The sequence below is a fragment of the Rhyacophila brunnea genome, unplaced genomic scaffold (genome assembly GCF_057557595.1).
Source record: "Rhyacophila brunnea isolate RB1 unplaced genomic scaffold, BYU_Rbru_1.0 scaffold_4, whole genome shotgun sequence".
Classification (NCBI taxonomy): domain Eukaryota; kingdom Metazoa; phylum Arthropoda; class Insecta; order Trichoptera; family Rhyacophilidae; genus Rhyacophila; species Rhyacophila brunnea.
Genome location: NW_028233068.1, coordinates 7,269,228 through 7,413,406, shown reverse-complemented (window position 1 = coordinate 7,413,406; position 144,179 = coordinate 7,269,228). Strand labels below are relative to the sequence as shown.

The following is a 144,179-nucleotide window of genomic DNA, read 5'->3' as shown; positions in this document are numbered from 1 at the left end:
CAGATGCTCCCATCCCATAGCACATTTTAAGTTAAAAACGAATAGTATCAGTTAGTAAAATCTGTGAAAAAGTACCAAAACCAAACTAATATCATGTCATGCGTATCATGTCACTCCACCAACCGTACGCGTAATAGAACGTTTTTTATGTATTATGAAAATTTTCACATATTTTTATTTTAGTGGTTTGGAAGAGACCTACAAATGACAGGTGGTTCTAGCATGCGAGCTCATGTGAGGTGATGTTAATGTGTTTCTAGCATAAATCACATTTTTGTCAAAATGGAAATAGGAGTAATTCTTGTAAGTGTCCGAAATTGTTTATAATCATTATTAAGTTAAGTATCTACTATACATTGTGTTTTATTTTAATTATTAAAACTAATTATTTATATTTTATTCGATCACTTTATTATTGTTTTTGCAGACATTTGAGCATTGTTATGTACATATAAAACTTTAAATGTTGATCGCCATTTTCGTTCTTACGTGCCGAGCTTAAGGTTATGATACCATTTTTTTTTACTAGGAACTGTTCTAAGCCATTCATCCAACACATTAATTTATCATTGAATCAGCTCGCACACACATCAAAAAAACAATATGCATGCTTGCCAACCTAAGATTGAACCCGGAAATATTTCATTACAATTTATTTTCTATTATTAATCGCCTAATTAAGGTGTTAATGTTATACGTATTACGTTTTAAAATAGTTTCTTGAATGGTCAAGCTACTATAATTTCATTTCAAAACTATTATTAGTTTAGACATACATAAATACAACCACAGGTTTAATTATTACCCCCTGGACAAAATCATCCCTGAATTTAACCTCACGTCAATGATACCAATAACCCCCGGGCATTCTTAAATTATTCATTTGGTAATAATATCAGCGCACGAAATGGAAAATTTTACGAACCGGAGCGCTGAACAATTTTCCGAAAATATTAACAAAGTTATTTAATTTTACATATATTTTATAAAAAAATAAGTTTGTTAGATTTATTGTTATTTATGACATATCTAGCACACATGATCATGGTCAAATTACTTTTTCCACGAGATGGAGCGATAATTTTGGAGACTACATGAACCGGAATGGCGCTACGGTCTATTTCGAGCCCTGAATAATATATATATTTTTAAGTATTTATTTTGTACGGGATTGATGTCCGAGGGGTTAATTTTCGGGGTGTTTATGTCTAGAATGGAATTGTCCTAAAACAACAAATACAAACTTAAAACGGTAGTCTTACAAATTGGGCGTGTGATACTTAATTTACTAAAAAATAACCATTAGCTTGATAGAATATCTTTTACGAATAAATTGACTTACAATTATTATAATATTTTGTTAGTTAAGTACCTATTTATTTTCAGTTCGCGTTCAATTTGCGTAAAGTTTATACTTTTTATTAAAGATTTTTATAATTTCGAGTTTGAATTAATTAATTTCATTAATAATAACAGCTGTTGCTAAAGATTTGTAATTCTATCTAATTATTCGAGCATGAACTAGCTTCGCGTTTATTTTGTTGATATTTTTCTGCAAGTGCAAAACGTGTTGGGTCTTTTTATTATTTAGATTGCCGCGTCTTGGCCTGTGCCATTTTTGTGGTCTCCTCGGCCTGTGACTGTGCTTGACTGGCCTAAAATGGTGCAATTGCTGACGATGGTGATGGAGCGGTTTTATATGCTGCTGTTTATGATGGAAGACGTTCACGGCGTCTATGTGTATCACGTCGCTCTGTTTTACTTGATGCGGGATATGGTTGCCAGGGTTTATAGAATGCAACTTGTGACCTAGTTTAGTTGCAGTTCTATAAATGTTGAAATTACTCTGAGGCCGTCGCTTTTTATGCTTTTTTTCTCTGTTCTGTGTAATAAACTGATTGAAGTTTTCAACGTAGTAATTTCCAGCATCGTCGCCTTGTTCGTCATTTTCATCTGTCTCGTAATTATTATTGGCATTCTCAAAATATTCTTCATTAATACTTGGCGAATACGCGTTGTAATATTGTGATCCAGCCGCATTTCCATCTCGATGTTTTGTCAATTTATTAAAATAATCTGAATACGCCTTACGACTATCTATATAATCAGAACTATCACTCGTCGGATAAGTTTGAAAATACTTAGTTTGTCCTTCCGGTGTGTTGTCAATTTCATAATCACTTTCAACATAGTCACCATCCTGATTATAATCCGACGCGTATCGAACGTTATTTTTTAAATAATTTAAACCGTATTTATTTCTTTTATTATAATTATTTCGATTGCTATAATAATTAAGATTGTCACTGGCTGTTATATAATCATCATTTCCAATATAACTAGACGCGTATTGATTATGCGTGTGTGGTCCGTAATTGTTATAATTACTATCAAAAGGCTTGTTAATTTTATAGGCATTGTATTTGTGTTTAAATCGATTTCGATTAATATTGCCGCCATTATGTGGATATCCGTAATCTGACGTATCATAATATTCGCTTCCCGAATCGTTTTCGTCAGGATATTCATCATTATCATCATATTCATCAGAATATTCAGAATTCATCGCAATATCTTCATCATTATTGAAATGAGACATATCATATTCTCTGAATGGTCTTTCAATTTGGTAACCAGAACTTCCTCTCCCATAAAGAATATCGTGTGGATTTTTAATAAATTTAAAACCATTCCGAGGTCTTTTCACTAGTAACTGTTTAAATCTTCCAGGATTTGGATGATAGATTTTACTTTTAATTCCATTCAAAACTCGATAAAGATTCGGTTTTCTACGCATTTTATAGCGTGTCAGTGATTCAAAATGTGGATTTTCACTTGAATTATAATGAGCAAGACTTTCATTAAATCCTGTTGAATTTGAAATATTAAATTTCAATTCGTCGTCAGTTGAGAAAAAATCTCCATCAAAATCATTATTTGTATCGTTATTTTCCGTATCGTCATAATAATAATATTCAGAATTAGAATCATTATTTGAACTAATTGATTTCAAATGATCATTTGGATATTCAAAATCCTTCGACGTTAAAAATATGTTTGAATCTAAAAAAGAATTTGTACTATTCGCAGATAGGTTTACTTTAGGAGAAATGTTATCATTATTAAACATGTTTTCTGGACTTTTTCGTTTTAGACGTATTGAAGAGACGGTTGAGTGAGTTGTTTGAAAATTTCCTTTATCGAATATTTGTCTTTTAACAATACCGTGATTGGAAAATTTTTGATTATTAGAAATATTATTTATTAATACGTCCTTTTCACTGGAAGCAACTGTAGTATTATTTAATCTAGTAATTATTTTAGTAGAGTTCAAAATATCTGTTATAACCGACGAATTATTCAGACGATTATTACTGTCTAAACTACGTGGTAAAATATTACGAGCTTGAGTGTACTTTGGTTTATGTCGCGGCTGATGCCATTTGAGATTATCAAAAATGAACGCAGCCTCACTTTCAATACTTACTTCGTCGTTTCCGGTTCCAAACGATGAATAAGAAGTTGGCGCTGAATGTAATATTTTTGCTTCAACATTTGACCCATCATGAGAAGATTGACTGGCCACTTTGTAGTAGTTACTTGAAGCCTGTGGAGTTTTCGTTGGGTAAACAGGTCTTGCTGCACTGTATTGCACTGGACCCCTTGTATCAGCAACGTCTTGCACATTTTCTGTTATTGGCGTATGATCCTTTATTTGTACAGGCTCTGCTTCAGCATCATCAAATGTGTAGCTGTATATCTCTTTGTGTACGTCTGTAGAATACGGTGATACATAGTCATATTTTTTAACGTATGCTCCTTCCGGTGGATCTAAAGAAGACGCTTTTATATTAATGTTCAAATTTCTTAAATCGTCTCCGATCACTTTGTGATTTGAATAATGTTTCAATAATTCGTTTAGCCCGCGCAATTGATCATCTGGATCTTTCCCCAAAAGCGCTGTTAGAGACTCGACATCTTCACCACTCTTGTATCCGCTGAGTTGACTAAACTGTTGTGCTTGAGCATTCGATAAACTAGCACTTGTAAGGGCGCTGATGTCTTCGGTTTTATAAAAAGGACCCGGTGCATAATCCTGAGCTAGAATACTGCTGACTGTGCTGGGATTCAAGAATGGGTTTTGAGGACCAAATCCATAATGATTACCACCACCTTCATGAGTGGCTGATGGTGTGAAATAATTTGGACTCAATACATACGGTACACTTCTACTTGAATGGTGTCTTCCAATTTGATGTCCACGTAAAGTGGTCCTTGCCGTAGCTGAGTCTATGTTTTTTATATGGCCTCTATTGTTTCTGGTGGGTCTAGAATTATTTTTCCACCATGAATTATTGACTGGTGCGAAATCGTTCGTTTCTTTGTTGCCGACTTCTCTTTTTCTTCCATCGTTTAATTTTTCTTTTTCTTTACGGGAATCGCGAGTGGCATTCGTTACTTCCTTAGCATGCTTCTTTTCTGTTTCTTTTTGGTAATTTTCTTGTTGATCTTTGTAGGCTTTGATGTAGCTGTCCATAGTTTCTCCCCCATGTTTTTGAAATCTCTGCATTTGCGCCCTCTGCATTCTGTCTTTTTCGGAATTGAACCTTTTCTGTTGGTCGTTCATGTAGATTTTTACCCTTTGTCTGGAACCCCCTTGGGTATTTCCCCCAAGAGGGTTTCCATATGAATCGACTTTTTGTTCATTACTTCTCTCGTGAACTGGTCTTAAACCGACTGCATTTGTAAATGATGAAATGTAGAATATACTGAATATCAGAAGGCATATGCGAAATGGTACACTGTGGAACATGTTTTCAGAAGAGTGTTTTCAGTACCGGAAGAAATCTGTAAAAAAGAAAAAAAACACGATTAAATAACTCACAAAGTATAACATGTTATTATGAATTTTCTACAATTTTATCAAAAATCCATGTTTCGATGATTATAAAATATGAACAATCTTTGTAATATTTTTACCAAACCTAACTAGAGCTTGTGGACTTTTATCAATTCTAAAGATTCGAGAATTCTTGAATTAACGATGTTTTGATTATCGAGAATTCCAGTGACGTCCCGTGGGAGTAGGCAGATTGAGCGTCGCTTAGAGGTGGCAGTTACTCGAAGGGCGGTAAATCGAGGAGAATTATTTGGTATATATAAAAATAGCTACCTAAACTTAGTAATACTAAAAATATATTTCCATTAAAAAAATCAGCATACTGGTTGGAAACAAAATGTATTAATTTACATAAAAGGTTTAACAGGACTGTAATTTTTTGTTGGGTTCGCGATGTCTAGTTTACGTCCGTTGCCCTTCGACGTCATTGGTGACCAGAAATGACACGTGCACGGATGATAAAATAATGGGTCAGCATTTTTTCTAGGGACGTCACCGGAGAATTCAAACTGGTTTCTTGAGAAATTTTTATTTAAGGGAATACGCTAAGATTTTTTTGAGGAGGATAACATCTAATCATAATTTTTATTTTAGATTAGACAGACATCTAGGTACCTACATAAACCTCGAATCCGATATATGCCGTCGTAGGGTACATGCCTCACGTTAATTAACACCCAGTCTGGCGTCAAACCACATCTATGAGTATATACATCCGAAGACTACAGCAAAACCTAACACCTCAAATTATAATAACTAACAAGTAAACTTGGGTAATCGATCCGCATTTTATCCAACTAGGTAGTCAGCTAGTGCATACTCGGTTGTCTAATATTATTTTCTATCATTTAACCAGCTGCATATAAATGGCTTAGCGTCCATACTTCTATACCATAGAAAAGAATTGAGAGAACATAACAACGTACCATACGCAGTCTCAGACCTTGGTTAAGATCTCGATTGCTAAGGAGGCGTCTCATTTATGAGAAGACAAAAATACAGCATTCCCCAACTTGTCATTCAAGGAAAGATCAATGGGAAGCGTAGCAGAGGACAGCGCCGCATTTTGTGGCTTAAGAACCTCCGTGATTGGTACGAGTGCAGCTGCACTGAACTGTTCCGGGTAGTAGACGACAAAGATAAGATCGCCATGATGGTGGCCGACCTCCGCTAGGGAATGGCACAATAAGAAGATATACATGGCGGGTGGAGATGAGGTAACTCAATTAATAGCCCCCATTTGCATAACTATTACAGAGAAAGGTAGATATCTTTGAGATTTTTTCTTATGACTGAGAATAGTCGCGTACACGAGGGGAGTGGGGTTCTGGTCCCGACCATCCCAGAAATGGAAAAAATACAAATTATTTATGTAAATGGCATATTAGTTGTTCTTCTTCGTCAGGACTAGGGATCCCGAGCTATTTTCGATACCTATGAATCCCGGGATTGATAAACATAATCCCGGGATTTCGGGATTGATTTTTTTATCAATTTTTATGGAAAATAAAATAGAAGCGAGAATATAACAGAAAAAATACTTTTAAAAATACTTTAGAAATAAACTGAGTTTGAATGAAGTTTGATTTATACCCATGTGTAGGTTGCCGATTCATTTTATTTTTTCACGTAAATTATTAAAAATGGAAAGATTGGAAAAAACGATGCTTCGCACTTTTAACAAAGTAATTCCACCATGATATCATACGTTTTACGGCAGTTTCATATTTGGCTGACTAATTAGATTTATGAAGCGGAAATGCCATATGTACGCCATGATTATTTGCTTTAATATTTTAAATCTCGCTAATCCATTCATTAAGTCTTTACTATCAGAAACAGCAATCTCCTATTAAATTCACATTATTATTTAAATTACAATATTATTTACTCCGTTAAACTTGTGTATTTCCAAGATTGAACGTATACAATATTAACAATAAATGTCTTACATAGTATAAATTATACTAGATTTATTTTTGACCGATTTTATCAATGTTATTTGTAAATATAAAAAAAATTATATTAACAATGGAACAAATGCCAATCCCGGGACCAGTCCCGGGATCCCGGGATTGTCAAATTCTAATCCCGAAATCCCGGGATCAGAATTATGGCTCGGGATTGGATTCCCTAGTCAGGACTTCATGGCTGAAGATCGTGAACTGGATGATTTGACTGTCAAACAGTCTTATCGACGAGTTGGCCTCACTCCTCTAGTCATTCTACGACATAAAAGGCACAATTCGAATAGGTTGAGCAAGTGTTTAACATTCATTTATACTAAAAATGAAAATTTGTCAATACAATCATATAAACAAGTGGATACCCATATAATCTTTTTAGGGTCGAACGTGGAGATGTGCATAAAGCTATAAAACATATTGATACCGTCTAAACCATGGCATCCTCAGAGGATCCAAGGCCATGAGGCCTGAATCATCATTGGGCTGATTCATGCAAACATGAACAGATCGACTGCGAAGCAAATTTCTAGCCCGTAAGCAAATAGTAATTATTAATGTCATTTTTTAATATTATTACCTATATTAGCATTCATCCAATTTTGACCAATAGGTATTAAATTCGTACACTTACCTACATAAATATTGAAAGCAAAGTTCCCAGCCATACAATGTACCTAGCACCTAGAATATCTGATTTGAGATTACCTACTTTAAAAAAATATGTATTTGTACCTAGTTCAAATAATTCAAAATATGTACCTACCTAGCAAAGAAATACAGCCTTTTCAAAGCAGGTACCTAAAAAAGGTCTAGCTGACTATTTCTGTAGTGAGCGAAATTCTCAGAAATAAGCCAGGTACATAATATGCAGAGTGTTTTTGTCATTTTTCAGAGATAGAATTGTGAATTGTTTGTTGGGTATTATTACTACCTACTCTGCCCTACCAGCCCCTAATAGGGTCATTCGGGTTTTGGTCTCTGCAGACGTCGGCTGTGGCGCCGCGCTCCCGGCGTCACTGCCATTTTAAATTTAATTATTTTTTTTTAAATATTTTTTGTTAAATATTTTGTACGCTGTACTTTATTGTATTTATATTCCGAACAATAAACGCCTTGTTTTCGCCTGTACTTCCGCGTTGTCAATCAACACAAACATGTCCCCGAAAGAAGCAGACGATACCACCGTGACTTGACATGACATTACATCATCAGGGGGGTCCAGTCCAGCGCAAATACACCCCCCCCCCTTTCGGAGGTGACAATATATATTTGAAAAAAAAGCTCTAGGTAGATTATAATAATATGTAATAATTAATAATATTAATGATACCATGAGAATGGTTGTATAACACCGACAAGTAGTCATTTTCTACTTTTATCGTTCTATAGTGTCAACTTTCACACATATCTCATTATTATTTATTTATTGATGGCCCGCTTAAAACATTAAACTACTGAAGTGCTTTGAAATGAGTCTGCAGAAATGTATGTATCAAGAAGTCACACTTGACCAACACAAAGAAGAGAAAAACCACCACGGCCTAACTAGGTATAATAGATGGAACGCTTTCAAAATATCAATAATATTGTCGTTCGTATTTCTATCACTGACTAGCACTAGACCAGTGGTAGCGAACCTATGGCACGCGTGCTACCAGTTTATAATTGCATAGGTCGGTTCTTAGGCTTTATGCGTGATATATTATAATACTAGCTGAGCCAGCTGGCTCTCGCCAGTCTGTATCGGTAGGTCTTGCAGACAGCTTTTCGTCATAATGACTTGGTGTTGGATTTTAATATAATTGTAAAGTATGTATAGACGGCGCCATATTTTTCCCTTCGGGATGGATTTTAATTCACGTCAGACAGTTTGACATTTCGCTGATTTGTCAGTTTTACGATTTGCATGTCGTCACTGCCAATACAAATTTGGAGTCATATGTGTAGTCTATTCTGGAGTTTGGCCTTTACACTATCGTCTGACACAATTTCAGGCTGCTAGGCTTAGCAGAACAGCTGGCAATCGCTGATTGCTACCACTGTCATTTTAATTTTAATACAATATAATATGTGTAGGTATGTGCATTTAGATATGATAAATAATTATGCATCTCAATCATGATTATCATAAATAGCGATCCAATATAACGTAAATATTAATCTCTTTCGGGTCCCATTTACATAATAGAAAAAGGTTAGCAGCATAAAAATAAATTTAAACATTATTTTGTTTCATTGTCCATAAAAAATTGATTGATTGATGACGATAATGACGATTAGGTATATAAAATCATAAATTAAAAAAATATAGCAGTTTATATGACCAAGAAGAGTAGAATTAGGTTGGGATAACCTTCATCCAGCAGTGGATTAATCTTGGTTGATGATGATAATGACGATATTGTGAATGGGTAAATATAATATCAGCAATTTAGATAAATATAGCAATTCATATGACCGACAGAAATTCAAACAACTTAGAGAGCCCTTCATCCACCGGTGGATTGATTCATGTAATATCACCTAAATCACATAAATACAGCAAATGACAGAAAGGAGTAGAATCAGGCATGGGAGGCCTTATCCAGCAGTAGACGGGTTCAGGTCAATGATGATAAGGACGATAGAAATAGGTATTATAGTAGTAGAATCAGTTTGCGGTACCCTTCATCCAGCAGTGGATTGATCCTGGTTGATGATGATGACAATATGAATATGTAGATAAATGTAATATCACCGATTTTGATAAATACAGAAATTCATATCACAGAAAGGAGTAGAATCAGGATAGGGAGGTCTTTATTAAACAGTGGATTGGTTCAGGTCGATAATGATGATGATGACGATATTAATATGTAGATAAATATAATAGCACCGATTTTGATAAATACAGAAATTCATATGACAGAAAGGAGTAGAATCAGGCTAGGGGGGTCTTTATTAAGCAGTGGATTGGTTCAGGTCGATGATGATGATGATGACGATATGAATATGTAGATAAATATAATATCACCGATTTTGATGAATACAGCAATTCATATGACGAAAGGAGTAGATTCAGGTTAGGGAGGACTTTATTAAGCAGTGGATTGATCCTGGTTGATGATGATGATGATGACGATATGAATAAGTAGATAAATATAATATCATAGATTTTGATAAATACAGCAATTCATATGACAGAAAGGAGTAGAACCGGACTAGGAAGGCCATTATCCAGTAGTGGATTGGTTCAAGTCGATGATGATGACGATATGAATATGTAGATAAATATAATATCATCGATTTTGATAAATACAGCAATTCATATGACAGAAAAGAGTAGAACCGGGCTAGGGAGGCCATTATCCAACAGTGGATTGGTTCAGGTCGATGATGATGATGATGATGACGATATGAATAAGTAGATAAATATAATATCATCGATTTTGATAAATACAGCAATTCATATGACAGAAAGGAGTAGAATTAGGCTAGGGAGGTCTTTATTAAGCAGTGGATTTATCCTGGTTGATGATGATGACGACGATATGAATATGTAGATAAATATAATATCACCGATTTTGATAAATACAGCAATTCATATGACAGAAAGGAGTAGAACCGGGCTAGGGAGGCCATTATCCAGCAGTGGATTGGTTCAGGTCGATGATGATAAGAATTATAGAAATAGGTATAATATCAAAAATTCGTTAAACCGATAGTAGTAGAATCAGGTTACGGAACCCTTCATCCAGTAGTGGATTGATCCTGGTTGATGATGATGATGATTATGATGACGATACGAATATGTAGATAAATAACATTAGAAATTCAATACTGTCAAGAATACAGTCAACGTAGAGAGGTCTTTATCCAGCAGTGGATTTATTGAGGCTCGTGATAATAATGGCATTATATATAAATAGGTAGATCATAATATAATATCACTGATTTTGATAAATATAACAATTCATGTGTAAGTAAGGAGTAGAATAAGGCTGAGGAGGCCTTCATCCAGCATTGGATAGGTCAAGATTGATAAAAATAGGTAGATATTATACAATATCATATTTTGATAACTATAACAATTCGTATTAATTTCTTTCATTGTTTGCAATGGCAACTTTGTTAGTTTAATATGATTATATTGTGATCTATGGAAATTATTAGCCTAGGTAATTATTCAATAAAAAAAAGTGAGCGTGAACAGCCACAAGGAAGTATTTTAAAAAATGAAATTTGGAATATCACGTTATCTATGAAATGGCGGACAGTGGCGGACGCACCTGTCAGAATATTATTTACGTAGTAAATTGTACCAAGATTATGGTTTTTTCACCGGAAAAAAGTGCGCCAATCTCTAAATTACGATATTTGAATAAAAATAATCGATTCCGTTCGTCAATAAAGGATTAGAAGGTCTTAAACGACGAAGACGTCATTCTGCTGTGCGTTAAAAGAAATATGGCGAATTGTATACGGTATATGAGAAAATATCAGATATAAACGTCAGGTACATGTAAAATCATGGAAAATTTCTGAAATGTGTTCAATTCAAAGAGTAGATAATTCGGTAGCGCACATATCGAAGTGAATGTAAAAATAACAATAAAATGTCGCTTAAATGAGCAGGTGGTGCGTTTTCCAAAATCTCTTAGGATATTAATATATAGGAGATTATCGCACTAATCTCATCCATCAGGCGGCGGGGAATGCTGCGCCGCATACCTCTGATTTTGATCTATTTACAATGCTCGAGACCACAGCGAGAGAGTTCCTCGTCTGATCGGAGCAATTATCGTGTCGATTTGTGCGTAAAGAAGCAACCGAATTAAGACAGTAACAAATGATTGTATTAACTATATTACATCTACAAAAATGGCTGCGCCAAATAAGAAACAACTTGGATGGAGCTAGTAGTAGTAATTATGGCAGACAGTTTCAAAATTGGTGGACCGAAATTGTATGGCGTAATCGAAAAAGAATTCCCGTGTAAAACTGCTCGGCACTTCACACAGTCGAAAAATAATATTTATGATTTTTTGGCACGCTTACGCAAAAAGGTTCGCGAACCCTGTACTAGACTATGCTTAAGAAAACTCTTATAATATATGTGTAACTACATACTATAATACATATTTTTGCATTGACGTAGATGACGTAATTAATTACCTACCTACGACTGACTTTCATGTTTATCCCAAATACCGCACTTACCCAGGTACAGGGCCCGGCGTGTCGGGTTGACCAGATAAGTGAGATAAACACACATCATAAATTAGATTTAATAGTAAAAAAAGTCACCTGCGGCGCTATTACACTTCATGACCATGAACATTTTAAATTATATAATTGTGCAATATATTTTCTCATTATTATGTGTCGATACTCGACGGCTCCATTATTAAAGTAGATGTATTGAAAATCGCCAATAATTCACTGTATAAGTACCCTTAATTTGAACTAAAAAACAATTTGAAAAACGTTAATGTAGTGTTTCACTCTGCCTTTAATCTAAGCGGTAGGTAGGGGGCCCGCCAAATATCCTAGCCTGAGGGCCCGTTTCAGGATGTGGGGGCCATGGTGTAGGTACACCGAGTGCAATAGACAAACGACCGATAAACGAGAAATTAGGCTGTGTTGTGTTGAGTAGGTTTGTGTATAAGTTAAATGCATAATACTTTTTTTGTCCATTTTCAATTAATATTTTGGAACCTCAATATTAAAAAACCAAAAATCTACGATAAACATTCGGCGAAAAGCACGACTACACCCACTACAGTCGGTGGTGGTGTAAATCAAAAGAACAGTTTTTTTCAGTGGAATTCGGCATAAATACTGTAGCTCTCTAGACCAGTGTTTCTCAAACTTTCGACATCTGTATACCCCTTCTATAATATTCATAACACTGATTACCCCTCGTCAAAAGAAATGCATATGAGTACTTTAATAACAATCAAAATATATTTATACTTTCCTTCTGTAGTACATAAACAAAATAATAATAAACAAAAAATAAAATTCATTCATAATAAAATATACTTAAATAAAAGTTATATTATAAAAAATAACATTCATTATAATCAATGAGAAGGATGAAATTGTTATGTTGTGTTGAAATGACAGATCATCGTAATTTGGTTCCTTGGTTATTAATTTTAATCTGAGATGCGGTTCCACGCCCAAAAGGCTGTTCCTTTGTTTTGACTTAATGTCTAAAAATGCTGAAAAAACAACAACACATAAATATGAAGTTGTAAAAGGCAAGATGTATTTCAGGAGTTTTTTTGTTAAAACTGGATACATAATATGTTGCATTTGCAGCCTGAATGATGTTAAAGTACACTCCTTATATTTATTTTGCAAGAATTCGTCTGAAGATAATTCCAACAAATGCTCTTCTTCCGCATGCGATAAACCTTTTAGCATGGGGCTAGGACAATTTGGCACCGCAAACTGGCCTCCGGCGATTGGCCTCCGGTAATTGGCCGCTGGTACAATCGAACGCCGGCCCAATCGGACGCCGACACAATTCGACGCCGACCCAATTGGCCGCCGGGAGGATTAGATTGAGAATTATTATGCCTTACGATGTTTATTAAAATAAAGAAAGTTTTTAGTCGTTAGGTAGGCATAATTAAATATATTTTACAAATCAATCAATATTTGAGTGATTTTATATTGAATTTACATCAATTATTTGATTCTATATATTATAAAAATTGGGTAGGTAGGTACCTGTCAGGTAAGTACCTAAGTAGTTTATCAATTAAACTACTGAAACATTTATACTTAGCAGATAACTTACTTAATATTTTGTTTGTAATTTCATACTATCTTAAAATACGCATTTATGCATAATAATATACATGTTTAAGCTTTATTATAATATTAAGTCGATAAAACGCTGAAATATAATGCTATTTTAATTCTAACATCTAACATTATTTTTAATATTTGTTGTAAATATAAATAAGTACCTACCCATGTATACACAATAAATTAATTGATTATGCACATCTTTAAGTTTTAACGAGGGAAGAATTATTTTCTTTTAATAAACATCATAAGGCATAATAATTATTCTCAATCCATATTTAAAATGTGTCAAGCGCAAAATGTATAAGGTACAACTACTGAGAAGATAGAAGCATATTAAACTGACTTACTTATTTACTCCAACAAATCGTAACGTACGTCTATTCCTTTGCGCATTTAATTCAACTGTGCGGCGTCCAATCCTCCCGAAGGCCAATTGGGTCGGCGTCGAATTGGGTCGGCGTCCAATTGGGCCGGCGTCCGATTGTACCGGCGGCCAATTACTGGAGGCCAATCGCCGGAGGCCAGTTCGCGGTGCCAAATCATCCCATTCCCTCTAGCATGGATATTGTATTAATGCATGGTGCACCAGGCGCAACCATAGCCCAGTGCAGCGCGTACCCCCCCCCCAAATCTTCCCGTACCCCAGGGGGTACGCGTACCACACTTTGGGAAACATTGCTATAGATCAAGCGGGTAGCACAGCCGATATTATTTGAGTAATGTTTTAGAATACTAGGTGAACATGTCCAGCATGGTCGCTGTTAGTCACTTTCAATCCACCAGTCGCTGATGACACGCTCAATGGTCACCACCACTATGCCTCCAATTTAATAAAAACTAGGAGAAACTGTACAAATATATCGCCGTGTATTGTGAAAATATGTAAAAATAATTATATGAAGAAGAAAAAGAGCCTATGGGACTAATTTACATTCCCCCCAATATTAAATCCTGGGTGCGCGACTGAGTAGAACCATTGTATCTAAGGTACGGTTTTATGGCGCTGCAGGGCTAGAAATGGACCAGAACGCACCGGAGCGCCGTTCCGGTTCATAAAATCGCACCGTCTCGTGAAAATATTAATTTGACCATCTTAACTAGATATGCCATACAATAAAAAATTTAACACACTTATTTTTATAAAATACAAATACAATTAGACAACTATGTTAATGTTTTCGTAAAATTATCGTGCGCTCCGGTTCGTAAAATATTCCATTTCAAGCGCTGTGGCGCTGTATGCAGTTGTCAAGACAATAACAGAGGTTGGGGCCGTAAAAGTCTACTTAAAAGTGCGGGGGGAAACGTAGTTCCGTAGTTTGCCACTAACATGTCCGTAGCCATGATATGGTGGTGAGGTTATCACAGTACATATTAATAAATATAAATGTAAAATCCATCGCCATGAACCAAAGTTCTGAAGCAGGGTAGTTTATGGCATGTCCGCCATTAAATCCAACTAAAAAAAAAACCGCGTCCACTGTTCCAAAGATTGAAAGCACGTTACATTAACGTGACAAACTAAAATGCATATTGTTATTAACTATTAAAAATAACATATTCTTTAACACGTGTTTCCTGTATTTTTCCACACTCGAAATATTTATCCTGTTATACCACACCCAGCCGGGTAAGCCAGTCCCCATTAATTTTTTGTTCCCTGGGCCACAGTTATAAACACCTGGCCTGCAGGTATAACTAAGGGTGTTTACCTACGTGTTATTGCAAACTGTCGCATCCATAAGTGGTGGGATCGTCTGTGTCCATTTGTACTTTACGCGCTTTCTTGTCGTAGATATGTCGCATCGGAACCTTGGAACCATACATAAAGAACTAAGGTTGTTGTATTGAGATGAGGTGCTAATAATTCTACGGACGTCAAAGAAGCGGACAATATTATCAACGTTTCTTCTAGAAGAATAATACAAGTGAACAGTGACGTCCCGTGGGGGTAGGCAAATTGAGCGTCGCTTGGGGGCGGCAGTTACCCGAAGGGCGGCAAATCGAGGAGAATCATTAGGTATACTTAAACAGAAATATCTTTCCATTAAAAATATCTGCTCACTGGTTGGAACCAAAATGTATTTACTACTATAAAAGGTTTAACAGGACTGTATTTTTTTGTCGAGTTCACGATGTCTAGTTTACTTCCATTGTCTTTTGTGATCAGCAATGACATGTGGAGGTTTGCGAATTACAATTATTAGGTACATACTTAATTTAAAATTTATCAAAATATTTTTAAGTCACTCGCAAGTTTTGGATGTTGTCAGGTGTATTTTTAAATATGTCTGAAACCGTGGACTCGCAATATTGCCTATTGAAGCAGAGATTGCATTTAAATTAGATTAAGTGGTAGGTAAATATCTCTTTTCGTAATGTATCCATATAACACATTTATTAGATATTGGTGTCATGAAAGGATGATAAAAAATATGGTATAAAAAAAATGGGGCGACATTTTGGCGCTGCCTAGGGGCGGCATTTTGTCTTGGGACGTCACTGCAAGTGAAAGACTGTCTCTCTTAAATATGTCTTCCGAGAGCTCTGCAGTTATTATTCACATAGCCATGGATTGAATGGCCTCGTTGTTAGTTCAAACATCAAGAGTCAACGCCTAAGAATAAGGTCACCAAGACAATGGTTCAACCAATCGAAAGACGCTACGGACAGTGACGTCTCAAGGTAGAGTACCACATTCATACAGAATGACAATTCCGCCCCCCAACTTCCAATTACAAAAAAATGCTAGCCATCCTATCTATATTCCTATCTATCAGTGGTGAAGGGTCATGTGGTCAAGGGTCAAAACTATGTCAGTCATATTTATTTGTTTTTATTGAGCCAAGACTCCAATTTACAGGTGGTGTTAGTTAGTTTTTATATATTACAGATAGTTGGGTAACATTTTTTTAGATAAGATAGACGAATATTTTTTGACTATTTTCTATTATGGCTTGGTTTCGCAGGGATTTTGTTGGATTTTAAAAACGGATCGTCGGACGAAATGTCGGATCTTAACAGCCTACCTCCACCCTTCGCCACTGCTATATAATTATATATATAGATATGATTCATTTCGTTGAAATGATTATATGCCATATTATTTTATTATTCTGTCATTTAGTTAGCTAAAAAATATGCCGTCATTATTGATTTATTTCTAAAGACCGTATGCAGGGAACTCAGAAATAATGGGAACTAAAATGCCTAACGGGTAATGAGTAGCAGGTAACCGATCTCGAGTAAGGAAGAACCGGGATAAACTTAAACACGTCGTGTCAATAATACGTTATACGTCGAATACTGACAAATGCTCTCGGTTTATGTATTAACGCTCATTTAATATTGGTATATTACACACACTATTGCACGTGCATAATGCATGTTTCATTTTCGTAGGTCACTCACACATTCAAAACCCTGCATCAAAATGTAGCGTATTGAATATAGCCTATCGGAATTAAATTTTTTTTTTCTATTCTGTGACCGTTTGCGTTATCTAAGAATATCTTGAAAAGATGAATTTATTAATCGAAAAAATATTTATGATATAATTCCTGTACTTAGATAATATTAGGAAATACATTCAATTTATATTACATATTATTATAACTGAATTTATTGTATTAAGCCTTTATATTATTATACTTATTTCAATAGTTTAATAATGAATTAATAAAAATCGGTTCGACTTTCAAATAACAAAAAGAAATCACGTTTCCGGTCCAAGATCTTCTGACGAGAGCCGCAGGCATGCATTCTCAATAAATGCTTTCTTTGCGATGCAAAAAATGATTGTTGTTAACAAGCTGCATGGAATTATTATAAAGAGTCACCTCTGTATGACGTCCAATAATAAAATTGGAGTCAGTAGGATAACTGATTATGGAAGACACGTCTTTCATTGTCATTCGTTTCACGGACTTGTCTATTGTAAGAGAAATGAGTTATCGACTAATCTTTCATTAACAATATAAGTGGTACGGATCTCTCTAATACAAAGAGGTTGAAGTGTTTTTTCTTCTTCATAAAAGGTATTTAATAATAATACAGAAATAATCATTTAATAGCTCTCGTGAACATGATTTCAGCGCTATGATAATTTGATACGCGAATTTTATCTCGTTTTTTTATTATTCTATAGAAGTGGTTTTGATTAAATTGTTAAAACTCTAATATATCAATATGTAAGTCACATCTAGTGTGTAGGTGGGCTGGTCAGTGGCCATGCTCTGCTTAGGGACGGTCAGAAAACACAAAAATAATGGAAAGTATGTCGCCTTCTTTTGGTGCTGAAACAACGTTTAAATCTCAAGTAGTGTGGTTAAATATAGGATAAACTTAAACACGTGTTATTAAAACATTTTTATTATGTCGTATTCTTATTTGTCCGGTGGTTGTTTATCCGGTACAAATCTTGCAATCGATTTTTAACTAACTTCTCGAATAGCTAGACATTTGAAACTTTTAGAATATATCAGAACACGATGCCAATGCATTTTTTTAATACTTTTAGCCATCTTTAAGAAGACTTGAATTCATTTTCAGTTAATTCTGTTTTGTATGAAAAGTTATTTCGACACCATTATTGATTACTAGAGGGGTCTGGGGTCCTAGCAACTAAATTATTAATATATACGTGCGTTACTATGGAAATCAATATTAATGTCAAAATGACATTTCAGTAATATTTCTATCAAGAACTAATTTTTTTGATCGTTTAAGCTAGTCAAGTCAAGTTTATATGATTCACAGAAAATTTAAAAACGTTTTATATAAAAAGTTATTTTTTATATAAAACGTTAGTTTTATATAAAATATTTATCATGAAAACTATTGTATTTTAAGTATAAATATATTTTTCTTAAATAAATATGAAAACTAAGGCAAACCATGAAAAACTGTAGGTATACCAAATGAAACAAATCTGCCTGCAGGTCATAATCAAGTTTTTACAATTATTATTAATATTATCTTGTCTCCACTCGTATTTCGCGGAAGAACTACGCAAAATAGTGATGTAGACAATTATCTCGCGACCATGATAGTGAAAGTGGTCAGACTGCATCAGTTTACCTACTCGCTCCTAAATTCAGACGTATTAAATGAGATAAAGTGTCACAGTTGTAAGGAAATTGTCATGGACGTATATAATAAATTCATTCAAGTACAAGTACAAATCATATGTAGGGAAATACAGAAGTGGATTTAATCAGTTAATTAAAGGTTCTACTCTCAGCACCGATTTGAACCTTTTGTAGTACTTATATATAATTTTACATTTTTTCAAATAATTAAGACTAAAATTCGATTGAGCTTTTTGCAAAGTTCCGATTGAAAAACAACATTATTTTGAATTCACTGACAAATAGACAAAACAACTGAAGCATGAAAAATAATTAGAACGTTTTTCAATTTTCTGTTGAACTATATAAACTTGACTTGACTAGCGTAAACGATCAAAAAAATTTGTACTTGACATGTCATATTGATTTCCATAGTAACGCACGTATATATTAATAATTTATTTGCTAGGACCCCAGACCCCCTAGCAATCAATAATGGTGTCGAAATAACTTTTCATACAAAACAGAATTAACTGAAAATGAATTCAATTCTACTTAAAGATGACTAAAAGTATTAAAAAAATGCATTGGCATCGTGTTCTGATATATTCTAAAAGTTTCAAATGTCTAGCTAGTCGGGAAGTTAGTTAAAAATTGATTGCAAGATTTGTACCGGACAAACAACCACCGGACAAATAAGAACACGAGCTAAGAAAAACGTTGTAAAAAATAGGGAGGTTTTAGAAAACATTGGACGACTTCATTAACAATTATTAATTAACTGTGGAAATAAAACTTTTAGATCCGCACGACATTTTCCTTGTTCGTGATAAAAAAAAATGATAGGATTATAATACCTATATAAACTTTATAGGGCGACTTTAAAAGTAACCTTCTTCTATTTTATTTAAGATATTTTAATGAATATTATTATAGATAATGATATTAACGAAAATTTACTTTAGAATATTTAGTTTTCCACTTATTTTTCTTTTCTTTTGACCATGTCCGATCCTTATAAGATCATATGGGCCTCCACAGAGTGGAGTTTTGTAATAACAGATTTATTGTTTTTACGAGGAATGGATGTTAGCCACTTGCTCAACCTGTTAGGTCCATTGAAAACCAATGTGTGTATTTGCCAGGCATAGGATTCGAACCTGGGACATACGGCATTATAGGCCGACGCTGAAGTCGCTCGGCCCTCGTCGCCGATTTTCCATTTATTGTGAGATAAATAAACCTACCTGAATAAAATGAACAAATGACACAACATAATTGCATTTTATAATTATCAATATTGATTTCCCTTGCAGGAATACGCCAGAATCGACTTTAGGTGATCTTATAACTGAGAGTTATCTTGAAATTTATGGAAATCTTCTCTTCTTGGTGGTTTCCTCATGACTGAGGATCAAATAATCACCTTGAAATTCCGTCATTTTCTGAGTGACCAAGATTTTCCCGTGTCCGGAAATTAGTACGTATGCTATTCGCCGTATCACACTTTACCGTGAAATGTTGTATCGGTAATATATGGTAGTATGTTAAAGACCGTCCAACCTCTTTGGGTCGTATCGTATAGTAAAATATAATTCATGTCTAAATAAAAGACAGTTCTTGTCGGTTTCCAGGAAGCCAGCGGCAAACAAATTTTGAAAATAGCCGATATACTGGATTATTTGTTAGGTTAGGTTAAGTTAGGTTAGGTTTTCATTCTTGAATTCATGAATTTTGCCAAAATCGAGTATGAAAATTGAATTAATATTCATATTGAATCTAATAAAATTGGAGGCCTTATACTAAACGATCATCTCTTTCCGATATAAATCTCACGGCGAACTGTAATACAGTGAAATGTTTTTACATGTAACCAGATTTTCCACCCCCCAGGGTCTTCTGCTTCTCTTAGGGCAGCGTGAAGGCTGTCCCCAGTATGGTCATTCACTCGGTCGCTTCAGCGCGGGCACTTCCTCTGTTTTGCGCGCACTTTCTCTGGAGCCTACCTAAAACTAATAGTCTCTCCAGGTTATCCAGTTCGCATCCGAATTGTTTACCAAAAATAACCTCAGCGATCCGAGTGATGCGGGGACTTTTATAGGGTGGTCCAAGTTTTTATTTCGAATCAGGGCTCGAAATGGACTGGAGCGCCGTTCCGGTTCGTGAAATCTGTAAAATAATCACTCCGTCTCGTGGAAAAAATAATTTGGCCGTGTGAGCTAGATAGGTCATATAACAAAAAATCTAACAAACTTATTTTTATAAAATACACATAAAATTTGATAACTATTTTTACAGAAAGTTATCGAGCGCTCTGGTTCGTAAATTTTTCCATTTCGAGCGCTGTTTCGAATATGTATTCGCCATTCATTGAGTGTCCAAACTTATGTCTCGATTGTTAAAGAGATGTTCCATTTTTTTAAAAAGTGCTTCTTGTCATCTCAATTATGATCTTGTGTAATCGAAAATGCAGTTTCTTCTTCTACACGAATTTATTCGCTGTGTGCGTGAAATGAGGAAATATATCTCACGAGGAAATAAAGTTACATCAATGATAATTTACCTACCTATACATAGTCATATATAGTTAGGGAAAATGTGGGCCTATGTTAGGGCCTACCAGCTAGTGGAAAAATACGAAACTTGCAATTTGATTCAATGTATTGATAAATTGCCACAAATTAATTTTTCCAATGTGATAAACCGCCAGTGCGTTTTAAAAATATTAGTTTAATAGGTATAATTATAGTTTTTGTTACTTTGATACAGATTGTAAAAATTCGAGTATTATAAACATTTTAGTTTTTTTTGATAAAGGAACGCATCAACTGTTTCATTGAAAACCTTAACTACTTGATGCCTAAATACATATACATTTTATGTTATAATATGCCGCGATGTTCGACGGGTATTTTTGAGAAAATCACTCTTAAGTTGTGTTTATATTGAGATGCACGTAGCTTACTATCACGTGACGTCACGAAAAAGTGCGTAATGTCGTTTTTATTGGTGTTTACTAATGACTGATGCTCCCATCCCGTAGCACATTTTTGTCAGTTAGCAAAATCTGCCGAAAACACCAAAACAACAATGAGGCCGCCTCACGTGTACCGCACTACATTGACACCTGCATGACTCAATGAACGTATTTTATCATTTTCTACATGCCTACATATTTTTAAATAATGTCAAAATCGCATGTTTTTTGTTTTTAGTGGTTGGCACTATGTATTTTCTATAAGAATGTTGTCTATTATCTATGGTCTACAAGTTGGGTTCTGTTTAAAATATTATTGAATTTACAGAGACTCGTTACTAGTCTATTCCATCATTGAATTTACAAAGATCGTATTCGTTCAAAATATTCTACAAAATGACGAAACCATAGACTAAATTTGTTGCCGTGACAGCGTGACAGTACGCGACATGCATCTCAATATAATCACAACTTTACAGTCATGGTTTGAGTATAATGCGTGAACATACCGTCACCCTTTTTATATACCAATGCCTATTTACCGTGTCCTATATGCCAAAGTTCCTTGTATGTATGTATTATTTTATCTTGTCAACGATATTATAATACATGTGTCTACTTATATGAGGTAATAAGTCAGTTTGTTTGAAAGCATTGTTTTGACGCGGAAATATAGTTCGTTATAATTAGGAAAAAAGAGATTTATTATGGCATGGAATACTGTTTCGTAATATCTGACCCCAACATCTGAAAAGTGTTGGAGCCACCACTGTTATAGTATAGCATATAGTATTATTGAATATTAGTTGAAAAAAAAAACATGTCACGAATTTAACTTAATGCGGGGTTTGAACCCACGACCTATGGATCAACCCACAGCACGATGAGCACTGGATCGACCATAATATGCATGAATATTCATTTCATTTGACCGCTATATAGGTATAGACTATATGCATGTAGGTAGTTAGATTGTTTTAAAAAAATATAACTGTTAGTTAAGTTTTTTGTTTGTAATTATTAACAACCATGTCCTTGCTTTTTCGTACAAGGTGGTTGTTAGTAATTTTGAACAATCACAAAAACCCAGGCTTTGAAAAAATCACATAAATATATTGTGTCCTCACCAGGAATCGAACGCAGAGCTCTCGGATGGAAGGCTAGCGCCCTACGCACTACGCCACGAGTTCCACCTTATTAGTGAAGTTAAACATTTAACACATAAGTAAGTATTGAATTGAATAAACATAATAATTATCATAGTGTACCTAACAAGTGATGATATATTTTGAGCTTAATAAGCCCTACCTTAAGTATTTATTAAACAAATTCATCCTAATTGCACGTCACGCAAGTGAGATATACCGATATCGAAAACCATTAAATCGGACACAGCTACTACCCTCCAAAGTTGCATTACCAATGGTAGGATAATTCTGTACTTTGGAAGGAGAACAAATGATCCTTTTAATGTTTGAGATACTTGTCACTAGAGAGACTCAATAGCGAAGAGTGGAGATAGGCTGTTGAGATCCGCCATAAATAGTGCACATTAAACTTTGTTAGTCATACGTATTTGTTTTTATTGAACTAAGACTACAATTTACAGATGGTGTTGGTTAGTTTTAAAAAATCAATTAAACCCTGCTTAAGAATACATATTACACATATTGTTGGTTCATTTTTTTTAAATTCATTAATGCCTCCCTAAATCAAACTATAATAGTTAAAAATATTATTCTATCTATAAAATATACAAAATTATGTATGATTTTATGGCATAATTTTAGATAGACAAATATTTTTTGACTGTTATCTATTATGATCCAAGCCATCGCAGGGTTTAATTGAATTTAAAACTAACCAATACTATCTGTAAATTATAGTCTTATTTAAATTAAAGCAAATACGTCTTTTAGTTTAGTTTAAACTTAAAGTTTAGTGTGCACTATTTATGACGGATCTTAACAGCCTGAACCCCCTCCCCCCTCGCCACAGAAAGAAACAAATCTGACAAATCAAACAAATGAATCAATGAGATGAACACTGGTTATAATGGCAGATGTATTATTTTTAGCATGCAATAATCAAAAAAAAAATACGTAGACATATAAAGATTCATTATTCGGCTATATGTAGCCACACGGAGGTTTATACCAGTGCTCCGCAACCAGTGTGCCGCGAGACGATATTAGGTGTGCCGCGGAGCATTGGTTCCAAAAAAAACACAAATAATTTTGTATATTGTACAATACTTGTATATTGTACAATGCCAAAATTCTATAGAAGCGCTTATGCTATTTCCTGGATTTTTGTTAATAAAAAATATCCTCGTATTTCTGACAAGGCTACTAAACTAAGGCTAAAAACTTTTACGTTCATTGAAACAAGCTCAGACATATTAATTAGTTATTTTATTGATAATACAATACATGGGAATATGTGCATTTGGTTCTTCGTCGTGTGTTATGTATATTTTTTTTAAATTATTTATCAAATAAGTATGTAATATAATTTTGGTGCATGTCCCCCACAAGGGGGCTTAAGCTCAGGGGGGCGGTGTGGCAGGTTAAGCAGATAATAAATTGAGATAAACACAAATTACAAATTTACTCTAATATAAAAAAATCGCCTGCGGTGCTGATTTACTTCGATGGCATTTATATTTTAACACATACGACTTTGGAACGCAATGTATTATTATTTTGTCAATACTCGACAAATAATTATTGTTAACCCGACAACTAGCCATAATTCAAGCAGATGTATTAATAAATACAAAAAATCGCTAAACATAGAATCAATACGATTAATTTTACCTCAAACACAATTTGAAAAACGTTATTTTAAAGTATCACACTGTATTTAACCTCAGCGATAGGTAGGGGGAGGGCGCCAAAGATTCTGGGCTGGGTCCATGTTTTGGGGTATAAATTGTTTTACGTGTGGTGTGCCGCGGAATTATGGGAAAACCTTTAGTGTGCCGTGGGTGAGAAAAGCTTGCGGAGCACTGGTCTATACAATACTAATATAGAAAAAGAAGGTATTAAGCATTGTATTTCGAACGTTATGTTATGACAAAATATTAATGATATAGTATTATTTACACAAACCAACACTATATTTAGATATTTATGATACTTAAAATTAACTTAAAACTATAAATTTTTCTTACAGGTAAAATGCCGGAAGACCTGACAAGTCGAAGTCATTATACTTACCTAATTAGGAAAAAAAGACATCAACGTGATGGTACCACAGAAACCCGACGATTTTTATCATGTCATAAAAAATCTTTAGAAAATAGGAAAGAGTCTTCGAAATTTATACTGAACGAGGTGACAAACATAACTAGTTTTTACTGCTAACACGTGATCCTAACTTCTCATAGACCGATGGTTTTTAAAATATTTTAGTATTTTTAAATTTTCGTATAATATAAACATTTTTCACGGCGTCCTAAATAGTGTTTCCGGAAAAAATATAACACGTGTTTTCAGTAGGCATATTATAAGTTGTTTTCTCTAGCGAAGTTTTTTTTTTTTAATTTTCCGAGTAACCAATTTAAATATTTCCCTTATTTATCGCGTGCGAGAGCTTTTTGAAGTTACACTTCTTTTGGCGCGTTTGGGAAAACAGATCAGAGTGTATTTTTGGCGTGTGACGAGGTTGCGCGCGCCGATTTAACACATAATTTATTATTATGATTATATTCATTTCGGTCTTAAGGGTGTGTATATTTATTTTTCATTTTAAAGATTGTGTATCAAGATTTGAGGCTATATTTATGTAAGTATTATTTATGAGTATAATTATATATCAATAAATAAATAAATTTTGTGAATGTAAATAATTTGGTAAATAATTCAAAAAATATATTAAATTTTTTTTTTAATCCATAATGGGCACTTCTGTTTCGATTATAACCGCTGTATGGCAAAGATGAGTTTTGGTCCAATACAATAATTAAATTACAATTATCATGTGCTATATGAGACACAGATGAATCGCGTACGTTGTCATCAACCTAATCCACTGTAATATTAATATACTTAGGTAACGGATTATTTTGTTTTGTTACGCCAAAGAAATATTACTTCTAACGCGCGTACATAAAGTACACATACCGTTTTTTTTTCTTCTATTCATCATTATTCACCATTCATTCTATTCGTCATTTTCTAATCATCTTAACAAACTACTAACTTATGTGTAATATTTTTTTTTTCATTTTTTTTTTCGAAATAAAAACATTAGAAACCTAAGATAAATTCTCGATAGTTAAATTAACGTTTGAATTAAATTCATTGTCATGTTATCGGTGTCATTACTAAACGGCATCCGGGCTAAAAATAAAAATAAATCCTTCACATGACATGCCTATCCCCACGGAATGTCACTGGTCGTACAAATTAAATTGTTGCCAGTATCAATTTAATTCTAATACGACAGTATGTATACATGCAGTGTCCACGGGTAAATGACAGGTATGATAGTCCAATAAGTGTGCCACAGTACAAAAAACTCGACAATTTTCCTTTTAATATAATTTATAATACCAACGTGTCACTCGAGTGAAGATGCGCATTGGAGAGATGACCAGACAAGTTTTATTTATATCACTTTCTAGTAAAGTTGATACACGAGGTACACTTTAATGGCTTGCATTTTGTTTGACTGTGTCTGAATCTATTAGCACCAGAGCTGTCAGCTATACCCAATCCACTTATATTTTTAATGATGTTCGATATAATAATTATAAACGATGTACATCATAGTATCTAGTTGTTATATAACGATTATGAAATCATGCCACTTCGAAATAACGACGTTTCTCATCAGTAGGTAGGTAGGTATTAAAAATTAAAAACTAGTAAGATGGATTTGCGATAGGTTGATTTATAATCAAAATATTTATAATAATTATTCCTTGACTGGGTAACATTAATGAAGTTTTGTTAACGTTAATATTTAATTCTATAATGGAATATCTCACTATACATAATTCTGAAAACATTCAATCGCACCCTGTGCATTACAATTAAGTATGGCAGTCGTAGCATAGTGGTAATGCACAGGGCGCGATACCCAAGAGACGCAGGTTCTATTATTGCCGGGTGACTTACTTTTTTTGAAAAAGATTTTTCTATTGGCTATATTTTCTCATGAGTGTTTTCAGAATTATGTATGATCAATAATTAGAATGGTACATTCTTAAATCATGTGAATTATTCGTTGAATAAAAGAAATAGTTAATATATTACTATATTTAGGCCGGATATATATTATTGTAATGGTTTTGAAACGACGTTATATTTCTTAATTCTATTTTAATTCAGTCATTTGCGTTGACAGCTATTTCAGGCGATAAACCAATTTTCGCAAGTTATAGCCCGAATCAGTTGTGACTGAATGACTCAATTAAAGTATAATTAACAAATTAATTTGTAAATTGTATGTATTACATTTCGCCGCATCACAGTTCACCATGAGCTGTCGTACAGGAAAGAGATGGCCGTATAGCATTGCGATAAAAATTATGTATTGTTCATGGAGTATTGCAGACCCATTCCATTATTAATAGATTCAATAAGAAGATTAATGTGATATTTATTGTTATAATTCTGTCATTATTATAGACATTTGCGATACGATTTAATACGTAAGAGAACTTACTTGTTACCTAATTTTGAATCATTATTTTTTTTATAAATATATACGAAACGATTGTATTTCTAATTTACGTACCTATAATAATGACAGCTTGTGTTTTATTACCTTTTTGGTATTGCATTTAACTCTTATTGCTCAATTAAGAATTCATTTGACGGAGATTCAATTAACTTATTAACATGGGCCCCTTGATGGCCGCGCGGCTTAAGCGTCGGCCTATAACCTCGTGGGTCCCAGGTTCGAATCCTGGGTTTGGCAAGTACACGGCAGATTGTTTTTCAATTTGTGTATGAGTAGTATGGACCTAATAGGTTGAGCAAGTGGCTAACATCCATTTCTCGTAAAACAAGAATATCTTAATACAAACATCCACTATGTGGAGTCCCATACAATCCTTTTAGGATTGGACATAATAACTATATTAAATTTTTCGTTTTATATCTACTTATCTCAGATGATCAAATAGAATAACAGTCTCTAAACTTGTGGCATGCAAATATAGTCAGCACCGCAAGAGAAAAATGGAGAATACGACATGTCATAAATATTTATAACGTATATATTAGAAAAATGCGTTGAACCGTACTCGAACCCACAACTATCCTAATTCGCGGTGTATACCTTCATGGATAATGTACATGCTTAGTAGCTAGTAAGTACTTATGTGTTTCATTCCCAGTCGATCGAAGATGTTTTATATGATTATTTTATACGAATATTATAATATGTTTGTGAAGGTAGTTTAAGTAAAATATGTTCAATACGTATAATTGTATTAATCTTCTGTAATAAAATAAAAAATATATTTTTAAATTAAATTAATTAACGTATTTCAGATTCAATCTTGAAACTTTCGTATGAAAGTAAAGAGCTGCCACCAATATAATAATGGCGAATTAAAACAAAGGTGACAATGAGGTGGTATTGTCACTAAAATTCATGTTATTAAAATGTTTTACCTTGTGGGAAAAGCTTCTCATCACAACAAAGAAAATGTGTATTGTTATAATTAAAATAATACACATAATATAATTACGCATCACTTAGTCCGATATTACAGGTTGATTAGTTTGTTCTAGAAGTAAAACGGTTTATCAGTTATTGTATGTGAAAAAAATACGTTGCTTTATAACGAACAATCTAAATGAATAAATTGTAGTGTGATGATACTGATGATGTATGACTTAATTAGGTAGAGTTGTTACATTTACAGATCATCATTGAGCAATTAATACTTATTATCGTGTCCGGAAACTTCTACGTATGCAGTTCGCCGTATCACACTTCACCGTGATATGTTGTATCGGAAATATATGGCCGTATATTACAGACCGTCCAACCCTCTTTGGGTCGTATAATATTGCCATAAAATTCATGTTTAAATCATACAATATTCTTGTTGGTTTACACAGCCAGCAGCAAACAAATTTTGAAAATAGCTGATATACTGGATTATTTGTTAGGTTAGGTTTTCATTCTTGAATTCATGAATTTTGCCAAAATCAGCTATGAAAATTGAATTAATGTTCATATTGAATCTAATAAAATTGGTGACCGTATAGTATACGGTCATCTCTTTCCGATAGAAAGCTCACGGCGAACTGGGCCACGGTGAAATGTTTTACGTACAATTTACATGTAACCACTTATTATAGCAGAGTTTTCCAAATTAATTTTGCGAGAGTTACTGGTTTTTGTAAGATATAATTTTGATAAAGGGATCGAAGAAGACTAGTTAACCAAAATTAATCACGTTTTTTTTTTAATTATGGTAGATGTTGCAGCCCTAATTATGAATTATTTATTAAAACGAACAATTACAGTCATGTTAATTTAAATTATTATGTGGAAGGTAACGTGGCGTGAATCAGAAATGACTAGGGATTGCAATACCGGTATTCCAGTATTTATCAATACCGAAATACCGGTTTTAAAAATCCAAAATACCAACATTTTCGATACCTATTAAGAAAACATACTCGTTTACGTTTTTGACGATGAATTTAATGTTATTTCTTAATTAGTTTATACTGTATTTCCTATTCAATTGAGTGTATAAGTTATGTGCTGATAAAATGCAAAATATTGACTGAATCCAACATGGCTGAAATAACAATAAAACACAATTCATTAAATATGCCCATTTATAATATTGTCTCGATAAATTAACCTACTGATATTATTTCGAAATAAAAAAACATCCGTGACAAATGTTCAAATATTCTATAATAACATTATTGATGATTGTAGAAGTTTTGAATTTAAGAAGCTTTTCCTGCAGCCACGCTTATTTACATTTAATGGACTAGCTTTTTTTGAGGGCTTTAGTTGAAATTATCAATATATTCAAATTATTTGTAAAAATCACAAATTCTACAATATTGTGATTAATACATATTTTTAAATGTCACCATAATAAAAGTAGATAGGTAGGTTTTTTCTATAAAATAATGTTATAAAGAGATTGTTATAGCTATATTTACTGATAAGTAGGTACTTATGATTTAACTCACTCGCTGCTGACTAGATAATGATTTTTTAATTACCACCTTTAAAATGCACGTTAATTACATCGATCGGCCGCCTGGTCATTACGCGCCAGGTACGTCTTCAGCGTCCAAAGTATTAACGAATACTGGTATTCCATAAGAAATACCGAAAAACCGGTAGTGATATTTTCATTCGGTATTGCAATCCCTAGAAATGACCAATTGGACATTTTTTTTGAATATCTTTAGATTGCTTGAATTGTGGTGGCAGTTGGCATATTTTCCGGATTATAGAGATCGATTAACAAACACTTAATATTTATTCTAAGTTATTCACAAAAATAAATTAAGTCTGCTTATCACCCTAAGGGGTTGAAAGTGAAAAATTTAACTGGACATGGTAGATTCGCTGTCAAGCTCTATGAGCTTGTATTTGTCACATGATCAACATTTTCATGTGTCTGAGAACTACAGGATGCAAACCACATCCTCTGGGAATGTCCGGAAATGTGAACGGAAAGAGAAAAGATGCTCAAGTCGGACAACCAGTTATTGAGCCCATCGGACCGTCGAAATTGGTCGCCAATGCAGCGTCTTACTGCGGACGAGAAGATCTCTTCATAGGTCTAGTTTATTTAATGATATGAATTAACTAATTAATTAGTTAGAGTCATGCGTTTGTTGTTAGTTCACCGTGCTCCTCTTTCCAAATGATACTTTCTGTTACAAAGAGTCACAGCAAAATCAGTAAAAGTACACTTGAGTGTGTGATGACCTTAGTCATGGTTATCAGCTCTTGAGACATTCGCAATCGTAAAAAACTGCGGATGCTTCACACCAAACGTATGAAATGGTGCGGTGCGGGCTGGTTTGGAAGGATCTATGTTTGTGTTGAAATACTCACACAATTAAATGAAGTATGTTTAACATTCTAAGGAATACATGTAAATGTTTTAAATGCCAGAGATTGAAGACTTGCGGACGATTTCATAATTCAATTTAATTTGTAGCAAAAATTAGCCTTATCTTTATGCTCAGCCATAAAACAGATTTTTTTCTTCGTTTTAAATACAACGACAAACCATGAGACCCAATCACAGATTTAGTAGTATAGTATAACTAGTGTAACGATCACAAAACACATCGGTGAGAAAATCGCAAGCCCTCCGATAGAAAGCTGATGATTATCATCACTATTTAAAATTTACATGGACAAAAATGTATATACCTACATACAGACATCTTCCGAGAATCGTTATCAAATATTGGAAATCAAGAGGTTGCATTGTTTCATTACTTATAATAATAAAATTATCAAACTTTGAATTGGGTTAACTATTTTTCTTCCACTGTGACTTACAAAGCTAGAACTACGAATGATATTCATTTTGAACCCATGTATCTTCTGGTTTTTGTCCCAATATTTATGTAGTATGTCCAAGAACTTGTTTTTATTTAAATTTTATACTCATCTAGATGCAAAAGGCGATATAATGCAATGTATAAGACATTCTCGACTTTGTAATAAACATTTATTCAATATTTTGTAAGATTATTCTTGCCAGATGTTTCGTTGAGAAGATACAAAAATTGAAACATATATAATTTTATTTCTCAATTAGTTGTATGTCATACAAATAAAAACCCTAATCTGTATTAAGAAATTGTAATAAACAAACCTGTTAATAATTTTGTAATAGTTTCACCCAGTGGCGGCTCTACGACTTTTTAGGTGGTGTGGTGTGTTTTATTTATTTATTTAGAAAAGAGTATTATGGCATTACAGCGATTGGCCAATGTGCCATAATACGTAATAAATACAAATTATAAAAATGACTTAATTACAAATAACAACCAATACAATAAGAAAGTATGTGCTTATGTAGATATTAAAGTAAAATGATAGATACAATTATTATAAATTTAACCTATTTAACACGTCCACAAACATGATATAGTTAATAAAAAATAAATCAATCTTTATGGTGCTATCAAATAAGTTATTCGCACGATACACAGCATAATGAAACATCACATCCGTTCTGCGACGAGGTATCATGAAGACCGTAGTGTTACGAGTGATATTGGTGGGAACATGTAAATTAATATTTGCCAGTATATACGGATTATAAATTAACCCACGAAGAAGTCAAAAGAAATGTTTTAAAAAAGCAATCACTCTTCGGGTGGACAAGGATTGCATTGTTAGCAAAGCCAGAAGAAAACTAGTTGGAAAATTCATTTTATTATCATTATCATATGTCCCGTAAAAGTTAAGTAGAGAAATCTAAGAAATTTATTGTGGACTCATTGACTTCAAAATATACCTTATTACTTTATTATAGTATACATTATGTACCAAGCTACTTATGTCACAGTATACGTTTACTAACGCAGATATATTCAAATCCTTCGAAGAACAAAATTTTGTCACACGGCGACGATATGGGACAGAATGATCCAGATCAGCGTGAAATATACGTTTACTAGTTTTCTTAATATAATATACACAGATGTCACCGTTCAATTTCACGTATTTAATATAATAATTATTTTATTACCGCCATCATTATGTCATTATATAATTTATAACAATTGCTTTATTTTATAATAATAATAAAAATCTAAATGAAAAATCGTGAATAAATTAAATCGTTAATTTAATATTGTAATGAAGTGGGTATATTATTTTCAATAATAAAAATATCAGACTTATATTTTTGACAGTATATAAATGTGGGAATGGTCCCTAAGAACCCTTAAGGTAGAGCCGACCCTGGTTACACCTACATAATATCATTGGTAATAATATAAATAGCAGGAAAATTCAATATAAAGATCAAAACAAAACATAAATACCTATTTGTTATTTTTTATTATTTTTAATACTGAGTGTACAGAAGATTTAAAAATATAATACTTCGAACAAATATTAAGTTATTATATTGTAAATTAATATTACATCTAAATTTAATATTTTAAATAGATGTATGAAACCGGTACCTACTTTCATTTTTTATATTTGAATTATGTTTTTTTAATAAAATGTAATTAAAATTTTGTAACATAAGACTGTTATAATATCGTAATAGATAATAATATGTGCCTGAATCTTTTGGTTATGAGTGCTGGTTATCAACTGTACTTGCAAACCTATTATATTTTATTAATTTAATCGTAAATGAGAATTTTACATCGAAATAAGTACGGAAAATTGTAGAAAGTCCGATGAGATCAGTTGATAATTCGTATGTTTTATATGCAAAATAGCATTACGAATTATATACGATTGTATCTATAATTAATATTAACAACATTACATTAATATCTGCCATATAGTTACTGTAATTACGTAACTTTTAAGTAAACATTATATTATGTTAATATCACGTTAAATAATTTATATTAATAACGTAAAATGAATTTATTATGGAGATTTAAAAATAAAAAAAGTATCTACTTGACTCTCTACTACAATAATAACATTAATGAGTTTTGTGTTGTAATACTAATTTTCTAGTAACTAATTTAAATACGTATCTCTCAAAATATCTGAAGATAATTAACATATCAGTATTGTAATTAAAGCTATCCTTATTCTGCTATTAATTTTGATCCTAATATTAAACAAAAAATATGATTAAAAAAAACATCGAAGATGTTCCAGATTGATAAAATAAAAACAAATAATATGTTAATATTACCTTTACTTCTGTCCTTGGTTTTCTCGTATAATACTTATAATATTAAGTCACATCAAATATTAAAATGAGTTTGCAAAATTAAAAGATAATAAAAGCCGCCAAATATACTTTCACAATATATTATTACCAAAGATGATTTTTATAACATCCAATCACTTTCGATTTTATTTATAACATGAAGAGCAATTAATTGCGTTTAGTTTTTTATTATTATTAAATAGATCTCCAATAAGATAAAGACGGGTTTGTTAATATATAGTATATTTATTTTAATATTAAAACTCCATGGTAAAATTTAAAGATATTGATACTTTTACTTGACAATGTTTATGATTTTAGTATTCATTGCATAAATTTTACTAAAAATTTCAAAAATGGAACATTTTTATCGAAACTTTAACTTTATTCAATATTTAAAAAATAAACACATTTATTTTTGTTCTTAATTCAAATTACGTCAAGATTATTAACTGGACTATTAATTTATTCCTTCGACTTGAAGAAGTTAATTAGTTTAAAGTTTTAACAAGTATGTAGTAGTCGGCGTGTTGTCTAATTTTATTCGTTTAATTATGTTAACTTTATTATGTTATATGTGCTCATAGAGCGAGCACTGTTGGTCGTATGGTGTATAAGAAAAGACTATTTCACTTTCGTTCGGTATGTTTGGTTATATTGACCGCAGTGGAAGAGTAAAATCCGGTTTTTGGCTGAACGCAGAAACCGCGATTTAACGGTGAAAGAATTACGTTAAGTATAGAGGTAAAATAAAAGAATACGTCAAAAAAGTAAGACAGTAGATTTAAAAAAAAATAAAGATATACCTACATAACATTTAATTAACTTTTATACTGCACTCATAACCAAGTCGTTAACAAGTAGTGTATGCAAAAATGTATACTTTTTATAATAGTTTTAAAACAAAATTCTTATTTTAATTCTACAATGATTGAACCCATCTTCAGAATAATACTGACATTAGTTAGTTTAGAAGAGATATTTTATCGACGTTTTGAACATGTCGTGTTCATAGACCGAAAGTTGTCAGAATAAATAACTGAGTTATTGTAGAATTTATAACAAAAATCTTTGTTTAAAACGATTATTATATAAATCATTTCTTTTATTTAACGAATAATTCCCAAGATTTTGAGAACGTAACATTCCATTTATATTGAACATACATTACTTGAAAACACCTCAGATATCATTAGAAAAAATCATATTTAAAAAAAAATATAACTATAGTATAACTACCGGTATCGCGCCAGTTATGCATTAACCAATTATGCTACGAGCTTCCTATCTAATTACGACAATTTAAACTAGTAGGTCATACATGAAATGACAGTTGGCGCGATTCCAGTAATTATACGGGTTCAAATCCCTTCGAATTTTTTTTTTATAATAATAATATTTTTTTTTCAAATATATTTTTTTCTAGTGGTTAAGTATATATCTGAGGTGTTGTCAAGTTATGTTTGTTCATTATTATATACATCAATTAATAAATAAATTAGGTACAAGTCGGTTATGGGGAAGCCAGGCGGGAACCGCGTTAATTGTCATAGCCGATTTTGGCAAAATCCATGAATTCAAGAATGAAAACCTAACCTAACCTAACATAAACTAACCCAACCTAACGAATAATCAACTCTATCGGCTATTTTCAAAATGTGTTTGCCGCTAGCTTCCCCATAACCGACTTGTACTATAAATTATAAGCACAGTTGATTTTTTTTTCAAAGTGACACAGGCGTAGGCTAAGTGCCATATCCGCAAGTTTATCAATCATACGGTATAACGAATTGCGTTCGGCAGAATACAGTAGTGTATTATTACTTGCTACCGCCAAGGTCCGTGGTTCAAGTCCAAGGCGAACCAAAAAATCGAAATTATCGGAAGGAAATAATAACCGATGCGATTTTCGAAAGTGAAAAAGACGAAAGTCGACAGGAGGAAGTGTGATATATTTTGTTAAGCACGCTAATGAGAATTTGAGATCGTTATTTTCTCGAGATTTGATCATAAAGTAACATATTTGTGTGGACGGATTATTTTTTAATGATTTTTATGGCTGTCATTTTATGACATGCCATATTTGTTTTTGGGCGACCAGAATGAATAATAAAATTTATAGTTAATATTAAGTTAAGTACAGTTACAGTTATAATATGTAATTAACTATTTATTTTATTCAACAAATAATTCACAAGATTCAAAAAGATTTTTTCTATTTGTTATAATATATTTTCTCAGAAGTGTTTTTCAAAATAATGTATGTTCAATAATTAGAATGGTACATTCTTAAATCTTGTGAATTATTCGTTGAATAAAAGAACAGGTCAATTATTAAAAATTATTAACAAGTTCAAGTAAGTTTCTTCTTTTATTTTCTTTCGACCATGTCCGATCCTAATAAGATCATATGGGCCTCCACAGAGTAGAGGTTTGTATTAACAGATTTTGTTTTTTACGAGGAATGGATGTCAACCACTTGCTCAACATATTAGGTCCGTACCCTGACACCCACAAATTAAAAAACAATATGTGTACTTGCCAGACCCAGGATTCGAACCTGGGACCCACGGCGTTATAGTCCAACGCTTAAGCCGCGCGGCCACCGTGGGCGTGTTGATTTAATAAACAAAAATCGATTGCCAAAGTAGCTTGATTTAGAAGAGCGCTGATGAGTAGGTATTAAAAGGCCAATAGTTAAAATTTGTCGCAATTAGTGTGTCGCGTCGTAGCATAGAGGATAATGTGCGGACGGGGGTGCAAACCCAAGAGATGCTGGTTCGATTCCAGCCGGGTGGCTTACTTTTTTCAAAAAGATTTTTTCTATTGGTTATAATATATTTTCTCAGAAGTGTTTTTCGAAATTATGTATGTTCTATAATATGTAAGTTTAATTTTCACCCATCTCATTAGATTTTAAAATGTTACCAAGCTGATACACGAGAAGAGGGGGGATTCGGGTCCGGAACCCCTCCCCAAGAATGTAAAAAAAAATGCGTGAATGGTAATTATCTTCTTCTTTGTCAGGACCACATGCTTAAGTATCATATTGTCCTGGATGATTTGCCTGTCGAACAGCTTTTTCAAAGGGTTAGTTCATTTCCTTTCGGCATTCTACGACACGCAAGATCTGTTTCAGTGGTAGATCTATGGCACTCATGAATTGATACAACCATGTATAAAATAAAAGATAAAATAGAGCGAACGACACAAACAGACACTAACAATTCTAATAAGTATGACTGCAGGTCGGGTGTTTATCACTAAGCTCAAAATGCAGATTGTCTGGGTATGGAGAATGTATCCGGAAAATAACGGGGTCTAAAGTTAAAGCGACGAGAAGTTATAAGTAGTAGGTGGAGAAAATGTGGAAGTCAGTGGAGCTTGCTTGATTTTGTTAACTTCACCCCCTCTCGCCGTTTAAAAAAAAAGTCAATATTAAATTACTATGGATATATTTTTTTTAAATTAACCCCCCCCCCTCGTACAATTCTACTGTGTTGAGCAAATGGAAATGAAATTAAGAAATTATTTGAACTCCGCATGAACAATGAAGCCCGTGTAGCCCTTCACTTGATCGCTTCCATATTATTCCACACGTAAACTATAATCTACAGATAACATTTTTTACTTACACAGAGCCTATCTTAGTGTCCTTTATTATGAAATAAATCATGATTTCTTTCTCCAAGACATGTTTGTGAGGATTGTTGGTCAGTTATTCACAACAATTTTTGGGCACATACCCCCGTGGTAAAGCAGCAAATTCAATTTACATTAATACAATTTTACTCATAGTCTGTTTCTAGTTTTCATCAAGCGAAACAGGTACCTACTTATATTGGTATAATAACTTGTAAATATTAATATCAAATTTCTAATCAACGCAAAAAACACTGACAGTGACACCAAAAATATTGTCGCTGACTTAAAAATAATAGAAGCGCTTTTTACCAATCACAAAATACCTACTGCGGTTTCTATGAATGCTTACTTTATATTTAAAATCGTTATTAGTATTATAATATGACATTGGATTTTATTTTTGTTTTTAATGTTTGAATTTCAGTTGTATTTTATCAATTTTATTTAATCGTGTAAAATAGCTGTAAAACAATTAGAATTCTTAAAGCGTTCTTCTTTTTAAATACCTATATACCCAAGTCATTATCAGCTTTAGTCAATCGACAACTAAATTAAGGTCTCTACGTGCTTTCCCTCGTTTCGGCCATAAATTGATCATTTTTTTTTATTTTATCCGCGCAAAAATCTCAGAAAGTGGCAGTCAAGGCGATGAGCGTGCAATATTTTCACACCCCCAGCGAAATATCTCCATGTCAGAATCGTCACAATAGTTTGTGGTTGTGTTTAGTCGTCGTAATGGACATATTACGTCTGCCTTTTATTAATTGATTTTTGATGTGATTTGTTATGCCCAACATGCTCCTTTCTATATATAAATAATTATATGGGTACGTAAAAAGTGATTTGAAGTTGTATTAGCAGGTACTGTTTGTTAGCATTCCACAGTCATTATACCAATCAATACCAAAATGCCAGCGAATCGCTCAGGGTGCCAATGTAGAATGATTCCAATATAAAATTAATGAACCCTAACATAATAATATGCAAAGTGTTTAACCAATATATGCTACCAACGCCATGTATACATGGACTCTTAAGGTAAAAGACATAAAAAAAATACGAGTAGTTCAACGTGACATGGATATGTTCATGTTGGCCATAACGTGTAAAGATCATAAAAGAAACCAATGGATAAAGAAGCAGACAAAAGGATGCGATGTGGCATATGTCGCTAAGCAGATGAAGTAGAAATGTGCTGGACTCATCGCTCGGTGAGTGGACAACCACTGGACAAATGCAGTACCTAAAGAGCATTCAACGCCCACAGATACCTCCTAAAAGCTGCTAGATAGACGAGCTCATAAAGTTCGGTGGATGTACGTGGCTGCAAAGAACTAGGGACCGAAATGAGTGGATAGAGCTATAGAGGTGATAGAAAGAAACCAATGGATAAGGAAGCTGAGAAGAGGATGCTATTAGATAGAGATGGCAATGGGCTAGACATGTTGCACAAATGCCGAAATACAGTGGTACCCAAGGGGTATTAACACCCATAGTCCTGAAACTCGCTGCTGCTTGCGGAGGCCTTCATCTAGCAGTGGATCGGCCCCGGCTGCTGATGATAATATTTTAAATAATAAAAAAAATCTATATATAATAATATATTATTGCGATTTTAATTTTCCAGGATTAGCACTGTTTATGAGAATACGTCCACGAAAAGCCGTGAAAGTAATATTTAATTATGATTAATTTATTTGCAGACTTACTAAAATGATCAGATATATTATGGGTATCTACCTAACGACAATAAATTATTTACAGAGAAGATTTTTTATCATTTTGAGGTGCGTGGTAATAATTATTTATTTGTGACTTGCTTTTGTTAATAACAACATTTTATTTACTCGCTAAAAAAGTGAAACCATAATTTTGACGTAGATACCTACATCATGTGATTATTATTCAGGGATTTTTAATTCAGGGCAATAAGAAAATATAAATCAATTTAATAATTATTATATATTTTGAATTAGCTAGGTAGTGTGTGATACCAAGAATAATATGTGGTATTGCTGAGTTCGCAAGAGCTTCTCAAACTTTTTAGTTTTGCTATTTTTTTTCTTTGTCACAATTATTGTCAACAGAGACATTCAACAACTAAGAAATTATAAATTTGGAGGCGAGTACTTAAAATATTATAGTTAAATATCAAAGGAATCTTATAAGTGCGCACTTCGTGTTAAGAATTTTATTTTGAAGGCAGTTCGATTTTCGAATCAAAGGTCGTATTGGTAGTAAGTTCATTATTTTCTTCTTAGTTTCTATTGGGAGTCCCGAATACAAAATGGTGGCTTGCATTCTAGTTTAAAGTGTCATTTCCCTCCATTTTCGTAAGTGAAAACACTCTGTCACTTTGCTTCGTTGTATGGATTTTCGTCTGGATCTAGGACTTGGAGGTGGACAAATAACACACCGGAATTGTGGTGGAAACGGCAAGGTATATTTACGTTAATATATTATAAATGGTTACATTTTTATAGAAATTCTTTTCAATTTAATTTTGACGGATAGCGAGGTTAACACTGCTTACTGCGTTGCTGTCAAAAATGCTTCTCCCGCTAAAACAAACGGTCGCTTACGAGCCGTACAAATGCGGCGTTGCCATTCGTATTTTTTTAACGGCATTCAGACAATGTTGCCGCTCAGATATTTAACATTAATTATTTATTTTCGCAATCAACCCTTACTATTTGTTGATTTGATATCGATTTGGGCCTCTCCAGATTCACAGAGACATCCCCAAATGGGGGCCATTTGGGAAGGTAACAGTAGGTATATTGTTTTGTATACATAACATACACACGCATTTTTCGTTTTTTATGTGACTATTCATTTAAATAAAATTGGCCTTTGCATAGTTTTTGGCTGCATATATAAAATTGACTAAATTTGTCAACAAACCTATGAATTTTGTTTGACAAATTTAGTCATCCAGCGGTATCCAAGAGGTACAAAAAATCCGCAAGGTAGACTTAGAGGCCGCTGGATGGATGAAATGATAAAGTTCTGCGGAAGTATATGGCAACGCAATACACAGAACCAAGAGACGTGGAATCAGCTTGGAGAGGCCTTCATCCAGCAGTGGATAGATTCAGGCTGATGATGATGATGATATAAAATTGATGAGGAAGCATCTTTCTACAGGTACCTACCTATCTATAGCTAAATTATTCAAATGTCTGCTTTGTTACGGTATTATAGGAGATGCATCAAATGACAAATTTAAGTTGAATTTAATTATATAGGTATGTACCTACTAGACGTGGGGAAATGCGGCTCCCCATCTCCCTGACTTCCATATCTCTTGATAAAAATATAAGTGTTTTCTTTCCCCATTATACTTGTATTTTCGCGAGTTTTCCTTTTTAAATGTGACTATGGTATGGCTCTTTATATATATGAAAATCCAGAATGTGGCTCTCATTGACCTCATGTATGCCCATCTCTGGTATGTATACTATCCAATCCAATTTAAGTATTCAATAGTTATTATGGCAATATGAATATTTGCACATTGAATCATGTACGTAATTAACTAATTGGGTGATTTGAGTTACCCCATCTCCAACCGTCGTGTATGATATGTAGCCGCAATGTGTGAACAGCCGCCGACTATGACGCTATAAACATGTCTGAATGAAAAGATTTTAGTGCCACACTTTCTTTTCCTGAAACGAAGCTTTACGAGAGGAATGGGACAACTGTGGGCCAGGAAAATTGGGCGCCGCATTGTTGAATGAAATAAATAGACGTTCGTTACAACTATAGGTATACAGAAAGTAGACGAGAAATTTTAATCGGTTTCTATCTACTACCTAGTAATTTTAATTGATGTTGCTCAAGGGGGGACATGCTCGTCGAAGGTCAAAATTGAGTTTTTATTGTATTTTCAAACCATGATCCTGGACACTCCTTAAACGTTGTAGATAATATATTTATATAATTTTAAAGCCTTATTATCCTTTATAGTTATTTTAAACATTTGATGACTGCGTAAAGTATTTTTGTTACATAAAATAGTATTCTTTCAAACCTCTCGCTCTAATGTTTTAGAATATAGTCATATTTCGGTACATAAATGTGCAGTGGTGTTAAGATTTTTTACGTTTATTAATTTTTAAACGCATTTATGAAACTATTAATATAATTTATTACGAGATAATTGTTGTAAAATATTCACGATAAAAAATTATATTGATAATCTCTGTGATCCCAAATTTGACAAGAATTAGGCATTTTATTATTCAAAAAATCGGCAAGATTAACACATTTGAAGATAATTCTAAAGATACTTATTATAAGCTATGTTTGTGACCATTCAAGTGTGATAAACATCTTATGAATAATGATTGCTTTATAATAATTATTGACCTAAGAATAAGGTAGTGTTTTTTTGAAATACGCCATTTCTTTTGTCATTCCCTAGTGGTTAAGCTACAACATATGGCCGTAGCCATAAATTGACAAACTATAATTAAAGTAGGGAGTAAAATTATGTTAACGCGCGTGTTTGAACATGTATCTAACCGATTTTTTTTTATTTTTTTTTAAACGGTACATGTTCAAACACGCGCGTCAATATCATTTTACTCCCTACTTCAATTATAGTTTGTCAATTTATGGCTACGGCCGTATGTTGTAGCTTAACCACTGGGGAATGACAAAAGAAATGGCGTATTTCAAAAAAACACTACCTTATTCTTAGGTCAATAATTATTATAAAGCAATCATTATTCATAAGATGTTTATCACACTTGAATGGGCAAAAACATAGCTTATAATAAGTCTCTTTATAATCATCTTCAAATGTGTTAATCTTGCCGATTTTTTGAATAATAAAATGCCTAATTCTTGTCAAATTTGGGATCACAGAGATTATCAATATAATTTTTTATCGTGAATATTTTACAACAATTATCTCGTAATAAATTATACTAATGGTTTCATAAATGCGTTTAAAAATTAATAAACGTAAAAAATCTTCACACCACTGCACAGTTATGTACCGAAATATGACTATATTCTAAAACATTAGAGCGAGAGGTTTAAAAGAATACTATTTTATGTAACAAAAATACTTTATGCAGTCATCAAATGTTTAAAATAACTATAAAGGATAATAAGGCTTCAAAATTATATAAATAGATTATCTACAACGTTTAAGGAGTGTCCAGGATCATGGTTTGAAAATACAATAAAAACTCAATTTTGACCTACGACGAGCACGTGGGCCGTTAACATAATGTTTTTTTTTTATTGCGGATTTTGAATTGCGGCTTTACATACAAATAAAATAACTCTCTTCTCTTTGGAACTTAAACATATTATGCACTATAAACATAAATACAAATACAAAACAAAAATAGGTAGTTACCTATAATAATTCACGAACGTTTATTGATTTTGAATTTCATCCGATTGCGTGGCGCTCAGTTGTCCCGGTGCCGAATTGTCCTAGACCCTTTACGGGACTGATGTAACAACCGTCCACCTTGGTGATTAAAGAAAGAATTTAAAAAATAAAAAGATATTCTTGACTTTTGCTCTACCGTCATTTATTTTTTCTAGAAAGCTTCTTCAAATGAAACTGTAATTTCGAAGTCACTATATAGTCAATCTCCTATGACCTATACTACTGTAACGCCACGCCGCCACTGAACCAGACTTTCAGTTTCGAAAGGATCACTAACGAATTGACCCGAGAAGATTACCTATTGACGTAGAGCTAGTCACGCTTATGAAAATATGGGTAGGCACAGAGATCGATGTCATCTCAGCGGTTCCATGTCCATGACAAAACAGAACAGTGATAAAACAGAACAGCCAGGGGAAAAATAAAACATTCATTTTTGTGGAATCTATTTATTAATTAAATACTTATAAAACTTAAGTTTATAAACGAAACACAATATTTAATATTTTACAATTTTTCATTTTTAAGTGAAATCTTCAACTGTTGAGTAGGTATAATATATACATGCTGGGTGCTTTATCAATTAATATTCCGTCTCCATAAATTACATCTTTGTTTAATTCTGAGAGTAGATCACCGTTCCCAATTGCCAATATTCTTTCTGGCTCATCAGCTCCCGTCTCATGCAAAATTTTATATACTCAAAAATTCATTATTTTCAAAATAACGGTTTTAGAAAAAACGTATATACCTATAGGTACCTAATAAAGAGTTGACGATTTTATTTAAAAATTGAAAATTTTAAAAATATTTATAAGTATTTATATATCCAAGTATTTCGTTAATAAACTAAATTTTATAAGTATTTAATTAATAAATAGATTCCACAAAAATGAAGGTTTTATTTCCCCCTGGCTGTTTTGTTTTGTCACTGTTCTGTTTTATCATGTTCTGTTTTGTCACCGTTCTGTTTTGCCATGTTCTGTTTTGTCATGTTCTGTTTTGTCATGTTCTGTTTTGTCACGTTCTGTTCTGTCCGGTTACCCATCCCAACTGCCCCCCGAAAGCTGAAAGATTTATTCCAATAATACTGCGACATCCACAATTGAGGCCCGGGACAGTGGTTATTAATAAAATTTATAATAAATATTATATTTAAGCGAAATTAGTTATTATTGAACTCTTCTGTATAAAAATTTAATAATGTTATGATAGGCGACTTCCGATTGGAAACTTCGTTTCGCAGAATCGGAAATGTGTGATTTGCTGATGGATGTGGGGAATGGGGAGGGTCTGTTTTGTATTTGGAAATGACTCACATGTTGCTTAACTACTAAAAGATTCTCATAAATCGTCTAACTTCGGTTTGCGGTCTAACAGAGCAATTTCTTATTCTTATAATTAAGTGGCTCTGCTATGCAATTATAATACTAAAATTATCTGTAGGTTCTACACCAGGACAAAATAAAATCTGGTAACATAATCGGAATACATAGGTCAAAGACATTAATGGAAATTCGCAATAATCACATTTTTAGTGTAATGTACACCGAGTTAATTTTTAACTACATTCAATTACTTACATTTTTTTATAGATATATTCAGAGCGTTGGAGCAGACGCGATAGTACTATATTATGTATACAAATGTTAAAAAAATAAAAAAGAAGTAGTTTTAAAATAATCGTCATTTTCATTATTAATTCTATTGAACTAAATTCCGCCAGCAATAGTCTCTCAATATTTGTCTCTTCTGTAAAAAAGTGAGGTTATTTATCACTCGGCAGCGTTGCCATATTTCAAATAATTCCAGTGTTGCAATGTGTCAAAATATACTATTTTCATTGGAGTTTAGGACGAAAATTTAATAATAAAAAAAACATCCGTAGCAGTGGAGCACTACAAATTTTCGGTGCTCCGGGTAAAATCTCATTGTTCCAGTGTTCCGTCCTCCTGCTCCGAGCTCCGCTCTAACGCTCTGTATATATTGCAATATTTATGTTGACATAATTGCGGACCCTCGTGACAAATCTGTTAATACGAAAGAATTATATTTTTAATAAACAGACCCAAATGTCTCGTTTGCTGTCAATTTCTTTTTTATGATTATCTATTACTTCGTATTGTAAGATTATTATCGTTTCATTGTTAAATAATAGCTCTCAAGTTTTCTCCATTTTTCTCAGTCCATGGTCGTTTCTGCGGTTGTTTGGATGTAATACTCACACATCAATTAATATTATGACGCGACTATTAATTTTTTCAATACTTCTATTTGCTGAGGGGTTGAAAAATTAGCGTTTTTCTTATCAGACTTAGCATTTTTAATATACGTATTAGCTTGAAAAACATGCACCTGATATTATGGCGTAAAATCTAGCAATTTTCTACATCGAAAACAGCTTAAAAGTTCTCACAAAAAAGCTATAATTTTACAGCAATTCGCGTATTTTATTTTAACAATAAACAAATGTAGCATGATTTTTATTACCAAATTTCATACCTGATTATATTATTTTAGTTAAGTATTTATTACTTGCGAAACAATTAAGTGTCCTTTATTTTGTTCTGGCAAAACAATGTTCATAATTATGATTTATTTGTGCTACTTTCTAGACTTCATTATATGAAAATCTAGTATTTTTTTCCAACTAGCATACATCTTTTTACCCTATCTGGCATATTTGTGACAATGAAAGTTGGCAACACTAATTCATTGCGTGTGAAACGGGGGTTATAAAACTTGCTCACTACTAAGTACCTACTATGTAATATTACCGCGCACCATACATAATTCTCTACAGATCACTCAATCATCAAATTATCAAGTGAATAATAAAAAGTTTAAAATTTCCCGCGCAGAAATATCTTATTCCATGTAGCAAATAAAAAATAGACGGTACATTGTGTGTATTATATATATTAATAATAATACTATGAACGGTTAGGTTAGGTACTAAATTATGTTCCAATTAGTAACTTTACGTTCCCAGAATGTATTGTTTTTCGGTTACGAATTGTATACTTCCCTCCAACAAGCAGTCAGAAGTTTTGTGTATTCGCCATGACGTGATCTGAATTATAATATTATGCTGAATCCAGAAATCTTCTTCGTTATGCCGCCAGCCTCTTATTTACGCTGGTTTGTCATTGGAACATAATATTATTACAGTATAATTTTTATTTAAAACTAAGCAGTGATGTTAAAAAGGTTTGTGTTGTATGGATTAGTATGGTAGAATGATTCATTTAAGTCAGCTACCGAGCAGTTATACTATACAACTTCATTAATTTATTGGATAATAAAATAACATAGCATAACATTTAATAATATAATAGGCACTTCACTGTGATTGTTTTGATAATAATATATGCTATTCAGTATAAAAATAACCAACCAACCAACCAACGTAATATATTATTAAAATTGTTGATATCTACATATTATTCTGTTGGGATTTAAAGGTAAATATCTTTAGTAAGACCTAAATGATAAAATAGACCAACCCAGACAAGACGAATACTTAGGCCTTCACCCGAAGAGGGGTTCTTACTAACCAAACAAACTAATTACATACCATTGTTCAATTTATAAACATTATCTAATAGTATCATATACTGGCCCACGGTGGCCGCGCGGCATAAGCGTTGGACTATAAAGCCGTAGGTCCCAGGTTCGAATCCTGGGTCTGGCAAGTACACATATTGTTTTTCAATTTGTGTGTGTCAGGGTATGGACCTAATAGGTTGAGCAAGTGGCTGGCATCCATTTCTCGTAAAAAACAAAATCTGTCAATACAAACCTCCACTTTGTGGAGGCCCATATGATCCTATCAGGATCGGACATGGTCGGAATTATATACAAAAATAAAAAATCTTTATATATATATGTATTATACAAAAATATAAAAAAATTAATAATTAATATTAAATAAATTAGAAAATAAGTGGATAATACAACCATAGATATATATATACATAATAGATATATTCATAGGTTATATATATATATATTCATTAGAAATAGTCATTTAACTGTCATTTACTTTTGTTTGTAAGAAATAAAAAGGCTTTTTATTTTATTATTTATTTATATCTTTGGTATATAATATGCAGCGGTGTTGCTATCTCATTGTAAGAGTATGAAAAGCATTGGGGCCAAATTGCATGGGAGCAGTGACGTCCCGCGTGGCAGGCAGATTGAGCGTCGCTTGGGGCGGCAGTTACTCGAAGGGCGGCAAATGAGGAGAATCATTTGGTATATGAGTGGTTCACAAGCATTGTGAACCAAGTCCATTCTGGTTATTTTTGAGTAAGCTAGGTTCAAACATAATAGTAACGGCTGAGTTCATTCAAAAACTGCGAGCACGTGTTGCTGAAATTTATTGTTTGTGTGTTAAATATAAAGTTATTGGTAATTATTTTTAGTTATTTTAGTAGAACATAATATGGTTAAATATGTTGTGTTTAAATTAGCCGTACCCAGAAACAACATGATGGTATAACGTTTCATAGTTAAGTTAATTATAATAAAATCGAGGTTCTACTGTGCGTTATTCGCAAGAAACACGGCTTCATTTTGTCAAAAAATAAGCGCTCTCTATATATAATGACTCTGAGGTGTGTACCTATATATTATAATATAAAATAGCGACAAACGGAGGGCAATAGTGACATTTGTTCAGAATATTGCATGACTTTAGTAGGTTAAAAGCAAAAGGGCTTATCACCAGGGCTCGAAATGGACCGAAGCGCACCGTAGCGCTGTTCTGGTTCATAAAATTCCCAAAACTATGAGCCAAATAAGCCATATAACAAAAATCTAACACACTTATTTTTATAAAATACATATAAAATTAAATAACTATGATTACATTTTCGTAAAATTATCAAGCCCACCGGTTCGTAAAATTTTCCTTTTCGAGCACTGCTTATCACTCTTTTTAAATGGTCAAAGTAGACCAAAAATATCATTATTATTTTTAATTTAGATGTAGTCAAAGTAGCTCAGTACACAATGTGTACACACAGATAGATAAAAGATAATTAATATATCCCTAAAATCCCACCAAAATTGTGTCATTATTTTTGTGCTCAATGTGTAAGTGATGGAGACAACCTTTTTGCTTTTAACCTACTCATTTTTGCACAGATATCTAGCTACGCCAACAGTGACGTCCCTAGATAAAATGCCGCCTCTAGGCAGCACCAAAAAGCCGCCTCATTTTTTATACAATATTTTTATCATCCTTTCATGAGCCCAATATCTAAGAAATGTGTTGTATGGATACATTACTGGCAAAATATCAGAATAATTATTCGAAAATCTGCACGTGTCATTTCTGATCACCAAGGACGTTGAAGGGCAACGGAAGTAAACCAGATATCGCGAACCCGATAAAACCAGTGATTTGATTTTTTTAATGGAAAGATATTTTCGTTATTATTAAGTTTGGGTAGCTACTTCTATATATTCCAAATGATTCTCCTCGATTTGCCGCCCTTCGAGTAACTGCCGCCCCCAAGCGACGCTCAATCTGCCTACCCCCGCGGGACGTCACTGTACGCCAATATGAGTATGTCAATATTCCATTACCTACTATGGTAAACATCATTACTATTGATTTTGTATGTTTAATAAAGTGTTGTGAAAGTAGACATTTGAATGCATTCTTCGTCGAACAATGGATTAAAAATTACCCTCGACGATGATGAATAATATAATATGTAAAATGCATTTCAGATGGTTTTGCCAGTCAATGCTTACTAATTTCTTTTTAAACATCGACCTTTAATACCCACCTACTTCCTATATCATTTGTTTGATTAGATTTTATTAGAATCTACTTTCTTATTATTATTATATGATCATTCCTTTTTATTGAGCTCAACCTTGGATTGTTCTTAAATTCATATGTATTTGGATCCACTAGATTAGTCTAAACATAACTAAAAAATCCATCGATGTAGATCGAATCATTCAACAGTGGAATCACTGTAGAATGATTCTAGAATGCCTTCATACTGTGGCTGTATTGAATAATAATTGTTACTGGTGATCTTGTCTTTGAAAATAAAACGTTTGCAATTTTTGGACAATATTTTTTATAATGTGAATTCGTTAAAAGACCTTATTATTATGTCATGTTATTTATTAAAATTTAGTTAATTAAGTTTAATTCATTGAAAATATTTATGACTAATTCATACTTTATTTTTTATTATATTAACAGTTTTTATAAAAAATAAAAACATGAACAACTTGAAATCCTTTGTATTTATATTTTTACCTATAATAATATTACCCAAATCAAATATGTAGTGATGCCATAATACAGCGGGTGATAATATAATATACATATCTAATAGTATTATCATCAACCTGAATTAATCCACTGCTGGATGAAGGCGTTTTCACGCTGATTGCATTCTTGTTGGTCCAATGAATTGCTACGTTTACCACAATATTATTATACGTGCCGACAGTAATACTGCTTGTACACGTGCATGGATTTAATTGCCGCAATAGTGTTTATTTTAAACTATCGCGATAATAACTGTTTACACGTAAAAGTGCTGACTGTCTCGCCAATCTCATTCTTCAAGAGTAAGCGAGACGCGATGTTGTTATTTTATAGTACTATTTGACAGGTAGTGAAAATCGGTTAACCTCAAAATGAGTCTCTGCGTTTCATACATGCAATAATTTGCATGTTAATACATATTTACACGTGCATTTTCTTGTTATGGCCACGATAATACGTACTGTGAGCAGTAAATCCATGCACGTGTAAAAGGGGTATAATGTTCCAATTAAATATCTGATAGTAGGTACTAATTAACGCTGTTATTATCATTATTTATATAAATATAAACTATATTATTGAAGATCATATTTACTTGCATACCTATTTTCTTCTGTCTTTCCCGTGTATTCCAGTGGGTTTTATTGCATATTTTTTAAGTGTTTTATTATTAGACATGAATTTGACCTCAATACTAATAAGGCCATCGGTTTGCAATACAATAACTCACAATAAAATGTGATATGGCCAATTACTTACGTACAATCAGCGCTCGAAATGGACTATTTTACGAACAGGAGCGTTCAATAAAGTTACGAAAATATTACTATGGTTATCTAATTGATGTGTATTTATTTATGATTTTATAAAAATAAGTGTTAGATTTTTACATTACATGGGAAATCTAGCTGAGACGGTAAATTAACCCGTAGCTTACGGGCCGCACAAAATTGTGTTTTTGCCAATTACTTTTCAAATGCAAATTAACACGTTAATTACAAAATTAATTGAAAGGGCCCGTAAGCATTGTGTTAATATATCCACGAGACGGAGCGATAATTTTAGGGATTTTACGAACCGGAACGGCGCTCCGGTGCGCTCCGGTCCATTTCGAGCCCTGCGTACAATTATTTTCCGGACACGGCTTTGAGGCTTCATTTTGAATCGTCTAACAACCAATCAATTGCATCATCTACGTCAAAGAAAGTCATCCGTTTACTTAACGGCCTACATGCCCAACGTAGGTCAAAATGGAGATTTTATGGTATTTTCAAAGCATTAGCCTGAACATTCCTTAAAAGTTGTAGATAGGTAATCTATTTATATAATTTTAAAGCCTTATTATTCTTTATATTTATAAACATAAACATTTATGATGACTATTAAAATGTATCGAACCGGAAAAAAAATATTTTTTTCGGTTAGGTACATGTTCAAACACGCGCGTTAACATGATCTCACTCCCTACTTCAATTATCGTTTGTCAACTTATGGCTACGGCCGTATGTTGTAGCCTAACCACTAGGAAATGCCAATAGAAAAGGCGTATTTCAAAAAAATACTACCTTATTCTTAGGTCAGAAATGTCATTATTATAAAACAATCATTATTCGTAGAATGTTTATCACATTTTAATGGTCAACGACATAGCTTATAATCAGTATCTTTAGAATTATCTTCAAATGTGTTAATCGTGCCCATTTTTTGAATAATAAAATGCCTAATTCTTGTCAAATTTGGGATCACAGAGATTATAAAATATATTTTTTATCGTAAATATTTCACTATATAATTTTAACATTAATTTTACAAATGGTTTTATAAATTCGTTTAAAAATTAATAAATCTTAACACCACTGCACACGTATGTACTGAAATATGACTATATTCTAAAACATTAGATCGAGAGTTTAAAAGAATACTATTTTATGTAATAAAAATACTTTATGCAGTCATCAAATGTTTAAAATAACTATATAATGCTTTGAAAATACCATGAAATACTCCATTTTGACCTTCGTTGGGCATGTGGACCCTAAATATTATTTAATCTAAGCCCTTAATGTTTAAAATAAACGAACGATGGAAAGAAAACATCAAGAGATATTTTTACATTGACTTATAGACAAAAACTACCAACAGCTAATGCACATATTATGAGATATTGTTACTTAAAATGTAAGATACTGTAAAATCACAGACAATAATCATTTAATGACGATGTTGAAGAAAGTTGAAGTTTCCTGCGTCGAGTTTCGAAGATGATTTTCGACAACCACCGGCGAAATTTTGCCTCAAGCTTTGGCGTTAAAATGGAAAGCTGTAAGAGATGCCTCAAAAATTACTTCGAGAGAATTTCGTTTCACATGTAGATCAAGTGAAATCAAAAGGATTTGTTCAGTGTTTAACGCGATATTGATACACATATCGTCAGTATGTACATTTTGCGTTCCCATCGTATCTATACCGTCAAAACACCGACAGTTTTTATGTCATTTTGTGATTGCTAATTAACAAAATTTGAGACTTACAACATTAGTTACTACTTACTTTTTTTGTGATTTTACCGAGGCTTTGACTCGCTGTCATATCGCCTCTTATATTCTAGAAGGGGATCCGTCGATCAGGTCCTCACTCCTATTCTTTTAAATAACTTTACAATTTTGCCTAGCTCTTCCGTCTTACCCACCGCCAGGACACCCTTCAATTCGTCGATATTCTCATAGATATCCGCAATTCGCAGCTGTACTCTGTGAAGTTCAAATTCGGGCACTGTAGTGCTATATGTACAATGTCCTCTAAAACATGACATTCATCGCAGAGCTGCGATTTGCTTCTTCCCATGAGGACATCAAATCTTTTGCCCATTGTGTGCCCTGTTCTTAGCCTCAGTATTAACTTAAGCTCATTCCTCGTCAAAGAAGACTCTACAAACCAGGGCACCTCTCGTGGTGATGGTAGAATAGACTCACTCCATTTCCCCTTTTCTAATGATACCCTATGGTGAAAATCTATCCACATACTTTAGCCCATTTTCTTTATAGCCTCATTCCAGTCCAGGTTTTCTGGTATCCACTGATATGGTACCCCTGAATGGCCAGCTTCATTTGCCAGATCATCTGCCCTTTCATTGCCCTAAATGCCCATGTGCGATGGGATCCATTGAAGGCATAGATCTCCTCCTCTATTTTTCTTGTCGTCGATCAGTTACTACTTACTTACTTCATACTATCACGTACGCCTATGTATCGGGTCATAGGGCAAGCGCAAGGTTACTCCACTTTCCTTGATACATCGCCACGTCTCGTGCCTTACGTCGTTTGAGATCTGAATTCAGTGTTTATCAAAGTTACAACATTCTACTACCGACAGCTTTAACTATATCAGAGATAAATTGTAAAATCCATAAAAAAAAATTGAAAAATGATTGAATTTCTGAAAACGCAAGTTTTCCACAGTTTTTTTTAATTGTTAGTTTATTTTTAATTATTTTTTTTTTTAACTTTTCTAGATTAACTGAAGACGATACAACGCCGCATTTGTGATTAAAAAACCTTCGTGAATAGTATAAGAAGTAATAGACACTGACTTATATATTATTTCTGACAAAAAGTACATTTTAACAATATGGTAATAACTCTTTTTACGTAATTTTGATTTACTGTATTTGCCCCTCGCTTACAGAATTAATATCATTAAATTATTATTATAAATATATGTTTTTAAATTTACTTCATATCAGTAATCCGTAACTTTTAGTAGATTTTATCACTGAATTATTTCCATGTGTTGATAAACACATACTTGGGTACCATATTATTTTAAAAATTATATTATTAAATATGTTATTAATCTGAATAATAGATATCGACTCAGATTGGTATGTAAATATATCAATAATAGCATTAAGACATATCTATTAAAAATATGACATGATAAAATCAAATAATAGTAAAATAAAAGATCTTATCATGTCTTTATTTATTTCGTAGCCTTTTGAAATTATAAAGATCTGTCTTCTATTTTGATTAGTAGATTAATTAAAGACTAATTATAATCATTCCCAATGGTGACATAATGTACTTATTATATTTGTTAAAGTTTCTTATCTGAATGATATTATAATATTGCGTATAATAAACTTGAACAAAGTGATTACCTAACAATTAGGTACTATAGATTAGCGGTCCCCAACCGGTGGTCCGTGAGAGAATGTTGGTGGTCCGCAGAGTAATTTGAATATATTTGCAATTTTCGTATTTATTAAAAAGTTTCAATATTTATATTTTTTTTTTGCAATTTTAGTCTTACTACGTCGTCAGTCCATTTTCAATCCAAAACTTTTGATTCCATTTACAACTACGAGTACATATTTGCGTGAAAAGACATTCTCATCAGTTACGGCAATTAAAACCAAGGACCGCAGTCGGCTTGAAATACAAACGGCTCTCCGTGTTGCTGTTACGTCATTGGAACCAATAATCCAACAGCTTGTTTCAAACAAGCAGCAACAAAGGTGTCACACTGATTATCTTTCTGTTATCTGTAATGAATCTTGTATGCATCTCTATGTCGACGTAGAATTCATATTAATTTAATAATTGTATTGATTCTTTTTTAATAAAATAAAATTTTAAATGTTTATTTTTGCATTTTTCGTAATGAATATCTGTGTTAATAAGTTTATTTATTATAATTATTTTATCATTATATTGACATATCGAATTTTTAACATGTGTGGAAAAATACGTGGTAGGTAGTGATTCAGTATCGGTTTAAGTTCATTTCTCTTCAAATTAGACTCTACAAAGCAGGGAACTAAACGTGGAGATGGTAGAATTGACTTACTCCATTTCCCCTATTCTAGAGATGACCTGTGTGGTGGAAATGTATCCACATGCTTTGCAATTATTTACTTATCTACTCAATATGCAATTTGCTTGAAAGGTTTTTTATGATTATCTAAAAATGGTGGAATATATTATATAATAACCTCAAAAAATGTGTCAAATGTGTACAGTAAAAACGAAACAATGATGCAGTTCGTCGATTGTATATGTATACACGTACAAATACGCGGTCTTCGGCTGCCTGGCATTTATCACGGCTCCCCATACGCACGCACACTATCGACCGACCGCATTATTGTTTCGTTTTTACTGTAATAAGCAGTATAACAAGTAGTAGAGCCGAGCGTGTTAATGAGAATGCTGCGCCTACCAGAGACAACTAGCGGAAAATATAAAGCTTGTAATTTGAGATAAATTATTAATATTTTACATTTAAATGCGTTATACTCAAACAAAAGCCTTAAATGGAGATGGGCTGGACACATATCTCGAAGAAGAGACAATCGTTGGACAAATCTAGTCATCCAGTAGTATCCAAGAAGTACAAAACGTCCGCAAGGTAGACCTAGATGCCGCTGGATCGATGAAATAATGATAAAGTTCTGCGGAAGTACGTACGAAATTATAATTTAGAAAACACTTTATAATAAGTAAATTCTTTGAAGGATCCCATTTTATTATTATCTACATATAATATTATAGTTATGTTTATCATTAAAGTGAGTCTATTTGCTCTTGCATTTACCTACTAAAAATGTTTTTGAATAATGCATAGTTTTAATGCACCTATTTACATATTTTAAAAAAAATCGAATTAGAAATAGAATTTTCTAAAATAATTAAATATGCCATCATCATCAGGGGCGCGACAACCCGATGTGGGTCCTGGCCTCCTCCAACAGCTCCCTTCACCTGTCCCTATCCAGTGTGGCCGCTTTCCAATTTGGTACACCCAGAATACGACAGTCACTGGCAGCTCCATCCAACCAGCGAATCTTTGGCCTCCCTCTTCTTCTACGTCCTATTGGATTGCTGGACATCACTCTCTTTGCCGGTTCATTGTCATTCATACGGTGCACATGACCTAGCCATCGCAGTCTCCCAATCTTAATTGATTGAACTGCGCGGCAATCTTCGTACAGCCCGTAGAGCTCAGCATTATATCTTCTCCTCCAATTGGTGCCATCCCTGATCGGTCCATATATACGGCGGAGAATTTTTATTTCAAAGATGTTCAGGGCTCGTTCATTTTCCAGAGTTAATGTCCAGGTTACCGATGCGTAGGTGAGCACTGGCTTTACTAAATATGTACCTACTTATAATTTTTTATTTAAGTATAAAAATAGTACCCACCTGTCCCCTTCCGTTATCTACATTGCAATTGGATATAGGTAGCTAATTTACTGTTAGAGATTAATTTTTACAATGATAACAAGCTTTGCAATAAGCCCGATCCTCTTTTTGCACGTGGGATACGTTCCAAAGACTACCATGCAAAACAAAACCGCGTAAAAAAGGATAAGGTGTCCATACAAAAATGGTAGATAGGTTCCATTACTAAAAAAAGAATTTATTTCTTCTTCTTCTTCTTTGCCCATATCCGCCCCTTAACTGGAGCATATGGACACCACGCGGCGCCTCCAAGAATCCCTGTCGCTCGCCAGTCTTCTTGCTTCGTTTCAGGTCAAACCAGCATCCCGTAGCTCCGCCGTATACACTCTGTAGATTGTATTTAGCGGCCTTCCAGGACGCCGGAATCCGGTCGGCTTGAAGAACAGGCAAGCCAGGTTCAAGTTCTCTTCTGGCATCCGCAGCACGTGGCCGAGCCAGGTCCAACGTCGCCTCTTCACTTTCAGCGTGATTAGAGGCTGCTTGGTGCGTTCTCTTATCTCCTCGTTGCTCCTAAAGTCATACCACCGCACACCCAGTATTCGTCGCAAACATCTGTTTTCGAAGCTCAGTATACGGTTGCTCTGAGCCTTCGTAAGGTGCCATGATTCGCTACCGTAGCTACCGCTATCGCTAAAGCAGCACCGTCAGAATGCAAGCGTCGAATAGGCGGCATAGGAATTTATTTATTATTTACAAATAAAGATATGTAAATATAAAAATACATAGTGTTTTCGATTTAAATTAAATTTAGCATAGACAAATATATTCATTCAGTGTCGCCACTTGACAATAAACGTGCCCGTTTACTGCTGTTTTTCGCTGGCGAAAAATCACTCTCATCGCTGAAAATATTTAATGACGCTGACGCCAAAGCACACGGCGTGTTTCTCGTATCGAACCCGATATGACTGACTAGTGGCACTATGTATGTATGTATGACTGGGCAGCATCTGGTGACAACATATGTATGCACCAGTGGCGTGCGGTCCATTGCAACGCAATTTTTCTATAAATATGTACATGCATACGTATTTTTATTCATTTTAGTTTTTTTAAACCGTGTTATTTCGAAACGGTGCAAAAAAAAGCCGTGCAAAAAGAGCATCGGGTGTACTTGAATATTTTTTAGTTTTGTTGATTTTATCTATGTATAAGGTCAAATTAATTTAATGTTATCGTCGTCAATTTAGGGCGAATTCGTTGAGATGCGCCAATGCAGTGGCGGAACTACAAGGTGCAAGAGGGCCCATTTTTAAATGCAAATAGGTAGTTACATATTATTATTCACAATAATTGTTATGTTTACAAACAAATGAAGTAAGCTCTAGGTACCTTAACCTATCACCTGTTTCACAGCTTATTGTGTTATGATATGCCATATTAAAGGTGACTCAAATGCATTAAATGTAGATGTAGGTATCTTTTTGGACCATTAAATGTCTTAAATTGGCATCATTCGAGAATTTATGAAAGGCAAATAAATAATACGAAAAAGGGTACAAATGAACATAATTATAAATACCCGAGATTAAGTGTTTTGGTATACATATACGAATTTTCGTGTTATACACATCGCACCCCCAGTAAAATACTGTCGTAAGTCTGAAATGGGCGTTTTCGAGTTATGGATGTGGTTGGATTCGTATTTTTTTTTGCTATTTTAATAAAATACTATCGTATCTCAAACTCAAATAGTTTCGGAGAGAAAGCACTTAATACAGTACATTACTTTCCGAAAACTGTTGAATAGATAATAAAATAGTGTTGTAACTAAGTTACGACAGTATTTTACAAGAAGCTTTCTAAAAAACCAAAACAATACTTTTCAAAAAAATACTGTTGTAACTCTGTTACTACAGAAAAATCTTGAGATACAGCGTAATTTTCTCACTAATTGCATGGATATTATTGTTCCAAAGTATTCAAACAAAAAAAACTGGAAGCAGCAGAGGCAACAATTTTTGTTATCAACAATTAAATGGAAGTAAAATACAAGAAGTATGCAAAAAATACTTTATCAACACATTTGGGGTGAGTGAAAGGCACTGCTCCACTGCATGGAAAACAAGAGATCTTCTTTCCGGAACGCCAATTCCAGAACAAAGAGATCACAAAAATCACAAAAAAATTAGTGATGTTTAAAAAAATTATATAAGAGCTCACATTAAGTCTTTCCCAGTGATCGAGTAACATTATTTGCGTGCACAGACGTCCAAATTGTATTTATATGGTAAATTAACAATTGCTGAAATGTATCGGTTATACAAAAAACAACAAGCTGACAGCAATATGCCATTTGGAAAAGAACACTATTATACGCATCTATATTTAATGACGAATTTAATATTGGCTTCTTTAAGCCTAAAAAAAGATTTGTGCGTTGAATGCGACCTATACAATAATTCTTCACCACCAGATGAAAAAAAACAACTTCAAGAAAAATATGAGACACATCAACCTGGAAAAAAGAGGCAAGGGATGAAAAGATCAAAGACGTAGCAGAGTCCCGAACTAATGGCCAAAATAGCGTCATTAATGTAGCTGTATATAATTTGCAGGCTGTTTTACCGCTTCCTTGCGGAAATGTGTCAACTTTCTATTATAAACGAAAGTTTGGCAATGTACAATCGTACAGTCTATAATATCACTGAAAATATTGCAAACTGATACATGTGGGACGAGAGTCAAGCTGCATGAGGATCCAATAAAATTGGTAGCTGTGTACTCGATTACAATGCATGTAAAAATATCACCACAATGAGCATTTTATTTTTTACAGTGACAATTGTGCCGGGCAGAATAAAAATAAATACATTGCTGCAATGTATTTATATGCCACCGGGAATTCACAAAAAAATACAACGATCTCTCATAAGTTTTTGGTCACCGGGCATCAGTGGCGGCTCTAGCATATTTTAGTAAGTGGGGTCAGATGGGGTGAAATATATAATACTTATAGGCCACGGATTCCAATTTCGCACGAACCACAAGGAAAACAAAACAGTCTTTTTAAGGATACACTTGCAGTCGACCACGTTTTTTTAGTAAATCAGTCCGATTTAAATATTTTTTTTTTTGGTTTTACTAGTTCATACACAATAACTAAATCACTAGGTTGGTGAGGTCCTAATCGTTTCATTTCTAGTTTATCTTCAAATGTCAATGTACTGAACTTATATTTCAATAAATAATCCACCTCATTCATCATAGTACCTACTTAATATTATTTATCAAAATTATTTTACTAACGTGACTATCTACAAATAGTACTTCATAATACATATAGAGAGTGTATACCTATTAACAAATATAATTTAAAACTTATTTTAATAGATGAATGACCGTTGATCACTATTCACTGACGTCTGACTGGCAAACTAAAACAACTTGTGACAGGATATGCCCGACCAACAAGATAATATAATAATAATATGTACGTCAACTTTTACCTAGGTACTAACATTTATGCAGGGGTGGGTATAATGAATCGCATCCCCGGACCACCACCAATAGATGTAAAGCTAAACGTGTATATGACGTGCTTAATGTTCTACACAGTTAAAGCGATAGAGAATTTTGAGAATCATAACTGACAATCGCATATAGCGTCTCATAATTGCTTTGCTAGCATAAATATTTGCTTTGATTTGAACGGGTACGTCTCAGAAGGTCCCGGCCACAGGGAACTCGGTTCTCAGAAGTCACAATCCGACATTATCATTGTACGTATAACTGCTATGTAGGTAGACTGAAGCATTAACAGGGTTGCGCTAAGAAACAAGAATCAAGGATGGGTAAACGGTACAAATAAAATTCATAATTAATTAATACTTAACAAAGTCAATGTATTGTGGCAGGCATGTGTAACATGAATATTTAATTGAATATTAATTAAAGAATGATGGGGGGGACTGTCCCCTTGGTCTCTTAAGGTAGAGCCGCCCCTGCCGGGCATAAACAAAATGAAGGCGATATCGTCCATTCTACAATTGAGCAGCAGAAAACCAGGGCTCTAAAAAGTGGACCAATATTTGTGCCCAGCCAAATGATTACCATTGTACAAACAAGTAAGAAAACAGGACAACCATACATAGTTAAACCCATGACGACAAATAATTTTCTCAACATGAAAAAACTAGCAGATGAAATCGGTAAAAATTACAACACGGATGAAAATGGAGAAAAAGTTTTGTGGCAGAAGATTAAAGTTATAAAAGTAGACAGAGACTATCCATACATTATTTTTTTTAAAACCAGTTATCATGAAGAATGTAGGAAATTGAATGTTCGACAACAGCAAATAGGCAAACCGTTACCAATGGATGGTCTCAATATATCCAAAGCATATCAAGAGTGGCCAAAAATAACGACAATTAAAAAGAAGGATTTGCTTTCCTCTGCACCGCTAAACATCGTGAATTTTATTATGATTTTTTGCTTCTCTTCCAAGTGATGTTTAAAAATTAAAAATCGTATATAAAAAATTTATTTTCCCATTAAATTAAATATTTAAGTATTTTTTTGTTGTTTTGAACTAATAATTGTATTTTTCTTTTTTTTTCAATAAATCTTTAAAGATTGTACCATAACTTAATATTTTGAAAACCTTCCTTTACAGTGCCCAACAAATTAGTTGAAATTATTAGAGTGATGGTAGGGAAATTTACATAGAAAGTATTGAGTTGATTCAAATTTTACCATGAAATTGTCAAATATCCTAATAAAATACAGTCGTAACTCAGAAATATTCAAATATCTCCGTTTGTATATGTTTTAGAGAAAAATGATGAATACAGTTGAAAATAGATCATGTTTTTCCATAAAAATGAGTAATAATTTTTACATTCAGACTTTTCCTGTATTTACAAAGAATATTTGAAACTTCAAATGGCTCTCCTGCAAAATGCCAATTTTTGACTTACTACAGTATTTTACTGGGGGTGCGACATGTTTTTAAAAATAATTATAAAATACCTTAAAACTTTGAATAAATCGAAAATCCTTTTCTTTACATTAGAGAAAATTTAATAAATTATTTTTAATAATAAACCAGACCACAAAACAGTAGTATGTAATAATAAGATTGGATTCGGTGATGTTTCGTGGGGGTAGGCAGGTCATGCGTTCCATAGGGGCGGCACATTATAAAGTTGTGGCGAATGAAGGAACGAATACAAATATTGTAACTTTTAAGAACAGTGGCGATTCTCCATCAATCAGAAGATGTGGTCGCTTCATTAGAAAGTATCGACATTTTTATTTAAAAAATAATCGAAGCATAAAAATCCTGACAGCATAATAGCGCCTGCACACGTGGATGGATTTATTTACTTGCAACAATTAGTGTGTTTTTTAAACTATTGCGATAATAACTGTTTACACGTAAAAGTGCTGACTGTCTCGTCAATCACATTCTTCAAGAGTAAGCGAGACCCGATGTTGTCATTTTATAGTACCATTTGACAAGTCATGAAAATCGGTTAACCTCAAAATGAGTCTGCGTAGTGTAGTTAATTTTTTTACCGGTAGGTTTGCCACTATTGTTCTACTGCGCAGGCGCAGATATCGAACAAATCCCAGCTGTCGCGTGAAAATTCAGAAGCTTCCGAACTTTTTTGATTATTGCATGCAATCTTGCAACTTGCATGACAATACATGTTTACACGTGCATTTTCTTGTTATGGCCGCGATAATACGTTCTGTCAGCAGTAAATCCATGCAAGTATAAACGGGCTATAACTATTATAATAAATATGGTAATAGAGGTTAATCGCACAGAATTTTTTTTACAAGGTTGCCTCCAAACCTGTCAGCACCACAGACCATCACGTAGATATCTAAAACTACCACTGTTTAAGAGTATGAATGTTATATATAATTTTCAGTGGATGATGTCTATGTAAATTTAAAAAAAATGATATATTAGACGATTTAAAGTGGCCGAAAAAGAATATTAATAATTACAAGATAAAAAGAACTTTTTATATACAACGTTTTTAAATTTTCTGTTGAATCATATAAACTTGACTTGCTAGCTTAAACGATCAAAAAAGTTGTACTTGATAGAAATAATACTGCAAAGTCATATTGATTTACATAGTAAGGCACGTATATATTAATAATTTAGTTGCTAGGACCCCAGACCCCCTAGCAACCAATAATAGTGGATTGGATTACGGATTTCTTCCGAAATAACTTTTCATACAAAACAGAATTAACTGAAAATGAATTCAATTCTACTTAAAGACGGCTAAAAGTCTTTAAAAAATGCATTGGCATCGTGTTCTGATATATTCTAAAAGTTTAAATCATCAAGTTAAAAATTGCAAGATTTGTACCGGGCAAACAACCACCGGACAAATAAGAGTACGACCTAATAAAAACGTTGTAATAAAATAGGTAAGTATATACTTGGTAGGTACCTTACGAATTATTAGACGATTTTAAACTAAAATAAATGGGGACGGTATTCTAAGTCTGTTTAAGGGCGATACTTTGTCCAGGGACGTCACTGGTGGGATCCTTAAATAAGGGCGACTACTGTTTGCTTTCGTGGGAAACAATCACAGGAAGTCTATTACTAATATTGTTTGCTATTTTTATTCTAACCTAAGTTGCTCTTGCCCTCTCAAAAAGGCCTTGATATGGCACTGATAATAGAGAATAGAATCCTAATTCCCTAATTGATACCAGGCACCTATTGCTCGCACCGATAACTTATTCAATTTCCTATGATAGTCACAATTTGCATGACCATTCCAATTTGGCTATTTCTGACTACTTAATTTTCATTTGTCGCTCTTGGTTATGTAGATATCAGCTATGGTGACCATTGTTTCTACGAATATATTATATACTAGGTACTTATATTATATTATATTTTAAATCATATCTTATCCTAAGAAAATCATAATATGGACATACATAGATTGGCGGTTTGTATTAAGGGCGGACGTGCTCAGCGTGGGTCAAAATGGAGCTTTTTTCTATTTTCAAAGCATGATCCTGGACATATCTTAAACGTTGTAGATAATATATTTATATAATTTTGAAGCCTTTTTATCCTCTATATTTATTTTAAACATTTGATGACTGCATAAAGTATTTTTATTACATAAAATAGTATTCTTTTAAACCTCTAGCTCTAATGTTTTAGAATATAGTCATATTTCAGTACATAAATGCGCAGTGGTGTTAAGATTTTTTACATTTATTAATTTTTAAACGCATTTATAAAACCATCAGCATAATTTATATCGACATTATTATAGTTCATTAGGCTTCAAAATTATATAAATAGATTATCTACAACGTTTAAGGTATGTCCAGGATCATGCTTTGAAAATAGAACAAAAGCTCCATTTTGACCTACGCTGAGCATGTCTTCCCTTAACAGGTTTTGTTTTACGAGAAATGAATGTTAGCCACTTGCTCAACTATACTCTGAACGGTTACATGTAAATTGTACGTATTGCACTGGCATCTTATCTAATTGCGTAATTAAATAGTTAGTTAAATTGGTTATTATAGTAACTCAATTTAGAAAGTGCTTCGAAGAGCCATTTGTTAAAAAAATGTCGCAATGAGATAAGATGCCTATAGCATTGTGGTCGATGTGCGTGGGCGCGAATCCTGCTGGGTGTCCTATTTTTTTTTCAAAAAAGATTGTTTCTCTTGGTTATATATTTTCTCAGAAGTGCTTTCAAAATTATGTATAGTAGTCAATTTAAGTTATGTTATGAATGTTTGAGAGCATCTTTTGTCGATTTGGACGACAGATAAAAATATAAAAGATAAGAATATTATGTATTTTTTTTAATAAATAGGTACCGACTTATGTACACGTTATTATCGTTCTATTTTTATCGTTTATTTTTCTACCGATGTATTAGTACTTATCTTGTTTATTAATATATTACATATCACTAACTTTTGGTCATATTACATTATGTAAGGTCAAATTGATCTAAGTTGTTGATGCGAATTTAGATTTAGTATATTGGAGTTCACCATGCTGTGCGAAGCGATTGTATTTTTGGTCTGTTTTCTTGTGACCTATTTCTATGTGTTTTTCACATGGAACAACAAATTTTGGAAGGACAGGGGTGTGCCTTTCGATAAGCCCCAGTTTTTCTTCGGCAATTTTAAAAATGTAATGCTCGGCAGGCAACATTTCGGGATGATGTATGTGGATCTGTACAGGTGAGTGTGGTTTCGTGAAGCCCTTTATTTTGATTGTGATTCTTTTCTTATAATAAATTAGGGGCAATGCCCCCCTCTCCCGCTAAAACTCGCCGCTCTTGCGACGAAAAATACTGTCAACCAAGAACTCCTTGTCTAAGTATTTAAACTGTGAACTAACCATCCCATTCAGTGCAGCAACTAACACGCGACTTTTTTTTACTATTAGGGCACATTTGTGGTGTCTGTTTATCTCACTTAACTGGTCGAACCCCCACGCCAGGCCTTCTCTAAGCCCAGGCCCCCAGGCTAGAGCCCTGTCAGCCCCCCTCTTGTGGGGGCCATATGCCAGTGTCATAGAGGTAGTATTAAACGAGTGGTTAACGTTTACCTTGACTACTGTCGAGCAAGAACTTCTTATCCACGTATTAAAACTGTGATCTAACAATCCCATCCAGTGCAGCTACTCCCACTTCCGTTTTCAAATGAGGAACGCCCTCAAATTTGTTATTTCAATTTACGCTCCTGTGGCGTACGGATCTGTCAATTTACGTATTTTGAAGCTTTTTATAATAAATATATGTCCAAAACGATCAGGAGTGATGTTAAAATTATTATTAGTACATTTTTGGCTAATTGCAAAGAAGAAAAGGAGTATAATCTATAATGAGTGCAGATACATTGTTTAAATACGCTTCGCACATCGCTATAAGTCTTCTACATGCGATTACAGCGAGTAGCGACTTCCGGTAATCGCCCATTTCTTGTTATTTGATAATACATTAGTATACGTATTGAAGCCAGTGAAGTCAGATGGGGATAAGATAGGCAGGCCATGCGTTAAATAGGGGTGGTGAATGAAGGAACGAATACAAATATTGCAACTTTTGAGAGCAATGGAAGTTTTCCACTAAGCAGACGATGATCGCTTTATTATAAAGTAGAGTATAATATGCTTCATAACTTTGCACTCCGACGCTAGGATGAAAATGATATAATGTGATTCTATAAATATTAATTGTTTTACATATTTTATCTATGAATTTATTTATTATTAGATATTTAATTCAATTGAATATCATTTGATCTAATTTTATGCGAGGTAATCAGACAAAGAGGCGTATATCAGTGTAGTAAAAAGTGCAGAAAAAGTGCAATGTTATAATATTGAGAATTAAAATATTGCGTTACAAATTAATATGAATTGACATTAACTGACTTTTCATTCGCCTAGCCTCTTTGGCCCCGAAATGTTTGCTAAAGAAAAAATGGCCCACGTAATAAAAGAAGTTGGACAGCGCTGGTCTAGACTCTAGCCTGATATCACAGTGATAGTATATATCGCAGTGGTGAAGAACACCTATTGGACGAAGGTAAACGATGAATAAACAAATTTTCCACATATGCACATTCTCATTGAGATTGATGACAAATTCATTTGAGCAAACTCTCGATGGTCAACTTTTTGTACAGAAATATCTGTTTTTTCCGCTGTGAGGCTTTGTTTTTAGTTTTAGTTTTAGTTTTTAATCAAGATTTTTCAATAATATTTCCCTACATTCAATTTATAATTATTGCAAATGTGTGATAGATAATAAGCAAATGAAAATGTGGCAAAAAGAACCTCTGGGATGAGTGGAACCAATATTTTATATTATACAAACTCTCAATTAATGAGGAATTGCACTGTAGGTATTTATCTTTTTGCATGCAAAAATGGCACTTGAATATGATTACGTCAAACTGGATCCAGCGATTTTTAAAGGAATTACAGTGACTCTAATGATTTTGCGATAGTGACTATGAATAATTACAAGATAAAAAGAACTTTTTATATACTTACAACGTTTTTAAATTTTCTGTTGAATCAAATAAACTTGACTTGACTATCTTAAACGATCAAAAAAAAATTCTACTTGACATGACATATTGATTTCCATAGTAACGCACTTATATATTAATAATTCAGTTGCTAGCAACCAATAATGGTGTCGAAATAACTTTTCATACAAAACAGAATTAACCGAAAATGAATTCAATTCTACTTAAAGATGGCTAAAAGTATTAAAAAATGTATTGGTATCGTGTTCTGATATATTCTAAAAGTTTCAAATGTCTAGCTAGTCGGGAAGTTAGTTAAAAATCGACTGCAAGATTTGTACCGGACAAATAAGAATACGAGCTAAGAAAAACGTTGTAAAATCTAATTGATTTAATTAGTGACCCTGATTTGAAACAAAAATACAAAGATCAGCCATTGAATGATTTCTGGGCGAGTTTGTCAGAAGGGTACCCCAATTTTTCAAAACAAACTATTATTGTTTTACTTCCATTTTTTACAACTTAAAGTCATTAAGTTATTTATATATTCATAGAATTTTTATGTTTATATTATAATATTATAGTTTTATATTCAAAAATAAATACTAAATAAATAATGCGTTTTAATATATATTTTTTTTAATTTTTATTTAATAGGAATTACCCAACCTTGAAAAAATGTTTTGCGAAGTGTTCCATTGCAGAAAAAGTTTGGGAAACCCTGCCTTAGACTATTGCGCCGTGTTGTTATTTAAATTCATAATCATATCGATATAAATTTCCACTTAGGTATTCTGACCATGAATTTTGATCATAATTATCTTTTTTAATGTTTTGGGCAGTAAATTGAATTGCCTTCAGACTTAGATTAGAAATGTTTTTTATCTTTTCTGTCGCGAGGTTTTTTACTATTTTTAAGAGGACAATAAGAATCTTCCTTTCAGAATCAAATGCAGGGATCTTTTCTCGTGTCAATATATTGCCTCATTTTTTTATTACTTTCCTACAAAAATAGTAGGTACCTACCTTCTTCTTCTTCTTCTTTTATGGCGCTACAGCTCAAGTCGAGCCCTGGCCTCCTCCACCGCCGTCCTCCAGCCGGAACGGTCCTCCGCACGTCTTTTCCAGTTCATGATTTTTAGCAGCTGGTTGGCATCTTTTGTAATGTTGTCACCCCATCGTGTGCGTGGCTTTCCCACTGGCCTTTTCCCCCCTGGGTTGTCTTCGAGGATCTTCTTCGGTATCAGTGACTCAGGCATGCGCTGGACATGGCCTGCCTAGTTTAGCCTCTGGAGTTTTATGAAGGTGGAGAGTTTTGAATCTTGGTATAAGCGGTATAGTTCCGTGTTGTACCTAATTTTCCACTCCCCACCATCATTCATGGGTCGGTATATCCGCCTCAGGATCTTTCTCTCAAATCTTTATCTCAAAGGTTTCTCTCAGACATGAGTTTTGCATCTAAAAATAAGACTGTCTGAATATTACGTTTAACATGCAATTATATAATGAATTGATAATACATTTATGTTTAACAATCTCTCGGAATTAAATTATTTTTTATTGGTCGTCAAGGTAAACGTTAACCACTCGTTTAACTTCTTCTATGCCACTGGCAGTAAGTAGCTACATTTCATGAACCACGAGAGTTCTAAGGTCTCACATACCTTGCGTATTTATAGGAAACAACATTTTTTTTATGATTTTCACCCTAATGATGAAATGAATATTATTATTCGACTTTTCAGGAAATACAAGGACAGTCCGTTCGTTGGCTATTTCAAAATGAATACTCCAGTACTTCTGATAAGGGATCCTGATATCATCAAAGACGTTCTCGTCAATAATTTTGCCAGCTTCGCAGATAATGATTTCCTGGTAGGTATTTATATACACAAGGGTATATTTATATTTAGGTGCTTACATTGTTATTATATTATTCGCGTTCATGTCTTTGGCATATTCTGCTAACGTGTCCACTTGGTCCACCAGGTGAACAATCACGAAAAATCGTAAATAGCAGTAGCACTATAAATAACAAAACGTCAAAACAGGTCACGATGATTGTGTCAATGTTTTCTATGACTATCGATTCAACTACGCTGAAATGTTTTTGAAATCGTCATTAAATATTGTAATACAAAACATTCCTATTAATCCCTATATATATAGTCTGAACTCTGAACCAGTGGTTTTCAAATATTTTCATTTCACGTTGCCCTTATATCTGTCATCTAAAGATATTATATTCACGGCATCCTAAAATATACAAATAGTACTGCTGGGAGAGCCAATAGTTTGGCACAGTAGTATTTCAAATTAAGACTATATACGTTTACTTCATGTGAATTTCTGTATAATCTTGTATTTTTTTTAAATTGCTATGCTGGGATAGATGGTTTCTAAAAACATTTTTTATATTTTGAGGTAAAACAATTTCATTTGGCGTCACAAATTGGTAAAACAATGGTATCTATTATTGTGACTGCATCAATACTTATCATTAAAATTTTATGAAATTATTAATTTTTTCAAACATCCTGTGGCGCCCTGCGTGTTGTTCATAGCACACATTTTGAATACCATCGGTCCAAACTACATTACTTGGTGGTTATTGTGATATTATTACAGTATATTCTGTTGATAGGTTAATCCAATAGCAGACCCGATCTGGGCGACTAACCCGTTTGGCCGCAGCGGAGCAGCGTGGAAGGACGCTCGGGCGAGATGGATCGCCGGCATCACACCTGTCAAAATAAAATTAACTTACACCAATATGGAGAAGCGTTGCAATATGATGGTCGAACATGTCAAGGAGTGTAATGCCAATGATCCCAAATATACATTTGAAGGAAGAGATGTAAGAACAAAAATATTTTAGTTTGTACTAGTTTGTTTATTCCAGTTGGGACTATGTTGGAGATAAGCAATAAAAATAAAAATAAAATAAAAACTCGTTTTGAAGAGCACCTCCGGTCTTTTAGGAATGGTAAAACAGATTCTCAGTTTGCTAAACATTTGATATCAAACTCGCATAGCATCAGTAACAATGAAACGCCACAATGTTTGCATATATGTAATAAAGGTCTAAAATTAAATTTACTTGAACAGTTGGAAATTAATCGCGAATTATCCAAAAGTAATCACATAATTAATGAAAATTTGGTAATGTATTCGTCGCCACTATTAAATATAATCTAAACACACGATTAAGACAATTATACTAATAATATTTTAATTGATTAATAATGTCAATAAATAACCATCGAACACTGTAATTTTGATAAATTTTGAAAATTTCGATATCCATTTTAAAAAACCCACTTAGGGTTTTCAAAGTATTAATAATATTACAATTAATAATAATGTAAAAATTCATAATATTGCTGGAACGAATAAGAAAATGTATTCTGTCTCTATCTATACACGTATAGTATTTAAGCAAAGGCAAACGGCCTATCTGAATAGTCTTGATAATGGTGTTACAACCGAAATAGCTATCGACAAACCTTTTTAAAAAAACCTGTAGAATTTAATATTAATTATATTTTCATTTCTTGTAAAATGGAATTCTACCAAGTAAATTCTAACTCAATTAATAAATAAAAATAATGTCCAAATGCAGAGATGTCACCTTCAAGTTATTCTAACTAAGGTGATTTTTTATAAACACGTTGCTCACTGTCATAAAGTCATCAATTTGAGCGGTGCAGCATAAGTCTACTTAAGTATGACTATGCATTTGACCACTAGAGTTGGGTTTCGGGAATTCTCGAGAAATTTTCGAGATTTTCCATCCCGAATATCGAGAATGGAAATTTTTAACATTACGGGAAATCCCGGATCTCGAGAATCTTTTCTCGGGATTCGGGATTTCTTTATTATCAAATATTATTTGAAAAAACGATTTTCTATATGAAAAAAGTGGACAAAAAACACAAAACGTCCAAAGACTGATCGGGGCATTCAACACAATTAAGCCAACGTCGAATCAAAATGAGCGCAATTTTTCCAACACCAGGGAATTTTGTGTGTCAAAAGCATACGCGATTGACAGTCTGTGTTTTTTGAAATCCTATTCAATAAGTAATGTTTTTAATTATTTTTGTTTTCCTACTTCTATATTGTTTATCTTCTTACATGAATAAAAAAAAACACATTTTTTTGGAATGTGTCTGTTTTTATACTGATTTTAGGATTTTTACAGGTTTTTTTTTTAATTTCCCGATATCTCGAGAATTCCCGAGAATTCTTTTCTGGAAATCCCGAATCTCGAGAATTCAAAATGTCACCATTTCGGGAAATCCCGAATCTCGAGATTGAGATTTTCTCGGGAAATACCCAACTCTACCTATCACTGATGTATGAAAATGTAACAATTTATGTATTTTCATTTACAATATTATTTATTAATTTATTATATTTTTATCAATGAATACCCCAAGATTAGAATTAATAGGTATTGTTATCAAAATTCAGTTTTACTATTATTCCTAAAAATAATATAGATATTTTTATGTATTTCTTATCCATTCAACAATTCATGGCCCTCAATTACTTATTGCATGAATTAAAAAAAATCACTATTCCTTCACAGATGTCATCGAAACTTTTTATGGACTTGGTTGTGACAGGAGTATTTGGATTGGAACTAAATTCTTTCAAACTGAAAGAAAATCCATTCAAAACTATCATTGACAAACTTTTTAAATCCACATTCATTGATGGCTTCCTCACAAGTTCTTTCATCATCATGCCGTGGCTGGGAAAACTTTTCAACTTGAGGTAAATGGGTTTTTTTCATAATATTATTATTGTCCTATGACATATTCTTTTAGAATATTATAATACAATTTGAAAACCTCAGAAACATACCCATTATTGATTATATAACACATAGGCCAGGATCACCTAGATACCTATTACATGGCACCCACATCCTGAAGCGGGCCCCCAGTCTAGGATCTTTCCCCTACTTATTGCTAGTATTAAAGATAGTGTAACGGTTTACAGTAGCATTATCCAAATTATGTGTTTTTATATAATTATAATTATGTATTTTTAATGATTTTTCAGTATTTTTAATAAATCCACTTGAAGATGTCAAGTATCCATACACAATCAAAAATTGCATTGCAAAACCACGTGTTTTAAAATGTTAAAACATCTAAAGTGAAATAACACCGCAGGCAACTTTTTTACTATTAGAGCAAATTTGTGAAGTATATTTATCTCACTTATCTAGTCGATCCGCCACGCCAGGCCCCCAGGATAGAGCCCTGTCAGCCCCCCCCCCCCCTTGTGGGGGCCATGACCTACTTAGTCTTATATTAATAGGAAATATTGAAAAATATTTAAGCAATGCCACATGTCGTAGGTCAAGGTTCGAATACTGGGTCTGGCAAGTACACAATATATTGTTTTTCAATTTGTATATAACTCAGAGTATAGACCTAATAGGTTGAGCAAGTGGCTGACATCCATTTCTCGTAAAAACAAAATCTGCTAATACAAACCTTCACTTTGAAGAGGCCCAAATGCCCCTATTAGTATCAAACATGGTCGAAAAAAAAATGAATGGACACGAATTTGAGAAACATGGCCACCGTTTTGTTGGGAGGATGAGTTTCAGATGGCTCCCCTTCCTAAACATTAACCATGGTATGGTATGATATTGATATGATGTAGGTATGCCAAGTTTGGTCTCTACTCAAAAAGTGTAGTGTTTCTCTAAAAAATGTTACTTGCACCGTTAATTTTATAACTCTTATAGCCCAAGAAGAAAATTGTAATAATATGTAACTTGTTTTCTCTTTTGTAAATTGCATTTTGTTTTGATACCATATCTTATGAGATTTTCATACATTTCATTCACTCTAGATGTTGTATCTACTTAGCCATCAGGACCATGCATTTATTACTAATGAAGATTTTATTTCTTAGATTTGTCAGCAAAGAAAATGAAAAAAGTCTTCTTAAAATTGCAAATGATCTGGTATCCTTGAGGAATGATCCACAAATGCTGAAAAACGAAGCGTACCAATCCATGATGAAGAATAATTACCATGAATCAGACGACGGTGAGATTTACTCCTTTTTAAATAACTTTATATGAGATATATACAGTAAACTCCGTTCATGAACCTAGTTTTTAAAAAAAAATCGCTCGCTTTCGTAAATATGAACCTTGCTTTAAAAAATTCGATCAAACATTAAAATGCCATGTTTAAACGTGTTAAAATAACTGTCTGCTTTAGAAATGTATAGTATTATAGTATTTTAAAAAGAAAAAACGATACAAGTCGGTTATGGGGAAGCCAGCGGCAAACACATTTTGAAAATAGTCGATATACTGGATTATTTGTTAGGTTGGGTTAGTTTAGGTTTTCATTCTTGAATTCATGAATTTTGCCCAAAATCGGTTATGACATCCTGCCTGGCTTCCTCATAACCGACTTGTATCGAAAAAACCATAGTTTGGATTATCCGTGTTTTTCGTTTATACATGCCGCCTCTCCACATCATTAGCCTGAATAATAGGGAGTCTACTGAACATGTCTATTAATAAATTTCTAATATTAAAGTCAAGGTTTAATAAACAAGAAATGGTATAATTTTCAGCTGCATCGCTGATAAAATTAGCTGGCTGGGTTTTTGGATACCTGCTTGATGGAACAGAGACATCTAGTGGACTTCTTGCATTTACACTTTATGAGGTATGTACCTATTTAAATAATAATTAGTATAAAAAATGCTGTACCCATTAACTATTATCATATTTTATCGAATATAAAAAATAAGTAAATTCTACTTTATCCTATCATGGTTAAGTTTGTCAAAACATGCAATGAAGGTGATTCAAATGAATCTATTGTTTGGGGCTAAACAGATGTTTCTTGTTGTTGTTTAAATTGTTATATTTTCAAACTAAAACTAGCATAAGTGTACTATTACATATAGCTGATATACCATCATAAATTGTCAGGTGTTCGAATTTAGAACAAAGCTCATTACAGTATAAAATGACAATATGTCAAATGCTAACATGTGGCGCTCTCACTCAGCGGACAACTTATACTGGTGGATCTATACCTACCAAACTATTTTAATACTGCCAGTGTACTACATAGCATTCATAGTACTCGTATTTAAATTATATTGAACTTATAGTTGGGCATGAATCCAAAGATCCAAGATCGGCTGTTGGAAGAATTGAATAAAGCAGCCGCCGCCGAGGGTGGAAGAATTTCCTTTGAAGAACTTCACAAACTACCCTATTTGGATAAAATCATATCAGGTGAATTACATGTAATTACTAATGTACTGATTAGTTTGTTAAATTAGTTAAAGTAACTATTAATGTACTAATTATAGAAAAGGAGACATGCGAAACCAGTAGGCACAAAATACCTAAAAATTAACTATTCTAGACCAGGGATTCACAAACTTTTTTGTCAAAGGGATAATTTTGAAATCAAAAATATTTGGCAGTTCGCTCTGTCCTTTCTTTTGTAAATATTGTCTGTTTTTAAAAAACATATAAGGCAAAAAAATAAAAATAAATTTTTATTGTGTAAACATATATTTTTAACTAAATATACATTATTATTACTCTTATCAATATACTGAAAAATAATATTTTAATTTTTTCACCATGTGATTTATGCAATTGTTTGTTTGAAACTAAATCTTGCTCCGCAATCTAGGCTCAAATTTTGTGGTTTGAATACGCAAAACATATGCAATATGGTTGTCTGTTAATAATGTTGATCTTAAGTTTGATTTATTATTGCTCATTGTGGAAAATGTTTTTTCACAAATATAAGTAGATACTTCCAAATAAAAAAGCCATTTGATTAGCATTCATTCTTGCCAGAGTATAATTCATTTAATTTTAAATGTAATTTTTAATATTCGATATGAAGAATAAAAAATAATATAGATTTAATATAAGATTTATGTTATGATATCGAGGGACGCATCAAAAAGTCACGCGATACATAATTGGCCCGCGGGACACACTTTGTGAACCGCTGTTCTAGAGTGTCACTGAAATAAAAATGCTTAAGAATAGAGTAAAGCATATTGAATATCTATTAATATTTTTTCTATAGAAACATTAAGGATGTACCCGCCGGGAGTGTCTTCAAGCCGCCTCTGTACTCAAAAACCGAACATGACTTCGCTTCCCTTTGACATTCCTGTCGGAACACCCATCACAATTTCCGTCTACGGTCTCCACATGGATCCCGCCTACTTTCCCAATCCGGAAGTGTTTGATCCCGAACGATTCACAGAAGAGGCCAAGAACAGCAGACACAAGTTTGTGTATCTGCCATTCGGAGAAGGCCCCCGACTTTGCTTGGGTCAGTATTTTTACATTACTTTCATCCTATATATTATAGTATAATATACTACAAACATAGATACCTACTTTACATGATTTTTATAACAAATAGTACCTGTTGAATATAATATGAATTTAATGAATTGAATATAAATTAAATATGTTATTAAATATACTCTTTTCAGTCCCTAATTCTTCGAAGCCACGTATTTCTACCAAACTTTATGTATTCGTCTATTCAGCGGGATTTAGGGTGGTCTTATGGTCATTTAATGCTCCTTGGATACCACTGTATGACGGCATTTGTCTAGTGGTTGTCCACTCGCTGAGCGACATGTCCAAAACTGCCAAAATATAACATAGATCATTATGAACAAAACTCTTTTTATTCGGCGCTCTTGTTGAAATTACAATATGTACCTATTTCTCCACCGTTGATCCTTTTTAATAAATCACCTGTTTCATTTAAACGCGCTATCTCCAAAATTTTGTATAAATGAATATATAGGTATACTTATATATTTTTTTTTAAATGTTAATTATTCATTATTCTTCCTCATTTTTCTCATGTAATTTCTTTATATTTATGTTATTCTTACTCTCTTATCTTGTTAGGCTTAACAATATTATAATTTATACATGGAAACTTTGCTGGTTGCAATAACTTTTCATTATTATAATATTTTAAACTTTTGTAATCAATAATATATAACTGTTTGTTTCCTTAATAAATAAAATAAAAAACAACAATATTAAGGGGGAGGGGAGGCTTCAATTTATGGAATAATCATTGTAAACTGTTTGTTGTCTTGATTTTTAAAATATGTAGTATCACTTCCTTCCATTTCGGTAAGAGAATTTCTCAACTGTCACTTTGTGTTTTGTTTTCTTTTTTTATCGTCTGTATTTGGGATGAAGGTGGATAATTGAGGCACCGGAATTGTGATGGAAGCGGCGAGTTTATTTACGTTTATTATACTATATGGTTACATTTTTAATAAATTAATTCTACGGAGGGCGAAATGTACGCGTTCGCGATTTTGCTGCTTGTCGCGATCTGCGCGCCATCTTGTGATTTTTTCCAACGAAACCGTCGTCGAAAAGAAAGCGACGTTGCAAATCTCCAATGGTTAACAAAATTTACGGCATTGCCGGCTGGGCTCTTTTATTATTATTTATTTTCGTAATCAGCGCTTTATTATTTGTTGGCTTTGATACCGATTCGGGCGTCTCCAGATACACAAAGACATCCCCAAATGGGGACCATATGGGGGTGTCACAGTAGGTACACACCACAGAACAGATAATAAATAGAATACCGATAGGCAATATTCAATACGCCGCATGGTGAAGCAAGCTTTTGAATGTGTGAGTGTTCTACGAAAACTGAAGCACGCATTATGCACGTGCAATGGTGTTTGTAATACACAAATACTAAATGAGCGTAAATGCATAAATCGAGAGCAGTTTTTAGTATTCGATGTAAAACGTATTCTTAACACGTGTGTAAGTTTAACCCGGATTCTTCCTTACTCGAGTCGGTTACCTGCTATCGCCTTACCCATTGTGTATTTCAGTTCCCATTATTTCTGAGTTCCCTGGTACACACCCTAGTAGGTGTTTATTGGATTCACCAAACTTTAACACTACTTATGTAACTATCTATCAATCTGTATTTTTGTTTGGTTAGTCATTGAATTTATTAGGTTTGCAGATATTTATAAAGACCGACAGATATTAATAACTTATTTTTTTTGTCAGGTTACAAGTTTGCACTGACCCAGACGAAAATAGCCATTGCCACGTTGATAAGGCATTTCGAAGTGCGCGTATCATCCAAGACCCGACCCCGTCCGCTAGAAATCGACCCGAATGTTTTTATCTTCAGACCAATCGGAGGCCTTTGGTTGAGTTTCCACGATCGAATGAAGAAGTGATATCTATAAATAAAATTTTTACAAAAATTTGAAAACTTTTCATTCTATACCTTACACATTTTATACAAAACTTTAGTATTCTTAATCAAACCTCAATAAATATGACACATACTAGTGGATAAGATTTGATTGCAAATTTAATAATCATTAATAAAATTATAATGTAAATATTGCTACAAAAAATGTGAATCAATATTTTTTATATTTGTGCATATTTAAATTGGGCACAGCGACATCTATGTAACTTTAATGGAATCTATTGATTATTTCAACCATAATATTTCAACTGAATAAATATTATGCACAATGTATGGTAGAACAGTATTTTACTGAAAGAATTTTGTAAAACTGCAAAATTATTTACATTAAATAAAAAATATTTTTCTTTGTACTGTTTTAAGATCAATTATTATTCTTCTTCTTTCATCCTTTGAGTGACCAAGACCTTCCACCCCTCTCGATCCACTACTTCTCGCAAGGTAGAGTGAATGCTGTCCCCAGTCATCTCCTTCACTTGGTCGCTCCAGCGCGCCGACACTCTTCCTCTGCTCGTCTTCCCTGGAGGCTACCCAAAACCAGGTTATCTGGTCCGCGCCGAACAATATTTCTAAAAACTGCAGAATGCATCTCCATGATTGTAGCCTCTGAATGATTGACTGTTTCATCCTGTGTTCTGTCCAAGAAATACAAAGCATTCAATGCCAACACCACATTTTAAAGAAATGTATATTATCAATAAATTGCCTCAAATCACAAACTTCATATTTTTCTACTAGGTAGGTGTTTTAGGTAGGTGGAGCATTCATCTTAAAAAAATGTCCTACTGTAATAATTGAAAATATTTATATGTAAACTTACTGTTTTGCCAGACCTGGGACTCGAACTCGGGACCCACAACATTATAGGCCGACTCGTTACCGGCCGGACATTGTGGTCGTTCAATGTGTATTTGTACCCAGAGTATGAACCTAATAGGTTGAATAAGTGGGTGACATCCATTTATCCTAAAAGTTAAAATCTGTTATTACAACCTCCAGTGACGTCCCTAGACAAAATGCCGCCCCTAGACAGCGCCAAAATGCCGCCACATATTTTTATACAATATTTTTATCATCTTTTCATGACTCCAATTTCTAAGAAATGTGTTGTATGAATACATTACTAACAAAATGTATACCACTAAATGCCATCCCTGCTTCAATAGACAATTATACAGAAATTGGTAATTATGTTACTAGTAATGTTGTTAGTAATTAATTGCTACTTGTCAAGCTTGTTACGACAGTGCGGCGTCCAATTGTCCGGAGGCCAGTCGTCCCATTCCCCCAAAATCCATCAGTGCCTGCGCAATTTTCTTAGTGGCTCTATAATGTACCTAATTATTGTTTTCTTTTTTGTTTTCATCGAACTGAGAATACAATTTGTTGATGGTGGTGGTTAGTTTTTTAAATTTAATTAAGCCCTCCCTAAACCAAACCATACTAGTTTAGGTATGCTATGGGCAATCTGACAAAAATAGTGCACACTTTGTCATTTGTACTTATATGTTTTCATTTTTTCATTGGTTTTCGTTGAATTAACAATACATTATTACAGATGTTGATGGTTGGTTTTTTTTAAATACATTAAGCCCTGCCAAACCAAACCATTACCCGTAAAAAATATTCTTATATCTATAAAATATCTAAAATTATTTATGGTTTATTGGCATAATTTTAGATATTTTATAAATAAACTTTTTTTAACTATTGCGTACTATGGCTTGGATTAGGCAGCGTTTAATTGAATTTAAAAACAAATAAACTGTCGCTAATTTTCTACAAACACGTATCTCAAAAAACACAACTTTTCAGGAGAGGCAAATAACAACTTTGTTCTCTCAGTTTTAAATTTAGAAATAGATTTTCTTCTATGAAATATCCATTTAGTATAGTTAGTTACATATTTTCATGAAAAAAAATGTTATGTTTCTTCAATTTATCGCACTATACTTTCGACCGATCAGTCATATTGTCGAAGATACGAGAATGCGTTGCAACTTTATTGTGAATATTACTGCAGTAATCACGTATCTTTACTTACGAGAAAGAGCTTCAGTATAATCATCTGTTGGAGTTCAGTATTCTGTATACTTACAAACACGTAACTCAAGATACGAATTTATAATATTTATAAAAGTCTTTTATTGTGATACGAGTTGTATGTAATTGCTTAAATCTATTATGTTATAAAGTATGTTATGAGATACGTGTTAGTGGAATATGTGCGTATTCAAATTCTGAATTCATTACATCAAACAACTCAAAACTGACAAAAATTGAGATACGTGTTTGTAGAAAATTAACGACGAAACACTATCTACACATTGTATTCTTAGTTCAATGAAAACAAATACGTTCGACTGACAAAATTTCGTATGCACTATTTATGTTGAATGTTAACAGCCTACCTCTACCCCTCGCTACTGGTCCCACAGTTGGAATACTACCGAGTTATGTATTTACATAAGTACCTGGTAAATTGAAGTTAATTTATAAAAAAAATATGGATTAACAACATGTAAGTACTAATTTAATACCTAGTACCTAGACATAGATAGGTTGAGTTGAGATTAATGTGTTCAAATTTTGACAAGTCAGAGATTATATTAAACTGAAAATAATTAACAATTACCTTTTTTATACAGGATATTATATTTTAAGAGTAAATATGTATGTAGTTAGGACAAATACAAGATTATTTATTTTTTATATAACATAAGGAATTAAATTGTCTATTGATTGTCATTGATTATGTTCTCACATGTACCCATCATGTAGGTATGCCCATCCAGTGGTGCACCCAGGATTTAATATTGGGGGGGGGGGGCCCAAGGAGGAGAATGTAAATTAGTCAAATAGGCTCTTTTTCTTCTTCACAGCCTAATTTCTCGTTTATCGGTCTTTTGTCTATTGCACTCGGTGTACCTACACCATGGTCCCCACATCCTGAAACGGGCCCTCAGGCTAGGATATTTGGCGGCCCCCCTACCTACCGCTAAGATTAAAGGTAGTGTGAAACTCTACATTAAAGGTTTTTCAAATTGTGTTTTAGTTCAAATTAAGGGCACTTATGCAGTGAATTATTGGCGATTTTCAATACATCCACTTTAATAATGGAGCTGTCGAGTATCGACACATAATAATCAAAAAATATATTGCACAATTATATAAGTAATTGAAAATGTTCATGACTTTTTTCACTATTAAAGCTAATTTATGATGTGTGTTTATCTCACTTATCTGGTCAACCCGACACGCCGGGCCCCCCACAGCCCGGTCCCCCAGGCTAGAGCCCTGTCAGCCCTCCCCAGCCATGACCTACACCACTCCGGAATTCGGGTGGACACCGAGAATTTTTTGACAGTTCCATTAGGGATTGGGTTTCTAAAACAACCTGACATTAGTGTTTCGAAATTTTTGTGTTAGAAATTAAAATCTAAGAGATTTTTCTAAAAAGGGTGCTGGAGAATTATTACAAATCATTTTTTTGCCGTGTTTTTATTTGTCTAAGCCCAAATGTATAGTTTATTGGCTTTCAATTTCAATGTTTAAAATCATTCCGATAATTTTCATTTTTGGGGGGTGCCAGGATTTAATAATAATTTAATACATAATTTACAATCATTGCTTTATTTATTTGTATAATAATAATATTTCTATAAAATTGTGATGGGTTTAGATGGATAAAATAAATTAAATAGTTTATTTAATCATAATTTTAAGTAGGTAGGTATAATTATATAATGTATTATTATGGTCCCTACGAACCCTTAAGGTAGAACCACCCCTGGATATAACTAAGGGCAAAGGTTATAATCTATTTGGATGTACTGGAAAATGAAAGAAGAATCTACATTATAACAATCGAAAGAGAGCGAAATACTTATTTGTTTGATGCCTCATTGACTTTTAACCTGTAAGTCAAAGGACGCTATTGAGAAAGCAAAGTCGTTATATCGTAATCATCTTTTAATATCCATTTTGTCCTGCATTCATTTTGAGATAATATGGCACGTGCCGGGAATTATCATAACGAGTAGAATCACGCGTGTATGATCAGATTATTTGACAGTTATCAAGAAATTATACATAATGAGTACAGACTGGCCGAGCTGGGCAAACTATATAGATTCTTTTTTTCAACGCAGAACTAAATTAATGTTATTTTTTAGTTTATTCCAAAGTTATATTACATTCGTTTTATGAGTGGAGGTTGTATTAACAGATTTACTAGAAATGGGGTGTTAGCCACGTATTCAACCTATTAGGTTCATACTCTAGATTCAAACACACATTGAAAAACAACATGATAATTTTTTCGCCAGACTCCGGACCTGCAACATTACAGGCTGACACGTTTCCTGCCCGGCCATTGTGGGTACTTAGTTTATAAATTAAGTACAGTATGCGCTCGGTAATCCGGCGTCACCAATCCGGCATGTCCAATAGTCCGGCATTTTTTAATTCAGTTCTCCTGCTCTACAATCCGGCAGATTTCACATTAAACTGCTAGATTATAGAGCGGAGGGCCGTTCGCTCGGCAGTTCGGTACCCGACCTTAACAGATAAACAGGTGTTTGTTTGTTTCTCTCGTGCGTGAAAGCGTCAATATTGATTAAGTAAGCAATGTTACCAATTTTTTGTGTATGCTTACATAAACTAATAAAGATTTTTAGTGTGCAAATCTGTGATAGAATTATTTCCTATAGAAATCCAATAATCCCGAATTTCCGACAATCCGGCATAGGTGAAAAAATATGGGTGCCGGATTACCGAGCACCTATTGTATTTGAAATAGTTTTGTTTTTTAAATCCCCGTTGAAATTTTATACAATATATCCTCCGCTATCAACAAGGTATGAACCGTCAAATGGAATGTTTCTTAACGGCAGCCGCACTAACTAGATAGAAAGCTTCCATTTTTGAATTTTGGTGGGAGTTGGCTGAGATATTCGTATATGATTAAAAGATGTATCACTATCCACGCGTCATTTTGACAATGAAAACTAATGCAAGACAAAAGTAGGTATAATATATAAACATTTCTTTCACAGATGTCATGCAATGTGCTCATGAACATGGTTGTGACGGGGGTGTTTGGTTTAGAATTAGATTCCTTCAAACAACCGGATAACCCATTCAGAAGAGTGATTGACACCGTCTTCTCTTCGACAATCATGGATAGTTTTCTTACAACGTCCTTTCTTATCATGCCATGGTTGGTTAAGCTGACCAGTGGGTCTATTCTATACTTATCGAACACTAAATTGATAAATAGTATCAAACTTAGGGTAGGTTTGTATCAAAATATTAGCACTTATTGTAACAATTACACGAAGCTGGTTTTTATTGTTGCAATAAGTGCGATATTTTAACAGCACCTATCTTGCTGCTGTTAAAATATCGCACTTATTGCAACAATAAAAACCAGCTTCGTGTAATTGTTACAATAAGTGCTAATATTTTGATACAAACCTACCCTAAGTTTGATAATATTTATCACTTTAGCGGTCGATAAGCATAGAATAGACCCACAGCTCGAGGTAAGTAAACAAGAATTGTAATAATAAGTTAAAATGTTATTATTGTCACATCTCACATTATGTGGGAGCCCATATTAGACTATACAGAGTGAAAACGGTGGAAAAATATAGTATTAAAGGTACCTATTTGAATATTCGAAAAGAATTCAGGTCACTACACAATTCTCACTGATCAATACCATATTAATGTTTTAAAATTTTAATACCTAGTCATTTTTAAAGGCAAATGTTGTGTTCATAACACATAACACAATCGGTTAAAACTGGGAAAATAATCTATGAAAATTTCATTTATTCAGCATTATTTAATAATGCTGAATAAAAATAAATTTATACTACGTGCAGGACGTACTGACAATACGTGCTATAATGCAAGAAAAATAATGCATTTTGTAAATGCGTATTATCATGCAAGTTGCAAGATTGCATGTATGGATCAAAAAAGTTCAGAAGCTTCTAAATTTTCACGCAATAGTTAAAATTTGCATGACGTATATACGCCCGACAAGAAGATCTAGGCGATAACCCGAAGTCGCTGTAGTCGAAGTGCGATTAACTAAATAGGAGGGGCTTGTTAGTAGACAGTTTTAACACGTGGACAACTCGTTGATAACCGGAAATCATTGCAGTGGAAATGCGGTTAGAAGTAGGAGGGGCTTATTAGTTCACAATTTTAACACGTTGACAAAAAGATCTTGTTCGACAGTAATGGCGAACTTTCCGGAAAAAATACGAACTACACTGCGTAGCGGATTTTGATATTTACTAATTTTCACAACCTATCAAATAGCACCTTACAATGACAACAACACATATAGATTACAGTTGAAGAATGAGATTGGTGTGATAGTCAGCACTAAAAACAATTATTATCGCGATAGTTCAATTTATACACTATTGGTTCCAGTAAATCCATGCACGTGTACAGGCGTTATTATTGTCAAAATACATTTTATGCCGACTGCTTTTTTTTATAGATTTTAAAAAATAATAATTCAATGCTCTTCACTTATCATCATGACTATTCTGTTGGACTGAACTGTTAATATGTAAAATAACAAAATCCAATATGCTTCCAGCAAAAGCTTGGAGAATCAACTCTATAAGATATCAAATGACCTGATAGCCTTAAAGGATGATCCTCAAATGAAGGAAAATACAGCCTACCAAAGCATGATGAAGAACTATCAAGAATCTGATTGTGAGAATTTTTATTTTAAAATAGTTTTTTGTCGAAATAAAGACACACTCTGAGGTGGCGTGCGGCAGCAGCGAAGGGTGGTAGGCTGTTAAGATCTGCCATAAATAGTGCACATTAAAATTTGTTAATCATACGTATATGTTTTTATTGAACTAAGACTATAATTTACAGATGGTGTTGGTTAGTTTTTAGAAATCAATTAAAGCCTGCCCAAACCAAACCATAATAGTTTTGGTATTTTTTTGCGTGACAAAATTGCACACACTTTTTCATTCATACTTATTTGTTTTCGTGGATTAGGAATACATTATGCCTAAACCAAATTATAATAGATAAAAATATTATTCTATCTATAAAATATCCAAAGTTATGAATGATTTAATTGCATAATTTTTAATATTTCATAGAGAGAGGAGTATTTTTTGACTATATCTATTATGGCTTGGTTTTCGCAGGGTTTAATTGAATTTTAAAAACTAACAAACACCATCTGTAAACTGTAGTCTCATTTCAATAAAAACAAATACGTATGATCTACAAAGTTTAATGTGCACTATTTATGGCGGATCTTAACAACATGCCCTCCACCCTTCGCCACCGGTGAGGTTTGCTTGAACGATCCACTGCAGAACTTTGTGGACTGTTATTATATAAAATACATAATATTATTGCAAACAAGTTATCGAATATTTTGGGAATCGCACCCGACCGCACGCCACTGGGTCTCCACTTACATATATTTTTAATGAAACATGCTTAAAAACGTACAATATGTAAACAAAAAGGATGCTCAAAATTTCGAAAAACACATTTTAATACTTTCTGACATAGCAAACGCCTCATTTGATCTAGGGCTCGAAATGGACTGGAGCGCACCGGAGCGCCGTTCCGGTTCGTGGAATCTGTAAAGTTATCGCTCCGTCTCGTGGTTAAAATATTTTGACCGTCTGAGCTAGATATGCCATATAACAAAAAATCTACCACATTTATGTTTATAAAATACCCATAAAAATTGATAACCATGTTAATAGCAGAAAATTTTCGAGCCTTCCGGTTCGTAAAATTTTCCATTTCGAGCGCTGATTTGATCATAGAAAACTGCCACAGCTTCATGATACATATTCTCCGCAGAGTGGAACTTATCTCAATAGACTTTGTTATGAGGAATGGTTGTTACTTGTTACCCATTCATCCAACTCCTTTGTGTTGTTCTGAACCAAACCAACAATGAATGTCAGATGTGGGATTCAAATCAGCAACCCTCAGCTTTAGAATTGGATGCTCTACAACGACTCCACTGCGGATGATAGTATGTATGTAACTAAAATAATACGTTTTTTTTTAGCAAACGCCATGATCAAATTTGCCGGGTGGACTTTGCATATCTAGTGGACGCTACAGAAACATCCAGTGGACTCGTTTCATTTGCACTATATGAGGTATATTATAATATTAAGATATTTATTTATTTCTAATGTACTTAACAGAAAAATCGTTGAACACAAAAATGAAATAGATGTAAGTATGATGTTTCCTATGAAGTATGAGGTCTATCAGTGCCATAGACGTATTAATTCTAAATAGTTATTTAACAATATTTATGATGAATATTTTAATGGAATAAATACAAGTATCACAAAAAGCGCAGATGAAACCCCGATTTTATGTTTCAAAAACCAACAATAATAGCAGAAAAATTGATGTTATTTAAATATAAAACTCTTTCAGAATTAGCGCATCTATTCTATACACAATTACGCTATCGAGGGTAGTTTATCATATTTATGTATGGAGGTATTATAATTATTACAATAGGTTAGCAGTCAAAACTGTCCCTCTAAAAGTTAACACAGCCAAGAGAGGTGCTGTTAAAACATAGCACTCTTTGACAGTTCACAAATTGTAACAATTAACCGCCTCAATACATAAATATGATAAACTATCCTCGATAGCGTGTATATAGAATAGATGCACTTAAATTGATTTGAAGGTTTCGTTTTGTACGTCATCAACATGTAAAACATCTGCGATCCTAACTATTGCATATTAATTGAGACATGTGATATTTTCAAGCTAAAATTGTTAAGACTCGACTAAGCTTACTATTGACGGTGTTATAAATATTGAAATTTTAGTTGGGCATGAATCCAAAGATTTAAGATCAACTCTTGGAAGAGCTAAATAAGGCTGCCGCAGCTGATAACGGGAGAATTTCCTTTGAAGAGCTTCATAAACTCACGTATTTGGATAAAGTTGTGTCAGGTACAAGTCATTTATAAGTTTATGTGTACCACCGGGCTGCACATTTATAATATGTGGTTCGGCCGATTATGATCCCAATCCCATCCTTAAACCTGCCTAAATATATCATACCTACCATCCTTATTTATTATTGCCATCCAGTCACTTAACAATCACGGGTCATCAGTAGACCGTGATTTGATAAGTCAGTTATTCGTAGACCACGACCGGATCAACTTGACACAGGGTGACCGTCGTCCAATCGAACTAATCTGATCTATTTCTAATTCTGAACACCTGGCAAGCCGTGATACCGGCTCTTTTGATTCATTAACCTCCTTCATCAAAAGTGTACCATCAAGTGCCGCGCAACGGGTAACCCAATAAACAGTACCGCACGAGTGCTAGTGTAACCAGACCACGGAGCCCACCTGAACAACACCACGGTTAGTGCCTGGATCAACTCTCATTTAAACCCCCCCAGATCCGTAGTCTACAAGCATCCCAAAATTACAGTCCACTGCGAAAAGTGCAACCAATATGTATACATTGAGGTAATATTTATTACTATGGACTAGATGTAAAATGAAGCCAAAATTTTAGTCTGTCCTAAAGTTTAGCTGGCTCGCACATCTAAACTCATCTCGTCCGCAACATGTTGAATACGTCGATGTGATTTTGTTAGTATTCACAAAACACAAGTAACTAAATGTACTGTCGCATTGTACGAAGGTCAATTTCCAAACTGCATTAATTTGTATAACATGTTATTATGATTTGAGTTGCCTAGAGTCATAACTCACATTTTTCAATTTTCTCATTTTTTAGTTATTCTAAATAGGTACATCGATCTAAAAAAAAAAATAGTTGGATATCAAAAATCAGTTTTAATTGTCTAAAAACTATTTCCAAAAATCACTCTTGGGTAATGTTTATTCTGGCCCTAAGGTCTTTCTAATCAACCAGGAATCTGTATTTTTTCTCACACTTTCATGGCGAATTTTAAGGGGGACAGGCACGCCAGCAGAGAGCCTAGCGGAAAACTTTGAAGCTTGCAATTTGAGATTTTTTTTCGATAATTTACAATTTCAACTGCATTAATTAATAAATATGTATCTGAAAACATTAAAAAGATTTTTTTTTTAAATTTAAAGATAAACCTACAATTGTAAAAAATGTAATAAAATTTGAATTCGTTGCAGTGTCACATCTTATTATCACATTATATTTTATGGTCATATTTATTTATAAAATTTAGTTCATTACGTTTTCAATTTTTCGTCGTTTAGATTTTTGACTAATTCATTGTTTTAATATTTTTTATATTTATTTAAAAAAACATCGATTTTTATAAAAATATAAATGTGTATAACATTTTTAATAATTTTTGTGAAAAAATAAAATGAATCGGCAACCTACACATGGGTATAAATCAAACTTCATTCAAACTCAGTTTATTTCTAATGTAGTTATTTTTTATTAAAATTATTTTTTCTGTCGCTTTTATTTTATTTTCTATAAAAAATGATAAAAAAAATCAATCCCGAAATCCCGGGATTCATAGGTATCGAAAATAGCTCGGGATCCCGGGATTGGAATCCCTAATCCAAACTATGTTCCGCGGAACACTGGTGTTCCAATGAACGTGAAGTAGTAAGTGTTCCGCGAAAATCTGGAATGGTTTTATATGCTGCAATGGCTGCAACAAATTCAATTATGTTTGACTTCATATTGACATGTGGGTGAGAGAGAAGGACTATCACCCCAGACGGATGAAAGAGATGGCGTATATTGTTTTTACCCTACAGCCGTTCAGATGAAAGGAGTTTTATCCTTAGACTATAGATACATCTAGACGCCACCCGTTGCATTGCTAAATGAAGCCGTGTGCCTTGCGTTTGGTTTGTGAGCGAGCGAACGCATTCGTCTGCAAATGTTCGAGACCATAGACCATTTCGCTAGTGCTCACCCAAAGTGCTCGCACTAGACGCTCAGAATTAAAATATAATTTTCTATTTTTTTTACGTTATATAGTATTTTTAAGCGGTCAAAATGCAACCATTAGATAAAGATATCCATAATTTAAGTTATTTTAAAGAAACACTAGGTCACTGATATTAAAATATATAATAAAATACAAATAAATTATCACGAACATGATCAACTTACTTATGAAACGTAATACCATCTTCTTGCTTATCAGTACGGCTACCACATTTTAAGACAACACACAGAACCATCTTTTCTACTTAATTAACCAAAAATATTTACCACTGACTTTATGTTTAACTCAAAAAATATCAATTTTAGCAACACAAGCTCGCAAGTAATCGTCGCTATGTGAAGCGTTTCGCCCTGTTTTGATGGCGATACTTTTGGAAACTGGCTTGTAGCTAGTAGACCTTTTATCTTACTCTAGCGCGTGTCGCAGAGATTGTAAGGGTGCCGAATACTTTCTCACTCGCACTCATGCATCGTTTTTGTTCAGGCCTTGGTTTTATCATATATCCTGCAAGTAGCTACAAGAGCCACTAACGGTCATTGTATTTTGCGTAACTTGTGACAAAAAAATCTATAATTTAAAAAAAATGTTATGGATGAAGCCGTAAAAGTGATATACTGTATAAAATCTCGACCTCTTCAATCCAGGTTATTTAAAATTTCATTTGATGAAATAGGTAGTGAACATAACTCACTTATTACATACTGAAGTGAAATGGCTATCCATATAAAAACACTAGTCTTTACAAAGTTCATACGTTAAAAATTAGACATAATAAAACATAATAAACTAATTCGATAAAGAACTATTTTTAATTTCAGGTTATAAGTTTGCTTTGACCCAGGCGAAAATTGCCGTAGCTACGGTGATAAGAAACTTTGAAGTACGCGTGTCACCTAAGACCAAATCCCGCCCTCTAGATATTGATCCGAGTATGTGTCTATATAGGCCTATTGGAGGTCTATGGTTGAGTTTCCATGAACGAGCAAAGAATTGATTAAGGACAATAAAGATGTGAGCAATACCTAAATATTAAATGTATTTTTATTCCATACACATTTCCACTCAATGAATTAAATAATAATTCATACATTATCTGCAGTCAGGTTTATACAACCATGCTACTCAAAACCCAGCAGTTTTTTAGGTATGGTAATGTATCAGGAGTAGGGAATCCAATCCCGAGCCAAAATTCTGATCCCGGGATTTCGGGATTACAATTTGACAATCCCGGGATCCCGGGACTGGTCCCGGGATTGGCATTTTTTCCATTGTTAATATAAAAATTTTATATTTACAAATATCATTGATAAAATCGATCAAAAATAAATCTAGTATAATTAAGTTATACAATTTAAGACATTTATTGTTAATATTGTATACGTTCAATCTTGGAAATACACAAGTTTAACGGAGTAAATAATATTGTAATTTAAATAATAATGTGAATTTAATAGGAGATTGCTGTTTCTGATAGTAAAGACTTAATGAATGGATTAGCGAGATTTAAAATATTAAAGCAAATAATCATGGCGTATTTATGGCTTTTCCGCTTCATAAATCTAATTAGTCAGACAAATATGAAACTGCCGTAAAACGTATGATATACTTTATTAAAAGTGCAAAGTATTATTTTTTCCAATCTTTTCATTTTTAATAATTCACGTGAAAAAATAAAAGGAATCGGCAACCTACACATGGGTATAAATCAAACTTCATTCAAACTCAGTTTATTTATAATGTAGTTATTTTTTATTACAAGTATTTTTTCTGTTATATTTTCGCTTTTATTTTATTTTCCATAAAAATTGATTAAAAAAATCAATCCCGAAATCCCGGGATTATGTTTATCAATCCCGGGATTCATAGGTATCGAAAATAGCTCGGGATCCCGGGATCCCGGGATTCGGGATCCCGGGATTGGAATCCCTAATCAGGAGCCATAAAAAGAAGACTACATATTATTATGAAACTAAGAAATCGATGGCCTACAATTTTTACAATTTGTGCAGGAAGCTAAAAAAAGTAAACTGACCGTATCTGACTGTTAATAGCACACACGTCATGTTGTAACTACATACTAGCATACCAATAACCCGTAATGTAAAAAGTGGAAAGCAAAGCACATAACGCTTAATATAATGATAACAATAAATAAAATGTGATATATATATAAAGTGTGATATATATATAAAATGGTACCCAACTCGAGCAATTAAGCAACTACGTCTATCTCGGACAGCAGGTGTCCATAGACGGAAGCATGCACGATGAAATTGCTCGAAGAACAAAGCTGGGATGGAGTGCTTTCGGACGTCTGAATAGTATCTTCAAGAGTGACCTACCATTGTGTCTTAAGCGTAGGGTGTTCGACCAATGTGTGCTACCCGTGCTCACGTATGGCTGCGAGACGTGGACTCTCAACACGAGAGATGTCCAAACGCTAAGAGTCGCACAGCGAGGCATGGAGAGGTGTATTTTGGGCATCACGCGAAAGGACCGTAAGAGAAACGAATGGGTTAGGAAGCAGACAGGAGTACGCGATGTAATAGACGTTGCCAAACAGCTGAAATGGAGATGGGCGGGGCACATTGCTCGCCGAAAGGACGGCCGCTGGACAAACGCCGTCATCCAGTGGTACCCAAGGGGCACGAAACGGCCACAGGGTTGCCCTAAAAGCCGCTGGATTGACGAACTGGTAAAGTTCAGCGGAAATACGTGGCAGCGAACGACACAGGACCGAGAGAGTTGGAAGAAGCTTGGGGAGGCCTTCATCCAGCAGTGGATTGACCCCGGCTGATGATGATGATATATATAAACATCCAAATTTGTTATATTACTTACTGTTTTACCTTTTAAATAATTCTAAAGTGATATTTTGAAGCTGAATTCAATACACATCGTGCAACACCCTTGACAGCTAAGAGGCAAGATACGGGCTATTACAGGTTTATTTCTGCAATATTCAGATACGGGAAATTACTAAAACGGCTGCATCATTTTTGTTTAAATAACTACAGATACGGGAATTTTGCAGTCGATGGGCAGTATTTTTGTTGGTTTTAGTAAGTCAAAAAGTCATTTTCGTCATATAGGTCAGATACGGGGTATTAACATTAGACCATCGAAATCCTCTTATGACACCGTAAATTCTTTAAAAGCATTTAAGTAACTTTTCTTTTCCTGTATATATTTTAGGACATTCCATGGGATTTGGGTAGCATCCTGTGATCCACAGCCACAACAATATGTGGGCCAAATTGAAAGAGTTTGCTCATAAAACTACCATGACCAATAAAGAGCTTTGTGTTCACTTCACATTGAAGTATTGTATGTAAATTTAATATAAATTGAAAAAATTAGGGATTACAGATTAAAAAATGCAAAAAACGTAACTGCTGTTTTTATAATATGTGACACATCATTTATTGCAATAATTCATAAATTTAGTTGCTTAAAATATCACTCCGTATGTTCAGGCTTGACTTCAGGCTCTGAAAAACAAAAATTAATAATGTAATTTACAAGGTAAATCTAAACAAACAGTTTTACTGATTACGCCATTTGATAAGAAGCTACTAATTACATTACAATAAATTAAAATAAAACTTAGTTTAATAATAATCAGTGGGTCTATTCTATACGCAAGGCGGCTATCGACGGCTTAAGTGATAAATATTATCACTTTATCATATTTATGTATTGAGATGGTTAATTTGTTACAATAAGTTAACTGTCAAAACTGTCTCTCACTCTAAAAGTTAACACAGCCAAGAGAGAGGGGGGACGGTTAACTTATTATAACAATTAACCACTTAAATACATAAATATGATAAACTACCGTCGATAGCCACCTTGTCGTCGCTATAGGATTGGTTTCCCGAATATCCGTTTTTGTCGAAATCGACCTTTTAATGCAGAATGTTTTTTTGTATCTAATTGGACTAGAACCATGCCTTTCTTTAAATTACTTTGTAATGGTAATGAATACATCATTCATATGCTGTAAAAATAACAATTTAAATATCTCCATGTATTTAAATATAGGATTATGAAATTTGTTTTTCGTCTCCTGAACATTTGGTCTATTCGGGAAACCAATCCTACTGCGACGTTGTGTATAGAATAGACCCACAGGACTTGTTTCGTCTACTTCAAAGGGGCATTTTCAACTGGTGGACTGTATATTTAGAACACTTGTGAATCGTTAAGATTTAGTAAACATTTTATTGTATGATTTTAGCGTGTTAGAAGTTATAAACAATATATTGTGCAAAATCCCAGAACAATAGAAAATGTACATATTTTTTGTCAGATGCTGGCTATACATGTGACGTAAACGTCAACATGTCAACTTTGCAGGAAACAAAAAACCACTTGTAAAGCTAATAAATACTTGATAAAAGTCAATAATATATTGTATTGTAAAGCAATTCTCATATAAAATATTATGGTAATTACCATGACATAGTGACACATTCTTTTTATATAAAAAAAAACACAGTGCATTATCTTATATTATTTTAATCCAAAGAAATTCCATATTTCCTTGTTTATTTTCATTTCTCATAACGTTTGTATGGTATACTGCCTATAAAAATAAGTACCACAATGTTTCAATTATAAAAACGTTTACTTACAAAATAATAAACATACTTACCACATTACATACCTATTAGAAAAAATTAACCCAATGTGCTTTACCAATTGAGTCACATACGTCCTACCTAATTATGACGAAATACACACAAATATCGTCATACAAATGGAGCCCTTCCCTGATTACATTAATATTGACTATAGGCTTTTGTGATTTGAATTAAGGTATCAGTAATAGGTAGGTACTTTCATTCCTAGCCGACACCAAGATCTCTCCAAATTTTAGTCTTAACGTACTTGCACTTGCTAATAATTCAAAAATAGTAAACTACAATATTATATTATTTATGCTGACTACCAAATCAACCAGGCTAAAACTGTTCTAGAAATACCGTAAAGTGTTTTAATACTACTACCATTTCATAAAGTGGTTACTTCCCACTTTGCCGTATCCTATCAATTCTACTTAACTTGTTATGTTAAACTAAGTTACTGATAACTGAAGTGATCTGTCAAAATATATCAAAGGTGACAGTACTTAGTCCAGTGTTGCTATTATACAATAATATTTACCAATTTATGCAGTCACCACTGGCCGTGGCAATATAATAATATATTGTTGCCATGACCACTGCCTGTAGTGTTAACTGGGACTTTCAAAAGATAGCTATTTCTTGATCAACTTCCGCTACTGTGAAAATAATTGATAATTAATACAACTTAATTTCCAAAATAACAAGAGTCTTAGGACCCTATGCACAGTAGGTACATACTAATATAAAATAGTGGGCTTATGCATTATGTATATTGTGGAATAATAATAAGGCATAAGCTTCACTTAAGTATGACTATATATAGAGCCCTAAGCCTGTGGTACTTATTAGAACTTTACTAATCCTGCATAATATGTTTATATATATTTTTCAATAAACCAATTGTTAATTTATTAAGGGGGATCCTATATGCCAACAGAGAACCTAGCGGAAAAATACTAAGCTTGCAATTTGAGAATGCTTTTTGATAATTTACAATTTCAACTGTATTAATTAATAAATATGAATCTGAAAACATTAAAGGGTTATTAAGATAAAAAAAATGAAACCCTTTACGGACGGTGACTACATCAAAGAGTGTCTAATTGCCGCTGTTGAAGAAATCTGTCCAGAAAAAGTGATTCTTTTTACTCAAATTAGTCTCCCACGTAAAACAATATTTTGAATAAGTTCTTTCTTTTATTTTGTTATATGCTTGGCCCACCTAATCTCAGTTATGTTTTTTTGGCCCACCAAACGATTTGGGTTGGGCACCCCTGCATTAAATGCTATATTTACTTGAATTCTGTGTACGATATGCTTGATATTTTTGACAGATGCGACATGTGTTTCTCAGTATACTCTTGTATTAATTAAGTTAATTTAAAGAAAGATATCTGCATCTAGCCCATAGACATCTATTGAACACATAAGAATATATTATCAGCAATATAACATAATATGATATAATTTATTTTAATAGACAAATCTTTAAGCGGTAGATAAAACAAGGTTTCATTCACATGCTAAATTCACATTGATCGGTCACAGATAACAGAGTCCTGCATTATAAAGACGATGTATACCCACACTATGGTTACACAAATATGGTTAAAAAAAACATATGGGTACATACCAAGTACAGTCAAGTCTACTGTGTTCTCTGAGACACCAGTAACGTTGTCAACCGTCACTCTACACTTGTATTGTCCTGCATCGCTCGGGGAAACATTCTTAATATGCAGATAATGGGACTCCATATTTTTCACCTCCAATTGCAGACCATCTGGGAATGCCTTATCGGCCTTGTAATGCGAGCTTGTCACATCCACATCTGTCAGTCCATGAACCCTTTGGAAAACAATAATTAAAGACAGTTTAGCGGGTTTAGCCAATCGATTGACGCCAATTGCTTTTGTGTGAGTGATAATGTTGTAGTATGAGGCATCTATTTTCAAAAACCGATAAGCACTTAAGGCTTCAAAGTTGGTTTCCTTCATTTTAACTTTTTTAATATTTTCTTGATGCTGTTAGTACTTTTCTATTGTAGTATATTCATTAAATGTTAAATTCAGCTCCGATTATTAATAAAATAGCAGAGTTGGTTATATTCATCAGCTACCATTTTTTATATATTTTGACCAACTTTAAAAATGGTTTTTAATAAATTTTATTCAAGTTAAATAATTTCTAATCGCAAAATCTCAATAGGTACTTATTTGAAGTCCTAAATGTGCTTGACAGTTTTTTGAGATTATTTCAAAATGGCGGAATACGAAGATAACCGACTTTGAAACTAATAACCTCAAGTCACATTATGATCAAAATCTAATAAAAAAAACATAGGTACAAATGGGGTTACTGCCAAAAGTTGGTATGTCTCAAAATCATGTTACGGAGTAATTGCAATTTGAAAGTTTGACATGCCGTATAAAATCAGGCATAATGCTAATTTATTTGTGCTTTATGTACATGTTCTGTATATCGGATGACTTGAATTTTTTTCTAGCATACATATTTATATAATATATAGAGTGAATAGACACATAATCCGTTGTTAACTCTAAATACCTAGATTATCGACTTACCAACTTTTGGCGGCAATATTATGTGGAATTTTATGTTGACGTGGAACGAAACAATATTTCAAAATTATTAGTGTTTTAGAAAATAAAGACAAATAACATTAAATTACTGAAAAACTTTGAATGAAATAATAATTGAATTTTGAAACCAAAGTGAAATCAGGGCTCGAAATGGACCGGAGCGCACTGGAGCTCCGTTTCTGTTTGTGAAATCTGTTTCGTGGAAAAAATAAATTAACCCTAATAATTAAAATTAATATAAGGCCCATAATATAATAGAAAATCTAACACACTTATTTTTATGAAATACACATAATATATCTATAATAATAATAACAATAAATATCTTCAGAAAACTGTCGAGCGCTCCGGTTCGTAAACTGTTCCATTTCGAGGACTGAGTGAAATAAAAAATATGGTTTACCAAGTAACCTGGATCAATGCATTGGGGACAGTGTCATAAAAATTGCAGTATATCAACACACCACTATTCCTGTAGACTGATATTTTGTCCGGTGAAACAGTCACCACCGGCCCAGCTGAAAGAATTTAACTTGGGTTAGTTCATTCTTTGTCCAACATTTCGAACAAATCTAGTTTATTACATAATTCGACTTATCGAAGATAATAGTTTTTTTGGCTCCAGACATTTCCTGATAAAACAATTAATAGATAGGAAGATGTCGAATTATTAAGCAAATTAACCTATTAATTACGAGGGTGGGTCAATAATTCCTTAGAAAAAAGCATTAAAACAGTTTTTATTTTTGTATTTTTTTTTTATTTCTCAACATAATCTCCTTGGAGCTCAATACACTTGGTTAGACGTTTCTCAATTTTTTTTAAACCGTCAGAAAAATAAGTTTTCGGAAGGTCCTCAAAATAAGCATTTGTCCGATCGATGACTTCTTCATTTGAAAAAAAACGTTGTCCACTTAGCCATTTTTTTAAGTTTGGGAAAAGGAAAAAGTCACTGGGGGCTAAATCTGGCGAATACGGTGGGTGGTCGACCAATTCGAACTTCAATTCTTCAATTTTAGCCATTGATCGTAAACATGTGTGAACACGGGCATTGTCCTGATGAAAGAGGATTTTTTTCCTGTTTAAATGAGGCCGTTTTTCTTCAATTTTGTTTTTTAGCTGGTCCAATAAAGATGCATAATAATCCCCTGTTATTGTTTTTCCTTTTTCCAAATAGTCAACGAAAATAATTCCACGTGCATCCCAAAATACAGTAGCCATAACCTTACCAGCTGATTTTACGGTTTTCGCCTTCTTTGGACATGGTTTGCCTTCGCAATCCACTGCTTTGACTGTTCTTTCGTCTCGGGAGTATAGTGGTGTATCCATGTTTCATCTACAGTCACAAAGCGACGAAAAAATTCATCCGGATTGCGTTGCATGAGCGACAACAGGGCTTTAGAGGCCACCAGCCTATTGCGTTTATTGTCGACTGTGAGCAAACGCGGCACCCATCTTGCAGAAATATTTTTCATGTCCAATTTGTCATGTAAAATAGAAATGACGCTACCTTTTGAGATCCCTGTAACCTCAATTATCTCACTCAACTTTAATCTTCGGTCACTTAACACCATATCGTGGATTTTATTGATCATTTCTGGTGTAGTCACCTCTACAGGACGTCCTGAGCGTGGTTCATCCTTTGTTGATGTGCGACCACGTTTAAATTCATTTAACCAGTTATAAATAGTTGCAAGTGAAGGAGCAGATATGCCGTGAACTAAATCCAACTCATTTTTTATTTCCTTTGCTGTTAACCCTTTTATATTAAAATGTTTAATAACAGCTCTAAACTCAATTTTCTCCATTTTCCATTTTTCCATTTTCCACAAGCAAATTTTTTTTTTAAATGTACGAGAAACACACAACAACCCGACCAATCTGATTGAAACTTCGCAGCATACTGAATCGGTAGTGCCGCTGCATGAAAACAAACCGCTTACAGTACTAGTCGCGCCACCTGTCGGCTTTTCTAAGGACTTATTGACCCACCCTCGTACTTAGGTCTATTGTACTAATTCAGTGTATTTTTATTTTCAAAAACTCTTTCTTTAAGCACTAAGGACCATGGTTGCTATATCAGTCCCGTGCAGCATCGCTTCGGGACAAGGAAGTGTGGCACTAAAATCTTTTCATTCTGACACGTTTATAGCATCACGGAAAGTGGCCGTGCACAAACCGCGGCTGCATATACATGGCGGGTGGAGATGGGGAAACTCAAATCATTGTACTAATTCAGTAGGTATATTAAGGGGTTTTTTTAAAGAAAAAAGGTCCCAGAACTCACTTCTCGTGAAGTTTTTTACTAAAGAAAATTATAGTCAAATATCATTTAAATGAAATTTCAAGCAGCTTTTCCTATGCTACGAAGTGCATAAAAAATTAAACATTAGTTTATTTTACATGGTTTATTTTAGACATGAGCGCCAATTTTGAATACATCCACATTTCATCCGGTTCATAACGATATTATATTTTATCATTTTGATGAATTATATGAATATGAATTGTAATTATCTAAGCGCGAACATTGTTTCGTCTAATTGCTTTTGAAACATTAAAAATACCGTGAAAAGGGGTGCCGGAATGCCGTTCCACTGCGTTACATGACAAAAAAAGCCCTGGGTATATTAGATATTTTAAATAAATTATGAAATGTGATTTTTGAGTCCTTTGCCCTTTTTACGTATGTAGTATAATATTGTATATATGTAGATTTTTTTTCTGAGGGCTCCAATTGGCGTTGCGAGTAGTTCTTTGACTATTTAAAACCATGCCCTAGATCCCCTTGAACCCCCAAGAAACATTAAGATTATAAATGTTGAAATATCAATGTCTACTATAGTCGTTCCCAATCTGAATTAGGATGTACATGCTATCTCACTTTTGCAGTGCCCAATAGAATGTATGTTAGAATAATATTTCAATATGATATTGTAACATATTAGGAGGTGGCATTTTAATTTAAATGATTTATATTTTTGAATTATAGTATTCTTGAGCTGTGTTCTGATAATGACATCAGTTAAGAAAAAAACAAGTTATTAAAGGTTCTTTTAAACGATCAGTTTTCCTATCCAATCAGTCTCCATTTCCGTCTAGCTGTCCGTGTTGACGTGTACCAACCGGAGACAAGACAGGATGAATTTTCTATCAGTTATCGTATCCGTTTTTAGAGTTGCCAGTTAAATTGACGTGTAAATTAGTATGTTGCCATAATTTTAATACTACTTTTCTAATTTGGATTGATATATTATAATTTCTTTAAATATAGGTACTGCATTACACTAACCAATATGCTTAGAAAGTTATTATGAAAATAATATTCATTTTAAGTGGATAAAAAATACGTAAATATACACCGCCGATTTCGAACTGACCTGGCAACTGAAACCTCGACTGAACAGACAACGTATCGTCTAAATACACCGCCGTTTCAAAAGTGAACGGATCAAAACGGAAACCTTGACTGAATGACAACAAAACTGACGTTTAAAAGGACCTTAAACGACAGTGTCGTGAATTCATAGTTAAGCCTTGTCATGATTGACAGATTTATGAATCTTATATGCATCAAAGATATAATGATGCACACGTCAAAAGACAGAGACAGCATGTCTGATTTAGCTGTCTGACTTCTTACAGCGGATATACCTAATATAATGGCATAGATTTATACTTACTACTTTTGACATCTTGAGATGTTGTCTCAGCTAATTCATCTCCGTTAATAGTAACAACTGTACTCAGTAACACAACAACGAGGGAAACTATAACGAGTCGTATTAAAGCCATTGTTAAATTAGCAAATGCACTGATAAACTGATGAGTTTCCCCTGTAGTCTGAATACATATACCCAAATTTACGGTAAAGTTATCAAAAAATGGTAAATATAATATTGTTATTACACCAAATTTAAGATATTCATTACCATATTGATAAGGAGACTATTATTAGACTCTCAGACTTAAACAAGGTTTTCAAAGAAGTTATATAATGATTATTATTCCAAATAACATCATAAACAATAATGCAATATTGATAATATAATATTATCTTACCTCATAATATGTTGACTTAAGAGGGAGTTTGACTTATGATATTTTTTTTTGCTGTAGAAATACACAGGTATTTTTATTAACTCAATTGAATATTCCATAATAACCGTTATTCAATGATTTACCACATAGGATAGACTAAGGCATAAAGCCCACCAAGACGGACAAGCGGGCGCAGTCGGCGTAAGAAGCGTATATTCATAACCATAATCACACGCCTCTTGCCGCGCATTACCCTTCACCTATGTAATAAGGGGCCCAAGAAGCACAAAATAATTATTATTACAGCGCCTCTCATAAAAAAGCAATAAAAATATTATATTATTTCTCGGGGCTTGTAATTAAATATCGGACACGCAATCTAAACAAAGCGTACACTGTTCTTAATAATGGCTTCTCGTCCGTCTTATCGACGACGCTTCGAGCAGCGTGATTTTGCTTGCTGTGTTCAATGAATGGACTCCGTTGTATTTTCGTTAAATCGTATCGCTGAGAAGCGAAAAACGGTGACTCATGCGGCAGGCGGGGCACAAGGCATCGTCAAATCCAGTGTGCGCTGGCGTATTTGATTACGTTGTATTTTGGATGATTTACGCGCCACTTGTAGAAATTTTGCGCGAGCGCCGCACTCGCTGCGTCAATGGGCTTTATGCCTAATAGTTAGATTTAATTTTGTGTACATAGTTTTTGACATTATATAAGGCAATCAGAGCCGTTTATTTGAAATATTGGTGGTTAACACATTGCTATGGAACGGTTTGCGGCCAATAAGGTTAGGGTACAGATAAGTTAGGGTAAAATTAAATGCGGTCTCTGTACAATTATTAAGCGTAGGGGTGTCTCCATGGCTCCCACATCCTGACGCGAGCCCCCAGACTAGGATCATTGGCGGACCCTCTACCTATCATTAAGGTTAAAGGCAATGTGACGCTCTATAGTAGCGTTTTCAAAATGTTGTTCGAGGTAAAATTATGGGTATTCAGTGTATTTTAGCGATGTTTTGTGTTTATGAATGCCTACACCCACTTGAATAATTAAGGAGTTAACAAGAATAGACACAATAATCAAAAATTGCAGTTACATTTAAATTGTACAAAAAACATTTCACTGTGGCACAGTTCGCCGTGAGCTTTCTTATCGGAAAGAGATGACCGTATACCATACGGTCTCCAATTTTATTAGATTTAATATGAACATTAATTCAATTTTCATAGCTGATGTTGGCAAAATTCATGAATTCAAGGATGAAAACCTAACCTTACCTAAGAAATAATCCAGTATATCGGCTATTTTCAAATTTTTTTTGCTGCTGGCTTCCTGTAAAGTGTAAACTGACAAGAACCGTGTTTTATTTAGACATAAATTTTATGTCAGTACTATACCCCCCAAAGAGGTTGGACCACCACTACTCTCGAAATAAAATGCGCAGGTGACTATTTTTACTATTAGTGTAAATTTGTGATGTGTTTTTGTTTATCTCACTTATCTGGTCGACCCATTATGCCGGGCTCCCCGATCCCGAGCCCCCAGGCTAGAACCCTGTCAGCCCCCCTTGTGGGGGTCATGGGTGTCTCTATCAGAGTAGCAAACAAAATTCAAAACCTCCTCGCTATTTATATACGACATTTGAAATTGTTTTCGTTTTACAACATTATCAACTATAATGTTTACTAAATAAATGGATCGTGTGAAATTAAACGAAATATTGTAAATTATTAATGATGAATTAATAATTACTTACCGCAAAGATGTTACAAATTAGCCGTAGATTTAAGCATAGGTTATTTAGGCTATACTTATATGAAGGATGGATACTCAACCTTTCAAGAAGCTCCTTTTCAATGGACCGGAAGGAAAAGGTAGGTCTGGATACCTAAACTGAATAGAGAAGCGAACAGCGAAGGAAAAAGGAGATATCTCTCCTGGAAGCGGCGAAGTCTCACATTGAATCGTAGTGTGGCTGATAAAGATAGAATTTTGTTCCAGACATTGAGTACATTAGTTGGAAGATTTCCATATTCTCAGAAGCAGTAAATATAAAACGTTTTGTGTAAACAAAGCATAATAAAAAAAATGGTTTTTATCAATTTAGTTTAGATTAAATATACCAATTAAATTTTGACATTTGAGAGAAAAACCTTGACATTCTGCATTTAATCAGCTGTCTATAATACAAAATGTAATGTAGTGGATATTATTTTAAATTATGAAATAATATTATTGTAAAAAGTATACAAAACTATTTTAAAATAAAACACATTTTTTGAAATGGTTTACAATAATTTTAAGTAGGTATAAAAATACATTAGTTGTAAATTATTTTAGCCATATTTACAAATAATACAAATTGTGATAATAAACTAAGTTGATTGACAGGTGTCAATAATGAGACATGTAGAGATCAGACGGTCTCAGATCGAAGTCCTGGATTTCGTCTATTTTTTGATCATTTATTTTACAGGGGTAGTCAACCTGATCCCTACCGCCTACGAGTGGGCGCTCCAGATTTCATGGTGGGTGGTAGGCGTTTTAAAAACATTTTTATTATGTTTTAATAAAATTCCCCGTGACAATTTAAATACCCAAAACAGCTCGCGCATGTCCCCATGCTTTATAAATTTTATAAAGTAAAGTTACTTCCCTACTTTATAAATCACCATTACTGTGGAACCGGTGGGCGGTTAGATAATTTTACTACTAATAGAGATACAAAAGGGGGCGGTAGATATAAAAAAGTTGAGTACCCCTGATTTATTATGTTATTTCTCTACGGTATTAAATTTTTTGATGAAGCCACGAGGTTATAGATTTCTTAAATATGTCATATCTATCATTTTGTTGATTGCAAGGCGTGCTGAAAAAGAAACATATACCATCAAGCATTTATTGCAAAGTTTTAGTTTTCAGAATAAAATATATTATTTCCTACTTATATCAAATTTAGAAAAATCAGAATGTCTACTTAAAGCACATCCAAAGCCGGGTATTCATTAGCAAGTCGGAACTGTAACCGTTCCAGATACTGTATCCAACTCTAAATGTTGACCTGACGTCAATGATCTGCATGTAACTGATGGCGAGCCACCGTATCCGCAGTGTTCGTTAGCTGAAACTAGTTACTGTATCTACAACGGTTACAGTTACGGCTCGCTAATGAGTAGCCAGCTCAACACGCCAATCCAGTCGACTGTAGGATGAATTTTAGTCGATTGCACTATAAGCCCATAGGAATTGAGTTGTGAAAATGTAACAAGGGTATATGTGATTTCAATAAATTTTTGACGGAGAAGCATTAACCATTCCTATTTTTAATTCCTTAACCAACTTATATGACAGTTATTTTGAAATTAGCCATTACAAAGCCTGAGTGACCTTGCCGTATCACATAAGTCGCATCGCATCACTCACGACCTTCTATTGGAGTGAGAGAAAAACATGTAAATCCGTATGCTTTAAAATGAGGCGAAGTTTAATCTCACAGCCGCAGGAAATTTGAGTACATTATGGTCATCGTAAAAGACAATTATTTATTTTGTGTTGTTTATTTTTTAATGGTTAATTATCTTCAGCCAAATATATTGTGTATAAAACAATAAATCGCACCATCGCAACTAAACTGCCACAATCCAAAAAAACGTCAAACAGAGAAAATCAGCTTTGAAATTTTTACCTTTCGCAATTTTGTACTGTGTTTTTGAAATATGTTTAGATATTGAATGAAGTTTTAACTTGAATTTGATGACTTAGAGATATGAAATTTTCGGTACATATACTATGAACGATAGACAATGAAACGTAGTAATTAACTCAAAACACGTAAATTTAGACTTGTGGCGGTTTAGTTGCGAGGGTGCGTAATATGCAGTATAATTAAAAAAAAAAATATTTACCATAGATATACCATCATAAATCGTCAGTTGTTCGAATTTAGAACTAAACTCATCTCAGCATAAAAAGTATGAAATGATAATATGTCACATATTAGAATGTGGCGCCCTCACTCAGCGGACAACTTATACTAGTGGATATATACATATTATGCTTTTTTGAAGTTATACTTCTTTTGGGGCGTTTGGTAGAGAGTGAAATTGAGAGCTGCGCACGCACACCTTTACGAAAGTACGCGACAGTATGAAGTTACCTGTGAATCAGTCAGCTGTATACAAACGCAAGTTTGATAGTAGAATTGTTCCGTACGAATTTATTATTGTTGGCCATTTGCAATCCCTTACGTAAACAAACAATTAAATGTCAGAGTGACAGTTGTTACTTTAAAAATAAAAACAATGAGAAATAATTATATAATTTAGTAGTATAAGTTAAAGTGTACAGAAATAAACCAACGGCACTCCAATAAGCGGCCCTTTTTCTTGAGTGTCTAATTTAACAAGATAATAATTAAGAGCTAGTCGAAGAATCTAGGTTATCACAAGTTTTGTTTTTGTTTTGTTACGCCAAAGAAGTATAACTTCCAACGCGCGTATATAAGTACACACACTGATTTTTTTCTATCCTATTTTCTATTTAATTAAATGGGGACTAACCCATTTAATCACTAAGGTATAGCCACCTCTGCATACACAATACAATTTAATACATATTATTCTTATGGTTGTTTCATAGTATACCTGATACTTTGAGTACTTTTGAGGACATGTCTCCTGAACCAGCGCTGTTGTACGCTTCACACGAATAGTTACCATCATCGTTAAATGACAGTTCCGGAATTTCGTAACACGCCGAAGTGGCACCTTCAATTAATATTCCTTTTCGATACCAATGATACCTGTAGGATCAACAAACATTAAAGAGACAATTTAATTGGTGATAATTAACCATCAACCCATGACTTGATGTCACTAGTTACTGTTACTCGTATCCGAAAATTTTTATGTATGCAGTTTGCCGTAACACAGTTCTATTATTTGATTAATTATTTTTGATTAAATTTTGGACTGGTTTCGTCCTCCTCAAAGGGACATTCTTCTTCGATTAAATTAAATAAGTTACCCACCCACTTTTGTTTCCTGTTCCACTTGTGTTTCGAGCTATACTTTTTTTTTACTACAGCTACCGCCGAAAACCCATACGGATAAGTTTTTTAATTTCTCTACTCTTTTTAATAATAATGAACAACTCTTTCTCTTCAGACTCGTTAAATGAGTCACTTATTCGCCAAACCCGCTCAAATAAATCACGAAATTTTTTGTGAATTTTTGTGAACACGAAAAATTTGTGCATTTATGATGATGTTGATGCTGGTAGTGGTAATGTTTCTATAACGATTTAAATCACATTTGACATTTGAAAAATGATCCAACACCCATTCTGGTATGTCCAATTTTCTTTGAGCCTTCTACTGCCCGCCTAAAAGCCTCCAGCGCCCACTTCTTCTTCTTTGATGGCGCTTCAGCTCAAGTCGAGCCCTTGCCTCCTCCACCGCCGTCCTCCAGCCGGAACAGTCCTCCGCACGTCTTTTCCAGTTCATGATTTTTAGCAGCTGATTGGCATCTTTTGTAATGTTGTCACCCCATCCTGTGCGTGGCTTTCCCACTGGCCTTTTCCCCCCTGGATTTCCTTCGAGGATCTTCTTCGGTATCCGTGACTCAGGCATGCGCTGGACATGGCCTGCCCAGTTCAGCCTCTGGAGTTTTATGATGGTGGAGAGTTTTGAATCTTGGTATAAGCAGTATAGTTCCGTGTTGTACCTAATTCTCCATTCTCCTGGGTTTCCTTCGAGGATCTTCTTCGGTATCCGTGACTTATTATTTTGTCGCTTTTATGATTTTGTTTGATAAATGCCTATTTTAAGATTATTATTTAGCTAATAATGTCCCTTTGAGGAGGACGAAACCGGTCCAAAATTTAGTTAAAAAAGCGGAATAAGTACTATAAAATTGTGTTTTTTTTAAACAAATAATTAATCAAATAATACAATGCAGTTCCACCATGAATTGACAGTTAACACTATAAAAGAAAGTAACGCAGTTCATCGTGAAATGTTCCATCGGAAATAGATGACTGTATAAAATATTGAAATCAATTCCTTACCTAAATAAACTACTTAAAAATACGTACAAAAAGGATATAAACCACCGGAATACAAGCGAAAGACAGAAAAATAGGTAGGTAAGTAAATTAGAAAGGCAATCATAATATTGTATAACTTTTTTATTTGTATATTATTGTATAATTTATCGGCAGTGATAAAAAAAAATATTTTTCAGCCGCCATTTCTTGGTATCTCATGGGCTTCAAAAAGTAAAAATGTTAAATTTAACTTCGAATTAGTATTCAACACCGTAAAATACATGTCTAAACTGAAAATCAATCACATCAGATGACAATAATTATTATACAAAGTTGAAATTTTGGGTCGCCGTATTGATATTTTATGGGTTTCAAATTGCAAAACGTCAAGATCAATTTATATTAGTTTATAGCGCTATACAATACATTTCATTCATTCAATCAGACGGTAAGATAGGATAATAATTATGCAAATCCATCATGCTTTAAAAAATAAATTTTTGTTGTAAGTGTTGCAATGACTAAAAAATCAAAATATAAAATAGTAAATTTCAGTAATTTTTTTCTACACTTACTTTTTATTTGGAGGGCGTCCTCTTTCTATAGCAAGACAAAACATGTAAAAACTTTCACCTCGCATTGCCATCGGAGTAATAAACATCAGATTGGCTGGTCCGGGTTTGTCTTCAAAAAAATCGATAATCATGTTCAGTCACAACGTAGTATATCAATGGTCACAACACAACTAAGGGTTTTTGGTTTTGTTATTATGTAAAATTATCAAGGATATATCTCAAAGAAATTAATTAAACTGAAAGAAAGGGTATATACATTTATATATACATATATATATTTTTTAACTCTACAACAAGCCATGAGGCCTAATACTTTTATACATGCATGGATTTACTGCTGACAGTACATGTAAACAAGTATTATCGTGCAAGCTACAAGATTGTGTGCACGGATCAAAAAAGTTCAGAAGCTTCTGAATTTTCACACGATAATTGGACTGTCCGATATTTGCGCCTGCACAGTAGAATGATAGTGGCGAACCTACTAAAAAAAAATATACTGCACATCCACCGATTTTCACGACTTGTCAAATAGCACCATACATTGCCAACATCGCTTACCTTTGAAGAATGAGATTGGCAAGACAGTCAGCACTTTTATGTGTAAACAGTTATTATCGCGCGATAGTTTAAAATACACACTATTGGTGCAACTAAATCCATGCATGTGTACAGGCGCTATTATGACAGCACTGTAGTTAGTAATAGAAGTGAAACAATTACAAACACCCAGACAAACCACATAAATATATTCTGACCACACCGGGAATCGAACCCAGTGTCCCCAGAGTCCCCGGATGAGAGGCCAGACATTACATACTGAACTACGAGGACCACCAATGGCATGGAGGTCAAGCAATTAATTGTTCATCAAGTTGAAGGTATGGTACTTTTGAATGCGTTAACTACATGAACTAATCCTTAATTCTGTCCAATTATTATTACACGATTTCATAATATGTTTAATGAGAAGGAAAGCAGCATGAGTTAATAAATTATATATAGCAAAAAACGATAAATTACCAATTGGGTCATATTATTTTATTGTAAAATGGAGGTTATATTAACATTTTTTACGAGGAATGGCGGTTGTTAATCAACTATTGGGTCTTTGCATTGGGTCAAACACATTGAAAAAAACAACACGCATTTTTGGTGTCCAACTGCCGCTTCATAGACGGCCGCTCTACCAACTTCACTACCATCAGCACCACCATGATAAAATATATACTATATGTATTGTTGTGGGTCCCAGGTTCGAATCCTTTCAATTTGTGTTTGAATCAGGGTATTGACCTAATAGGTTGAGCAAGTAGCTGACATTCATTTTTCATAAAAAAAACCAAATATGTTAATACAAACCTCCACTCTGTGGAGGCCCATATGATCTTATTAGGATCGGACATGGTCGGAAAAAAATATGTATTGTGGTAAATTAAGCCAATATAAAAGTCAATTGCAAACTCCAATAGAAAGGTCTACCAAATATATTTTACTATACAGTGTTAACATTAAACTATGTAATGCGTGTATTGAAAAGATAATAATTTGACAAAATTGCAATGCGTAATTAAATTACTATTACCACCAATATTTTATGAAACAATATATAAATTTATTCATTTTAGACAACGTTTAAATTTTATATGATTTATGTCAGGCTTAATCACATAATAAGAAAATATTTGGCATCATAATGACGTAAATATCTTTCCTGTAAAGTTGGGTGATTTTTCAGGATCTGAATGATACATATTAAGAAACTTTTGGCACTACAGGGTATTCAGCTGTGTTCACAGGGAACTCAGAAATAATAGGAACTAAAATACCTAACGGGTAAGGAGTTGCTGGTAACCGATCTCGAGTAAGGGAGAATCCGGGATAAACTTAAAAACGTGTCAAGAATGTGTCATACGTCAAATACTGACAACTGCTCTCGGTTTATGCATTGACGCTCATTTAATATTGGTGTATTATACAAATTATTGCACGTGCATAATGCGTGTTTCATTTTCGTAGGACACTCACACATTCAAAACACTGCATCAAAATGTAGCGTATTGAATATGGCCTATCGGAATTCTATGTATTATCTGTTCTGTGTGTGTTCACTTTAATATTGAAATATTCTATAGAAGGATAATATTATGTCCCGTATATTATGTCCCGTATATTATGTCCCGTATATTATGTCAATGCTATGGCTGGGGTGTAAAGCCACATAAGTCAAAAAATGATTCTGATACTGATTCTATAAGTCAAAGCGATTCTGCACACTTGTGTATAAACACATAAGTCAAATGCTGTTAGTATGGCGTTATAATACAAATAAACAAAACCACATAAGTTATTTCCCTCTGAAAAGCGGGGTGTAAAAACACATAAGTCTGACTTATGTGATTATGCACAAAATTTAAAATTTTAATTGGCAACAACGGATGACTTATGGTGTTAGTCGCCGTTAGACAGTTCATTTAGTTGAGTGTAGTATTGATGTTCTGAACTCATAAAAGGCGTGTAAACTATTTAAATTAATTAATACGTTTTACTTAAATACAAAATAATGTCAGAGAGATCAAAAAAAAAAAACTTGCATTATCATTATCCAATAAAACATCATTGATAAAGTTGTAAGGTAAGTTTACCACACTTTCGTAACTTTATGTTATTTTTTCATAAACATAATTTTATTGGGAGTGTGCTTTTAATTTCACACAATTACAATTTGAATTTAAGTTTCATTAGTTAACGTTAACAACATATTAATGTGATTGTGAAATTTCAGCACAACCAAAAACGTTGCCATTTGACTCCGCGTATGAGTTTTTGGATCAAGATCGACCTTTTATCTCTAGTGATACTAACCATATCAATAACTGCAGAAATGATATTAATCCGGATACATCGAGCCAGAATCTTCAATGTTTGGGTTCAACACATGAACTTAATTATTTGTATGCCCAAAATGAAAGTACAATACAAGGCTCTAGCTCTGATGACTCTGTCATTGACCCGTCATATATTCCTCCATGCCATATTATAACTGACAATATAGCACCAGGTTCGGAACATAACGAAATTGAAGTAATAGTTTCACAAAAGTCTCCGCAATCATCAAAAAAAGACACAAGAAGTATACGTGAAGAAAAAAAACGCAAAAGGAACAGTGGCCAAGAGTACCATTCATAGGCTGGGAAGTTAATTAGAAAACGTATTCTACTCCTTTTATCTAAACGCAGAATGTTGTGCCAAGATCGAATCATAGAAAGTCATCGCATCAAGCTTTTTGAAGAATATTTGAATCTTACACAGCATGACAAAAGGAGTGCTTACATATCGTCATTAATTTTCATTCAAAATATGGCCATTCACCGACCTAGATTTCAAGATTCCAGTAAGGAAAAATTTAGGTTAAAATCAAATAATTATTCTTTGGATATTGAAGGTAGTAAAATTAAAGTATGCAAGGGTTGTTTTCCAAAAACGTTTGGTGAAACAGACAATTTTGTTAATCTTGTCGCCACAAAAAAATAAGCAACTGAAGGTGGCACACAAACCACTGACAATCTAGGTCAGCATATCCTTTCAAATAAATGGAGCGATGAAAATTTGATGAAAGTTTCTGAACACATAAATAAATTTCCATCTTATGAAAGCCACTATACTCTTGCCATCACATTTAACCATAAAAAAATGTTCGATATGTACAAAGCGGAAACTGAGAATTAGGTATCTATTCTCTACAGGGAGGAATTTCACAGACTTCGGAAGTTGATTCGAACCATGATTGAAAAAAGAAAAAGAAAATTATTAGTCAAATTAACCACCCGTACGATTGGTTTCAGCTAGTCAGATTGTGCGGAAATAGATTTGAAGTCGTTGAAATGATACAATCTGAATTTCTAGAATTTTCCAGTTTGTTGAAAGGCCCACTTGTGCTGAGAAAGAAAGACGAATCTGGCAACCCATTTAAGTGGCACGATGCTCGTTGGCTGAGATACCTATATAAAAAAATCGGAATTGTTTATTTCAAACCAAGCCTATAGGAAGAAGAATCTTTCAAAACACTGTGTTTAAGACGGCGAGGTGTTCCAGAAAGGATGGAAACAACTGATCTAACTTTCCCTCAGATAACCAACGCTCCTTTACCTATAAGCCAAGAGAAAAAGAATGCCCTTATATCTCTATTTCCGCTAATTCCAACTATATCTCATGACTTTTATCACCAACTGCCCTCCAGGAACATACCTGATATTTATCCAGATTTAGTGGAAACATGAAAACTATAAGAAATATTAATTAAATTTAATTTTCAATGATGTATGTATTTTTTGGTGTTTCATTTGTATCTTGGTGGATTTTTGAAGTAAAATTTTGTTTTTATGTGTCCTGGTTCTTTTTTCTCTCTCATTCTTTATAATAGATAGGTTCCTCTTTGTAATAATTAATTATATTCAATAAATCCGGTATTCCTTGATAAAAATCAAATGTTTTCATTATTAATAATGATTTTTTTTAATGTTTTAATAATTGGCCATAATCACATAAGTCAGCCAAACAAGAAAAAAACTCATGTGTATATACACATAAGTCAGCTATTTACTTTATTTTAAATATTTCATACTGTCTAATGAATTCATTACATATAAAATAACTATAAACTGAAAAAAAATAATTGAATAGCAAAGCTTTCTTGAAAAAAAAAAAAAGGTATTCACAAAAAACCTGAAAAATGTTGTTTTTTGACTTATGTAGTTTTACAGCCCTGCCACAGGTAGTGCCACATGTAGTTTTACACCCCTGACACTATCCATTATGGATAGTGCATATAAATAGTTTCATTCAATATTTTTTGGTGTCAGATATTTCAAAATGGCTCTCCTAAAAAGTAGTACCTATATTTCATATTAGCCCCCTTTTCTTACAGACGAATTTTATTAATGAAATGGTAAACGCTAATGAAGTAGTAAACTCACAATTTACTGGAAATTGTATATGTTCACTCGGTAGTCCCCAACCGTAAGAGCTGAATCCTCTGCAGCTGTAGAATCCGAATTCATCGTAGGCCGGGTCATCCGAAGAAAGAGAAAGACTGAACGGGTCTCCTGGTCGATACACATTCGCTGTAAGTAATTTACAAGTTTCTATTTTAATTAAAATCTATAATACATAATTATGTAGTCATATATCATGGTTTAACTGGTTAAATATTTTAATATTCGTTTCCGATTTTGGTCCGCTTCAAAGGGACATTTTCCCCTTTGAGGCGGACAAAACTGGTCCAAATATAAATAATAAAAGTGGAATAAGCATTATAGAAATTTGTATTTCGTTTTATTACATTAAATTAAAAATACAATGCATTTCCACCATGAGTTGACAGTTAACACAATAAAAGAAAAATTTTGTTATATCGATTAAATAAGTAAATACATAATATTATATTGATAGTACAAATATATGGAAAGGTTACATGTAAGTTGTACGTAGGCAGTTCACCGTGGGACACTTATTCGAGTGCCGCAGTACGTGAAACATGAGTTCGTATAACATTTTATCAAATAACGAGTTCTTCATTGAACATTTCACCGTGGAATACATTTGTACGTATCTTACAAAATGCGGCGATAGTTTGCAAATAGTACTGTTCCAATTAGATTAACCTAATTTAACCTAACCTAGTACCGACATCTCATAAAATTCAACACATGTTGTAGCATACGTACAAATGTATTCCACGGTGAAATGTTCAACGAAGAACTCGTCATTTGATTAAATGTTACACGAACTCATGTTTCACGTACTGCGGCACACGAATAAGTGTCCTGCGGTGAACTGTTTACGTACAAATTTCTGGATACGATATGGAAATATGTACATTTAGTTCTTCCTCGTATGATATGTATATTGATTTATTTATCTTTTGGTGTATATTTTTTTTACTGTGGATTCCTGGGAATACTATAAGTCATCAAGCGATTGATGTCGTAGTTTTCCACTAAATGTGATGTGTTTCGAAGATGCTTGACAGTGTTAAAAGACTGGTCCGTCGCAGGTATTGGGGTTTTAATAAATCTGACGATATCAAGATTATCAAATGTATTATAGTGACGTAGCCAGATATCATCCTCGCAGCCAATAATCTTTCTCAAGAACGAAAGGAACAAATTGATCAGTTATTACTTACATTTGTCGCCTCCGATAAGATTTTCACTATCACAGTCGCCAGTTTCTGCAAAGACATGCCAGTTTTTAGACCACCTTACTCCGGTGATGTAGTTTGGATTTCCCGACACAATGTTGCAATGTAGGGTAACATTTTTGTTTTCACCTTTATCCCATGCTTCTTGTGGGTCTATTGTTATTTCAACCTGAGATTCGGCTGGAACAAACCATCCACACAATATGTAAGATATGGTTTATCAACATTCAAAGATTGGTGATAAAATAAATTTAAGGAAACACTATATTCTAATGGATTCAAGCTCTGTACTATTCCATTTAAGTCGTTTTTTGCGACCCGGGTTTCGCCTTTCGACATCTTCAGGCGTCGTGGACACTCACCAAAGGTATACACACACTGACAACGAACACTCTTAATTCTACCTTATATAGTAAATTAATACAATAAAGTAGGTAAAAACTCCATTACCTACCTATCTAGTCAGAGGTCACAAAAAATACAATAAACAAATTATGAATAGTTGAAGTGTCAGTAAAAAACCTAATTAGTAAAAACCCTATCTTATTAATAACAATACACTCACAGCATATTATTATAATAAATCGTCAAAAACCTAATAATAGATCATTATTCTTTATAAACAATAAAAATACTACACTCAAGAGGTATAAATCGTCAATTCTAAGAAAAATAATTAATGGAGTTAACTAATGAGATATTAGTCTTTAATAATACTCTTACATGGTGCCTACTTTTGAAACACTATATACATTACATTATATTAGTCTTGATTTATCTGTTTATCTGTCTGTATTTAACGCATGAGAGAAAACTTATGTAAATGTGTAGGAAAGAGGGAGACAGGGAGAAGACGTATTAAAAGAGGTAAGTTGAGAGAAATCATACACGTAAATGCAAATTCTAAATTTAAAAAATAAACTTATATGCAAATAAAAGAATTGTTCATTTGAACCATTTAAATGCTTGGAGGAATTAGCATGGCGGTACCTTATAAACATATCTTTTTGTTTGAAATATATTAAATGTACGTATGGCCGAACAGCTTAAGCGTCGGCCTATAACGTCGTGGGTCCCAAGTTCGAATTCTGGGTCTGACAAATACACATATTGTTTTTCAGAGTCAAAGTCAGAGTATGGACTTAATAGGTTGAGCAAGTGGCTAACATCCAATTCTCGTAAAAACAAAATTCTGTTAATACAAACCTCTACTCTGTGGAGGCCCATATGATCCTGTTAGGATCGGACATGGTCAGAAGAATATCATAAAGTCTTGTATTTCGGTTAAGTATTTCACCATGATTCTAAAAGATGGCAATATGTGTATTTTGTGTGATTTGTGATAATATATCGAATATATGGAAATTATTAAATGGCATTAATTTAACAGATTGACAAAAAACTATAAAAAAAGTATGATGTCAGATAGTAATCCTAATACTGCGAAACTGCAGAACCCCCAAGCAAATTGAGAAAAATGGAATATTATAATATACATAAATTTATGTATATAATATGAAAATATCATTATTATTTAAGCGTGAATTAAGCTCGCCCGGACACTGATATATCCAATAATTTTCATACACCGCGGTACTGCAGTACCGTTTTCAAACGAATATGCTCGAATTGGTGCAGGAGAGGTGCGAGGAGTGAGGTACGCAGCTGGGAGCTTGATAAGTACTGCAGACCCGACAGTGTATCGCCGTTTCTGCGTTCGTATGTGAGCAAGCGCGCGACAGCGGAGGAAAGAAATATAGCTTTAATGATATATTAACATTGTTAAAATTTATTTCTGCAAGCAATTTATGCAAAGTTCTTTATTTTAATTACTTATTAATATAATTAGTAATTTATATTTAATTTTGATGTTAATAGTAAAATATAATCCACATAAACTTTTATTTTATTTTTAATCAACCGCAGCACCCCCAGATATCTTATCCGCGAGCCGCCACTGGTTATAACCGACTTTTCATTGATTTCCAGACTCAAGAATTAAAAAAAGCACTTTCGCCCTGAGATTCCAGCCAAGTTTTCTTTGATCTCATGCAGGTGAATATATACTGTTATTGACAATCTCCAAGAGGCACTAAACACCTATAGTTACAGGATTAATGAAATGATTTAGTTTTTTGAAAATATGTGGCAGCAAAAACTTTAGACCAAGAGAAATGGAAGAGGTCGGGAGTCGCCTTTATCCATCAGTGGACCGACCTCAGGTATAATGATACTGAATATTAATTATATTGTAATTATATCACATAATCTGCATTGCATACTTAGCACATTTATTGAAATATCCTCAGACGTATAATTTCCATTTTTGTTTTCAATTCGACAGTTGAATTTTCCAGCGTCATGTTTCTTCAGCTGTTTTATAAGGAGTGTATAGTTTCCGGTGTTCCCCTTGTTGTACTGATATTTTTTTGAGTCCGGAATGAAGGTGGTTCCATTATGCATCCTACAAATACAGTAACATAAAAATTAAATAATGAATAATTCACAAGATTTAAGAATATAACATTCTTTTATTGAACATACATAATTATTTGAAAACAAACAACCACTAAAAGGGTAATGTGAAAACTGCTCCTAACTATTTTTTTTATTACATGTAACTTGTACTCATTTATTCCTAAGCATTATTGTTTGGGAGTAAAGGTAATACCTAGATATGTAGATTTAAGGGACGCCCTATGAACTGTAATAAAAAAAATTGTATTCGGACGACTCACCATTTTATCGTGTCATATGCGTACATCGAATCTCTAAACTTGCAAGTCAAAATTACTTGGGTGGATTCCTTTGCTGTTACTTGCAAGGGGTATACGGTAACATCTGTTGAATCTGTAATCAAATATTAATACAATACAATAATATGTAATGATCTACCGATCTATATAGTAAGAACATCAGTTCTCAGGGCAGCTGTTTTATAAGGAGTTTGTACGTTTGGCTTTCTGTGGTAAATCAAATTTAAAATTTAAAAACAATCCTGATTTACCAAAGAAAACCAACCTTACAAATAACTGCCCTGAGAATTAATGTTTTTAGACTTTTCAACATGTTCACGCCATACACTGAAATTGTCGAGTTATCATTTATATGTATGTAATGTCATTGTTTGCGCTAATTCCCACATTCAAACTCCCATTCCTACATTCACGTGTTACAATAATACACTTACGCAAGAGACATCGTCAAATTAAGTGGGACATTTGCTTTCAGTGAGTGTCAACCAGAAGTAAATGCAAGGTACATCTCTACGATCGATGCGATATTATCTACAGAATGATTCGAAATCAGCGAGTGTTTGGCCTGCAGTCAACAGGTTACAGTGAAGTCGTGTTAATCCCTGTACTCCCTCATTCCCGTCAACCAACCTAAACTGCCATACAGTCCACTTATATTTACAACCAGTTATTATTTAAGTGTTTTTACTTGTTGCTGGGGTCCAGCGTAAGCGTAACCTAAGTCAAATTAATAAAACAATTAGATTAATATTACCTACCTAATGATTGGACGAAAGAAACGACGACAGCCAGTATCGCCACAATTGATATAGTCCGCATGGAAAACATTATCTGAAAACTTTAAAGTACCTATTAAAAATTAATTACCATGTTCGCTCTTAACCCGTTGATTTAAAAGGTAAAAAAATGAACCGACCACCAGGTTTTAGTAAATTTGACATTTTAATTTATAACTCTTTTTTATGTATCTGGGTATATCTGTAGGGCTTTACGAAATATCAAAATAGAAAAATATTTTTTAACAAGAACAAGTCCAGTCAAATTGACAACGATTCTCCATAATTACTAGGTTAACAGCAGCGTCAAATTGGCGCAGATTGTTTCCAATAGATTAAGCAGAGCAAATGGTTATATTAACATACTTTTTTGACGAGGAATTGCTGTTGAATCATTGGGATCTTACACTGAATAACATTTCTTTGTCAATGGCGTGATGGAATCCGTGACCCACAGTTTCACAAATTGCCACTATACCAACCAGGCCACCACAGATACATATTAACTATTAAGCAGGTTGTAATTTTAAAATAATCTTGAATAGAATTTTGTCTGCTTTAACATATTGGGAGCATTACAAATTATGAATCTGATAGTCTCGTACGATCACTTCAAAACTTTTATGGATGAAGACATCATATTAAATGGAAAGCACTTTGTGACACACGGTAGCTAATTAACGCTATCACCGTAGAAGCAAATATGGCAGTAAATTTACAACTAATTTAAATTATTGAAGTTCCCTCGAGTACCTTCAACTAAAACATGGTCAAATATTATATAAACAATGTATAAACAACCTAATTGACGAATATGTCACAAAAAATAACCATCAAAGAATTATATAATGTATATATAACTAAGAAGAGTTCACGATTAATTTTTTCACACTGCAGTTGAGATAATATTTCTATTCATAATAATATACATCCAATCGTTAGTTATTTAACTGATAAATTTATTCCAGCAAGGCTTTGGTTGCTTTGCTTCTGTTAAACAAATTGCTCGACTTTCAATAGGACAACACAACTCTTAATCAACAAGTTTGACTTACATATTCGAAAGAGAACTCTGCTAAAATGTGGGATTAAAATAAAGCAGTCTTAGCAATTCTCGGTCATAGTGATAACATAATTATTCCAATGAGTGGGTCAGGAACAAAGATTCAAAACAATGCTATCAATGTATACCAGCGTTCCTCAACTTTTACAAACCTTATATTAGTAAACATGCGTAATTTTAAAAACACCTCAGATATATAATATATACCTACTAGAAAAAATCTTTAAAAAATATATACGATGGTGTTACATATCCACTAGATTTGCAGCAATTTTACCAATTAACACAATCACTGCTGAAGTTTTAATTACCATATTTAAATAACACGTTAATTATATTGAATGGCCAACTGCTCCAAACCGCGCTAGTTATCACTAACTGAGTTAGCACGGGCGTTCTATCCAATTATGACAAAATTAACTAGCACCTAGCGTTTACATCTTGAAGGCTTTTGAGTTTTTTAAATCAAGGATTACCTCAATTTTATTATAACCTAGGTATATATATATATATATAAATCAGCACTGCTAATTCTTAACAGGGCACATTTTCGTTATTTTTATTGGTTCAAATTAACTAATTAATAATAAGTATTTTTCCTATTGTATTTAGATATAGATTGATCGATTAAAATATGTTTAGCTTCAATTTGAGAATAAATTTCTCTGCCTCTCCCCCTTGACTAACCTAAACAAAAAAAAATATTCAAAGCATTATTTGAAGAAATAAATAACTCAAGGAAAGCTATGATAACCTCAAGGTCATTAAAACAAATTAAAATAACAAAAACACTACATTATCTATAAAAACATAGCTGTATATAAACGTCGTCACGTAGATAGAGTTATTCAATTATAGATTAAGACTCACTGATGATGGATTGAGGATTTTAGATCCACATCCCAATTTCTTCAATCATGAGATGCGTGTATAAAAATTCATGTCAAAATAATTTTTAATAAAACAGTTGGATACAAAAAATGACGTGTGCACGTGCTACGCAAACTATGGCTCTTCAAGTGTTGGACAAATGTTTTTTTTCTAATTTTCATACATACAAGTATGTACAATATGTTTTGATCTCCAAATAATTACTTTTATTTATTATTTAGAACATTTCCGATCCTAATAAGATCATATTATGGAAGCAGTGAAAACAAAAAAATCAAAGTAGAGTAGGTACATTTTGAAAGATGATAATTTTTGGATGGAAAAAATGGTACTCCATTTAGGAGCGATTATAGTAATTTACCATCAGCTACTTTGTTCCACAACAGTCGCGAGTGGAGAACTACAAGGTTCTAAGTGTTTGTCATTAGAGAAACAAAAGTAACAATGAGGCAGCTTAGAATACTACTTCTTTGTTGGGTTTGTTTTTTCAAGGAGGAACACTTAGAACCTTGTAGTATTAGGGTCACGCAGTGTTGCCATCTTTTCAAAGTGGAATTAAAGTATACAGCCTCCAAAATTATAGTATTTGGGGAAAAAATATAGTACGTTGTCATCTGTTGAAAATGTATAGGTTTTTTGTTTCTCAGAAAAAAAATAACAGAGAATTTGAGAAACTCCGAGACCGCTTTTTATTTAGGTACCTCTTCCAACCAAAAATGCTTACCGAAGAAGACATTTCATTTTTCGAGCAATTTTTTTTCCAAGCTCAAATCTTAAATTGCGAAATTATAGTACTTTGCAACAATTTATTTAACGGATATATCGAAATTTTAGTACTTTTTACATATTTTTTCCGATACTCAAAATTATAGTATTTTGGGCCTACTGTAACTGTTTTATATCGTACATAGTACGCGGACCAAAATTATAGCACAAATACTATAATTATAGTACGGTTGGTAACACTGTTCCACAAGCTCATTTATTGTTTTCTTATTTAACCTTGACAATGATACCCACCCCACGTATTTATTATGTTTCATTAATATTTTTCATAACGTGAATGCCTTAAACTTTTAATTTGTAATATTACCTCATGGAAATAGATAAAATTATAATATTAAAGCCTCCCCCAAACCAAAGCGAATATTCGCGGCGAATATTCGCAGCGAATTATTCGCCAATCAAGCTCGTATTGGCTTACGGGACAGAGCACGCTTGCGCGACCGCCTTGCGTCTTGAGTGCGAATTTGCAGCGAATATTCGCTGCGATTTTCGGGAACTCTGTCGACAGCGAATTTATTCGCGGCGGACAATTTCGCCAAGGGAATTAGTAAAATCAAAATGGCGAAGACATTGAGCAGCTGATCGAGTTGGTCCGGAAATATCCAATCCTTTATAATTTCTCTGACAGTGACTACAAAACATGAGAAAGAAAGATAAGATATGGGATGAAATTGGCAGGGAAATTGTTGAAAATGGTATGAAGGTCGTCATAATAATATCTTTTATCTTTGTCTAACCAAAGTATGTAAAGTTTTTTGACAGGATGAATACGCTATTATAAATAAATAACTTTAATCTAAGGTCCCGATATTTAAAAAATACATATTATTAATTTGCGTCATGCACAGCCTTTAATAACAGAAACTTTATAACTTTGATTGTTAGGGCACTGACAGTTCTAACTTATTGCGATCGTTTGACGTTTTGGTTTCGACTTTCGAGCAGTCATATCAATAATGTTATAATTAGGTATCATTCATAGATAAGATACGTATCATTTACAATACCTACTTCAATCATATTCGGTATCGGTCACGTAAATACCCATTTTATATTCGTTGATAATATTTTTTTAGGTTAGATAGGTAGTCTAAGATTATTTTTTTGCATCTAACATTATGCAGCATAGCATTTCTATTGTAGCTAAAGATATAATATACATATAGGTAGATAAGTAGGTACTCCATGTCGTCATTGTGGTATTTTGTAAGGTTTTAGACCAAAAACCTTACATACTACTTACTATCGGGTTATTTACAGTAGGACATAGGTACCTAGGTTGTTTGTTTTTTGATCTCAAGAGACCTCAATCACAAAAACGATATTATGTACCTATATACCTACTAGGTATATATTTCCTTCATTATGTATAGGTATATTGAGCTAATAAACTGGTTTTGCCCAGTGCCGACCGCGAACCAAGATAATATCTACATGTTCCATGTACCTACCTAACATAACCAATGTTTTCTGTTTCACATTAATTTGTATACCTACCTACAAACATTTTAAACTTAATTGAGATGTTCTTAAACTTCTGTTCATGTAATATTATGTAGGTAGGTATATCTTGGTCTGCATTAGGCAATAAGATTAATAATTTTATGTGCATGTAAATATAAAGGTCAGGTACCTCCTCTAAGTACATAATATTATATTATCATCATGGATACCTACCTGAACGATGTTGGAGATATACTAATGCTTTGTGATGAATTTAATTTTAGCAAAGATCTTCAACCTTTCAACGTAGGTACAAAGCACCAGAAGAAATTAAAAATGAAACCCCCGGCATTAACAGGAATAAAATAATATTTCATCATCAACATCAGTCGGGGTCATTCCACTGCTAGATGAAAGCCTCTTCTAGCTCCTTCTACTATTTTCGGTCTCTAGTTCTTCGCTGCTACATACTTTTATTGTACTTCACGTGAACAAAGAGATCAACTAAGTGAAGTGTCAATCAACAAAAGTGGCATTTGTGCACAATGTTAATGAATTTTCCAAAACATTAAGTGTGATAATATAATATACAAGGATGAATAAGGCGTGGGCGAGGGCCAAGGTCCATTTTATGATTCCTCTATTGATGTACCTATTTTTATTAAGAAAAATGTTTGCCGTAGAATGGGGTGAATACTGAATAGACCCTTTTTAAAATTTCTATTTTTCTGCTACACATTATTCGGACAAATATGAATGACTTAAAACCTGTTTCTATGGACATAATCATACTCTAAAATATTTTTCAACTACCATTTATTATCAAACAGCCAATTTTGTGTGATGTCTCTTTCTATCCAGCGTTGGGGTGATTATAGACATGGCGGGTGGATAGAATCGAATAATGGTAATTTCCTAATGTTAAAAATGTAATTAAGTACCTACTGTACATTACAAATTTATGTAGGTACATTTAAGTATGTAAATCAAAATCAAAAATATAAATTTAAATGTTATACAACACAGTATCATGTAAGTATTTAAAAAAACATATACTTACATAAACATCTATTTATCCAAGAATTATTTGATACTTGAATCTGTATTTTATATACCATATTAGATGGATGTATGTGGTGTATTTTGTAAAATATTTGGTATGTATTTATTATTTAACTAAGCGTATTTAATTTGCTACGTGACCTGTAGCTCTTTTATAATCACAAATTATTGTTGAATGTTCCGAAAATGAGTTTATGTGCCGAAACAGCTGTCAAGGTAAATGACTCAGTTAAAGTAGAATTAACAAAAATAACTATATTTCAAAACCATTATAATCCATCTACCATATAAACACCATTTCAAGTAATAAAGAAATAAAAAGTCACCTAATTAAATAATATTATACTAGAAAAAATATACTATCTATATACCCACTTAATTTTCATTTAAAGTTGTAAAACGCCCGGTTACTAAATAGAGGAAGGACAGAGTCTTCTGGCACGACCGAATCACATTGGAATGGTGTTATTGTCATTTGAAAGTAACAATACTGACACCTAAATGAGTCGCCTGCACTGCCAGAATCATCTGAACCCTGTCTTCCTATCTATATACAATTTATTGTTATTTTTTTTCATATTTGTCCATTTTATTACAATATCGTGTAACTTTTAAAGCTCATTGTAATTCTAATAATTATATAAATATTTTTCTTGTATTCTGTGCAAAAATGATTATTAAAACTTTCTTAACCTAAACCAAGTATTTTTTATTGAATGATCCTGCAAAAATATTCAAGTACAGTTAAGTGACATATTTTGTTTCGGTGTATAAGCCATAAATAAATATACATAAATTATATTTAATATATACATGTATACTGTATGTATAGCCACGGTTGGTCTTGCACTTGTTGCTGTAGCTATGCGATCTGGTGTGGTCCATTATCCAAAAACACTCAATCACATCCCTGGTCAAACAGCGGGCAGCCGTGTAGTGAGTCTGGCTGGCCTATGGTGGCACTAGAATGATTTCAATATACACAGTCTGTTAATTTGAATATGTTTTCGACTGAAAGTTGTAAAAATATTAGAAATCAGGTTTAAATAATTAAAAAACTGTTTCATTAAATATCATATTCATACCTATGCAAAATTTTGATTCCTTTGAAGTACCTGTACAAAATACGGATGAATATAAACCAAACAAAAATATTTGTTACTGGTACTGCCATAGTAAAGTAAAGTTTAACATACTTCCCTAATAAAACAAAATTCCCAATTCTTGTCGTTCTGTAGATGTTTCATTTCAGTTTTTACCAACGATCCACTAAATATGAATTGGTCATAAACACTCAAAGGAAATCTGGCACTCACTGCCAGAATGTCCATGTCAGACATGTCAGATACCTGCATAAAAATAAATGTCATGTTATGATATTATACGTAATGAATATGAATGTATCAGAAACAACATAGATTTTATTACGAATTTCACATTTACAGAAAATTTTCTGCGCTCATTTTTGAAAGTCTCCAAGTATGACGGGTATATTCGCACATGGGTGCAGTTAATGCACCCAATGATTTTCGGGAAACCTGCCCTTTCTTGAAGTCTGAAATTAAAAAATATTTTTACCGACACAAAATAATATTCCCGTTAAATTCTTATTGAGTAGGTAATTTACTTGTTGTGTCTATGCGCAGTTACTCTAGTTACATGACATGTACATTGTAATATTGTATAAATTGATCAGAGGGTATCAACACAACACTAAAGACTGTCAGCGCTGTATGGCGACTGTATGTAAGTATTACTAAGCACTGCTATTATAGCATCGGACACGTTTCCTATGCATCTGCTTACTGATGCCTGGCTCATTGCGCAGAAGACTTGGCCTACCCGTTTTTGGTACGCTCCCTCTGCGTAGAAACGCAAAATAGTCAAAACCTACAATTCAAATAACGGAGACATGTTATTTCAATAGCATATTACCTTCAAATCCTGTTAACCCTTCATGGTAAATGCTTATTTATAATATGTGCAGTTATGAAACTGAGTAAATCTATCTTACCTATGAGCCATGGCAATCTTGCCCTGTCATAAAGTAAGGTTATATTAAATGTCGATGTAATTTGTCGCACGCCATCTCATTATATCTTCAGCGTGTAATAAGCATTCAGAAGACGTGTACATTTTGTCAACACACAACTGTCACTTTGACATTCGTATATGTATTTAGTCTATGGCTGCATCCAATGCTGCCACCTTGTTTCAGATAATTAAAATACACTTTACGCAAATTGGGTAAAAGTTGTAGCAATTCTGAAAGCGCTATAGTGTACGTGTATTTTTTATATTTAATTCATAAAAATTATAGAATAATTGGCGTAAAATATTAATAATATTTACAATTTTAAATCTGGCGCGTAAATAAAATTATTTAGTCTATGGCTGCGTCGCTGACGCTTTGGTGTGGGGCCAAACGCGAAATTCGCATCAAATCCAAGCGGTAGCGACAGCGATAGCGAGGGCGTTGCGAATTCGCTGCGAATATTCGCTTTGGTTTGGGGGAGGCTTAATACTATCGACCGAAGGTACTTGATGGAATTTGAATTTAAATTCTAATGGATTTAAGTTTTGTACTATTCTATTTAGGTCGTTTTTTGCGACCCGGGTTTCGCCTTTCGGCATCTTCAGGCGAATTTATTTACAAAAATATGACCTGAGAATGACACTTGCCAGTGCTGCCATTATCGGTATTAAACGTCAAAAATGTGGATTGTCTATGCTGTACAGTGTTGTCATCTTTTCCAATTCAATACAGAATAAAGTATAAAAATTAATGTATCTTTCTGAAATAATTTCTCGTACTATAACAATAGTACAATTTTATAATTTTGAATTCGGGAATAAATTAAAATACGACGATTCAAAACGGATTATTAATAATATGTGCCTGTACTAAATTTGTTTACTTCTTGGTACTAATCTGCTTCGAAAAAGATGGTGAAACTGATGTACGAAGGGAAACTATATAAATCATATTAGGCAACACTTCTAGAGTCAGTTTGACGTCTCTTCCGTCAGCAATTGTTTATATCTATCAATTTGACAGTTTACAAGCTATAACATCTTAAAAATGGATGTGAAACACGAACCAGGTGAAGACAGAACTGACGTTGAAGAAAATCCGGTGAATCCAGTTTGGTTCGATGTACCAATACATCATTCCATCGACCCAGATACCCATGTTTATATTAAGCAAGAAAAACTTGTCGATGTTGAGTGTACTTTTGAGGTTAGTTTTCCAATAATATGATCAACAATTAGTCGTTAGGGGACCATTTCACAGCACAGCATCGTGTGCTGTTCATATAACCATAGTCAACTTAAACTTGCCACTCTGGCAGTATTTTTTCGTGTTGCGAACGTTGTCCGATACAGCGGCTCTGAACGCGACAGCTGTCGAAAGCTACTATAAAGTGGAACCTTTCAAGGAAAAAAAACAAAAGAATTAATTTTATAATGAAATAAAAACAAATAAAATTCGTCTGCAAAGCAATGTGTTATCGTGTGAAACCGGATAATACCAGAATACAAGAACCCCTCAAACCGGAAGTATGACGAGTAACAATTTCTGATAAGAATAATATCAACGTCAACTGATTTCACAATACCTCTAAATAGTCCGGTTTCAAATGTGTAGGAATAATACCCCAACTAGTGCTGCAGAATTGGAAGATACATTCATAACACAATTTCTCAATTCGCAAAAATCTCAAGAAACCAATAATTGAGAATACAATAAGTGTTGATTAACCTTATTCCCTATTTGTTAAGGCTATACGTCAATTGAGGCATGGTCTAAAAAGATCGTGGCTAGGCGATGCGCGGATTGCGGGTGCAAATGACACATGCCAAACGAAATATAATTTGTCATATAAATCCAACATGCGTCCATTTAATGTTCTGTTTATTGTTCTATTAGTAACAATAATAATATATTCATTGAACTGTTTTCTTTTTCAAGTAAATGGGTAATGTTTTTAGTCATCTTTACACGATTTAAGAATTAATACCCCCGTCGCCATCACGAAAAAAATTGACGTATTCACACCTCGACGTTCGCTTTCCGATTGCCAGCGAGTCCAAAATTTCGTCGCGCCTATAGTTGAAAATTATTTGCCGTTTCACTGAAGTATCGTCTTAACCAAGTGATGATGTACAAGTACATAATGGAAAATATGTAAAAGGTATTTGTAGCATTGGGAAGTATTGGTATTCCTGAGCATTGGCGCTATGACATTATGGCAAGATATACAATGGGACAGTCGTTGGGGCCTTTGGAGGAAAATGTCGATGTTTTAGATTGAAATATTTTTTTTTAGAATGGCACTATGGAGTATGTCAAAATAAAAACTGAACCTTCCGTGGAGAGCTTAAATGAGGATATCATACAAATTACCTATGATGATCCGTTAGCCGGATGCTCATATTCTCAATCCAGTACAGTAAAAGAGGTATATTTTTTTTAATGTCATATGCTATGTTTTAGATACACTTTTTGTTTCCGGTCGTGTAAAATATTATACCCTCGTCGGCCTATAGCATCGTGGGCCCCAGGTTCGAATCCTGGGTCTGGCAAGTACACATATTGTTTTTCAATTTGTGTATGAGTCAGAATATGGACTTAATAGGTTGAGCAAGTGGCTGACATCCATTTCTTGTAAAAACTAAATCTGTTAATACAAACCTCCACCCTGTGGAGGTCTATAAATGATCTTATTAGGATTGGACATGGTCGGAAAACATTTAAGACATGCCGTGTAAATGTCGAAAAACCTGTAGACTTTGTAGAAAAGATTTATTTGTCATTGTTATTTCCTGTTTTTCTCAATCATTAGGTTATCATTTCGTGATCATAAAAAAATATATATGAATACCTACCGTAAAAGCAAATTTTTGTAATCTTTTTCTTTCGACCATGTCCGATCCTAATATGATCATATGGGCCTCCACAGAGTAGTGGTTTGTATTAACAGATTTTGTTTTTTACGAGAAATGGGTGTCAGCCACTTGCTCAACCTATTAGGTCCACACCCTGACAGACACAGATTGAAAAACAATATGTGTAATTGCCAGACCCAGGATTCGAACCTGGGACCCACGGCGTGATAGTCCAACGCTTAAGCCGCGCGGCCACCGTGGGTGTAATCATTGTCCTTTAAAATTGCAAATAAACCCCTATTTCAGTATATCAGATGTCCGTTGTTGTAGCAAATAACAGTACACAAATATGTACGGGAGACTTCCTATCGAAGTGTATTTATTGAATTATAATCATATAAAATAACATAATTTTGTGCTTCTTTTCAGTTTACTAATATTCATAAATACAATTCTCAATTTGGATATTGTCGTTTAGATACTCTCTGTTTACTTCCATCCAGCAGGCACTCTTTGCCAAACTACTATATTCTTTTTGGAATTCAATTACTTTGTTATACTAATATCGTTTGTTAATTATTCACCATTTCTGCCTGCTATAACTTGTGTTTTGTTTTACAGAGCACATTCATTCATAACAACGTAGCCACTGACGAAGGAATTGCCCAGCCAGTATTGTATAATGATAATATTATGAATGAGATACGAGAGGAACATGCTAATTCATTCGAATACCTAGGACATAATAGTTTTCCGAGGACAAACGCATCAAACTTTACATGTGACAATGTTAAAACCGAACTGATACATACAACTGATGAAAAAGAAGCATGTATTAAATTAATCAGAATGTTGTTTTATGAAAGAAATTTTGTATGCAACCTATGCTTTGATTTTTTCTCCACCAAAAATATTTTGAAAGAACACAAATCTATGCATAAAGCTCCGTTATTAGTCGCTGGCGATATAAAACAACGTGAAGTAAAACCATTTGGTTGCGATCAATGTGGCTATAAAGCAAAATATGCGTCTCGTTTAAAAGTTCATAAAATGATACATAATGGCGAGAAACCCTTTAATTGTGACATGTGTGATTTTAAGTGCAGTACGAAAAATTATTTAAAAACACATAAAATGGTACACAGCGACGAAAAACCCTTGCAGTGTGATTTATGTGATTACAAATGCAAGTTTTCAAGTAACTTGAAGACACATAAAATTGTCCATAGCGGCGAAAATCCGTTTAAATGTGGTCTGTGTAGCTACGAATGTACACAATCCAGTACCATGAGGAGACATCAAATGGTACATAGCGATGAAAAGCCATTCAAATGTAATGTATGTGATTATGAGTTTAGACGATCCGCTGCTTTAAAAAAACATTTGTTGATACACAGTGTAGAAAAACCTTTTAAGTGTGATTTGTGTGATTACCAATGTATCGATTCTAGGAAGTTGAAGACGCATAAAATGGTTCATAGCGGTGAAAAGCCCTTCATGTGCAATTTATGTGATTTTAAATGCACGGATGCAAATTATTTAAAGAAACATGAAACAGTACATAGTGACGAGAAACCTTTTAATTGTAGTTTTTGTGATTATAAATGTAGCCGATCAAGCAACCTGAAAACACATGAATTGACGCATGGTGGTGAAAAACGATTTAAGTGTGATTACTGTACTTACAAATGTCATCGATTTACTGATTTAAAAAAACACCATGCAGTCCATTTTGCCAAAATGTTGAAAGATCAGTAAAAAATGCACAAAGAATCCGTATTGTTATATGGATTCCTCTTTTATACTCATCGAAACAAGTTTAACTCTCCAGTTGATTCTTGGGGTTAAACAATATTACTTAAACCTGTATATAGATTTTATACAAAGATATTGGTACCTTAATATCAAGAGACACGGCCACTACGAGACGACCTCCTGATTTGATCGATTGTTGCATGAAGTGTATCTTCAGTACTCTTTTGAGGCGTGAAATCGTACCGATACTCTCTGTGCAGGCGTTTAAAAGGTCGACATAACTTTTCTACCTGCTTCAGATTGCAGCTTTGCCAAGTTTGTTTGATTAATTCTTTATTTCAGAATAAATTTGTATAGTCTCGTTACCTTGTTATCTTCTTTTAAAATGGGTAAAAAAACCGCCTGCCAAATCTGCCGAGGTGCGCTCTACGATTGAAGTCGCCTATCAAAAGACGCCTTCGTCACTGGCGACAATGACCATGAAAGCCGTTACGTTTTTGATTACAATTATCATAGAGGTGTTAATCGGTTAGCGAAGGAGTCGATCATTAATAGTTTGGGAATAATCAGGTTCGCTTGTCAAGCCGCAGAGCTGGAAAAACACGAGCTTGAGAGTGCCCTCATCAAATTGAAGGCGCGTTCTGAGACGACCAGAGATCTCCTTAATCAAGAAAAGCGTCACGCAACACAGCTCTCAATTGATTGCCGGCCCGTCCCGCGGATCTCTTGCAGAGCACCTACCCACATGGAGAGTGAGGTAAGGCCTTACCCCAAGAAAATCGTGCAGTGTTTGCAATATTACGCTGCGGCCAGCACAGCCGCATTAGCCAGAAACTGTCATTCCTAATAAACCAGTACCGGGAAAGCATTCTTTTGCGGAAGTTTCGGGGGCTCCTCAATCTTCTAGAAAGTTAGAAATTGTGATAGCCATGGAGTTCTCAACTCTGACTGCAGCTGCGTTGGAGAAAGAAGCACAGAGCATGAGGTCAGCTATTGAGCAAGTTGAGCAACATATACGAGAAACGGTGAACGTTGCCAGTCTAGGAATCACTGTCATGTTGTTTGTTGGTGAGGGCATCGCACAAGTGCGTCGTCAAAATCATGAGCGAAGACGATTCCCGGAGACTCGTGGATGCTGTCAGTGGCTCATCGGTCAACTCACTCAAGAGGCTAAGGGTCATCCTAAAGGGTATTGAGTAAAATTTAGATGGAGAGCAGCTGACAACTGCACTATGTCATCAAAATCCTTTCATAAAGCCATTGGCTGTTAATTCTTTTAGGGTTATTTTCAGAATGAAAGGTCGCATTCAGGGCAAATCTAACTACATTTTGGAGGTGGAATCCTCCCTGTATCATCAGATGGTGGAAGTTGGCGGTCGGAACGTTGGTTTCCAGAGGATTCGAGTACAGCCATGCTCTAGTGTTGTGCATTGCACGAAATTTATAGGATACGGCACACTGGTCCTACTATCAAGGAAACTGTTGTATGTCGGGGACAGATTTTTGTAGCTGCAAAGAATAAATACAAAACTATGATGTCGGAAGCGAAATTAGAGAGCTGGAAGAGGCTTTGCTAGGCTCAGGGAAAAAAGAATGTATGGTCTAGTCTTCAAAGAATGCTCAAAGGTAAGGTGCTCTCTTTAAAAAACTCTGACAAACAACGGTCGCATGACCTCTTTAGCTTGAATCTGCAGAGGTTCTTCTTGCGTAGTTTTTTCCAGACCATAATATCGCAAGCGAAACGGACATTCATTCAAAATGACGGCATTAACATGGCGGTATCCGCGGCGCCGCAAATTTCTATGCGTTCTATGCCCTGCATAGCAGGTTGCCCGAGCAACCAGAAAGCTCTTTTAAAATCAATGTAATATTGATTTTTATCATATGTCATGTCTAAATATTCTACCATGATTCCAAGTGATACTAGTGTGTGTACAATATATTATATTTAAAACAAACGACGGGGGCTAGAATAATGAATGTATACACGCTTATTTTCTATGACCTGTCTTGCACGCTTCTGTTCCGACCTGTTCTGACATTCACAGAAGAGTTATTGGCCTTTGAAAAAATAAAATCATTTTTCTATGTAATACATAATGTAATAATATACATATATTATAATAAAAAAGGTATAATAAATAAATATGTATGTTTTTTTTGATTTATTTTTTTTATATATCCAACATTTATCGTTTTTTTAGGGTCCCTTGAAAACTGTAGAATCGAGGTTTCACTGTAATTGTATACAAAATATTCAATCGAATCATAAAAAAATTATGAAATAGGTATGTGATTTTTGGCTGCCATCTTAGTATTTTATGTTCCTTCAAATTGTAAAATGCCAAGTTTAACTTAAAACTAGTCTTCAGCACCATACAATACATGTCTAAACTGGAAATTAATAAAATCATATGGTAGTTATAGAAAATTGAATTTTTCTCTGCCATTTTGGAATTTAGTCAATAAATAAAAAGAAACATTTCTACAAAAGGTATTTTATTATTTCTCAGATATTATTTGTAACACAACATATTATTGTAGTGTGTGTAAAACCAAATAGAAACTACAAAACATTTTGCATCAGATTGACGGCTGGTGTGAATTTTGTTAACGAATAAACTCCCGTCTACATACTTCAATTGGGCATACATATTGTAAATCATTGATGCAAAATAATTAACAGCACTATGACATAGAGGAGATATGCATACAGCCTTTCTCCACTTTTCTTATTATCAGGTATATAATTGTATGAAAAGTGTAATGTTATTTCTAATTGGATTATTAAAATTGTATGAAGATTATGTGGGGATGAAAAGGACACATTCAGCTGAGAGTACATCTGTAAAATAACAAAAAATATAATCAATATATGAGACAGTTTACACCTACCATAATATAAATAATTAATAATTCACCTTTTCTATGCCTCACGATAATATTACTATGGCGGTATCTGACAGGCCGTAGATTTTTAACGACACACATCGAATGTAGAGAGAAGATCTTATTGAAATCTCTGTAATACCGATAATTTGTGGCTTAGTATTTCATAGTTATTCAAACATGTCACTGTGTGTTTAATTTTTTAGATTATACAAATCAATTGACAGTGTCTAGTAATTTGATTTTAAAGTCGGACGAAATAACTCGCGAAATTTGTATGTGCGGCCTATCGATCACGGCCTCATAGAGCGAGAAAACTCGCTGAAGGCATAGAACTGGTTAAGGAACTGAGGATTAAACTAGTACAAGTCTAAAATCAAGAAAATTAAACCTCTCTGCTTATTCATTCCTTCCATTCAAAAGTTTTTCTTTACCATTGTTAATCTGGCGTCAGATCCCAGTGAATGGATTAAAAAAATCATAATAGCGCCTGTACACGTGCATGGATTTACTGGGACCAATAGTGTGTAAATTAAACTATCACGATTATAACTGTTTACACTCACAAGTGCTGACTGTCTCACTAACCTCATTCTTTAAACGTAAGCGAGACACGTTGTCATTGTGTGGTACTATTTGAAAGGTTGTGAAAATTGGTAAATGTCAAAATGCTCTGCGCGGTGTAGTTCTTATTATTTCCGGCAGGTTGACCACTAACATTCTACTGCGCATACATAATGCAAGCCGCTGAGCTTTTTTGATCAACGCATGCAATCTTGCAACTTGCACGATAATATGGCATGTTTATCACAATATACATTTTCTGGTTATGACTGCGATAATACACACCTACTTTTTTTTTTTTTTCGACCATGTCCGATCCTAATAGGATCATACGGGCCTCCACGGAGTGGAGGTTTGTATTAACAGATTTTATTTTTACGAGAAATCGATGTCAGCCACTTGCTCAACGTATTAGGTACATACTCTGACTCATACACAAATTGAAAAACAAAATGTGTAATTACCAGACCCAGGATTCGAACCTGGAACCCTCGACACTATAGACCGGCACTTAAACCACGCGGCCATCGTGGGTTTTTTCAACTACTCCAATAAATTAACAGTGAACCATAATTATTTAGATTAGTATATTTTTACCAAATTATTGTGAGGAATTTGGGATATGATGGTTCTCCAGTTCCAGCGTCATTGTATCCCGCACAGGTGTAGTTGGCAGTATCGTAGTCGGTCACATTCGGTATCAAATGATGAAATCCATCAACTCCGACTATTAGTTCGCCATTACGGTACCAGTGATATCTACATATCCGTTAAATAAAATTTCAATTATTAATTTATTTTTTATTCAGTAGGTACTGTGATTTGAGAATGTAAGAATATTTTTATTGAAAAGACATTGTTCTGAAATCATCAGAAACATACACATTTGATAAGATTATAGAAAAAAATTGGATTCACCTGGGATTTGAACGTACATAGTTCACCATCCCATTAATAATTTGTTTTTAAAAATTTTGTAATTTAAATAATTATGCAATAGACACTTTCAAAATATCTATCAAAAGTTTGCATCATGGAAACATTATGAAAATGAAAAAAATTATATCCAATACAATTTTTTTTCCCAATGATTCTATAATCCGATGTGGATTTTGGCTGCCTCACGAAGAGGTTTCATGACAGCTATTTTTAATAAGAAACAGATGTTAGCCACTTGCTCAACCTTTTAGATCCAAGCTGTGGGTCTAAAAAAACATATGTATCTCCAGACCTGGGATTCGAATCTGAGACCCATAATAGTAACATAAAAGTTATGTATAACTTTAAAACAATGCAAGACAAGCAGTAGTAGATCAACCAGTAAACAGGATGACCATTGGAGAAGAAAGGTACTAGAATCAGTGTTGCCAACTGTCATTCACAATGACTAGAAACTAGCATTCAAAAAAAAAAAAATCACACATTTTAATGAGAACTAAGACAAGGATTTATTATTTTACAACTAATAAATAAACTAATTATAATAATTTGGCCATTACTAAAATATTGTATGTAATATTTATTTTATTGGTAAAAGGTAAGGTTGACATGTTGATAACGCCATACATCAGTTGGGAATATGGCAAGCTTATATGACTATTCAAAAATGCTATATCTGGCCAGAAAACGCTATTGGCAACTGTTGACTAGAATGGAAGGATTCTTTACTACATGAACGAATGACTGCTAGACTGAGTTGGACATGGAAGGCACAGGACTGGGCACAATGGAAAGGAATGGGAGAGGTCTTTAATCAGCGTTGGCAGGTAGTGATTACATGAATGGCGATCAATCAATCTTCAAAATAAAGCAGAGCAGAAACGGGGGTTTAATCTTAGAATGATATACTGACCTATCGCACTTTGGCACTCCTTTCTCCACAACGTGGCACAAAAAATGAATACTTTTCCCCTTGTTAACCCTCGGGTCATTAAATATCAGATCAGCTGGGCCTGGTATAACTGAAAAAAAAATAGACGTTCGATACAATTTTAACAGAGCTGTAATAAGAATTTTTGGTACTACAGGTAACTACATACACCTTTGAAGCCCTTGTGCAGGTTTGTAATAGAAAAGATAGCAATATTATATGAAGAGTGTTAAGCAAAAGCGTAAATAATGATTTGCAACATTCTTATTCTCTGGCGATATCTGCTTCTCTGTTAGAGCAAGGCGCTTCTATGTATCCCTATCGCTTGCCAGTCTTCTTGGAGCTCTGCCGTATACACTCTGCGGATAGTATTTAACAGTCTTCTATGGCACAAGAATTCGATTGGCTTCAAGAACAATATGTAGGTAATACAGGTTGAAATTCTCTTGAGGCATCCGCAGCACGTGGCCGAGTCACGTTCAATGTCACTTCTTCAATTTCAGTGTGGTGAGAAGCCGCATTGTTCACTATTTTTAAAATTATATGTATGTAGATACAGTAAAACCATGAAGTTACGTGATAGGTGGGTCCGACGAAAGTCAGGGTACAACTTTCAATAAAATCTAACAAATTCGTCTGACGTCACAATGCCTTCTTTTTTTCATGCCAAACTTATTCGTAGCAAGCTAATAATTATTTTATTCCTTGCTTTGTAACTATAATGCGTTTTTCGTTGGAGTCCGTTATCTAAAAATTTTAAGCCCTTTTCAATTGAGCTACTATGTACCTTCCATCAAACTTGCAATTGTCATGTGCTTTTCTGGTGTAACTGAGTCTGAAGTGTCGGATAAAGAACCGCGTAACTCCGAGTTCGCGTAAGTCGGAACATTACTGTATATATTCTTTTACACACACTGCAACAGACCATGAGGCCCAGTGATAGTAGTGTAATGAAACCGGAATGTAGTTAGTAATGGAAGTGGAAGAATCATAAACACCCAGACTTTGAGAAAATCACATAAATATATTGTGACCTCACCAGGAATTAAACTTGTAGCCCTTGTTAGCGCCGTACGCACTGGACTACGAGGGCCACCACACAGCCAATATCCGTGAGACACATATTTTCTAGATGCTCACTGTACGGTTACCTTGAGCCTTCATGATGTTCCATGGTTTGCTACCGTAAAGCAATACTCTCAGAATCCATGCGTTGAATATCCATTACTTCAACATCACATGGCTGTGATTAATATCTAATTATATTTTTTAGTTTGTCAAACAGATATTTTCAAATAAAGTTATATTATTTTAATAAAGTCTATACTCACCCAACAATGAAAAGTGTAATAACTTGCTGATAAGTCCCTCTGTATAATTGTTGAATCCTGAACAGCTGTACAATCCATTTTCGTCATAATTTGGATTGTCAGATGAAAGAGATAGGTGATATTCATCTCCTGATTGACAGCTTTCATTTTTGACTGCAAAAAAATATAAAATACAACCACTACACCAGTGGTATTCAAACTTTGCCACAACACTGCGACTAATACCCAGAGATACCGCAGGGTTCTAGAAAATATTAAAATAACTCACAATCACAATAATGGATCCAATTGTTGCAATAGTTCATCTACAATGCTTCCTTTCATGATATAAAATTGTTTTCATGAAGCACCTATCTCACCAAACAAATTGTTTCAAAAATACTTTGAGGATGATAATAAAATGGAAAGTACACACGGATTCTTCAAGATCTGAGGGAAATGCCAGCAATATTCAAGGTGAGGAATCCACGTGTTGTTTAGGGGCAGAAAATTAATGAAGGAATGCGAATGAATAACGTTTAGAGTAGATTCCTTGGTCAACATTTTTTTCCCTGCGGCACTAACGACGTGTTTTTCAGAATTTAAAAAAAATGCATGTATCCGTCAAAACTAGCGAAATCCTGTAGTAAAAGTTTGCATCGTCCTCTGAGGTGACACTTTTCCTAAATATATCGCATAGTAGCTGTGTCTAGTTTGATTCCAAGGTATGAAAAGCTATATACAGAAGAGCAGGCTCATCCATCCCACCAATTGGTATTTTCCTTTGAAAAAAACTTTATACATGTAGCGAGCGGTCAATGACTTCGGGCTTTGTCAGCATTATTTCGGCAGTGTAAGAATTAGCAAGTCATTTAAACTATCGCACAATCGTCGCATCTACAGTCAGCATATTCTACACGCGTGACATTCTTCGATGGGATCGAAACGTTCGAAGTACAATAATGCGGAGGCCTGCAGATTTCTCAATTGCAAACTTCAGTAATAACTCGCAATTTACCAAATATTCAAGCATATAATTCGCAGGGAATCAATCTTAATCTCGGTCCGATCAGTAAGCTTCATGTCAGTCACTCTGCACCGCATTCTGTTCCACCGAGACTTGGACCTCGGAACAGTATCATAAGTATTATAACATAAACCTCACATATACTCTTGTATCGACTGTTTACGCTGCAAATAAAACTCGCTCCGCCATCCATCAGAGCAACCATCAAATCTAGACTTCTCATCTCTCCTCCTCCATCTACACCTTCTCCAATCACAGCGATCTCATACCTCAATATTGAGACTCGCCAAATACATGAACACACCATAATAATATGTTATGAACCAATCAAAGCATGAGTCGAGACGTTCAAATTGGTACCTACCTGAATCATACCACTCAGCATTAAATGAGTGACACACTCTAATATGTATACTCAATCACATCTTCTACCATTGTAACTCTCTGTACTCTGCATGAAGGCAATAAACATCTACACCACTGCCTTTATCAACTCACCTGCCTCTATCAATTCACCTGCCTCCATATCATCTACTGCCAAATGTGTAATTGCTATTTATATTGATAACTGCTCACAATAAGAACTACAGTATTAGACTCGGTTCAGACACGGCGGAGTCAATTTGTACTAGCTTTTAGGCTTCCGCGCGGGATCAATTTTTTTGCGGTTGACTAGTGGATTGCTGATCCGCGCGGGCAAGTGTGAACGAATATATTGAAGCTAATAGAAATTGAACGCGATTTGATCCACGAAGAATACGGCGTTTAGCTGTTTTACTGTTAGCTACGTTTTGTTTGTCGCTAATCAAAGAGCAATCTGTATATAACATGTGCCATTACATAATATAATGTTGATTTTCTTATGCACCCTGTTGATTGTATTGTTATTCACCGTGTCCCTAACTAATTGTATTACTTGATATACCATTACCATCAATTATTACTCTGTCTTCACTGCAATTTCCACTTATGGCAAAAACATCTCGAGCCCTGTTTTTATACCATTTCACTCCGTTAACATATCTTGGATTCCCGTCAATCAGGCGACAATGGAGGGTTACATTTTTCTTTTCGCCTTTGACCCATGGTTCTTTGGGATCCATCGAGATTTCCATAAGCGGAGAGACTGAAACGTAATATATTAACAAATTAATACCTACTAGATATGGAATGGATTGAAGGTACTTAATGAAATTTAAATTCTTATTCTAATTTGTACTATACCATTTGAGTCAATTTTTTGCGTCCAGGTTTCGCCTTTCGGTATCTTCAGGCACATACACACTCACCAATGATTAATGTACATTAACACAGTAAATTCAATGATGGAGTAACCTAGTAACAAGACTCTGTAAATAATATTTTGAACATAGATAATAGACAACAAAATACACGCGATTTTGACATGATTCGAAAATGTGTAGGCATGTAGAAAATTATAAAAAATGTTCATCGAGTCATGCAGGTGTCGATGCAGTGCAGTACAATGTGAGGTGACCTCATTGTTGTTCTGGTGATTTTGACAGATTTTGCTAACTGACAATATTCGTTTTAAGGTTCAAAATGTGCTACGGGATGGGAGTATCAGTCTGATAACATTTTAAACACCAAGAAAAATGACATTACACACTTTTTTCCGTAGCGGCAGCTTACTGTGACATCTCTTCAGATTTTCTGCTGAACTACCTACTTATTAACTTTTAATAATGTTGTCATGGTCGTCATGATCACGTTTGAGGTCTGTACCGTCAACAACAGCAACCGTATCAATATTCACATTAGCCTTGCTTATTCCTGCTCATCAGAAGAAATTGCATCTGCTCATATTCATAGTTAAACTGTTCCATTATACCATTTTGTTATTCTATACATGGAGATTGGTTTCTAAAATGTACATACACAAGACATCTACTAGTATATTGGGTGAAATATGTTTTCCTTCAGAATTTTCAATGACACAGTTGAAATTTCCGGCATCCTCTCGTTCAAGTGTCTTCAAAACGAGCGTATGGTTGTCATTTTTTTCGAGTGCATCGTAATAATCGTCAGCACTTACTTCATAGACCGTCCCATTATGGTACCTGAAAAGTTAAACAAATTCAAGAAATTATGTTACATATCTAATAGGTAATATAATAATATATTGTTTCCTAATGAATTCTTCAATGATCTAACCATTTTACTGTATCGGTTTCAGTTATGGCGTCGCCATATATGCAAGTCAAAATTACCGTAGAATAAAGTTCCTTAGATACTTCTGTAGGGTATACGGTAACATTAGGTGACACTGAAAATAATGATATTTGTATTTTAATATTATTCCTCACTTGACTGGCAATAATTTATTGTTGGTGAAATGACATTATATAAAATCTGTAGTAAGAGGCAAAACATGAGATGTCATGATAAAATTCGTGGACCACCAGAAAATTTCGGTTGGGAAACACAGGTCCTAAAGTACACCATTTTAACTTGTTGCTTGAGCGCCTTCATACTCTTGAACTTCCTGCTATATGTACACATTTTTAAATATACTTAAGTAATTAAATATACTTTGGTTAAAACTTTAATACTTTAAAAAATTAAACTTCACACTAATGAGTAGATGACGGAAAATAGATAAATCATGCCCCCTCGCTTGGACAGGGACTCTTTCATTTTATTTCTATAATAAATAAGCAATACAAAATATAATTTAACTATTCGTTTCCACAATTTTAAATGTAGTAAATGTTTTTAAATATTATATTTACCTAACTGTCGATCATTGTTTGATTGATGAAATAATAAAATGCTGAATTGGAATAATATACCACTAATGGTTATGGCTACCGTTGAAATTTCCATCTGAAAAGGCAATTATTTTAATAATAAGTGAATCATTGCAATAATTAAAATCATAAAATATTGTTTGAATTATGTTAAACAGTAAGTCAAAGTTACGTAATTAAAAAAAGAAAAATAGAAATAAGTGCAGAAGAGTGCGTGCATGAAATTTTAAAGAAATATATTTTTTTACTACCTATGGTGTGTATGGACAATACAATATGTTTTTGTTGAGGAGGAAAAAATGCGTGTCCAAAAATTTGTACGTATGCACTTTTCCGTATCACACTATCACCGGCCTTCTGCGCGCTCTTAAGCGGAGATAGCAGCCCGTGATAACGTCAAGGCCAAAGCGGGGGTGGGGGACAGAAACGCACGGTGTATGGTGTCGAAGCTGGTATATTTTATATCGTTGATGATACAGGGTATTGTCGTTGGCGGTCAGTTGGTAATTGGCGCTTTGGCGGGCTGCAAACGTGGTGTCGCGGCTGGGCTGCTGATGCTTGGCATCCGAGGCGAGAGTCAGTGCTTGCGGCGTGGCAATGCAGTCTTTTTGGCGGGAAATGCTGGCTGGGCTGTCTGGAATGCTTTTAGCTTAGGATGCTTGTTGCTCCGCGTCCGAGGCGATGCTTAATGCTGCTCGGCATCCAATGCGATAGAGGATCGGGGCTTGCGGCTTGGCTGGAGAATCTGGAGATGCTAGCTGTTCGAGGTCCGAGGCAAGAGGGTTTTTGCGGTCGATGCTGCTCGTTCGGCGTCAGGGGTAAGAGAGAGCTTTTCGTGCGCGTTCAACCGTCAGATTGCCGGCATTAACGCGCTCTCTGTTTTACCGACAAATTGACTAGTGACGGTGCGAGCGACCGCTTTTGACAGGTCGCGTCTGTATTTTGGCGGGAGCGTAGACGAATTCGAATTTCTAGGAGACGGGCTCCGCTCGGCCGAGGGTTGCGATAACCGCGAAGAGTGGACGTAGTCTGTGGTATTTTGGGAAATATGATGGTTCGGTCCGCCCTTTGAGGTGGTCTCCTGTGGGAGACCTTCATCTGGTATCAACACTTCACAGTGAAATGTTGTATCGGAAATATATCATGCCGTGAGTGTAAAACCAAGGCATATTTTGGATATATTAGCGTTTGAAGTCTTCGTTTTGTTAGGAGAAATAGTTTCTAAAAATAAAACCATAATATTTGGTTAATATCTACATTATATTGCATGTTCTTTCAGTTACTTCACTTTTACATTATCAAGTTCACGACTTTTGTAGTTGTTTTGCATTTAATCTCGAAATTGAAAAATTTACAGATGCCTCGGTTTTTCACTCACAGTGCGAATGGTCGTATATTAAAGACCGTCCAACCTCTTTGTGTTGTATAGTATTCAGATAAAATTTATGTCTAAATAAAACACGGTTCTTGTCGTTTTACAAGAAGCCTGCGGCAAACAAATTTTGGAAATAGCTAATATACTGCTATTTGTTAGGTTAGGTTAGGTTTTCATTCTTGAAGGAACATTATTGTCTGCAATGCTCCAAGAACGTGTAATTTTTTCATCTAGCATTTCAGCTATAGAGATGACCGTATAGTATCGGTGAAATGTAATACATACAATTGACATATAACCAAAAAAAATGAACCCAACAACCTTAAGGGCGGCACTTTACCTTGAGATCTAACTGAACAACTATAATACCACTGATTATGTTCCTAATTTCTCTGATTGGTGTATTAAATAAATACCCACAGTGAAAAATAATCGACCATAATACTGCCGACCCTACACATACAGGGAATAACGACCTAGGCCCTGTTGTCTCATAACAAAGGCATTACCATAAGTAAAATAAAGTTTACCAATACCACAATATTAAAGAATGTTAAGAATCTTCACTGTCATCGGTTATTCAAATTGGTTTAATACGGTTAACAGTTAGTTTGAAATGTCAACTACTGTCACTTTCTGGTGCCTCTAACTAGTCTAACTTATTCCTGTTAAATGAGGAAATTGTATGTAGGTAATACCGACTTTATGACACTGAATGAACTGTTTTGACATAGTTTTTTTTTATTATCATAGAATTATTTAATAGATATTATTCAATAATTAGATTAATCAGTGGTTTCCAACGTTTTAAAAAAATTATTAAGAAGTTCAAGTTGAAATTAAAATTTAACGTAGTTATGCAGAATGTAGCCAGTCCACCACAATGTTGAGCTGAGATAATGACACTTTAACAACATGATATTAAAAATGTGAAATGTAAAAAGTATTTTATTTCAAGATTTATAAATGCGTCACTTAAATGTGTCGTTATTAAGAATTTTCTGCTTGATTAGTAATATTCCATTGCTTAATCGGTAGAGCTCACCGTCTGGAATGCAATGTTTGTAGATTATTGTCCCATTCGGTACATCCTTTTTTATGAGGTTTTTTCTTAAATGTATATTTTTGAGGTTGTTCTGAATAATGTTTGCTCAATAAAGAATATTAATTCTTAAATCTTGTTTTATTAAAATATTATTACGAGAAACAATTCTTCAAAAAATGTCAGTTTCTAATATCATAATACATATTATTATGAATTGATGAACGTCGGGATGTGACACTATACAAGTGATTCTCAAACTGGGCTTCTGAAGAACACTACGGCTCCACGAGGTGATGCGGGCTCCGCAAGAATTTACAAAAACTACAACTGAAACATAATATTAATTGATAATAGAGAAAAAAGTTTGCGTGATTTATTTTTCAATCAATCGAACATCGTTTTGATATACTGACTAACAACAACCAAGCGTAATACTTTGTAAGTATAGATATTTTAGTGACTTTATTTTAAATAAAAGTAGGCAACCGTTTTCTGTCGTTAAGCAAATTCGTGTTTTATTTGTACTTTTTTTAGTATCAAAATCCGGTTCCTTATAATACACCGTTTGGCAGACACTGATCTATACTCTACATAAAACTGGTTGTCAGTAGTTAATTTTTAAAAATACTTTGATAACCTATTAACCCATGTCTATCGGTATCATTCCTGAAGGACACAAACAATTTTTGTAATAATAAATATCCTTTATGTTCAAGATGTAACCTTTGATCTTTTAAGTTTTATTTGGAAATAGTATTGTCTATTCATCATAGAAATATTTTTATGAGGACGTACATAGTCACACAAACTTATCTATAGAGCAGTCTTTCTCAAAGTGGGCGATAACGCTCCCCTTGTGGGCGCTGGAGGCTTTTAGGGGGGCAGTAGAAGGCTGGAAGGTGTTGGATCAAATGTCAAATCTGATTTAAATCGTTATACAAACGTTACCACTGCCAGCATCAACATCATCATAAATGCACAAAACAGTTTTTCGTGATTTATTTGAGCGGGTTTGGCGAATAAATGACTCATTTAACGAGTCCGAAGAGAAAGAGTTATTCATTGTTATTAAAAAGATTAGAGGGGTATTATTAATAAGAGTAGAGAAATTATAAACCTTATCCATATCGGTTTTCGGCGGTAGCTGTAGTAAAAACCATGTATAGCTCGAAACACAAGTGGAACAGGAAACGATAGTGGGTGGGTAACTTATTTAATTTAATTCCAAGATTTCAGAAACTGTGGTGAATAGAATAATAAAAATACAATTTACAATTTTTACAGTATATTTTTCAGAAATTTTTATTAAAAAAATGTTGAGTACAAAATCTTAAATATAAAAATATTATATCTATCAGTATTAATAATATTATACAGGTATTCTTCGATTTACAACCTCTCGACATATCTGTAAAACAATTAATTTATTGTCGTGCATAAAATTGATCAAAAAGTAGAGGACTTTGCTCGCGATCCAAAATTATCCCGATGCACGTGATACAGCCAAGCAAAGACATTTTATATAAAATAGATAATTTAATACAATATGTATGTGTTGTATGAAAGTGAACTTAGGACTGATGCATCGGGATGTAGCTCGGTTGTTAATCAAGGAATATCTGTACTTAAAACTATAATTTGTAAACACATACATAATATTATTACAAAACTAAATTTTTACAAAAAATTTTTGAATGTGTATTAATTGTCTAGACGACTATAATAAAATCTCTAAAAAATGGTGTAATGAAAGGATGTTTCAATTTTAGCACCTCCTGCGTATAATGGCGGGTCCAGTCACATGGAATGTGACATGTAATGCAACACGAATTGTATGGACGGTCCACGATCTCCACGCGAATCCTGTTGTTCGAGTTCTCAAGCGCTGCGAGCGCCTTTGTGTTTTTGTGTTCGTGTTAAAAACCGACAGCCCATGGATCAGCACGATTGTCACTACGAGCATTACATGTAAAAATCGTGGCTACGTCGTCCATACGACAAATTCGCATTACATTACACAGTACATTACAAGGGTCTGGACATGGCTTAGAAGGTCGGAACTGCTAAATGTAACTTTTCATTAGAACGATTATAATAAATTTTAATGACACCACAATGTTAATTTATATGCTGGAATTGTAATTTTTTAGTTATGCCTATAAAGTATTGATTGCAATTTTGTTTTTTTTTTCAATGTCACATCTTATTATCCTTAAAATTATTTAATAAATACCAATTAAGTCCAAATAACCAAAAACGCAGTTCTGACCTTTCACACACCTTCGACACCTTTTACGTAGGTGACGATTTGCCTTGCATATATTATTTAGTTGCTTAAATATTTGATATTGTTTGTACTTAACTAGTAATAATTATAATTAATATTACAATATAAACTGATTATTTAAAATTTTATTAACAAAGTACAATGTATTGTGATTTATAAACTGTTAATTAATTTTTATTAAATAAAGTTATTAATTTTTAATTCAAATATTGATTAATTTAATAATTTTTAATTTAATTTAAAAAATATAAAAAAAGTTGTGGTTCGGACTTACCTTAAATTGGTTAAATTAACAATAAACCATTACGTAAATGTATATTTTCTATCTGACATTTTTTTTAAAGAATCAAGCATATCGATATCACATATTTCAATACGGAAACAACTCAAAAAACCAAGTTCCGAGATAATGGCGCTTAAAAATTTTTGCAGAAATTCTCATTTTAATGCCTTGATTTTGAGGAAAATGTATGTTTTTTTAATTTAGTTTAGTGGAATAAGGAATTAACCCAGATACTTCAGTATATAATTAAATTAATATAATTAATATCAAAAAAGGTTATTCAATTTTATGACACATTGAAGATATTTTTTACCATTTTTTTGCTGATTACCTTTTATCGAATGGCATTATTAACTCAAAACCTTGAAATTTTGAGTTGTTTCCTTATTGAAATATTATGATATCGAATAATTTAACAAACATGTAGAAGTTCACTAGCCCTGAACTAACCATACATACCATACACACGACATGTGGATTTACACACACTGAAAAATGATTCCGCACAACTTCATACTTTCATCAATTCAAGCATTCCAGAAAAAAAAATTAAATTTAAGTACCTATCAATACTTGCACACTTTCCTTCCTCTCCCCCCACTACCGTTATTTTATTGTTTTGTATGTATTTTATGACAGGTATCAATACTTGCACACTTTCCTTCCTCTCCCCCCCACTACCCTTATTTCATTGTTTTGTATGTATTTTATGACAGGTATGGGTATTATGGCATATACATTCATGACATTCCATTATATGGTTCTAATTTTCATTATAATGGAGAAATAAATTCAATGAATTATTTTCATTCATACAAAATACATAAGGGATTAAATATAAAAATTGATTGCTGTATTTTTCTGATTTTGCCTGAGTACACTGTCAACTGATTTATAAAATAAGTCGGTACTGTATGGCAGACGGTTACAACTTTTACGTTACAACGGTTTTTTTAAGTTTTTATGTTTTCTTCCATAATATATGTTCCAAATTCTACATTCTTTGATGTGGCAAATTTATTGGTCACAAAGTAACGTTAAAAGATATCTGCATCTGACCAAATGCGAAAAAAAGTGGCAAAAATATGAAGGTTACAGGGGAATAAGTCTAGAAGTCACTAAATTTGCCAAATCGAGATTTGAATGCCATTTAGTGGCAAATTTTGTGTACTATAAGATGTCAAAACATTAAAGAGCAAAGAAGGTATGAGTCATGAGATATTCCAGTTTGAAAAATGAGGCTTAAAAGAGGTCAATATGAAAGTTGCAATCTTAAATTTCGTCTCCTGAACATTTTAACAAAATTAACTTCTAGCCTTATTCCCCTGTAAATTTCATATATACCTGCTTAATAAATAAAACTTTGATCTTTTTAAAAGAAATGATTTGAGGTTTGAAGTGGGATGCTAATTCCGCTTATTTTAATATAAAATACTTCAAAATATCTTATAAACTAACTCTTGTCAGACTGACTACAAAACTTTGTTTTTGCTCTCCTGTAAATTTGTGCAAACAGCAGTTATAAGAAGTGTTTAAAAATAATGAAGCTTGAAATTATCTGGTTGAAATGGGGTTTTGATGATATAACGAATTTCCAGATATGCATATTATAAGCAAGGAAAAATTAGTCTAAAACAAGAGGACACTTCGCTGTTGTTCGTCGTCACATACAGAGTTTCCAAATGAATTGATGATAATGATCATTGACATGATTATTATCATGATTAATGTCTCTAGAAATAATAGAGAATGAGTAGAAAAAATTACGCTACTAAAAATTGATTCGGAAATACAGTAGAACCTCTAATTAAAGTTTCCGCGATACACTGTAAATTATGATTATAAAATGGTTTCAATCTCGGTTCCTTCCGTTGCTTTTCCTCTTGGACTTCTTCAGTAAGATGCTGAGGGCCACCGGCTTTCCATTGGTCTTCGCCAGCATTATTGGACAGTAAGCTCTGAAAATATAAATCAATATCATACTTTAATCACTCTATGTAACATTTTTACAAATAAGCAAAAAAGTATAATGAAAAAGTTTTTTTTAGATCTTCTATTTTTTGTGAGTGAATTTTTCACAAATTCCGATTGAAACAAAAGTTAAAACCCTTTTTCTTGACTTTTCTTGCTAAAAAAATCTGTGATTCAAACGAGAGCTTCTTTCCTTATCAAAAAAAAAATTTAGCTGCTTATTTCACAAAAATTTACTTCTTGAGAATCTATGAATAATAGGTTCGATTCAGCAGCTAGCAAAGGTACATGTAGTTTTTTTTAAAGTGTGTAGATCCGGTGGAAGGTTCCAATAAATATTCTGTGGAAACCCATACGGGATCATGTTTTTTGGCTAGTAATACTAATATAAGGTGTTTTTATCCCAGTGTGAGCGATCCTAGCAAATAAATTTCAACATACGAAGGGTAACATACAGACAATCCTAACTCCACAAAGTACACTCACCACGTATGTAGTTGATGGGGGAAAGGAAGTGGAATAAATGCCAATGTACATTGATATCTCCCTCCTAGAAGCTGTTCATCCGCTGGAAGTGCAGTTTACGTAACAGCAAAGGTATAAAATATTTTCATTATCGATTCAAGACTCAGCCGCAATATTTACACATTCACCAAACTAAATGAGTAATTCGCTCTCCAGCGCATCTATTCTATACACATAGCTGCTATCGGTGGCCATCGAGGGTAGTTTATCATATTTAT

General features: G+C 33.6%; 4 protein-coding genes and 1 long non-coding RNA gene across 14 annotated transcripts; 2 read left to right on the top strand and 3 right to left on the bottom strand.

Moving 5' to 3' along the window:
* The first annotated feature begins 63,201 nt into the window (after nucleotides 1-63,201).
* Nucleotides 63,202-77,092, top strand: LOC147066771 (putative cytochrome P450 28a5). The gene is made up of 9 exons (XM_085954183.1): nucleotides 63,202-63,410; nucleotides 66,956-67,085; nucleotides 67,855-68,067; nucleotides 69,805-69,992; nucleotides 71,151-71,287; nucleotides 71,829-71,923; nucleotides 72,378-72,504; nucleotides 73,322-73,573; nucleotides 75,316-77,092. Exons 1-9 carry the CDS (start codon nucleotides 63,220-63,222, stop codon nucleotides 75,489-75,491), a joined length of 1,509 nt encoding a protein of 502 aa, XP_085810309.1. The 5' UTR covers nucleotides 63,202-63,219; the 3' UTR covers nucleotides 75,492-77,092.
* A 12,823-nt stretch (nucleotides 77,093-89,915) lies between these two features.
* Nucleotides 89,916-97,580, bottom strand: LOC147066770 (uncharacterized). Of its 2 annotated transcripts, XR_015071489.1 has the most exons (5): nucleotides 97,440-97,580; nucleotides 94,160-94,274; nucleotides 92,787-93,001; nucleotides 91,692-91,809; nucleotides 89,916-90,013 (listed from the first exon to the last, which is right to left on the bottom strand). XR_015071489.1 is itself a non-coding variant. In XM_085954208.1 (4 exons), exons 1-4 carry the CDS (start codon nucleotides 97,549-97,551, stop codon nucleotides 89,982-89,984), a joined length of 474 nt encoding a protein of 157 aa, XP_085810334.1. In that variant the 5' UTR covers nucleotides 97,552-97,580; the 3' UTR covers nucleotides 89,916-89,981. The 2 variants fall into 2 exon arrangements, 1 of the variants encoding a protein (XP_085810334.1); XM_085954208.1 differs by lacking the exon at nucleotides 91,692-91,809.
* A 2,499-nt stretch (nucleotides 97,581-100,079) lies between these two features.
* LOC147066769 (B-cell receptor CD22-like) lies at nucleotides 100,080-122,110 on the bottom strand. Of its 8 annotated transcripts, none has more exons than XM_085954192.1 (10): nucleotides 122,065-122,110; nucleotides 114,521-114,913; nucleotides 114,137-114,216; nucleotides 113,361-113,472; nucleotides 112,905-113,086; nucleotides 110,608-110,802; nucleotides 109,397-109,543; nucleotides 104,421-104,529; nucleotides 102,444-102,601; nucleotides 100,080-100,669 (listed from the first exon to the last, which is right to left on the bottom strand). In XM_085954192.1, the coding sequence occupies exons 3-10, from the start codon at nucleotides 114,204-114,206 to the stop codon at nucleotides 100,617-100,619; spliced, it is 1,026 nt and encodes a 341-aa protein (XP_085810318.1). In that variant the 5' UTR covers nucleotides 114,207-114,216; nucleotides 114,521-114,913; nucleotides 122,065-122,110; the 3' UTR covers nucleotides 100,080-100,616. The 8 variants fall into 8 exon arrangements, with proteins under 8 accessions (XP_085810318.1, XP_085810317.1, XP_085810315.1 ...); XM_085954191.1 differs by lacking the exon at nucleotides 114,521-114,913 and adding an exon at nucleotides 117,202-117,235 and having other exon boundaries at nucleotides 121,925-122,103; XM_085954189.1 differs by lacking the exons at nucleotides 114,521-114,913; nucleotides 122,065-122,110 and adding an exon at nucleotides 114,956-115,238 and having other exon boundaries at nucleotides 114,137-114,227.
* A 327-nt stretch (nucleotides 122,111-122,437) lies between these two features.
* Nucleotides 122,438-128,110, top strand: LOC147066768 (uncharacterized). The gene is made up of 3 exons (XR_015071493.1): nucleotides 122,438-122,640; nucleotides 123,731-123,862; nucleotides 124,911-128,110. It is a non-coding gene; the product is annotated as an uncharacterized LOC147066768 (long non-coding RNA).
* Nucleotides 128,111-128,529: 419 nt separating this feature from the next.
* Nucleotides 128,530-139,172, bottom strand: LOC147066767 (B-cell receptor CD22-like). 2 transcript variants are annotated; one of them, XM_085954195.1, is made up of 9 exons: nucleotides 138,896-139,172; nucleotides 136,458-136,551; nucleotides 135,880-135,991; nucleotides 135,604-135,785; nucleotides 134,636-134,830; nucleotides 132,699-132,851; nucleotides 131,350-131,458; nucleotides 130,095-130,256; nucleotides 128,530-128,889 (listed from the first exon to the last, which is right to left on the bottom strand). In XM_085954195.1, coding segments are annotated over exons 2-9 (1,008 nt in total). In that variant the 5' UTR covers nucleotides 138,896-139,172; the 3' UTR covers nucleotides 128,530-128,888. The 2 variants fall into 2 exon arrangements, with proteins under 2 accessions (XP_085810321.1, XP_085810320.1); XM_085954194.1 differs by lacking the exon at nucleotides 138,896-139,172 and adding an exon at nucleotides 138,387-138,577.
* Nucleotides 139,173-144,179: the final 5,007 nt, after the last annotated feature.

Bases quoted from the DNA above. Each gene is read 5' to 3' on its own strand.
- LOC147066769 (XM_085954191.1), bottom strand. From the start codon at position 122,033: ATGCCGAAAGGCGAAACCCGGGTCGCAAAAAACGACCTAAATAGAATA. The intron at 114,217-117,201 runs GTAATATTACAA...GGTACTTTAAAG, and splicing joins ATTTTATCTATTTCCATGAG to TTTTCAGATAATGTTTTCCA. The intron at 104,530-109,396 runs GTGAGTTTACTA...ATTTTTTTGAAG, and splicing joins TATACAATTTCCAGTAAATT to ACAAACCCGGACCAGCCAAT.
- LOC147066770 (XM_085954208.1), bottom strand. From the start codon at position 97,551: ATGGCTTTAATACGACTCGTTATAGTTTCCCTCGTTGTTGTGTTACTG. The intron at 93,002-94,159 runs GTAAACCATATT...TGTTTTCCAAAG, and splicing joins GCATTGATCCAGGTTACTTG to GGTTCATGGACTGACAGATG. The intron at 90,014-92,786 runs GTATGTACCCAT...TTTGTTTTTCAG, and splicing joins AGTAGACTTGACTGTACTTG to AGCCTGAAGTCAAGCCTGAA.
- LOC147066767 (XM_085954195.1), bottom strand. From the start codon at position 136,551: ATGGAAATTTCAACGGTAGCCATAACCATTAGTGGTATATTATTCCAA. The intron at 134,831-135,603 runs GTATGTACATTT...ATTACGTTTCAG, and splicing joins TATACTAGTAGATGTCTTGT to TCTCTCCGCTTATGGAAATC. The intron at 130,257-131,349 runs GTCAGTATATCA...ACGGATATGTAG, and splicing joins GGAGTGCCAAAGTGCGATAG to ATATCACTGGTACCGTAATG.
- LOC147066771 (XM_085954183.1), top strand. From the start codon at position 63,220: ATGCTGTGCGAAGCGATTGTATTTTTGGTCTGTTTTCTTGTGACCTAT. The intron at 69,993-71,150 runs GTAAATGGGTTT...TTTATTTCTTAG, and splicing joins GGAAAACTTTTCAACTTGAG to ATTTGTCAGCAAAGAAAATG. The intron at 72,505-73,321 runs GTGAATTACATG...TTTTTTCTATAG, and splicing joins TTTGGATAAAATCATATCAG to AAACATTAAGGATGTACCCG.